This window comes from Strongylocentrotus purpuratus, unplaced genomic scaffold (genome assembly GCF_000002235.5).
Source record: "Strongylocentrotus purpuratus isolate Spur 01 unplaced genomic scaffold, Spur_5.0 spur5_scaffold_21, whole genome shotgun sequence".
Classification (NCBI taxonomy): Eukaryota; Metazoa; Echinodermata; class Echinoidea; order Camarodonta; family Strongylocentrotidae; genus Strongylocentrotus; species Strongylocentrotus purpuratus.
The window spans coordinates 5,615,623-5,740,197 of record NW_022145607.1 but is presented as its reverse complement, the minus strand read 5'-3'; the positions used below and the strand labels follow the sequence as shown (position 1 = coordinate 5,740,197).

The 124,575-nt window shown below is 37.4% G+C and overlaps 5 protein-coding genes across 5 annotated transcripts; 2 read left to right on the top strand and 3 right to left on the bottom strand.

Annotated features, from left to right (window-relative positions):
* Positions 1 to 37,098: 37,098 nt before the first annotated feature.
* On the bottom strand, positions 37,099 to 41,065 carry LOC105445262. The gene has a single exon (XM_011680581.2). It carries the CDS (start codon positions 40,780 to 40,782, stop codon positions 38,593 to 38,595), a length of 2,190 nt encoding a protein of 729 aa, XP_011678883.1. The 5' UTR covers positions 40,783 to 41,065; the 3' UTR covers positions 37,099 to 38,592.
* Positions 41,066 to 48,469: 7,404 nt separating this feature from the next.
* LOC574615 (metabotropic glutamate receptor 2-like) lies at positions 48,470 to 72,466 on the top strand. Its single transcript, XM_774965.3, has 3 exons — positions 48,470 to 48,821; positions 68,672 to 71,080; positions 71,487 to 72,466. Exons 2-3 carry the CDS (start codon positions 69,014 to 69,016, stop codon positions 72,162 to 72,164), a joined length of 2,745 nt encoding a protein of 914 aa, XP_780058.3. The 5' UTR covers positions 48,470 to 48,821; positions 68,672 to 69,013; the 3' UTR covers positions 72,165 to 72,466.
* Positions 72,467 to 76,788: 4,322 nt separating this feature from the next.
* LOC105443824 (recQ-mediated genome instability protein 1-like) lies at positions 76,789 to 97,060 on the bottom strand. The gene is made up of 14 exons (XM_030995106.1): positions 96,989 to 97,060; positions 93,563 to 93,685; positions 92,280 to 92,426; positions 89,911 to 90,021; positions 88,394 to 88,513; positions 87,684 to 87,817; positions 87,165 to 87,350; positions 86,259 to 86,586; positions 85,097 to 85,805; positions 84,064 to 84,149; positions 83,218 to 83,325; positions 80,631 to 80,672; positions 80,120 to 80,188; positions 76,789 to 79,391 (listed from the first exon to the last, which is right to left on the bottom strand). The coding sequence occupies exons 2-14, from the start codon at positions 93,674 to 93,676 to the stop codon at positions 79,215 to 79,217; spliced, it is 2,331 nt and encodes a 776-aa protein (XP_030850966.1). The 5' UTR covers positions 93,677 to 93,685; positions 96,989 to 97,060; the 3' UTR covers positions 76,789 to 79,214.
* An 8,387-nt stretch (positions 97,061 to 105,447) lies between these two features.
* LOC115928189 lies at positions 105,448 to 105,762 on the bottom strand. The gene has a single exon (XM_030995105.1). The coding sequence runs from the start codon at positions 105,760 to 105,762 to the stop codon at positions 105,448 to 105,450; it is 315 nt and encodes a 104-aa protein (XP_030850965.1).
* A 2,539-nt stretch (positions 105,763 to 108,301) lies between these two features.
* Positions 108,302 to 113,863, top strand: LOC756902 (charged multivesicular body protein 1b-1-like). Its single transcript, XM_030995006.1, has 5 exons — positions 108,302 to 108,473; positions 109,559 to 109,656; positions 111,192 to 111,407; positions 112,264 to 112,415; positions 113,187 to 113,863. Exons 1-5 carry the CDS (start codon positions 108,455 to 108,457, stop codon positions 113,299 to 113,301), a joined length of 600 nt encoding a protein of 199 aa, XP_030850866.1. The 5' UTR covers positions 108,302 to 108,454; the 3' UTR covers positions 113,302 to 113,863.
* The last annotated feature ends 10,712 nt before the right edge of the window (positions 113,864 to 124,575 follow it).

The following is a 124,575-nucleotide window of genomic DNA, read 5'->3' as shown; positions in this document are numbered from 1 at the left end:
TTTGTCAGCCCATCATTAACATCGATGAATGACGAAACATGACGTCATCGCCTAACCGAGTTCTTAATAATAAGGGACCGCTTAATTGCACACGACTTGGGGCCTTCTTCGCAGAAAAGTTGCAATCAAATGCAACACGAAAATCAAATTCAGTCATGAACTTGATAAATGCGTGATTTTCATAGGATAAGAGTCAAGTTGCATTCGATTTTTTTTTTTTTTTTTTTTTTTTTGCGTCTAATCCAAAGGTTTTTTTCTTGTAAGATGTATCTGATTCCCTTTTCAGAAGAGTAAATAAAATTGAAACATGAATTTTGTTGCGGTTCTGCTGCGGATGTCGGTATTTGGTCATTCATTTGAGACTAGATAATATATCAGCTGGTCCAACTCTGAATCCTAGTAGTGACATAAAAATCTTTTGAATGTTGGTTAATCTGCATTTGTTATTTCTTAAGGTAACTAATGATACTATTATTACGAATTATATATAATTTGAGTGCTTCATCATCATGATCCCAGCAGCTCGGTTTCAAGTATTAATACGCTTGAAAAATGAGGCCGATTGAGGTGCAAATATAGTCCCAAATATCATCCATTATGATAACAGAAATTCAATGATAAGATGAACTTATGGCTTTGCTTTAAAGATCCAATGACTTGTAAGTTTGAAAGTTGAAGACATTGATGAACTCCCCAATCGATCCACGCTCTGTCACGAACATAAAATTCGTTTCTGTCAGGCGCCGAAGATCAAATTGTTTTACTTCTTCAAGTTTGGTACTTTGTCATATCCGTTGATTCTAAGGCTGTCTACTTCTGTTCATCCACCCAAGGTTATCCAGGGGTATGTGACCACGTGACCAAACATTCTTTGCAATGACAATCACATATTATCTGTCCAAAGTCAAGTATCCAGAAGAAAAACAACACGTGACTGGGTCACATGGATTGACGTCATAAGGCTACACTAGGTCGATTAAATCTTACGAGAGTTATGCGCATACTCCAAATAGATATCAGCTGTTTATTCTATAACCATCTGATAGATAACGACATAATATCACTATCAACTGAGCAGGCTATAACATCTTATACTGAAAAATTCTTTGATATTATTGTAGATTTACTTTTTCTTGTTATATATTTCAATTCAATTCAAAATGGTTTATTAAAATACTTTCATTGCAGCAAAGCCGAATTGCGAAAATGTACAATAACCCAGTGACAATCGATAAAATGCATAATGTAGAACATAAAGTGATTATGTCGGTCACATTCCGGATGGTGTGGTATTGGGTTTAATATATAATGAACGTTCATGTAAACATACAGATGATGTTTGTTTATTCACATATTTATTCATTTATTCATTCATTTATTCATTCATCGATTCATTTATTTATTCATCTATTTATTCATTCATTTATTCATGTATTTATTCATTCATTTATTCATTCATCGATTCATTCATTTATTCATCTATTTATTCATTCATTTATTCATGTATTTATTTATTCATTTATTTATTCATCGATTAATTCATTTATTCATCTATTTATTCATTTATTTTTTCATGTAGTTATGGTTTACCACTTGCGGGTTGGAAAACCCTAATCACAGGGCTCCACTGACGTTAACCTGGTGGTTCAACAATGCTCTATCATATATTAAACTTCGTTTCGCTTCAAATAGTAAGACTTGAGAATGCTCACATCAGATATCAGTTGGCGCCAGATATTCTCGAAGGTGTCGTGGTCGAGTGGATACGTCGCCGGACTGTCGCAAGGTCCGCGGTTCGAGTCCCGCCGCGGCACTAATGTCCTTTGGCAAGACATTGATCTACATTTGCCACACTCAATCCAGGTGATGTAAATGGGTACCTGGCAGGAATTAATTCCTTGAAATGCTGGAGCGCTGTATAAACGGCTGCTAGGCTAAAGCCGGGGTAATAATAAATGCGCCTCGGAATAGCATTATCTAGATAGACGGCGCTATAGAAATGCCTATTATTATTATTATTTTAAAGAAAATATCCGTATTTAGCAAGTTTTGAAATGGGCTAGGTCCATTGTTTGAAATTGATTCTTTCAAGCAACACTTTCCTTGCTTTAATATATTAATAGAGCATAAAATCAAAGCATCTTATCGATTGAATTTAACACCGTCCTGCATGAGATATGATCGGTTGAACCTTTGAAAGGACGCTGGTAGTAATCAAACCTTATCCTGTCTATTCCCATCTTGAAGATGACCTTTAGAGAGGTTTCCTTGCAAAACGGGGCAGGAACGACGAAAACCCCTCCCATCCTATCGCTTCATCCTCTCTGTCTTCATCGTCATCATCATCGTATGCTTCTTCTTCTTCTTCTTCTTCTTCTTCTTCTTCTTCTTCTTCTTCTTCTTCTTCTTCTTCGTTTTCTTCTTCTTCTTCTTCTTCTTCTTCTTCTTCTTCTTCTTCTTCTTCATCTACTTCTTCTTCTTCTTTTTTCTTCTTCTTCTTATGATTATGATTATTATTGACCTCTCTCTCTCTCCCTCTCTCTCTATCTCTATCTCTCTCTATCTCTACCCCTCTCTCTTTCTTGACTAACATCCCTATATCTTTATTATTTGAGCTAAGATTTATGTTAAGCCTTACAGTATGTCTCAACTGAGCTGATGTTCACTGTATGATGTGTCGGGGAGAGATGGGGAAGGGAGACATACCGACAGGAGAAAGAGAGGGAGAGAGAGAGAGTGAGATAGAGAGAGGGAGAGAAAAGAAGGGGAAAAAGCGGAGCAAACAAAACAAGAAAGGAGGACAGAGAGATAAAGAATGAAGAAGAAGGAGATGAGAGGAAGAGAAATGAGAGGCAGGTGATCATTAACGATAAAGAGGTAAATAAATGATACAGAAAACTAAGTGACTGATAGATAACAATAATCGAGAGATAAACAGGTATGGGGAGGGGGTATCATATATCAGTCCGCTAAATTTATGAGGAACATCCCTATATAAATTAAAAGAGGAAACAGCGCATTTCCTATTCCTTCATTTTGATTTATGACGTATCCCGGTCAAGACCAATGCCATCATATTAATATCCCAGGCTAAAACATAAATTTAATGACTTTTACTGTGATCTAGTTCTGCTGTGCACACGGTGAAAGGATGGTTGGCTTATAAATATCGCGTTGTTTCAATAGGGTTCAAGATAACTTTCCACATTACATTATATTCATTATGATTAAACAAATAAGAAAAGTCGATGGGAAAAAGATGATCTCTGACACCCCTTCACAACCAAAATAAAGTAAGTGCAGTGAAGAGGACATATCAAATAGTCGGCTTACACTTAATAAAAACGACAAACTGTGTCACAATCGGAGGAGACGGAGATAGGTAACTGTTGTATATAGTTTGTACATCTCCAATCATAACAATTTTATTACTTGCCATTAGGTTTTTTTTTAATACGAGAATAGAGAGTAGTAAGGATACAGAACCCATAAAGGATTGTTTCTGGTTAAGCCAATTAACAAAACGAATTATTTACATGATATCAAATTTCAAACAACTTCGGGGGTTTCCCGCGTTTGTCTTTTTGGCTTCCTCTTTCTATCATCTGAATCAAAGTTTCAGAAAACATTCGTTATTGTGATGAACACGATTCTATTAGGTTTCTTTTTTCAATTGCTGATTGTGTATTTGATTTTTATTTGTTTTTATGTTTCATTTTATTTTCTGTTATGTAGTTAAATCCGCATGGTCCCATGATGTAGCCGCAGGTGAAACCTCGCGGTGAAATGTCGCGAATGACGAGATCCGGAGACACGGTGCGAATGAAGCAATTATGAAAGCGGAAATCTCGTCCAAATCTGTTCCCCGTCACGACATGGAGAGATGGGCTTTACTGCTCATTAAAACGGCAACAGTCTGGTGGAAACCATTCATTATCACCGGTAGCATCGAGTGATGAGAGCTCGGACTCGATCATAGGAGAGACAATCATTATCATTGATGGTACGAGGGTAATAAGGAAATGTGCTACTTTTCACTTTCAGCTGTGGTTTTTATCATGCTCAGATGAAATTGACTTAGTTGAAGTCCAAAATCTTGGTGGTCAGAAGGGATGCTTATATCACGTGTATGGACACTTGTATTGGTAGAAGAGATCTTGCAATGCTCACTAAAAAGAAAAAAAGTGATATTGAAAATTGATCGATCAGTTTAATCAGGAACCAAACAAGTCGCATTATATGAATACTGCCCTCAATATCTAGAGTTAATTGATTTCGCAATGATCAAGGCGTGTCAAATTACTTGTTTCATAATGTAATTGAAGTTAAGCTGGATTTAATTACGGATTTAATCACAGATTTAATCACGGAAATAGATTATAGATAACCACCAGGAGTTCAAGGTTACTAGATTCCGGTAGCTTGATAACAGTCTGACTATAGACGCAATTCATTCAATACAATATTGTATAATCATGTAGTATTCAGTGATTTAAAATGATGAGGAAAGTTAAAGCCCCTCTAAAATTTCGGGAGCCTCATATTCGCCAAAAAATTGACGGCAAAATTTCTCTTAAATTGTATCATAATGTGAAATAAGATGTTAATTAAAAGACGCACTTCTAATGACTTCCCCCAAAAAAATGTATTCGAAGACAAATATTGATAAAAGAATACATAATTTTGTATTCGGTCATCAATATTCAACTTCAAACACATTTGTTCTGAAAATCCTCGCAGAAATGTGTCTATGACATCCTCTTTCACATTATGATACAATTCAAGTGAAAGTTTTCCATCAAATCTTTGGGGCTTCTAACCCTTTAGAGGGGCTTTAACATATCCAGAGAAATATCGCAAAATCATGTTTTCACATGCAGACAGGGGAAGAAGCAAACAACATAAGGAGGTGATGATCGTTGAATTAAGCCCCTCCCCTTCAAACGATCATAATGCTTATGCAGGTACGAAAATATATGTCAGTGATGACTATCGGTAATTCTGAATACTTTTGACAAAAAGACCAGACAAATCTCACAATTCCTGCTCTGCTTTAAATGAACGAAAATACAAATAAGATGGACAGAATTTCATATAATGACGAAATGCAGAAAATAAAAACAAATACTTTAAAGAATTTGTTTAAAAGATAAAGGAAGTTGGCGAAAATTTTCGGCAAATAATTACTATAAAATATTCGTACACGTATTACACAATGGCAATCATTTAAATTGTCTTCATTCAGTTATTGTCTTACAACTGAAATAAAAGGCGCATTTAACTTTAGGCATGAACTGAAGTTAGAGAAACTTCAAACATTGCACTATTATGTTATGTTTTAATATCTTGTTTCCATTCATACAATTCTTTTGTTTTTTATGTTGATGTTGACAATAATTATGCATAAACATGATAAATGACGTTTAACAGATACAAATATAAATGAACTAATTCATACCATACATGTTATTCTATAAATCATACACGTGATGTACAGTGCATGAAAGCCAATTGATTTTCCGAGAGAGACAAACAAACGTTGGAGTGCGGAAACAACACGTCACAGAACGGGAAATCAAATTATATCTCCACATTATACCGTTACGTGATTCTATTATCCCGATTGTACGGTGTATTGCCATTTGGTCTAATACCAGTTCGTCTACTCTCCAACTCCATACTTTTAGTTCCACTTTGACGGCTTGCTAGTTCGTCCAATATCTCCATTTTGCCCGGCTATTGTTCAGCTAGTCAACTTTCCAGTCGGTGCACTTTCGTGCGTTAGGAAATCGTCGGTAATATGTCAGAATTAAGATTTTTTTTTTTAAACAGAATTGATGATTAATTTTGTTGGCATATATCGGCCTTTAGACTGTACTTTGATAAAGAATGCATATTAGACCAACTGATAGTTATACCGCATAGACAGTGACGTAGCAACCAGTTGTACAGGGACAAGTGTCCCTAAGACTGAACAAAAGAGAAAGATAGGAAAAGGGAGAAATGAGTGAGACAATAAGATGATAGGGTTAACCCCTTAAACACCCTCCCCATATATCGGTGCTCTTTCGCGTTACATAACCCCCCCCCCCCCCTCACCCCTGACCAATGCTACACCTCTGGAACTGGTTGGATACAAACTGGAAATAAACAAGAAGGGCGTAAGACGAAATGGCTGTGACCCAAATGGCAATAAGAAATGATCGTTGTTTTTCATCCCTTCATCATGTTCCAGATGTCTTCGATATTCAACCACGGTATCCTTTTACGTCATTGTGGGATACTGGTGAGGTCACGTGTTTTTCAAACTAAATATTTCTGTCTTATTTTGATTTAGGTTTTAATTGTACAGGAAGAACAAATAATTGAAGGTTTCCTATTTTACAAACAAGTATCATCTGACATTGGTGATGTCATATAGTCCATGAATGTTACATTACAATTAAACGACTTAAAGGTAATACAAAGTTTTGGGAAATTTTGAAAATTTGGTGGATAGTGAATCTTTACAATTTTGATATATTTGGATGCCCCTGTGGGTATTTTATAAGCACTAAAAAAATTAGCCCCTAAAGCACTTCTGTTTTTGAGAAAAATGGAATATAAAAATTTACCGGTGCTCCCGGTAAATTTTGATGAATTTCAAATAGCGTCTATGGCCGTACAATGGTAGCTGCGACCATGCAAATCTCAGAATATGTAGTTGTGATATATAATTTCCAAACGGGAATAGCTAATCGGTCGATTTTAGTCGAGAAACATTGTTTCATAGCTAAATTAATATCTTGACCTTGAGAGGGAGCTATACAACATAAAGAGTTTATTATTTATAATTTAATAACTTTAGACTCGATTTCAACCGCGACAACGATCAATGAATATTGTAGGAATGCATATGCTTCCAATATGTTAATTTGAACCAAATTCATGACCCTATACCAAAAACTTTGTAATACCTTTAAGGCCGGTCCGAAATGTCATTGGCAGCATGCAAACAAATATTTTGCTTTATAAATAACCATTATGGCATAGCCAACACCAACTTTGGTAATCAGAGCAAAAGACAGCATCAAGAGATCGTGTGTGAAATATAAATAATTAAAAGACATTAACTCAATCCAAATCTTAAGATATGAATGTGTTAGCTAGGAAAATAATACTAAACTGGAAGAATTGTTGAATATACTTTAATTTTTAGCCTATGTTATATTTCACTAAATCATCGAGTTATTAATGTAAACATGTAAACATGCTCAAATATTGGATACGAATACGGAGTTTGGATGAAAATGGCCTTGTCTATAAATCTTTTGAAGAAAACAAAAAATTAGTAAATAACGAACAAAGCTGTTGGTTAATGTCAATTCGGGATATCTTTAGTTCACTAAATATTTGTAATAATGGAAATGAGACCGTATTGGACCCTGAAAATATACAAATTTCTCATAAAGATTTTGTCGAGTTATGTAAACTTTGTTTGGAAAGGAGATTTGATGAACAATTAAAACTAGACTTATTTGATGATAGGGATACCCGTAAAGGAAATAAACTCAGAACCCTCAGACAATTTAAAAACTCAATCAAGCAAGAAAAGTATTTATCTCATATACCAAATATAAATTTAAGAAAAAATATCACCAAACTACGTCTAAGCGCGCACAACTTACCCATAGAAACAGGAAGGTATAAAAGACCGGAAAAAACTCCCCCGAATCTACGATTCTGTGAAGACTGTAATATGAATCTTGTAGGAGATGAATTCCATATAATTATGAAATGTGACAAGTATAAAGATTTACGAGTAGATTTTATAGAAACAATTAGTAATCTGGAAGAAAATGTTTGTAATTTGGATAGTCAAGAAAAATTCATATTTATAATGAGATTAGATAATGAAGTTGTAATAGATAGTTTTTCTTTGTTCATCAAAAACATAATTGCAATGAGGGGTAATTTTTAGATACTATATGTTATAACAAAGTAGTCGTGTACAATATTATGCTTTTGTTTTAGTTCTCATTTACATATTTCGTATTGCATGACTTATTGTTTATTTAGAAAGGTGTTGTAAATGTTTTATATTATGTTTTATATATCGATTGTTGCATTACATTGTAAAGTGATTATAACTATGTCTATAAACAGAATATTGATGTACATCAATGATGTTTAATAAATACAATACAATACAATACATGTAAATTATGGAAATAAAAACCTCGCTTTAGGATAAGAGGGAAAAAAACTGAATCCAAATCTCTCTCTATCAAAGTTTTATTTCGAGTAGGGTGACCAAAGATTAAGTTACATGTCTTGTAATCATGAATCTTTGTCGTCACACTTTAATGTTCGAATTAGAAGAACCCTTTTACAAGTTTATCCGTTTATAGAAATCTTATTTTCCCCGTCTGCTGTATATTGATGGCAGATTTGATCCGAGGACCCCATCCATATCCCCAGTCAAATCTAATGACGAAGTCTTTAATTCTGAAAATGAACAGTTAATATTGTGGTACTACTCAGCTTGACAGGATGCACTAGTCATCACACAGTTCTGGTATTCATTGATAACTGAGAGATAACATTTATCACACAGCGTAGGGGTGGTCAGGAATGTTAAACGCCCCCATCGGTAATGAACACAAATAGACTAGATAACTCATCTGGCATTGGATGTGTATGTTTATGTACAATGAACAAGGACAATGTGCTGTATCTATATGTATGGTTTCTTCAAGGAGGCAGTGTGGCCTTCCTTCTGGACAAACTTTAGACGCTTTTCTGTTTTTAAATTGTTATTTTCCCATTATGTCTATGTTCCGACATCGCTATGTTATGTATATACCTGATACATTCCTTGTACATGTATTGTGTTGATGCTCCTACAATCAGCTAGCTTATTTGCCAATACCCTATGGTCCCATACCCCATTTTTCGACACCACTATTGTATACATCTCTATAGTCCAATACCCCTTCTCCGATTCGTATGTTCGACCATGGACCATGTTAGGTCCATGGTTCGATACCCTTGTGGTCAGACCAACAGTATCCTTAGTCCGACAGATCCTCTGGTCGACACTCCTTTGGGCACCGTATATGGTACATTTTATGTTGCAACAAATGGGTGTGTCGAAAGCTATTTCAGCGTTAGATCATGTACAAAACATATTACTCAGCCGCCAAATCACTGTAACAAAATAGGTAGTGATTACATAATGTTTTACTCAGCGTTTTGGCTTAGAGCTTTTCACTTCAAATTCGCTGCTCCTGTATGAGATGATGATTAATTTGCTTTAAATTATAAGTTCGAAAGCGTTTGAACTATCAGAAAACCTTTCATAGCTATACTAATTATGAACAACCTTCAGTCACAGTGCCTTTGTGGGGGACGCCCAATGACATTAATGGATCGGTAGATGCTTATCTTCTAAACCAGACAAATACTAAAATGTCTGACATTTGTATGACTCTGTTCTTTCCCTAGAGTAGTTCCTAAAGCGCAGTATTAATATAGGACATCCTACAGACTCACAGACGTAAATACGTTGAGAATCTAGATTTAGACCATTCAACTGAATAGGGAATGTTCGGCACGAGTCGAAATAACCCTCTCTAATCTCATCTACTAACACCGGTTTAAAAGAAGACAAGTTTTTTAATATACTTTAAATAGAATGGAGACAAAAAATCAGATGGATTTGAACACCGTCACAGGATCTCACACAGTTAACATTTTAAAGCAATATTACATCAGAATAATTTACTGCATTCAATAGATCTTCCCTTATCAGTTCAAGCCACGGTTTCTCCAAATGATAATAGTTTTAATTTTTAAAACTAAACATTTGCAATTTCCAACCTGTGACTTTAAAGTCCAAAGCAGAAAATAAATAACATAATAGTCTTCATGTTCTCCCCTGATAGGCCATATCATCTAAATATAACGAACAAAATTAAATACTTTGATATTCACATTAATCAGGTGCAAACTTTACGGATTTGAATGTTCTCATCTGCTATCATAACACAAACAGTAGGAAAGCATTAATCTCATAATCGATGGTATCAAATTCCTCGGCTTATGATCAAATGTCATGTGATGACAGACTACTTTAAGCAACTTTCCCTAAATCTTGTTCTAAATTAGAAGGGTGATTAATTAAGCCATGTTTGTTACATCATGAGACAGCTGTTGAAAACTCTCTAATCAAATGATTCCAGACAAAATCTTGGTTTGTCAGGCATGTTGTCTAGTCTTTAAACTGAGAAAAATTTGATCCATTTTCACCATAAAAGGAATCATAGTATATAATGTAAATGGAGTGAATCTAAAACAGCAGCGTCTTAATATCAAGGAAAATATAAATTAATTACAAACTGATTGTGTTGGAGACATATGAGCTCACGAATTAATGATGGATGTTAAAAATGTCGTTGGTCAGGTGCTAAGGTCAAAACTGTTTTTCGTTTAACTCTTCAAATCTGTTGCCTATTTAATTTCTAATAGGTTTCTTTCGATTTTTGTTTTATCTTTTCGGAAAGTTTCGACCATGGGCTCGATATCTGCAAATCAAAATGATATTCTAGACGGACAAATATAATTTAAAGCAAGGGACACACTCATGATGGTTATTATTACAACTTTTAAATCTAGTCCAGAAAACGATAGTACATGTAAGTTAGTAACGTTTTGAAGTAGCGGCGAACCAGCAGTTCCTTGTCAGTCCAACCAAGGAGGATATAACGGTTATGAGCACCTAGGCATATCGCTATTGAAGTTTGAGAGTCAGACTAAGATTACTCAATAGTCATTCGGAAATAGTGTGAGAGAGAGAGAGAGAGAGAGAGAGAGAGAGAGAGAGAGAGGGAGAGAGAGAGAGAGAGAGAGAGAGAAAGAAAGGGAATAACATGGAATGAACATGAATGATTAGATATAATTAGCAGAGATTAGACCTCGTGCTAACAATCCATGACAGCTACATGTATAAGGGGTACAAAATTGTCGACTCATGGCTGCAATTGCGTAGCCACAGGGGAGCATGTGGGACGTGCCCCCTCTCCATTGAATAGCGAAAAATGGAAGGAACAGGAATAATAAGAGAAAGAAATAATATAAAAACAAGAAAGAGGGTAGAACAGACAGGGAGAGGGGAAAATAATGCAGCCTGAAATAGAGTTGTTCATCTGGAATTTCATTGACATACAAACCTTTGCCACCCCTCCCCCTCCCTCCCTCCTCCCTCCACGACGACTGAAATGCCCACACAATGGCTGACTCAAGTGTTAAAGACTGTTCGTGCCAATTATTGTTCTACCTCGTCAAATGATATGTAAACACATCAGTAGAAATTACAAGGTTTTCTTCTTCTTCTTCTGGAAACCAAAAGCTAGTAATAAGACCTTCTTTCGGTTAATAATAATTAAGATTATTATTATAGGCATTTCTATAGCGCCGTCTATCTAGAAATTCTATTCCGAGGCGCATTAATTATTATATACCCCGGCTTTAGCCTAGCTGCCATTACAGCGCTCCAGCATTTCAAGGAATTAATTCCTGCCGTTGATGATCCTCTGATGTGATCACCCGAAAATAAATTTTGAATGTATTCCTAAAAGCTCAATTTTTTGTCCATCATTATCTTTGTCTCAGCTCCATAGACAAATAACTGTGACGGCAAGTTAGCCTGCGGAAAGGGGAAATCAGCCAAACAGAAAAAAACAAACGATATGTAGTTTAACAAACACACACGCACAAACAGATAGGTAGTGACGTTCTGTTGTTTTGTTGACACTAGTCATGATAGTTGATAGGGGGTCATATATCACATTGATTTGTCGACAACATTCACAAAAGTACTGGATTTGCCTGGACAAAATATCGGCAAGGGTGCCGCCCCCCCCCCCCCTAAGCGACACCCTATTCGTCCCCATTACGGAGTTCATGTCCTCTTCTCATCATTATGATGGTCAATTAAAGATAAAGTTGAGTTCTGGTCATGCGATTGCATTGTGAAACAAACGGTGTGGAATCGATCAGAAAAGGTTGATCATCTGGCATATAAGTATTGGTGTGTGCTGCAAGGTTCTGGAATCGTAAGAAATGCGGCCCAGTCTTGGTAAAGTTACAAGCACTGTACACAGAAAGATTTATATGGGGCTACACGAACATAATTATGGAATACAAATCTGTCCCGATTTTTATGTTGTTACATGCCATATTTAGAATATGAAAGCATTTGAAGAGCTATGCTTTTCAGGGAGCATTTTTTATCTGATGTTCTTCCACACTTGCATAATAAAAATGATAACGCTCACAAATTATTGTTCACCTCTTCCCAGAACTTAGCCTTCTCTTTAAAGCCTCATGCCGATTGTAGCATCGAGCATCAGAGTTTGATGTTAACAAGCCGGGGATACAACTCCGATAAGAGCCCGGTAGTCATCAAGATTCCAGGCGATCCTAAGCTTCCGGGGCAAGGTTTTAGCCATCCATTATCATCAACAGGAATTATTGACTCTCGAGTTTGCAAACTGGGATAGCAGTCCAATAGAGGACAGACTGGATCACGTTTATCGAATTATAATTAGCAAAAGAAATACAAAAGTTATGAAATGAAATAATCCCATTTTATCTATACTGTTCATGCTATTCATTTATCAACAGGAATTAATCTCAAGGTTGAAAACAGTGAGAGTAGCCAAACAGACGGACGGACTAGATCACGTTTTTTAACTGCGGAAAGCCAGAGAAACACAGACATTTTGAAATAACCCCAAAAGACTCCTAGCCTGTTTATACCTTCCTTGTATAATAACACCATTATTCTGAGTCACACTTAGTTGACTCTCTTCAAATCAATTCTTTGTAAACGTGAAAAGTGATAATGGTGACTTTCATTAGCTTGCTTTTCTCATGGCAACGCGTTTATACCTATGAGATCTTGATAGACCTCTGTACTAATGTATTTCAAATTGTTTTATGTTTCTTCCCTAATTCACCTGCTAAATGCAATATGGTATCTCTATACCGGTATAGAAGGAATTGCATACATAAGTTGTTGCTATGTTTGAAAAGCCTCTGGCAAGTTTTTGGGTTGCCGAGAACTCCTGTTCAAGAAGCATGCATACGAATAGTAAAAAGACCTATCGGGCTATGACAACGGTCTCGTAGTATCTTCACAGCCTTCTATTCACATTGAACTGTCGATGAGTGTTCATATTATCATGTATATATTGGCGAGAATATCCCTTGCAGTCGATCTGGTCAACAACAAAAAACAACAACAAATATACAGACAGCAATGATTCAACTGTTTAAAATAACATAGGTTAGTGTGTCAGGGTCACTATACATAATAAACATTAAACAATTTGTAATTGGTAACTATGCCAAGGAGATATGAAACAATTAACAGTTAACAAAAAATATTGAACAAAAACAAGGATAAGGTATTTAAACGGACAAAATATCTGCTGCAAAACAACTGAGACTCTTGCAAGGCTGTCTATTATGTTCGCACTATCTGATAAATGTATGGTGTATCATTTATTGCGATGGAGAAAGGAAAACAACAATAGTGAGACGGAAATCAACACTCTGGTTTTCAGGAAATGGTTGGCTGATTCGCCATCTTAGTTTGGTTTGGAATCCAGGATAGGCAACCAGGAAAACTCATCTAAAGTTGTGTAATTGCTTGTTATTAATTCACTGGCCCAGTAATTCTCTCATTGTAAATAGTACAGAGTTATGATAAGTTCCTTAAAGATAAACTTGAGTTCTGGTAAAAAAAAAAAGAAAATGAATTCTCTCAGAATCTAACGAAACTTACACTGAATGTTCAAGATTATAAATAAATGTCATGTGCCAAACAATTTTGGAAGAAAATGTATACTGGCTGAGTAATGAGCATAGAAAGATAAGGAAATGAGGGTAGTACTAGCCCCGACACCATGTGTGTTGTCCCATATACATCTTTCTGTGTAAGTGATTGTTACTTTACCAAGACTCTGCCAAATTTATGATGATTTTGATGACTCCAGAACCTTGCATTACACACCATTACTTACATGCTATATGATCTCTTCTGATCCATTCCACACCTTTTCTTTCACAATGCAATCGCATTACCAGAACTCAAGCTTATCTTTAATCTTCGTAATCTTCATTTCTTATACTGGTCTCCCGTTTTTTGAAGAACTTCATTACTTTGTCTTAGTTGATGTGTATCTTGTTTTATTAATATATCCATATGAGATTTTGTCCCGTCCGTCTACGTACCACTTATCGTTCTTTTCCTGCTTAAAGATACTATGTCCCTTTTGCAGCCAACATCAAATTATGTAGAACTTTGCAGGAATTATGGATATGTCATGTTTGTCCTATCTGTGAAATTTAAACGTTAGCAGTGTCCTAATATTCTAATTATGCAAGGAAACCCGTTTACTTCCTAGACCTCACTGTCAGACACTATTGAGCAACTGACTGGCTTTTTCTTCTTTGGTAATAACGTACATAAGATGAGCTGTAAAGGGTACATGAGCATTTGTCTACATCAATCACCCACTTCTTGTAATGGCCAAAATTAAACTGATTGAATCTTTGCGCAGCATAAAATGTACGACCATTTGAGACAATGGTCTGAAAAATCAGACTATTACTTACTGGATCTATAGCTCTTAAGTCGATTCGACAACCAATAGTCGTTATTTCCCTCTTAAAGACAATTTCAAGCCCCCTTTTTTAAGGGAAGTTCTTAATTAGTATTATCTTTCAAATGCCGTTGGAATTTAAAATTTTCAATTTTTTGGCCTGCAAATGGGACGTAGTAAACTCAATGTCCTTATTTTTTTCTTCAATTGAATAAAATTGCGTACTGTCATAAGGAATTTAAATCTGTATGTCAAATACTATCTTCCTCTTTGGTACATTTTGTAACGGGACAACAGATATATTCTAATATTAACAAACCGCGCGGGAGGCATTTATCATGTTGTAAGTTCGTGTCATACTAACCTTTGACCCTTGACCTATACTTGACATGTACATAGAGTCCAGAAGCACATGATTTTTATTAATTGTAATCTAAATTATGATGTCGGAATTTTTGCCTTTAAAAGCATAAATGTAATTGGATATATGTTTTCAATGAGACAATTGATTAAAATGAAACTGAGAGTAAGGGGCATATGTAAGACAACACCCAGTTTCTCTTCGTCTCTTTCATCTGCATCAACACGGATATATAATCGAAATTCGGTTAGATAGTGGTATTGGTTTTTATGGTCAAATATTTATTAAAAAAAAGAGGCCTATATCAGTTAATTGTATTACGCCCATTGTAACTTATGTTCATTTTGTGTAATATGATAATGTGTAGGTTTCATTTCTCGTTATGAGTATAGTCAAGTCAGTGAAGTGCGTAAGTACAATATGGATGTTAACTTAAGAGACGAAAAGAAGGAGTTATGCCGTATTGAGTCTAAGCCCAATGAAAACCCCCCCCCCCCCCCCCCCCCCTCTTGGACAATTCCTATCTATCATGTCAAGTATGAATACGAACCCCGCGGAAAACTGCTTTTGAATATTTACAGACATTCGACAATCAGCTTCTTCTTTTATAATAAATTATCAGGAAAATCTGTGGTTGTATGGTAACATTGATGGAGGACCCCTATGAAAAACAGCACTTGTTATATCTGATAAGGGTTTTCTATCCGACAAGGGGTAAATAAATAAACAAACAAATAAATAGATGATTTGTAAGATTTTCTAAATTTTCACTCATTGTTAAGTTCACACCACATGCTGACATGCAAGCATCGTACGTTTAGTTATATCACCATTGATTGATGTAGCCTAATTCAGGAAATCGTTGGTATGTCACCACCAGATAAACTGGTAATTACAATTTGCTGTTGAACCCTATACACCTGTACGGTATTCGGAAGGGTTGTTCACATATATACTTGAGTGAGACAAACCATGCATGTAAAACAATCAAAGAAACGTAGCTGTCATACCGAAATGTTTGAGTAAAACCGGGCTTAGCATATCTAAAAGATTCTGAAATTATCATACAAGATATTAAATAACACATAAATAAATGAAAGCGTCGCTATAGACATTTTAAAAAAAAGCTTATTAAAAAATGTCAAAGTTCTGTAAAGTATATAGAGTCAATATAATGGCAATTTTTTGGGGGTAGCGGTTGTAGAATATTTTTTGGGGGGTAGGGATTGCTTACATCCATCCTCTACATATGCATATACTATATATATATATATATATATTAATATCGATATTTTTGTGTGATGGGCTTGAGAGCCCCCCCCCCCCCCCTTCACAAAAAAAAAAATTCTAGAACCGCTAACAAATAAGTTGCCATAACAATTATTGTTGTCATGGGTGTTGTCACTGCAAATATTAACCGTTTCATAGGCAAGTGATAGATTTGATAGATTTGCGAGGGGTGTTTGGCTTATATGTGAACTCCCCATACTAAAGGTTTGTCAACGATGCATGGATAGAATGAAATGACTCTACACTATTTATAATAAGAAATACCATTGTGAGTTCATAAAATACTCGACGGATATCCTACACCTCTGTTCCGATGCATGGTGATTAAGATTAGTTTGGATAAGTTTGATGAGTAAAATCGGAAGGAGAAACAAAAAATGTTATGCAATTAACCAAGGCTTCGTAGCAGGTCCATGAATTAACACACACTCATGTAGGCGTGATACTACTTTGTATCCCTTATACATCCCACTATTTTGTTCGATTACAAAGTTGAAATTTATTTTAACAAAAACATTACAGGCACTCAAAATGATCGTGTGGAATGCGGGTTACTGAGTTGGGGCTAATATATCATTTTATATCCCTTTCAATCATTGTATAAAACTTGCAATTACATGTATTGTGGTTTGTTTATATCAATATTAAAGTACAAAATTGTCTTTTTGACTTATCAAAGTGGCTGTTTTTCTTAATCTGGATTAAATCCTGTAGGGAGGTCTTTGCCTCTTGATCAAGATGAGTCATGTTAAATCTGAAAGAAAAATGATGACAGCCTCAAATCCAAGGCTAAAAGGCGGTTATAATCTCCATATACCACAACAAGAACAATACTTATCTCACATTCACTCCTATGGTTTCATGACTCAGCCTTATTCTACCACAATTCTTTTTGAATGGCTCGAAGTGGAACGTTCCGATCTATTAAGCGCTTGGAGTGATGACCGCCCCGGGTAATTACGGAACGCCCCTCATCCATGATAACCCGCCGTGCGTGATATATAAACAAACAGGGTAGAGACGATTAATGTGTAGATAATATAAGATCTGGGTATAAATGGAGAGGAAAGATTGAAGGAAAAGATGTGACAATATAATGTTTCAACAACAAAAAAATGAGACAGAGAGATACAGAGACAGAGACAGAGACAGAGACAGAGACAGAGACAGAGACAGAGAGAGCAAAGGAGTAATAAATGGGAGCTTTGATCGAGGGGGAGGAGGGATTTTCATTTGTCTATCCTATGCTCAATATACCCCCACCCCGCTATTGGACACAAAATATAGGTTGCCAAAGGTGATCACATAATAAGAGGGTGAAGATAAGTGACAATGGGAAGGTAAATCGACGAAAAAGACAGAAGAGAAAGGGAACCTCAGCTCTCCTTTCTTCAGACTCAGAGCTCCTCAGCAGGGCTTCTTATTATTTCAGTTTGTGTCAAGTAAAGAGACCAAATTACGTTAGTCAGAGTAGTCTTGAATAATTAGCTCTTAATATATGCGTTATGAGTATTCAGGTTCATTTCTTTTCAATGCAGTATGTTATCAGCGGTTTCTCGTGTTACAGTCTAAAATTACCGAACCACAGACGAGCGATGACAACCTCGGTTTGGCATGCCCAGACAATTTTCAGAATTAATACTCAACGGTTTCTCCTAAATATTCCTGATGAAATGGTGGCCATAGAGGCATGGTTTATACAAAGCCTTACTAAGTCTATGGTGTATAGTAGAAAATGCTGTGATTTGTTTATTTGTTTGTTGTTGTTGGTGGTGGTGTTTTGGGGGTACCTTTTTTCGGGGGGGGGCGGTGCTTTGGACGCTGGTGTATCCAGTGCATTTCTTTCATGGTGTCTTTTTCTGGTTCGCAGGTCGATCATAAAACTTCACCTTTTTCTTTACCATTCTTTCGACCCTCTTATCTCTTGTATCGGTTCATTCAGAATCCTTATCTATTTGCTTCATAGTAGGTTCTTATATGTCTTTTTGCGAAGGCCATATTTTTCTGGATTATAATGATTCAAAATCCAAAATAATTATTTGGGTTTAACATTTGTCAAATAATATATATATTCGAAAAGAAATTGCCTCAAAGTCAAATGCTATAATCCTTTAAATTAAGATCTGCACTGGAGTTTTTAACCGTCAATTTTGTACCTTCCCCTTTTATGGCAATATAAAGAACCACAAATATAGGACTGATGAATGTTTGAGCATGCATATCAATCAAGTCGTATGTGTCCACGGACTGCGGCTTCGTAATTTCAAAAGTTATTTCGCGCAGTGATAACACTTCAATTATTTAGATGGGCCGAGTTCGATAGCACGAATTGAAAGTTGAAGGTTGGGTGAGATGTCTAGCAATGAATGAAAATCCATCGATCAACCAGTCAATGGCTCGTCATATCATCAGAAATAAGAGTTAAACTGTATATGTATTACTTCACCATCGGTTTCTGTGCGATCTATAGAGTATAGGAGAATATCTGATGAACCATAATGCCCAATACATTCTGTTGAGTCTTGATGAAGGTTCTAACTTCAGTCAAACCACATGAACCATTCTGAAATGAAAACCATTCCATCATTCTCGGACACGTTTAACAATGGCGTATCCAGTAGGGGGTGAATCTAGCGCCCCCGGGGGGGGGGGCTTGAAAGCCGTAAGGGAAAAGCAACTTCTTTTGGAATGTCCAGACACTCCCCCCCCCCCGTGAATATATAAATTATACATATCAATATCTTGATTTATTAATAAAAAGGGGGGGAACTAGCAGTACCAAATAAATCAGGTTACATGTATCAGATCACGATGGAAATTTATGAAGCATAAATCATAATGACCAGACGATTTCCTTATATTTTCAGTGTACGTGAGCAAGTTTGTTAAGTCTGACTGAGCTTGATATAATTCAAAGCAACGTATAGAGAACATGCTAGCTTTAAAACTGAATCTAAATGTATCATCTCCCCATCCCAATTTTCTCAGTTTACAGATCAACTTATAACAAAGCCAAGAATAAAATCAGTCAAAGTAAATTGTACTTTCCACACAATTACTCACTCTAAATAAACAACTAGTCAGCGGGTTGAGCACAATATAAACGTGTGATATTCATTGTATTTTGTCTGTCTGATGATGTCATCTTGTGGGGAATGAGAGCGATTTTGGTCGAACCTCGGTTCGAATTTGGCTTTGTGGCAAGCAATGTGCGGTATTTTCAGAAAAGTGCGTTTGTTCTTTGTGGTCCACTTCCATAATTTTATTCTGAAATGTTTGGAGCATGACTAAATAATATAATGTAGTTATTCATTCCTCAGGGGTTTCTCTGATCCAGTTACAAAGGATAGGTTATACGGACATTGAATGATTGAATGAAGTTTGATTCATGGTGACTGGAGTATTATGTTTCGTCTCCCCATCCTTGATCCCCTCCCCTACCCCTTCCCATTAACATCGTAAAGCCTTTTAGTGATAGCATACATGACAATGTGGGAGGGGGGCATGTCATTGTTATCATTAGAGAAGATAAAGTAATATATAGTATTTATGATATGCATTTTTCGTAATTTATAATTTAGTGCCAAAATGCAAACCCTTTCATTGTATAATTCTTCTGATGGGTTTTGAATAATCGGTTGAATATATCTTAAAATCATAAAGACAAAAACAATATTTTTTGATCTCTCTTGATAAAGGGTCACTTAAGTTTCTTCACGTACTGTCTTTAGAAATTTTCAAGATACTCCGCGTTAGCTTTGTTTTAGGAACTTGATGTAAATGTATCGGCTGTTGTTATTCGAGCTTTAGTTACTAAACGGCAGAAATTTGAAAGGTTACAGGTCTAGATCATGTGGGTTATTCCTAGACAATGTTTTCTCGTTTCCAATAGTACAAACAGTGACTAAAAGCATGGTTTCCAATTGAACTTACATGTAAACAATACCCATCCTACAAAATTCAGTGCAGTGTTTTTGAAAGCATATTCCTCCATATAGCACCCACGGTCATGACTGTATGCATGCACGGAGGGTAATTACCCGATCCTACTTATAGGAGCTAATATCGTCATATCAATTGATTTAGCAGACCCCTTTCACCCATACTGGTGTATGGTATAACGGTTGAGCTCTGACTGGGGTCATGATATAACGCCAACGTCAAGTACTACCTGATGACTTTATCACAGAGTTTAAAGAGAAGGTTGAGTTCTGGGGAGAGGTAAAAAAATAATTTGTGAGCGTTATCATTGTTATTATGCCAGTGTGGAAGAACATCAGAGAGAAAATGTTCCCTGAAAAGCATTGCTCTTCAAATACCTTCATATTTTAAATATGACAAGTAACAGTTTAAAAATCGAGACGGATATTTATGCCACATGTTTGTGTAGTCCCATATAGGCCTACATCTTTCTGTGTACAGTGCTTGTTACTTTACAAAGACTGGCCCAAATTGCTTATCATTTTGATGATTCCAGAACATTGTAGTGCACACTAATACTTAATTGCTGCGTGATGAACTTGTTCTGAACGATTCCACACCGTTCGTTAATCGCATGCCCAGAACTCGATTTTATCTTTAAGCTGCATCGCTCACACAAAAATATATTTATTCCGTGATTCACCTGGAATTTTATTCAAAGTAAGGTATTTTCAAGGCTACTACATGGTGTTACCGAAAGCATATAGTAATGAATACTCACTCACTCATTATGTAAATACAAAGAGAACATCTATTCTAAGCTCGTTATAAATAAAAACATTGCATTCTAAAGTTAGGCCTATTCAATTTTCCAGCTATACCAATGAGTTTGAAAGAAATGATTACGATCGATATTTGGAATATGTTAATTCCATTCATGACAGTATGACAGCATTTATGACTAACCCGGAAAAAGGGGTTGCAGTAGGTGTTTATAAAGCATATATTTCTAAAATGCTTCTGGCTATCAAAGATTGCAGATCAGTTACAAATATGTCTTGATTTTGTTCAATGTATGGATTATCACTATGTATATAAGATTTCAAGAACAGAAAAGTTCAGACACACGATGATAACACTGATGCATCTCTTTTTAATAGCTTCAAAATATTTCAAAATAAACTCAGCGGTAGACTTTGCTAAAACAAGCGTAATCTACTTTAAAATAAGCCACACCCACACAATCAAACCCCTGAACTCCAGGGAAAACAAGCCGAATGCAATACTTTTCACATGCCTAAATTGAAACCCGCAGACTATGCAATGCATGATGGGAAGGCAGCGTTAGGTTAGTCGGAAATGTAGGAAACGAGGGGGTGAGACGGGTGAGTTGAGGTGTGATTCCCCCTCCCCTTGTAGCCCCCTTCACCTCGTCGCCCCCTCCCTCAGGGGAAGGGGGTTGAAAATAGCCAACCAGTAACTATGTCATCCTGTTTTGATGACATTCGAGTTTTCGTGAATGACGTACATGGTCTGGAAGGGTTAACGATTAAACATCGGGTAAAAATGGTGCTAAGGACATAAACGATTTCTCTTGGTGCTATAAAGATTTCATATTTGGCCTTTTAACCTCAATCAATCGTTGCTTTACTTTTAAGCAACTTGAATTTCTTCTCCTTCTTCTTATATGTACTTTTTTATTTTTTTTATTTTATAGATTACCATCCTCCAACGATCTTCTGCTTGTTTCAGTTAGGCTTGATGTGTCTTCCCCATGGGTATGATAGTGATGTGATATAAACAGCTTACAAAATAGGGATATGATTTTAGATAATTCCGTCAAACCGTATCATTAATATTATCATGCTCGAGACTTCATAAATTATAATTATGAGAAAACTTGAAAGCAAGTCTAAATACATGTAAAGAAAATGTAAATTTGATATCAAATTAAATTGACCCATAAAAATATACAATGATGTTAAAGTTCGTCATTATATCTAAATGTATTCTAAACGGCCTTGTGAAAGGATATGTTTACTCGGGTGAGGAAATGTGACATAATCGCACTTTTCAGGAAACTCGTGAATCAGACTGATTTCACAGAAATTGAACATCCCATGATTTTGCATTCATTCCATAAATAATCTTGATCATGCGACATGATGTTCAATCATAGAGGTTCATCAAAACCATAGATGTTCATCAAAATGTTTATACGTCATGATTATGTCCAACAATTGCTACCTCTTGCATGAATCTTTCTTTGCTTTATGTGTACCTACGTCAATATTACAATATCAAGATATTTTCGGTCATTTTGTTTTTAAAGTTTGTTTTTGTGTGGGGAGGGGCTGTATGTTAGTTTGTATGCTTGTTGTTGAATTTTTTGGCTAAAATATAGTATTAGTGTATCATGATAATGGTGTTTGATGATAAAACTTGTTTTTCTAATATGGGGAACGTTATACATAAGCGACCAACAAAAGAAAATGTTCACCTTTTGGTTGAAACACAGATCTTGGATGTCACAAATCATGAATTATTGTAAATTGTTCAAACGATTGTGCAATTACAGTTCTTTCAAGAGGGGGATACAATCATGTAATTTGTTGAAACCATCTTTGAAAGTCTCCTCGGCTCTCATATTTAGATGACATCGTCGATTAAATCAGAGATGGAATTTTGAAGGTTTTGATGGCCTACATCGTAGGCGTCGTTCTGGAAGAACAGGATGTTAAGTAGAGTATAAAAATAAACCACACTGGCCCCTGTCCAGGATACGATACATGGGGGGGGGGGGGGGGGAGAAGACAACAAAAATTAGAAGCAAACAAAAAAAGAAGAAGATGAAGTAGAAGAAGAAACAAAAGATGGATACAAAGAAAAAGGGGGCAGAGACAGACACAGCCAGAGAGAGAAAGGGGGAGGGAAGAAGAAGGAGAGAGAGAGAGAGAGAGAGAGAGAGAGGGGGAGAGAGAGGGAGAGAGAGAGAGAGAGAGAGAGAGAGAGAGAGAGAGAGACACGGAGAGAGACATATACACAGACATAGAAAGAGAGACAGAGAGAGGGAGAGAGAGAGGAAGAGACAGGGACAGACAAACAAACGGACATAGGCAGACAGAAAGAGAGAGAGAGACGGAGAGATGGAGAGAGAAACAGAGAGAGAGAGACAGAGACAGACAGGCATAAATAGAGAGACAGACAGAAAGAGAGAGACATACAGACAGAGAGAGAGAGAGAGAGAAAAGAGAGAGAGAGAGAGAGAGAGAGAGAGAGAGAGAGAGAGAGAGAGAAATAGACAGCATGTGCCATCAGTGATTACAATGCATGGTAGGTAGATAGCAATCAAGACAGAGTAATAATAGGGCTAGCATAGTAGCCCCGAGGCTTCGGTATTAAATATAGAAATATGGAAGTATTACCGGATGGATGAGGGTCGATAGTGCAGCAATGGTTATACATTATGATGTACCAAAAATATACCTGTTATAAATCTTGCATGCCTTGTAAGTAAACTAATGTGTTTAGTGAGGAATGGTAAAATCAATTCAATTCAATTAAAATCACACCTCATTTTAATCTCTTTCTCTGTTCTCATGTATTCGTTTTCCCAATATGTAAGTTTTCCTCCTAAATCTCGTTTTTTAATACTCTTAATTATTGATTTCATTGTCTATTTTCAACATGCTTCCACCTTTATGTTTTTGTTGTTAATTGCCGTTACTGCTTTCTCTTGTATACTTTGCTTTGTTTTTCTATTTTACCCTCCATATTTTTCTTCTGGTTCAACATTATTTTGTCAATTAAATTTAAACAAATCAGGACAAATTTGTAATTGCAGAAGAATGATGCGATTACAATCAAAGGGTTAGTTGTCAAACTTTAATGATATCATCAATCAAGAATAGATTAGAAGATGAAAATGATACCATCTTCTTTCAAGAATCAAATATCACACTCCGTTGGATGCATAACGTTTGTAATAATGCGGAACAAAACTTCCGAAGACACTTTATGTTAGTCTGCAACACCAGTCTCCATTTGGATGATGAGCATAGTAACGGATTCGACAACATAAAATATAGCTTGAAACAGGGCGTGAAATATAACTTGGTTGTGATAGCCCTGATAGTGATAATGACGCATCAAATTCTCTAAATATTATTTGTAAGTTATAGGCCGCTATTTTTTTTTTTTTTTTTTTTGCATGATGATTAGGCCATGTAGAGGTCTCTCGGCCCATGGTCAATCTGTCTCGACTAGGAAATAAAGCAACATTGTGTATCAGTGCTATACGAAACTGAAGCTTGGAGATGATTGTGAGGAATCTAAGGACCCCCCCCCCCTAAAAAAATTCACTGAAAAAGGGGCACCTTATAAATATGACTTAATTTTGTCTATTTGGCAAGACACTGGTCTAATATTTGCCACTCTGTACCCATTTGTAGTAATAATTGGGTACCCTGTGTGAGAAAACAAAAAAGAAGATGAGAAAAAGAAAAGAAACAACACATACACGAGTGAATATGTCGTGGATGCTGGAGCGCTTTTCTCATGTCATATCTAATAAAGTACAGGACAATGAACACCCGCGTTAATCTTAGCGCATATGATTAATCCAATTTATTATCAATATTCGTTTTTCTCTGTTCCATTTCCCCCATTTTCTTCTCATCTCCTATAAACTTCAAACTACAAACAGCTCTTCATCTCTAGACTAAACTCGTCCAGTCGTCTGCACTGAAGCTTTGTTCCATCCATGGTACAGCCCACCTCTCATCACGTAAAGCCGTCTTTAGCTCTCGAGTAGAAAGGCTGGATTGTGTGATATAAATACGATACATCCAATGATAGATTGTATATACAACACTGATTCCTTCTTAACATTTAAAGGGTAGATTCAACCAATCGACAAAACATTGTTTGAAGAACTACGGTACAGCTTTACAACAACAAAAACAATAAACAAAAACAATCAAATAAAGAAAAGAAATGCCTCAAAAATATGCCGTATTGTGAGATTTCAGAAGCATGACGCTGATAAAAATGATGATCAGTATTGGTCATTCTCTCTTAGAAGTTTACAATAGACTGACAATTGTTTATATCTCTTTCTTCGGAATTTACACGAAAAAGATTCTAAAAGTTGAAAGGTCCGGAAGCTTTGCATCCTGAGCCTGCTAATATTTTACACATTTTATCCTCAACACTTTCCTTGCCCTAACCTTGCCTTAACCCCCCCCCCCCCTCCCCCCACCCTATCTTACAACCACGGTACCGGCGGTCGGTATGTGCATCGCTGAATGGAGCAAAGAGGATTTAGAATGCTTTGATGGTATTGGTAGATGCAGTCGACGTTCCATAAGAGATCATTAACCATACACATGGACAATCCAAATAAACAATTACTTTCAGAACTGACAGTTTAACAAAATAACATGGTACATTGAATAGTTCTTTTACTTGTCATGGCTCGATTTATCTGTTTATATAATGGAATACTAGATGCATAGATGCTGTGTGTAGAAAGGTTATGGAAATATACTCTGAATGAATGCTGGTATGCGTTACCATCAATTTATGACATAAAAATGGGACGATTACAACTTTTGAAGAGATGATGATTCTCCTCCCACATGAGCAAGGGGATTAAAAAGGAGGATAGAGAGAGAGAGGTAGAGGGAGGGAGAGAGGGAGAGGGAGGGGAGGGGCTTGAGTGAGACGACAAAGACAGAGAGAAATGCAAAGACAAACAAGCAAACAGACAGACAGATGGATGGAAACTAAAATAAAGTGGAAATTCCAGATATTTGTCATGAATGGCGACATTAATTCTGCCAATGTAGTCTTCTTTCTCACACTCTATTGATTAACTTCTCAGAACGAAAAACTCATGAACATAAAATATACTCTGCGAATCGGTACCAAGACAACGAATAAGGGTTTATTCCTGATACTAGACTAGGTTTAGGTCTGGACTACTTTACCAGACGGATCTCTGTTGTTTCCTTCTCTTCGTAAGCTTGACATGTTGGAGACATTTGCAATGTCATTACTCTCCTCGGGTAAGTTTAGAGTCTTGGGTAGTTATTGATATTACCCTAGATTCTTCAATACATCATCTTTCATCCATAACCCTTACATGGATTTGGGTGAGTGGGGACAGTGGAAATTATGCGACAAAGTATTGCCGTGATCATTCATTATTACAAGCTTTGTTGCCCACCCCTCCCCCAATAATCTTGGATTACCCATATTTTGGAAGCGAGTTGGTTACTTATAATTTCTATATCTCATCTATTAATATTTTGTGACAAAATTGCACTTTTACTTTGATAACATTTCCATTTTGGGACCCTCCTCCTCAGACCTTTCTAAATATTTTTAAAAGAAGAAATGTTATTCTTGCAAGACATCACCCCCTGGCCCTGTCTGGTAATTATGTATTTTTAATTGTTTGTATAACGTGAAGTCTTAGTGTATGATAATAAGGTAAAATTAATTATTCATAGAAATTAACCGATTATCATGATTATGCAATGGCTATTTAAGACTATTATTAATTCATACTCTGTTGAACGAATTCAAATACAGTGCATATGATACATTAGCTGATATCTCAATTAACCAGAAGTGAGTAAAGAAAAGAAATAAAGGAAAATAATCAGTGTACTATTCCATGTCTCTTAATTTATTATGTTAATTTTGTTTAGTTTGGTAAGAATTCGTTTTTGTTGTTACCGTAAATAAGTCTACCCCTAATCAAAGTCCATACGAATACCTTAAGTTCATATAACAGTAATTAGCACGGTACCATGATGTGATCACAACACATTACATTATCATTACAACCACGTTAGAATAATCTCGTATTACCATCAGAAAGGAAATGGTCTGGTCTGTGATTTCCTTCCAGAACGATCATTGCTTTTCCTACTAATCAAAGTGACATCACTAGATGAAGTTTCACATGTAATGAGAACTGATTACAACCGCACACATACATGACATAATCATACAGGCTTGCAGAACGTCGTTCAAGATAGATATACTGGAGGACTCAACACGGTTTACACCAAGTATCTGATTCGTATGAAAAGGGGAGTTTTTAAGGTTTTTACCAATTTTCAAGATAAGATCGTCGACCCTTACATGTAGTTCTTCCGTTAACGTATACATGTACTGTATATTATCGGTCGCATTTTAGGGAGTTCATATTATTTCGAATTGATTAAATATTGTTTTGTGTCATATTTTCTAATGGAAAGCTGCTCAGTTCAAAAGCTGGCATGAATACCGATAATTTGATTTAAGCATGAATGGCCTACGATAAGAGACAATGTAATGTTATCCTTTATTTACGTCTTTTAACAGCTTCTCTGTTCATAAATAGAGTTTGTAATAATTGATATTCTCAATGACTATAGCTTCTTTCATAATCATTTGTAATTGGTTCACGCCACTGTGGAACAATTATCAAGCAAGTTGCCTTTAAGCAGGGGTTATAGGCACGAACATAGAATCGATTGTAAATGGTTTAGTTCACCTCATAATATTAACAAAGGGATTTCTTCATTTTTATAAATAGAAGAAGAAAAAAGATACAGGAAACCGTTCAGTCTACATGAGGGATTAATGTCTCGGTTATTACATAAAACCGTCTGATCACGTTCTAAATTTGTGAACGATGTAAGGTTTATGACCCCTTGTCTCATAGTTTTTAACGGTAACCTGGACATCATGATTCACCTAACTAGACAATCAGGACTAAAACTCTAAGGTATTAAAACCAATCAATAAAACCATTTGTTGTAATATCCGTACAGGCTCCAACCTCAATCATCACATGATCTAGATTATAATAACCTCAATGGAAAGCTGTCCACTTTTGTGCCAAAATGGGGAAGCACCTGAAATGGTAAAAGCATCGGCTATGTCTGGTTGTTGTTGTGTTGTTGATGATGTTGTTGTTGTTGTTGTTGTTAATTTCGTACATGACTCTCGATAAAATTTGATTTTTGTTTTCTTCTTTTTTTTCTTCATACGAAAACTCCCCCCCCCCCCCTCTTTTAAAATCCCCTTTATCAACAACAAAGCCTTCAACTGCCAAAAGTATAGGGTATATTCATATCTATAAATATGAATCGTTTTTCCTAATTTGAGCCTTAAAAGGTAAGATGTAGGATACAACGGTGACTATTCGTGTATATATGATTTGAATACACAACTTCCAGCAAACAGCTGGATGAATCATTGAATGTGGTGTTTGTTGTCACGTGATACCCGATCGTCCAATCAGCTGGATGAATCAATGGCTGTCATGCTTGATGTCACGTGATGAGTGAGGATGTTGGATGATTCAGGGAGCGAGTCTGTCCCCCTTTCATAACCTCAGGAGAAAAGAGCATCCATTATCTCGGGACGAATGAAATATTAGAAATGAAAAGATGGGTAGGATCGAGATACATTCAAACCATTGGACCAAAACTGATAACGAGGGACTCTTTGTCAGGTACGATATTTATGCAGCTTCTACAATTATTGTAAGGGATTATTTAGCCCTAGCAATTTAATAAAATAAAAATATAAAATGCACATCTTTGGAGTTTAATGTTTATTTTAAACACAGACAGCACATTTACTTAAAATAATACTGAATAAACAGGAACTGGGAAAATGAAGAGGAATACAAAAAAAACGGGTAAAATGTTTGTAGCCTACACAATCATGATAATTATCCAACTATAAAGGTATGTTTTAAACCAATTCTTACCCTGCGATTATGATCTAGATGGCTACCCATTGTTTTATTTATTTAACTATTTGTAGTTATCAACAAAACATCGTTATTTTTTTCATAGAGAAAGAAATGTTTAATCTTTGTAGTTATCTCATTTTAATATTACATGTACTGAGTGTTATATTTGTTACATCTAGAACCTCCCCCTCCCCTTCCCTTTCCCCTTGCCTGTCAAAGCGTCAGGATAAAGGGGATGTTATGTCCTGATTAACTTGATAGACCTGAAACTAAAGAGAGTCCCAAAGCGTCTGACCTTAGAGTTTGATGAATCACCAGACTAGCAGTCTACCGCTTTAAACAAATTCATTTTATAAACAAAAAATAACTCTCAAAACTACCCTTTTTTGTCTTCGGTCGACGCCTGAAACTAAAAGGTTATAAAGTGCACAGACATGAACGAAATAAAGACACAAACTTCATTGTTTTAAACTTCATTTGTGGATGAAGCCTCGAGGGATAAACAATAATTCCCGTCAAGTTGAAAGGAAGTTTTTGTCTCGAGTTCTGGCCAAGGAATTTCTGAGTGATGGAATTTTCTCAAAATATAGACACGTTCCGTCTTCTTAATATCTCCCCATCCATGATCATACGGTATGCTATGATTCAGCGATATCATATACCAATGTCATGCTCACCTAACATTTTGTTCTATGCAGTTCCTTAATTCTGTATCATTGTCCTTATCTGCTTGTGTTTTTATATTTTTATATTCAAATTATTGATGTTTTAGTGTGCCAGTGGGTGAGGGGTTTCCCTGGTGGACAATGGTGATGTTTCCCCCAATATTTGTTATAAGGTGATCCATTAAACACCTGGGGGTGTTTCACAAAGATCCTACGTTGAACGTATCTCTAAGTTAGACTTGAAAATTATGGAAAGCCGTTTGCATCTATGAAACAAATTTGTTAAAGTTATTTTAAAAGGCATACAAATGTTGATTCAGATCATTCATATTTTCTATTATCAAGGATATTTCATGGAATTTATAAAGTATCAAATACTTGAATTTTATATTTTATTTTAAGGCTACAAATGGTTCTTCATAATTTGTAAGTCCAATTTAGAATTTAGCTCGACTTAGGATCTATGTGAAACCCCCCAGCCAGGCAACACTTTCAAGAAGTTCATCTAGTTCAGCTAGTTCATTGGAAAGTAAATAGAATGGTCACCGTCTCATACAAACATCGGAGCAGGAAGACACCGTCAGACACCTCCAGACAATGTATAATATCACATATGAAGGACATTGTAACAAGTTTTGGGTGCTTGTTATTAAAATGCCTCAGTGAATTTCAAAAACTTGAACTTTTCATCTAGAATATTGTCATTGCATTCTACTTTTAGATTTGTTGTCCATCAATGGTATGTGTATATTTCCACCCGCCCATTTTTTCTCACGATCCACGTTTTGATTTGATGAAATGCAGATAACTGTAACAATTAAAAATGACATGTGGGTGCAAAATTATACAAAATCAATTGTCAACATTGTTTCTATTATTTCTATCGCATATAAAAGCCTGTGTAAGTGTGTATGTAATCAAGACATCATGTTTGCATGCAGACTACAATTTTCAAACTTTTATAAACTTGAAGTATCTCGTTGGAAACACAATCGGTACTTGCTCATTTCTTGGTATCAATTTTAAAAACATATGTTGCAGGACTGGGCAAGCTTGTGTAAAGTAAAGATATAAGTTTGTAAGTTTAGACGTGGCCATTCTTAAAAGCATTGACTGTGAAGGCTACCTATCACACTTGAAATCAAATTTTAATGAAGAATAATATTTTTTTGTTTAAATAATTCCCCGGCACTTCAATAGAAACTATTATGATTCACGTGGGACTTGAACGAAGGCCACCGAAGATGAGCACCATTCGTCATTGCTACATGTATACGATTATGTATAGCTATCTAGTATACTCTTTTGTCTTGCATGTATTGTATCATTATACAAAATTAATGTTTGTCTCACTAAGCAGGTTTTCTAATATCACTCCTTTCAATATTTTTCCTTGACATTTTAGCTAATTTAACCGCAAACTTGTACTCTTTCCTGTCGTGTGTTTTTGTTTAGTATAACCAGGAAGCTTCCTGGTATATTAACCAACTTGTAGTCGGTTGTATTTGGGACCTCCAAGAACAAGCAAATAGTTATCCCCAGGTACTCTTGTGTAAACGTAAATATAACAGGGAAGGTGTTTACGAAAACATGTTACAACCTTGAAAAAGCACTTCCACAAGGCATAGCTTGACACCAGCATCTTGTTTGTTATTGTCGTTATCATACTGTATAGGGCACATTGTTTTGAAAATTGATAGTTACAATTAATTCATTGACTACATTGAGCCAAGTTACACTACCTTGCCATCTAATGTTTACAGAAACCGTATATAGCTTAATACAGATACCTAGTGGAAGCAAAAGTTATTCCCTTTTCCAAAGCGTCGGCAATGAAAACTGAATATTGAAAATCAGAAAGAGAGAGAGAGAGAGAAAAATTTCTGTCGAAAATAATATCGCATCCCCGAATTCACATCCATGTGTTTTCTGTTTTAGTTTTCCCCCTTCATTCCTTTATTTCCTTGTTTAATATGTCTCTTGTCTTTACTGTTCATGTGTTTCGATCTACAGGCTTTTATCAGAGCCAAATATTTGTAATATTGGTATCATCTTTGTTCTATGGTCCGTGGCGTACAGGATGAGAATATACATAATGTATAATCCATCTCTCTACTCGGTCAGGAGATCATTCATGTAATGGAAAGAACAGATGGTGGAGGGAGATCGACGGATACGGTGGATGGATGCAGAGGAAATCAATGGAGAGAGAGAGAGGGAGAGAGAGTGTGTGATAGAGAGAGAGAGAGAGTGAGAGAGAGAGAGAGAGAGAGTGTGTGTGTGTGTGTGTGTGTGTGTGTGTGCGTGCGTGTGTGTGAGAGGGAGAGAGAGAGAGAGAGAGAGGTGGTGAGAGAGACCTCAAAAGTTATGAAAATATGAATAAAAGATTTACGAAAGTATGACTTATAAAAAGGAATGCAGGTAACAGCGGGGATACATGCACGACCGAATGGGACATTCAAATGAGAGAAAATTACGAAGAAGATGGGGGAGAGATCGAAAAAAATTAAATATATAGATGATAATATATTATTAAAGGAAACTGACATTTTAATAAAAAAAAGAAATAGGAGAAATAGAGTGGATAAGCGACAAAAGGAGAGACATAGGGAAAGAGAAAGAGAGAGAGAGAGAGAGAGGGGGGATAGGCGAGTCCCTTGTTCTGATACAGATTTTTTAAAATAAGAATAGGGAGTATGCTTATTTTAATACAACTAATTTCCATAAATTCAGGGTTATTATGCGCCTGTGCATAATAATGCGCCCATTATATATATATATCAATCTTGGCCGTTTAAATATAGTTATATATGAAAGCAGACAGGTGTACCATTCTAAGCCATAGTAATAACAGTAATACAAGTACTATCCACCTAAGATTTAGCATGAAATTCAAGATTTTCTTGAAACTGAAAGTAAATTATTCTTATTTCCAATAATTACCATGGCTTCAAACAATGAGATGATGATATACAAGAGAAGAGGTGACTACTCCCTAAGGACTGGTAGCCAGACTAGACCAGACAAAGATTATGTCCTATTGAAGTTTCCGTTTTGAAAATGAAACACTTCCGAAAGGAGCAGAATGGTTAGCTGCTGGTGGCTATCGAGTATAATGTACATTAAACTATTTACGAACCACTGTACGAGTATATAATTTAAGGTATTACATTGGCTGCAGCAAGTGACCAACGAACAGTATATATATTGTATTCATATACAAGTTAGAAAACAAGAGTTGCTGGAACAGCGACAACCAGATATATAACCTTTCATATAACATGAATGATAAATCCACTATTTTTATTCATGTGCAAAATATATTCAGGAAGAGATTTGGAAGCAATTTGGAAAGGTTGATTGTTTAGTATGCATATATATATTAGATTTGATGTATACTGTGAAGTCTGTCATCTATTTCTAGTCGTATATCGAATATGATGGCATTTAGACCGTTCTATAATGTGAAGATCTTCCAAAATGTTATACAAAGTGTGAGAAAGCTCACCAATCTATTTCATATGTACACAAACTTAATCTCCTTTTTAACGATAATGCAAATAACAAACTAACACCAACACCAATAAGTTCCACTGTCAACATACAGGAAATGTTTTTTTTTCTTTCAAAATGTAGCTCATCTAATCCCAGAACATTGTGCAGTAAGGAAGAATGCAGAATAACCATATTTCAAATGACGAATCATCCTGCCACCATCCTGACACTATCATTAATAGATTGGCATCTATTAATGTTAAGATGTCTAGTAATTGTTATCGTGGTTTTTGCAATAACACTTATCATAGTTTTGATTGTGCATTTGTATAATTATGTTCTCTGCATGTCAAGGGCGTCTCTACAAATGTTCAGGCAATAACATGTTTTCCGCTTCCTTTTTGGCACGGTATAGAAATCTTTCAGGAAATTGTACTCATTGTTTGTGAATTCATTTTGTTATTGTATACGAATCTTTGAATATTGTGCGGAAAACAGGGACGAAAGGAAAAGGAAATCATTGCGGAGTTGAGAAAGTCATAAAACTGATAAAAATGAATTGTACGTTATGTCACGGAAGTGATTGAGACCATGGACTGCGCTGGTAGTTCCATGATTGAGATGGCATAACGACGCCCTTTCCACATGTACACATGATTCCCCATTACACAAACAGTCATCGGGATACTTATCATGATGATTCGAAAGGATAGAGTGACATGGCGTGAGATGATAACTAAACACATCATGATATAAATCCATGGATAAATCATTCAATCCATCATTCAAAATCGAATAAATAATATTACATACATTCAACTGATCAAACTTTGACTCAATCAATTAATCAACCAATCAAATCAGTGGACAGACAAGCAATACATCAAACAACTGATCAGTCTTTTAATCAACCAATATTAATCAATCTATCAACCAACCAACGAATTAATCAATCAATTTACCAATCAATCAATCACGTTGTGATTATAAATGATTTGAAAATGAAGTGTTAATCCGTTGTACCAGACAGACACATGGTTCTGTACACGTGATATATCGCCTGGATCATACCATTACTCTAAAGGTCAAGGTCATTTGGATAAAGAGGGCAAGAAAACAGATTAGCATCTCAAACGTATTAATATTGAATAAATACCCTTTTACCCTTTCATATACAATTAAAATATTTGATATTGAGTTATTTCAAGCAACTCGTGTAATGTTTTACAGTTAGCAATTGCGAATTTTTATGAGCTTAATTTCATATTATATTGTGTCCTTAGAAATGTTAAGACGTGCAGCAGATTTAGGAAATTAATGTAAAAGCTTCCTGTTTGTTAGTACTTGCATTAGCCAAAAATTACAACTTTCGATTGTTGTTATTTTATAAATCAAAGGATACAGGGCTTTATTATCCTCTAAGCGAAATGAGATTAATTGTAACCATGGTGAACCCGGAAGGACGGCCGATCATACAGAGTTTACTCACCCTTCCTCGCTGTCACGTGGTACATGCATGGTGCTGGGTAAATTAGCAAGGACTATTTGGCTACAAGCCATCCAAACCCTTTGGACAAATACTAAAAAGCTTGGTTGATAGATCTTGCATGGTGCAGAGTAGAAAAAGGGTAATTTTTAAAAGCATCCCATCAAAGCTACAATACACTTTGGACCAAGGTGAAATATTGTAAGCAGTTAACACATGGGCCACCAATTTAGATGAAGAAAATAACACGCGATGAAATAGTTACGTTTAGAAATAAAAGCGACATGATTTTTCAATTTTCAACTAAGTGCCTTTATGAAATGCAGTAAGAAAACAGGAAACTAGAAGAGAAGCCGATTCTTATTTGATTCTTGTGACTGAAACTTTCTAACATGGCTTGTTAACATGTTAAAGATAGATTAAACAACTTAACCGGTTACACTTTTGCTCCAGCATACTTTTGTGTTCTATAGAGATCATCCTCAATCATTCTCAACATCATATAGGCTATAGCTTACATCAACAAAAACATGGACCATCTTTTATTGCTACAATTTTATACATTATTTTTATTCAAACAATTCAGATAAAATTAAAGCATAGCCATTATGGCATTATGAAACATGTTATAAACTCAACCAGATTACATCATATTGCGAGCGGTAGACTATGGAAGCCTCAAATGAATATGTACAAGCTTTTTCAACTCAACTGGCAAGTTCTACATTATTGCATAATACGACTTTGTGTAATCCTCGCCCCATTTCATACATCTATACATACACGAAAGACAAAGTTACTGACCCATTATAGCTTTTAGAGGTTTTGATTTTTTTAATCAGTTTTTTTTTTCTTCAGTCAAGTAAGTTTAATAACAATCATACACAGGGGCTTGTCGATTTGTTGTACGGTAACCCGACTTAACTGAAAGCTTTTTAAAACCAAAATATCATAATTATTATTATGAAAAGTGCATACTATTGTAGGTATACTTTATCCAAATACATTTTGTAAAACACAACAGGGGGGAAAAGGGGTTTCCAAATCCTCAAATTGGTATTTTTATCATTATACAGTTTACAAAGTTTGAGCATCCTCATGTACTAATCCATACTTTGTTAAAAGGAAGGAAATACACGTCTAGAAAGGATAAAAACCATAAAATATCATTAAAATACACAATTAATCGCCTTTGAACGGGGGATGGAAGCCGGGGTTAAGGAAAAATGAATTAATGTAAAAATGGGTTCTCATACGTTAAAGGAAACCGAACCCCAAGTAATAACTTTACTTATTATGAGAGATTTATTATGTTATTACCCATACATCTACAAGATTCCCCACCAAAGTGTATGAGAGAGGTATAAAGCAAAAATAAAGTACAGTTTCTCAGCACGACATGGGCATCGCCATTTTCTTGATAATGTGACGTACTATGCGAAGTCGTTTATCAAGTAAATGTATTCAAATTTATGGATGCTTCTTTCCCAGACGTGTGGTGATGAAGCATTTCATTCACCTGCTATTTTCCTTTGTACTATAATTGCCAGAACGCAAATTGCATAAATTAGTTAGTGCTCTTCTGGGTTGAAGGTTTCTCATAAATGAAATATATTTGTCAACTGCTATAGTGTAGAATTTATAAATGAATTTGTTACAATTGGGCCCCTGTTATTTATTTTTCACCTAATATAATTTCTATCATCTCAGTTGTTATTTTTTTTCATTGAAAAGTAAAGGTTTCGTTATTGATTTAAAAATTCTTTCCAACTAAAGCTTGGTGCATGATACATGTACAACTTCAACAGATACGTCACATGTTTAAGAAAATGGCTGCGCCCATGTCATGCTGACAGGCATCACATCATGCCAGGAATATCTTCATTTATATATATCTTGTACATTTTCGTAAGGAATATTGTACATCAAAGGGCAGGAATACATCTCATTTTTCAGAATACCTACACTTATTCTTTGGGTTTAGGTTTCCTTTAAGAAATTCGGGCGTAGGTATGCCAGATTTGGTTTCGCCAGGGGAAGGATCACCCCTGCCCTCATAACTACGCCCCTCTTCCAATTTCTCCGACACTAAGACACCTCAACTCCCTGCAAATCCTGGATAACTATACCATAGTTATGCATTCATCATTACACGGTAAGATTACTTATACCGTATACTGAGTTTGAGGTCTTTAGGAATGTGGCATTGAAAAAATTACAGAAAATGACAAATCATATTTTGCATAGGTTTGACAACATCCGAGAAGGAAAAATATGTCATTTTGCGGAGGATATCTTTGCAGATGGCTTTGAAATTCCTTAAATTATCTGGATAGCTACTTTAGAAAATGATTTAATACGATGGACAATACACAAGATATTAGGTCAGCCAGAAATACTCGTTATGGGTAGGTCAATGAACTTTGACAAGCAACAGTTTGATTAAAATGAGTGCATACATTTTTTTTAAAGTAGTAGTTGCTGGATATCAATTATTTGAACTTATGGTCAATGAGGAAGTTGCATTTTAAACATATTTTGGAAGTCGTCTTTTGGGCATAGATCTCGGGTCAACGTAATTTAACATTTAGCTATAATCCAGATGATTATGAAATATATTTCGACCAGCTGACCCTTTGTACAAACTTCTGATTGGTTTGAGGCCAGTATATGGAAAGGACATTAACATTTTAACGATATTAATTTATAATGAAGTTTAAATTACATGACATTAAACCGTTCAAACACGGTAAAGAGAGTTTCAGATAGACAGTAAGATAGACACGACTAATACTCTCTTTTAAGTCTCATCTGTATCAACAGCTTTCCAGTATTTTGTAATGTTCATGAAGATTTAGTGGGTTTTTAAAAGTTAATTGTTAGTTCAAAATCTATTTGTATATTATTATCTATTTCCTACATTATCAGCATTTTGCAATATATTCTAGGAATTTAATATTCGATTGGTTTCTTTCCAATATGCAATATCTACCAACAATAAACAATATTGTACTCAATATAACTTAAATGGTCTAGAATAACTTTGGATGATTAAAGTATCCATAACGTTTCTCCCATATATGTTACACACGATATAATCACATGACAGGTTTTTTGAAGATGTTGAATAGCACCGTCAACTGTATCAAATAATGAATAATAATTCGTATTGCTACATCTCATACAGACAATGTCTGTTATTGCATGTTATTAGTTATCGGAAATACCACTGGGAGTGTTATTATTTTCTCGGATTCCTTACAAACAGACGCACATATTTCTACAAGATCGTTGGTAAACTTGGTTCCCCATTTTGTTACGTTATCCTAATTGGCAGACATATTAATCGCAGTCACGATGACATTACCCTTCCTCGTTATGAATGTATTATTTAAATCATATTCACTAAAATAAGTGTGCGTCACTTTATGTAACAAGTTTAAAACGAATATATAATCGTAGTACAAAGTAGAAAATATACTCATGAATGTAACAAGTTTTGGTAACAAGTTGTAGCAGAAAGTGACCTTATTCATTAAATATGAAACCTCTAAAGAAATTTAATCAGAATATCACAAATATCTCCTCAATACTAATCGCTAAATGTCCATTGTTATATATAAAGTAGCATCCAGTAATGCCTGTTTGGCTGATACGGAGTGTCATATTTTCGTCCGAATGGGATAAATTCATAATATTATCATGTTTACAAAGTCACGTGCTCTTGTAGTAAATAACAATCACACATTCTTTATCCATATGTATATTGTGCAAAAGTACATCACCAGCAATCGCCTTCATATATCTTTGTTTTCTAGAAAAGGTGAAGGCGAAAAATGTTTCAAGTATTTTGGTCGCTCGCCGCTGGAGTTTTAGGGTCCGCAGGTAAACACATTAGTTCACCTTTATCCACATTTATTGCATGATGAAGAAAAAAAAGTTTCACGTGCATTGTTTGTGAACTATTTTGCTTTTGCAGAATTTCCAACTTTTATATGAGCATATTGAGTCTTTTCTCCTTCGATAAACACTGTCGATCTCTTTATGGCGTTTGGTCCCATGTCTAACTGAGCATAGACCAGTCCTTCCACATTCTTACTCTTTCTCTCTTCAATAAATTCATCAGTGTTTCCTTCAGATTCACATGACCTCGCAACAAGTTCTGCTGCGATCTCGCCTTCGAGGTCTAAATCATCGTCAAAGTCAGATGAAAATACCGAGTCGTCGTCGAGGTCGTCGTCGTCAAGGTCGTGCTCGTCTTGACCAGGTGGTGCTTTAGAGAGATCTGGAGTGATATTGGCGTATACTGGTCCGTCCATCATGTGAGACTGGCGAGGAGTAAGAGCATAACCTCCAACCTGACCACCACTGTTACTTTCAACATCCTTCAGACGAAACTGCCATTCTGGAGGAGGCGGGTTCACAACGACTTCAATTTCTTTCATGCGCATTTGTGCATTCCTCTTGGATGATTTTACAGAGCTTCCGCTTTGACCACCTGCCGAGCCGGACTTCTTAACCATGTCTATCGGTCTCTTTAGAGCAGCTACTACATGAGGAGGGATCCAGGTTGGGACACTCTTCGGATACCGCTTGGTTTTTATCAAGAATATAATGAGGACTATTAGCGCGATGATGAGCAGTGAGCCAATGATAGCTCCAGCGATCCCTGAACCGTTACTTTCTTGGTCAGGTAAATCTTTGTTGGATACCTGATGCGTGTTACCCCCTCCTTGTCTGTATCCTCCACCCGTCTGGATCTTAGGTGCTCCTGCATGATTCAGATTAACATTTGCTTCCGTGGCTATCACACCCGAATCAATGTCAGTATTCGCTCCGATCTGAACAACATCTCGTCTCGTCGATGTCTCTGCGGCCTTTGTCGTTGTCTTCGACGTCGCCGTTGGCATTTTGGTAGTAGTTTGCCCATTGACGATTGTTTTTCCGCCGGATAAGTTCGGGTGCGAATCTGTTTCAGTATTAGCTGCATTGCTCGCACCATGGCTCGTTCCGTCTGTACTAGGTTCCTGATCTGTAGAAGGCTTTCTGGTAGGGATAATGGGAGGTTGTTCGGTACGAAACGTTTGGCGGGTTGATACAGGGGGTGGTGGAGGGGGTTTCCTTGGATTAACAGCCGCAGGTTGAGTATCAGCTGGTAGCACCTTCAATGTGGATTCTCCTATCAGTTTAACCCCAGATGGCAGAATCACAATACATCTCACTGCTGTACCGTTATCGTTTAGAGCCGTCCGAATGACTGTGAATTCGGACCGATCAGCAGAGACGAGAAACCTACCCCTTGTTTGGCGTATTTTCGACGCCCGGCTCCCGTAGCCGAACACCCATCGCGCCACTGGTCCCGCTCTGGACTGGCAACCAAACATTGCGCTGCTGCCTTCTGTAACATATTTTACTGTAGGGTTCATGACGATAGTCTCAAGGGGATTCGCTATTGTCGAAACCTCAATTGCTGGAAGGGGAACAACCGTACAGTTCCTCTCGCCTTCGACAAAGACGGAGGATTGGCTGCAGACGAATTGCTGACCTTGGTCAGTATCAGAGAGTAACCTGGTGAAGAAGATGGATCCATCAGAATATCGTCCCTGTGTTCGGATCTTACTTCGCGATGTCTCGTTCCACCAATTCAGCGCTTCATAGTTCACACTGGGATGCATCTGCTGTGAGCAAATAACGGTCACCCGCTGACCGACACTTGGTTGAGGCGGGGTCATCGAGCATGTAGGAATCGGGATAGGGACTCGAACCGTCAACCTTCCCGCAACGGACTCTATGACTCCCCCTGCCCCGGAGGCTTGGCACCAGTACATGCCCGCATCCTCATAGTCCACATTGCGAATCATCAGGTCATGTTCACCAAGGTTCGAGTCCCCTGCGATGCTGAACCGCGTGTAGGTGTGTACAACGTGTCCTCGAATGCTGATGTACTGGGTCTGAGGGTTCGTATTATCAGATTTAATCCAAGTCACAGACACACTCGATCCAGCAACCCCGTCCAAATTCAAATCACATCGCATGTATATTGTATCTCCTGCATATACTGTCACTGTATCGGGTTGGTTCCTGAAAGATAAGCCAAGAGCTCCAGAAAACATCAAAGTAACCAGTAAAATAGTTACTGATAACCACGCCATTTTTGAAGAATAAATCCAATAGATCCGCTAGATCCGGTAAATCCAAATAAAGGGTTGTTTAGGTCAGGTGTATATCATTCAATCACCTTGTTCGATTAAAATGTTGAGTACCATGAAACACAAGACAGCTGTATGTTGATCCCGATGTTGATGCAATTGTATCATATCACTAATCCTCAAACAATCAGTTATCGAGTAATAAGAGTCTCTGGGCTCTACCCATGTTAAACTTGTTCCTTTCCTTCTCTGGGCTGAGAGCTACAATGACGAGATTCACTCAAAAGAAGACTGCTGTCATATATGAGCACGGCGCGCGGCGCTCAGTGAGCTCTGAACGTGAGAGAGCAGTTTGACAGTAATATCAAATCGAAACAGGGCCCTCTCTTGACGATATGCTATATATTTTCGCATTTGGTTCAGCGGAATTCTCTCTCTCTCTCTCTCTCTCTCTCCTTCCCTCTCTCCTCCGAATGGTGATATTATTTTGAACTTAACTGTTCATTGACCTTAATAAGACCTATTTTAGGAGGCTCATTAAAGTTGAAAAATTTAATGGAAAGTTGCTCTATTCAGTTTTTTTTCTTCTTCACTTTCTTTTATTTTCCTCACTTTTTGTTCTCATTAATTGATTTAGTGGAGGATGTGGTGCAGTGGTTCTTTCACTTGAATCACAGTTTAAGGGTTAAGGGTTCGAATATCAGCCCGGCACAAACGTCATATGGCAAGACATTAATCCACATCATCTTCACCCAGATATATATGGGTACTTGGCAATCGTTTGGGAAACAATATTAATTGCAGGACCCTCAGGAAGAGCAGAAATGAGGCAAATGCGGCTGCCATTTATAAACAAAAATACTTTTGTTATCATTATTATTATTATTATTATTAGTAGTAGTAGTAGTAGTAGTAGTAGTAGTAGTAGTAGTAGTAGTAGTAGTAGTAATAGTAGTAGTACTAGTAGTAATAGTAGTAGTAGTAATAGTAGTAGTAGTAGTAGTAGTAGTACTAGTAGTAATAGTAGTAGTAATAGTAGTAGCAGTAGTAGTAGTAGTAGTAGTAGTAGTAGTAGTAGTAGTAGTAGTAGTAGTAATAGTAGTAGTAGTAGTAGTAGTAGTAGTAGTAGTAGTAGTAGTTGTTGTAGTAATAGTAGTAGTAGTAGTAGTACTAGTAGTAATAGTAGTAGTAATAGTAGTAGCAGTAGTAGTAGTAGTAGTAGTAATAGTAGTAGTAGTAGTAGTAGTAGTAGTAGTACCCAATAAACAAAATCACGTGAAAATCACGTCAATATCAAGGTATCGACTTGAGGAGAGTTACGTTCTTCAAACACCTGACATTTACGTAAATGTGTTAATACGTTTATTGCACTAGGTAACTTAAAACACACGTACACCAAATCACGCAATTGTCACTGCAATATCACCATTATAATAACGTGATTATCCCTACCTTGGAGACCATGGTTTTTAAACCTAATACTCCCGTGTTTGTTTGGTTATGAAATTACATCTTCATAAACGAAATTATCGCGTCACAGAAACACGTGAAGCGTTAGTGATAGTTTTGGTCAAAATATCTGCGTGAAATTCACGTGAATATTACGAGGCTGACTTGAGATGAATCATGTTCTTCATTCACGTGAAATTTACGTCGAAGAGGAAGTATGTTACTGTAACCCGCGTTCAACCCAATAATTACGCAAATGTTACACAATAAATGAACCAAAATAATAATAATCATCTCGTTTCTGAACATCGTGTCTTGGATCTTCCATAATTACGTCCAGGCGCGCTGGTAGCAGTTTGGGGTTAGAGGGGGTTGGGGAGGGGTGGGTGCAAACATCCCAGAAGAGAAAGCTAGTTGCAGCAACTGGTCCAGTTGATGAACCATTTAATGCCAACTGGTAATCCTGGAAATTAAAATGGGCTAAATGATCCAGTTGATCCAGGCCAGTTATACTTAAACTGGTCTAGCTGAGCCATTAGAACCATTTGGTTAACTTCCAACCAGTTGAACAGCAACAATACTTCAATACTGGTACGTCTGTATTTCCAATGTAAAGGCATTGGTAATAAGTAGACTTACGTAATTTAATTAATCTAAAACATTTCGTATACTTGTACTTTATTGAAATTATTTTAGTTCATAGTTAATGTTTCCCTTATTCATGTTTAACTAAATGTAATTTATACGAAGTAGCGAAATGTCCTAATAACTGGTAATTTATATTTGTAGTATTTTCGAAATGAATTGCATATAACTAAATCATCAGTAATTAAGAAATATGCTGTAAATTCAGATAAATTGTTTAAAAAACATAGATCTGCACGCACCCCATTTTCAATATGCAAATTAACTGGTGTCAGCTGGTTCAACTCGAAATATGCCAACACTCAGTCATCAACCGGTGCAACTGGAAATATGCACACTCCAGTTATCAACTGGTGCAATGAAAATATGCCAACAGTCAGTTATCAACTCGTGAACATAGAAATATGCCAACAGTCACGGTATTATCACCACGGAACTTCAATGGTAACTGTGAAACCATCAAGACACCCAAGAATAACTCATTTACACACCTGGAATACATGGAATACCCAGCTTATATCAATAATCCGATTGAGTCACGAGATCATCACCACGGAACTGCTGGCAACGTTGACTACCATTTAAATAGGTGTTTTAAGACACCTAATCATGACTAATTATTCACACCTAAAAGTCACGTATGCCCAGCTTAGATTAATAATCCGTTTGAGTCACGAGATCATCACCACGGAACTGCTGGCAACGTTGACTACCATTTAAATAGGTGTTTTAAGACACCTAATCATGACTAATTATTCACACCTAAAAGTCACGTATGCCCAGCTTAGATTAATATTCCGTTTAAGTCACGAGATCATCACCGCGGAACTGCTGGCAACTCTGATTACCATTTAAATAGGTGTTTTAAGACACCTAATAATTAATAATTTTTCACACCTAAAAGTCACGTATGCCCAGCTTAGATTAATAATCCGTTTGACTCACGGGATTATCACCGCGGAACTTATGGCAACTTTGACTACCATTTAAATAGGTGCTTTAAGACACATAATCATTACTAATTTTTCACACCTAAAAGTCACGTATGCCCAGCTTAGATTAGTATTCCATTTGAGTCACGAGACTATCACCGCGGAACTGCTGGCAACTTTGACTACCATTTAAATATGTGTTTTAAGACACCTAATATTTACTAATTTTGCACACCTACATATCACGGATTCACAGCTCAGATTAGTAATCAGCTTGAGCCACGTGATCATAACCAAGAAATTTATGGTAACTTTGAAACCATTTAAAGAGGTGTGTAAGACACCTCCAAATTACTAATTTAATATAACCAGAGATTCACGGACAGAACAATAAGACGATTAGCCGGTGTAAGTAACGTGATTATTACCATCAAACTTGGATAACATGTGAAACCAATCGATAAAGGTGCTTACAAGACCAAATAATTACGTATTTATCGCCACCATCGGTTAACGGACAAAAAACTCGTTGCTTGGTCAAGTGGTTATTTGGTCATAAACACTTTATTTACAGAGGTAAGTGGAATCACGTTACTCCAGTCGCGTGATAAACTGGTGGTTTTTAGGTTAGATGAAAACGTGAACAGGAATACCTTTTTTGTTTAAATGAAAGCACGTGTCGATAACGTTTAAATCTAGTTCAAAAGGCACTATACTTTAAAATCACTTAAAATACACTCCCAAAAGAGGTTACTTTTTAGTGTTCTGTTTATTGGGTAGTAGTAGTAATAGTAGTAGTAGTATTAGTATTAGTATTAGTAGTAGTAGTAGTAGTAGTAGTAGTACTAGTAGTACTAGTAGTAATAGTAGTAGTAGTAGTAGTAGTAGTAGTAGTAGTAGTAGTAGTAGTAATAGTAGTAGTAATAGTAGTAGTACTAGTAGTAATAGTAGTAGTAATAGTAGTAGTAGTAGTATTAGTAGTAGTAGTAGTAGTAGTAGTAGTAGTAGTAGTAGTAGTAGTACTAGTAGTAATAGTAGTAGTAGTAGTAGTAGTAGTAGTAGTAGTAGTAGTAGTAGTACTAGTAGTAATAGTAGTAGTAATAGTAGTAGTAGTAGTAGTAGTAGTAGAGGAAGAAGTAGTATTATTGTTGTCATTATCATTATCGTTTTATTATTATTATCAACATTTTTACTTTTGTTACTGTTATTATCATTATTGTTGTTGTTGTTGTTGTTGTTAATTCTATTATTTGGTATTATTATTACTAGTCTGAAGGTTCGTCTGCTTCAAGCAACTTCTTTCTCTATTGCGACTTATGGAAGTGAGACCTGGGCCATGACAAAGAATGACAGAAAGAGAGTTGATGCCTTTGAAATGTGGTGCTACAGGAGGCTGTTGCAGGTGTCATGGAAAGATAAAAAGACAAATGTGTGGGTCCTGGAAAAGATTGGAACAGACTTGACCATCAGAAGGGGAATCATGGAAAGAAAACTAAACTATTTTGGGCACATTGTTAGGAGATCTGAAGGTGTTGAGAAGCAAATACTGCAAGAAGCAGTCGAAGGAAAACGGGGTAGAGGTCGTCCACCAATATCTTGGACTGATGATATCAAAAAAGTGTCTGGACAAGGAATGAAAGGTGCAACACAAATGGCAGGTGAAAGAGTTGCATGGCGTGCTCTCGCGAAGACCACAGCATCGCTTTACAGCGCCACCTGAAGTTGATGATGATGATGATTAATAGTATCATTATATTGATCAGCAGTAGTGAAGATCCAGTAATATAGAGAGCGGGGTGGTGGAGGTTAGGGCAGTGGACATACTAAATACGCGAAATGGGAGGATGTGAATAAATTACATGACTGTGAAGGAATAATGTGCAGAAATTCGAAAGGAGGAAAGAGAAAGGTTTTTACCGATGATGGCGCTGTAACATTACCAGAGCACATCTATACCCAAAGTTTGGCCAACTTTGTTTCAGTTGGTGAACATGGCGTATATCCTTTCGTTTTGTGCTTGCCAAACAATGCAGTATTCGCCATATTGCGCCCATTTCGAACCGGGTGACCAAATTCTCTTTATGTATGGAACTGATCATAGCCATCGCCTCTTTACCTGGTAACATTTCGATAACAGATAACAACGAGCATATTCATCGATGAGACCCACACCAACCGAACAATGAATTATGTTACCTTGGATACCACCAACAAAATCCGCACACTAAAATTAAATGAATAAAATATATTTTTCGGAAGGGAGTCGGTTTTGAGTTGGTTATGGCGATGTGACTGACGTATTACTAAACATCACATTGACATTTTTCCACTCGCCCAGTTCACAGCCATTATGATCGGTTTGGGTGATGCATATCAGCTATGCTATTATCAAATGCTCGACGATGGCGTAGTGTGGATCCAGGTAATGAGGGGGCACGGAGGGGGAGGAATATCGGTTGTACACTAGCTGGATGAAATAATAAGGCAAAGGCCGTTGACTAGGGAGGTCGGAAGTAGTTCCTTTCATCTTCCTGTTGCGTTCATTCTTTTCCTATTTCCATATATCGGGGCGGGTCTATATTACTGTGGGGCACGTCTCCTCCCCCCCCCCCTGTAGCTAAGCTCCTGATATTTATAGGTGATGTGTTTACAATGAGGTCGTAGGGAACAAGCTGGATCAGCAGCCAAATGGGCGGGCTTTTCACACGGCTAGTGAACTAATTAGTCTGGTTTATGCCCTTGCAATCGAAATAAAACGAAGTCTCCTTTATTTATTTTGGTTCAACACATCTGAGCACAAAGTCTGCTCACTGTTCATGATATCGCATCACGTAATGTGTATCTTTATCAACAAACAATAGCGGATTGGGTTTAGAGCACGAATCACATTTCTAATCAAGGTTATTTCATCTGGAAGTTTCCTATAGTGTATTTGTAACATCATGATGAATGGATTTACAAAAGAAACCAAAATAATGTCCCCTTGCTTTCAAACTGAAGCAAATCAAATAAGATTTCGATCCACCCATCCTATTCAACTAAGAAGAAAGGAGCCAAATTTAGTCCAGTGTTATTATATAATGTCCCCCAAAGTGTTTGAAGCATTGGAGCAACTATCAAAATCTAGGTGACACAAGTATCGATGAAGGAAAATCTGTATGCAATACTGGCAGCTTTTCCAGTTTATGGAAAACAGAAGCAAGAGAGGTAAACATACATCTCAACTATTAATGCATAAAATGTGTAAACGTGCATATTCCAGCAACTTTTATTAGAATATACCGGATTTTCATTTTAGAACATTCCTCCACCCACCTGTCAACAAATGGCTATTTATCAATATACTTGCAGGAAGCTCAGAAATTAGTTTCAATATCAGAACAAGAAAAATTGGTAACAATGTATTTTAGAAATAATAAGCTGAAGCGAATGAAGCGAATCCATAACTAGAATCTTGTATGCTAATTTAAAAAAAAATATGGAACTAAGTATAGCTGTAAGTTTTCGAGCGATAATTCGGCATAATTACATAAAATCTGATAGGCATATTGTGAGAAATTCTGAAACGATATTTATAAATATAATGACCATAATCAGCACTTTATTCTCTTGGTATGATAAATTGTGCAAACACCGGAGGTAGTCGGCTACTACAACCACTTAGTCATGACTGTTGGCTTTCTTAACAATGACACACAAAGCGAGGTCCTCAATTTGGTTGCCTAGCAACGGAAGGCATCATTCATAGATGATTACGAGCAGGTCATGCTGAGATCTTTAAAAGTTCCCCAAGAGGAATTGCTTTGTGTACTGGAACGGAAAGACATGACAAAAGGAACACATAATAGTTAATTCAATCGAAAGGGCACGAAGAGAAAAAAGAAGTCAAAGACGCGGAAAATGAAGAAGAAGAAAAATAAGAAGAAGAAGAAGAAGAAGAAGAAGAAGAAGAAGAAGAAGAAGAAGAAGAAGAAGATGAAGAAGAAGAAGAAGAAGAAGAAGAAGAAGAAGAAGAAGAAGAAGAAGAAGAAGAAGAAGAAGCAGATGAAGAAGAACAAGAACAAGAACAAGAAGAAGAAGATGAAGAAGAAGAACAAGAAGAAGAACAAGAAGAACCAGAACAAGAACAAGAACAAGAACAAGAACAAGAACAAGAAGAAGAAGTAGACATCTACATGTAGTTATACTCTTGGGGCACTTATTGTGTCGCATATTCGCTTGAATGGGCTCTGGTCTTCCTTTCCTCTCTTCACTAAAAGCGACACCTATAATGATTTTTTCCAATACGTCAATTTCGTTAAGATGACAAGTAACCTCTGAGAATTCTAGGTCTATAAGTACATCTGCCCCTTCAGTTTTAAACCCTCCCCCTCCCCGCCCTGTCAGCTTCAGTATACAAAATACTTTGCTCACGCGTGTATAGTGAACTTGACAGGAATTGAAAAATTTAAATGGTAAGAAACACAAAAAGTCCTGAATTAAATGAGCAAACAAATAAAGTAACCGTGGAGGGGGGGGGGGCGGGCGGAGGTGAGAGGGCTGTAATGTTTATAAAATGCGTGATACGAAACGCATGCGCATTACTCTAAACTTAAGTTAATTTTAGAACGGTTCATGAAGTTGGAATTTAATGTACAGTGTTGTATTTGGAAACTAAACTTCAAGTTTCCTAGCTCTATAATAAGTATCGGCCAAGGATTGTGTAATACGAAACGCATGCGCAGTGACCAAAACTAATGCAAAGTATAAATGTTTAATTAACGGCAGCTCAGGCGGACTTGGAGTGGTTTTATTACAACGATAACACAAACCAGTGTAGAGTCGTTGCATAGATGCGTCGTTCGCGGTATAGATGTCGGAGCTCGCTTCTCCCCGTCGCCTGTGACTCGCGCTGAGAGCTGAAGACCGGTATAATCAGTATAAGAGCTGGAAGCCTGTGAGTGATGATACAAACTGATGCTTTCAAAGAGTTATAGCAAGGATGCAACTTTTAATCGGCTAACTTCAGTTGTATAGGTGAGAAACTATATTTTCTTTCATTCATCGCCGTTATATGGATTTAATTTTTGGTGTTGAACGAAATATATAAGATGTGTGAATGCTTAACCTTATAAACAGTTAGTATGGTACCAGCATAATATTAATGGAAATGTTTGATAGTAAACTATTTTGTTACAATTCTTTTGTGCGTAGCAATTTACATCAGTCACGTTCAAGTAGGCAGCAATTTAGGCATATAGCTACTATTTAAACGAAATATCTCAATAATTGACAGGGAACAAGTTAAGAGGCATTTTCAGGAGAATGTCATCTCAGTGACAGGATTAAGGAAGTAAATTGTTACACCATCTAAATGTGTATAGTTTGTGAGCTTGTTGAGAATCCGATGTAGATGTACAACAATCAATATTGACTTGGGCCTTCTTACGACCTCGTGAAATGACGTCATAAAATACACGTTTTTAGAACCTTTGCTAATTAACATTACAATCTTACCAAGTAGATTATTAGAAAATGACAACAGCGAAAGAAATACAGAAAAAGAGGTTGGTGCAAAGCTGAACAAAATAGACACATAAAAGCGAAAGGCCTAAATGTATGTATTTCTTGAACACTGCTAGAAAGTAATTTATTTAAATCGTTTATCAATACGCTATCTGGACCAACTGAATGTAAACACAATTATGAAAAGTGCTGTATATCTCATTCATAGAAGAAAAAGCACATTTCAAATTTTTAAATGACAGGTAAAGATCGATCTATCGTAGCTCATATTACTCCTCTATAATACAGTTTCTACCAAAATCGTTTAATAGATATTATATTTGCAGTCTTGACCTTTTAAGGTAAAATTATCTATGATTATGTAAGAATAAAAAAGTCTCATTATTAGAATTAAGGCTATACTTTTAAGCGGACGTAAAGGATCGAAAATAGTTGAATGATACTAATGAAGGTTAATTTATATTCTAAGTTTGATAATGACTACTACATCTCCCCGATATCATTTTTTTAAAGGACCATAATATACAAATTATAAGTTGTTCAGATATGGCGGTCCTACACGTGTTCACTGAGCGCTAAGTTATGAGATACTGAAATACGACGCATAAAGTATTTTACAAAACTGCCGCGGTTTACTGCGTCAAATCTGAACGAGGTTTTTAATGCTTAATTATATCACTAGCGTTGACAGTGAACGAATCAAATATCAGTTCACTAATGAGAATATTTCGGCTTTGACAGAAAGTCAATAACAGTGGACTGCAATGAATACATCCAAAGCTCTATTTCGCTAAAGCAAAAAACCATTCCACTCCGAAGAGCTTAATTCAGACTACTATCTCTTAATATTTGATAATTGCTTCAAACTAATTCGCCAATGCCACGTAAAGATGAAACATAAATGAAGTTGGATGCCTTTTTGAACTTTTGGTATTTACATAGAAAAATTGTTGCTGTGTTAAACATATATACAAATACTCTAGTTATCAAGGATGTCAATCCCTATATGACAGCGAAGGTGACAATTAAGTCAAACTCTTCATTCTATATAGAATTTATTTGTATATTTTGCATTTTTATTCAAGGTTGTCTGTTCAGTATATTAGAACAAAACTAGTCCACCACAGAGCCCTGATAATAATAATTGTACAATTGATTTCGATTTATTCTCACATTATTGAAGCGTGGCTGCCTCCGACCCCCCCCCCCCCCCCAATTGCTTTAAATGGGTACCTTTGTTTCAATCATTTCCTCCCGTTGACCATGTGCCTTTGACGTTTATATAAACATGTCTACCTCAATGCACAGTTGATGTGTTCTTCAACCAGAGAAGTGGTGCGTGGCAAATTGCTTTAGTGATAGACCCCAACGTGAAAGTACAGGAGAGAGAGAGAGACAGAGGGGGGAGTGAGAGAGAGAGAGAGAGAGAGAGAGAGAGAGGGAGAGAGAGAGAGAGAGAGAGAGAGAGGTGAAGAATAGAAGAGCGACAGAGATAGGAAGAATAGAAGAGAGATAAAAATAACGAGAGACTTAGAAAGAGAGAGAGAGAGGGGTGGAGGGAAGAAAAGAAAGAAGAGATAAAAGGAAAAGTCACAGAGGGAAAGAGAGAGGGTGGAGGGAAAAGAAGAAAGAGAGAGATAAAAGGAAGAAGAAAAGAAAGAGAGAGAGGGAGAGACTGATCTGAAGAGACAATGAAATGGGGAAGAGAGATACATTCTCAGTTCCCAAACAATCACAAAAATGTATTCCATGGACGGACAAGTACCCTTTTTGCCAATATTATCATCCTTTTTCAATACTATATTCAATCGGTAAAATTGTTCAGATGAGAGAAAATGGTGGTAAGGTATTGACTTCAATGCTAGATATACAATTAAAGATAATCTGAAAGTTGAGTCAAACTAAACAGACCATTATTAATGATAACAATTGGGAAAAACTGATCTGATCGATTCCTTAATTCTCCTAACTATATCATTACAATTTAATTACATTTTAGGTGAATGTAAAGCGTCACAAAGCAATGAATTGGCTCTACATACAGTACCGTTTCAGACATTCAAGTGTTCAAAGATTTCTAAAATCCCGTTTTATGTTTTCTTTTCATGGAAAAACGGTTGGGAAAATTCAAAAATGGTTGGGAGAATTTACTGTAAATTACTGTTAGAGGGTGCCTCACATCGACGCCTTCAAAGAAAATCATAGATATCTTTGTGGTTTGAGAATTTGTTCAGGATTTTTTGCATGTGAGAGGGTTAGTACAGTAGAATGAATAAAATAAGTAATATTTCATACAAAAATAAGGCAATTTTTTCGTCAACCTTCAACAATGTTACCGAGTCACTTTAAGTAAATGACCTATCATCTATCAAAGTTGAAGTGTCCTTGTAGTATCAAAATTTATAAATATTGAATGTTTAAAAAAGGAAATTATAAATTCTTATGTATATATCATATTATTATTATTATTATTATGATAATAACTGAATATCCATGCATAATGCTGTCAACGGTTTCGAATTTATATAACCGCTTTTAAATGGTGATCATTGAAGCTTCATTCTTTTTGAAATGCTACAATCCATGTTCACTTTAAGGAGTTTGAATAATCAGATATTGATTCTGAAAGCGGGCGGATTTAATATATTAAACAATTCTCACAAGGTGAGTCTTTGTTTGTATCATACAAAGCAAAGCATTTTGTATTACAATAGTTAGATTGAATAGATTGCATCATCGTACCAGGCCCGCAAAACCAACGCGTTATGGAGGTTTGATCCCCAACCCCCCCCCCCCCCCCCAAACAAAAAAGAAGAGATAGTGAATACAATAATTGTTACCCTCTTTTCTTTTTTCTTTTCTTTTTTGTTCTTGCTTGTCGGATACATTTCTAAAAAAATTCAACCCCAACATCCCGAATCCCAAGTTGAAAAAAAGTGCCAGTCAACCCCTCCCGCCCCAGCACCCCACCCCCTTTACAGGCCTGCAACCGCACACTGAAGGCTCAGTCACGCGTGTATCCCTACTGATCGAACTATTAATTTTTCTCTTTTCTTCCGCGCCAGAAGCTTATCAAATCAAGAAATTGATCATTCTAATCTCTTAATTAAAGTGAGTTTCATAATTTATGACAGTCAAGGAGGAACATAATGTTCAGTCGCATACAATGAGCCAACGTCCATGCAGACCAATTATATGTTTTCAATATATTCCTTTCCAGTCGTGTAGTTTCATGGGAAGGGACTTTCAATTATGGTGTTTTAAAGGGGAAAGTGTCGTAAAATTGTCCCCAACAAGGAGGAGAAGGAGAGAACAGGTTGAGAGAGAACGATTATGGAGGGAATGGAAATGGGATGGAGAGAGAAGAGAAAGAGGGGTAAGGGGGGAGTGATAAATATTTTTTGTGTTTGTTTGATCATTTTCATATTATGTGTTTGTATATTAGGGAAGAAGACCTTAGTGTTTGATTCAAGTAATTCCTCTTTTCCTCTTTTCAAATTTTGTGATAGGTTTATCTGTATTTATAAACCTATATCTATCTATATCTGTATTTTTATCGAGAATGAAAAAAAATGAAATGAACTGAATTGAATTGAAAGTAGAATGAGAGGAGCGAAATAATAGGGAGAAGTATACATGTTCAACAAGTTTGTTCGTTTCTTTTTTTTCTCTCGTGGTTTAATGTTTAATATTAATGCTTAATATTAATGTCCTGTGAAATTTATTACAATGGTTTAAGTAATAACAATAAATATATTAACAAACAAATTTGGCAATTTAAATACTCAGTTTTGCCATATTTTGCCCTAAACAAGGGTTTTTTAAAGCAATGCAACCATATCAATATACTACTCGAAGTGAAGAGCTTGTTGAGCTTTTTTGATTGATACCAAATATTTGCCACGGTAGCTTTTCTGGAGTTATTGTACAATTTATGATTTTGGGCTAGTAAATATATTCCGTAGAATTGCCCAAATGCAACCTTTATCTTAAAGAATAAAATATTAGCAATGTGATAGACTTGTTAAGTTAATGGTGTTTCACAAAAGCTTGAGTGATCGGTGTTTGAAGTAAGTCCTCATTTTCAGCCCAAGCTTCTTTTCGTATTATTTTATCAAGTTGTAAGTAACTCATTTTTAATTTGTTGCCAGGGCTTAAACCTGGAACACCTTGACGTCATAATAGATTACAGTTTATGATATAACATTACTGGGTTATAAAGCTCACCTGCTCCGTGCATGCTATACGCCACTCAAAAGGAGAATGATGAAGTATCGGGATTTCGGACAAGATTATGTTACCATGGAAATGCTTTGTGAGCTGGTGTTTTGAACTGATTCTTAATGCAATGTTCTCTTTCTGCCCATGAATAAAATGAACATAAACTAGCTGATTTGAAGAGGGAAACACCATCAACTCGGGATTTCATCTATAAAGCGTGAAATAATGGATTTTTTACCGTTTTAGACAGTGTTTGCTGGTGAATTAAGCTTCTATTATGACGTAGTGAATGGGGGTCGGTTCGGTGTGACGTAATCAGGACTATGAAATATTGCACGCAATTGAAAGTAATCCTTTCAAAAAATTATATTTAAACATGACCCAGTAAATAGTGGCAAACTCCCTCATCGAGTAATGCATTGACATATTATACGAATATTTTGTTTCTTTCAGTCAAAACGGTCGGTCCGTATTTTACAAATTAACTTAACTCACCACTTGGCCTTATACAATAGCGTACACAGATTATTTGAATGTCTGAACAATTGCTAAAAACATTTGTTACAGAACAGTGGCAGCTTGTACAACGTGTTTTGATCAGTTAACTAGTGTAAATCATGTCAGTTTTGTACTCCAAGGCCCTCATTGCCTGAAAACAAGAAGCCTTTTACATATTAAAGTTTCTCTTGATTAATTTCCCAAAACAGAATAAAATACAATATAGAAGGTCATGGTGTTATGCAGGCTAATTTTCCAAACTGGATTACTTCAATTTGTGTAGATTCATTTCATTAGTTTATATGGTCATTTAATTATTTTGGTCATCCAAGACTCAGGCCATTGGTGTGTGTCGGGTTATTTGTGTATATCTTATTTTCTTATGTGCATTTCTCTTCGATTTTCTGATTTATATTTTAAAATCATATTCATCGTTGTTTTTTGTTTGTTGTATTTTTGTTACTTATCTGTGATTGTATTGTTTCATTTTTGTTTAAATGTGAGTGGACCCCTATGAAAAACAGAATTCGTGCTGAACAGGATGTACCATTCCACAAATGGTAGATAAATAAATAAAATAATAAGAAAATTAATAAATTAGTCACAAAATATGACATGTGATTTGACCATAGACGCTCGCAGGCAACTCGGTTCGCATACCAAATGTTGATTTTAACTAAAATGCAAACAAACCTTCAGAACCGTCTTAAACTAATTAGAAACCGATGATAAATAATAATTGATAATAAATGGGCTGGGTACATATTAACCCTTCTAGAATTTTTGTTTTTAATCGATAGTCATGTTATTTTCATATAAGGGGAGTGAGGCAAATGATTAAAGAGGCACCCAATGATCTATATCCGAAAATATTAAGATATTCACAATTATTGTAAGCTGTTGCAACCAAGGTAAATGTTTCCCTTTCCGTTCCACTCATATTAAATAATTCAAGGTAAAGGGGCGGTGTTTGAGGTTTTCATCCCATTCATTATTTGTTGTCGGAAAATGCCAAATCGTTGAAGGGAATTTTAAAAGCTTTTCACCTTTGTAGGTTTATACAAAAAATAGTGTGTGTGCTTTATAGGCTTTATGGAGAACAAGGAGCAAATTATCGGCAACTGTGAGTCCGACCTATCCCCTGTGTTCGTAACCATCAAGCAAAGCCCCTTGATTGCCGTGGTTTCAAGTAACTTGCTTTATGGGGGTTGTCATTTCATATATAGATGAAAAAGGATCGCATTGCATGTAGGTATGCCATGATGATGATGATAATGATATTTCTTGTTTATCCAGAGTATTAATATTGTTCTACCTGAGAGCCTACAATCATATTATTACCCCGGCTTTCAATCGATACACATGGTTGTTAGAACTCCACAACAAAATATTCCTTTACCTGTTCTTGCTCTACATATCTGCATGAGAACTGGCAATAGCAAATTGTGTTTCTATCAAACATAATAGAGATATGTTGCGCTGTATTGAACTTAGAACTTTGTTTTCAATTAACTAGGGCACATCCATGATTATCACGCAACCCTGTTACCCTTATATATAAACAGCTCTGACTTTCGCTGATGATACCGAAGGTTAATCCAACGGCTTCATACAACATTAAGTGGAGGCGTTCACACAGGCACATTATAACATCCCGCGCAAGATAGTCTGCAGTACAGCAATAATCGGGTGAATAGCGTAAAAGCTATGAGATGTTTTGAATGTTATGGTGGACTTGAATGTGAACGGGGCCTGGCATTTTGTTCGTGCTCACAAACTGTATATTAGATTGCTGCACGATCTCAATGTCAGTGGAACTCTGAATAGAAGGCAGAAACAGATCGTGATCTTCCGTGGTTTTCTGGAGTCATTTTTTTTTTTTTTTTACCAACGCCGACGAGTATATTGATGAATAAAATATACATTGAAGCAAAGGCTCATTAGTGCTAATATAGGATTTCTCGGTCACTTTCGTAAGCTTTTCATTCGTTTTGATACAAAGTTCATTCAAATTCGCGACATAAAGCTGCCGGCGTGTAAATTTGATTCAAAATAACACTTTTTTCATTTGATTTACCTATTCGGTCACTTGTTTCATTCAATTTAACAACCGCTTACAAATGCGCAGTTTGCATTCATTTTCGTCAACAATGGCAAATCGGACGTCCGTACCATTCAATTTCACTTTGGGTCATTCTAAATAACAAAGTTTTCATTCATATTCGCCTATCTTTACAAACCTATGGTATACATGGTATATGCACATGTTTCTCATCTAAATTAAACAAATGAATTATAATATAACATGCCTAGATGTCTTGCCCGTCAACAGGGGCGTAGACAACGGGGGGATGAGGGGGATGCATCCCCCCCCCCCCACCTCACAAGGTGGGGGGATGGCATGTACAATCATCCCCCCAGGTTTTCGGGAATGATATTTGCTTACTTAATAAGTCATAATGATGATAATAATAGTAATAATGATAACAATTATAATATTAATAATAATAATAATTATGATGATGATGATAATAATAATCCTCATCATTATTGTAATTGTGTTTATTGTTATTAGCCGCATTCACACGGTGAAAGCCAATTCAGACGGTAAAAAAAAGAAAATCTTACAAGTATTTTGTGGTTATCTTGTGGTTTGGAAACCACAAGATAACCACAAGATTAAACAGGCGCGGATCTACGGGGGGGGGGGGTTTAGGGGGTTTAACCCCCCCCCCCCTGGGCGGCCCAAAAAACAAACAAAAAAAAGGGGGGGAAAGAAGAAAAAAAAGAAAAAAAGAAAGAAAAAAGAACGCACGCTGGAGAGAAACCCTTTCAAGTGCAAATATTGTGAGAAGATATTCATCTCATCTGGTAACTTAACCAAACACATGATAACTCTGGATATAACTGTGTATTTAACTGTTACTTGATTTAAAAAGACGTTATCATGCACTGCTTTTTATGGTCTCCATTGTGTTAATAGATGCCAGGAAAACATCACTTACAGGGTTCAAATAAACACCCCCCAAAAAAATCGGCTCGCCGCTTTGCGGCTCGTGGACGATGCTCTGCATCGTCATTATTTTGGTCACCCCCCCCTTAGCAAAAAGCTAGATCCGCCCCTGAGTCATCCCCCCAGGTGTACGAACCTGTCTACGCCACTGCCCGTCAACATGTAGAGGATTCAACAACTGTAGATTTAAGATTGAACATCTTCTTACTGATGTTCTCATCACTGACTTTATCGTACTCGGTCGTGTTTTGGAATTGATATTACGTAGACGGACATGATAATGTCATGCATGATTTAATTATTATCATTAAAATATATATATAACCAAAACAAGATATCAGATTGTATACGTGTATTCACTGGCGTACTGGTGGGGGGGGGGGGCTTGGGGGCGCCAGCCCCCCCCCCAAATAAAATTGAACCATGACTTATTTTCAATTCCGTGATGTATAAATGTTCGTGATATCACATTATTTTCAAAAATATTCTGTTGCAAACTGACACAGATCCAGGAAATTGAATTCAGACAAGATTAAGAGTAGAGAACAGTAGAACGAATCGTCTTCTTTCTCTTATAATTTAATGAAACGGCAAAGCTAATGACTATAAAAACATTGCTCTTCCTGGCTATTTGCGAATGTGTCAGTTTGCAACAGAAATGGAAAAACGCACATTTTGTTGAAAATCAGGTTATTATCACGAACATTTATAAATCACTTGTATGGAATTGAAAATAACTCATGGTTTAATTTTATTTAGGGGGGCTGGCGCCCCCCCCCCCCCCCACCAGTACGCCAGTGTACATATACATGTACACCCATAGTGAGGACAAATAACATGTTTGTTGCTTACCAAATCATACAATTTGAGATAGATTTAGCATGGAACTAAGCTTGCGGGGTTCTATATAATCATACTGGGTAAGATTTACATGTTTAATTTGTCTGCAAAACATGTGAAACTGTATGCAAAGAAACGAACTTGAATTCACGGAAGACGCTATTACGTAATCGCGAATCGTCTCGCTTTAAATTGAATGAAAATTTTACAAAAAAGAAACACGTTTTAATTCGAATGAAAATGAAATGTTTTTGAATGATCGTTTTAGGAAATTAAATGCTAAAAAACGAATTTGAACGAAAAATAACAGCTGCGGTGACAGAATCGGCGAAATTGAATGAACATAAAATGAATTTGTGTGGCCAACTTACGAAAGTGAACGAGAAATCCTATAATAAACGCTAAGCGGATGTTACTATGGTGACAAAATTAATGTCTGATTCTGAATGTTTGCTGAAACCTATAGACAGTACCGATTGATCGTCGTATTTTATCTCATTCAATTATTTTTATGCCTATTTTTTTATCATTCTATGCGGGTTTTTTCTATTTATATGATACTCTAATAATGCTTTTAAATGTACATCTTATACTGACATTGCAATTCGGCCTAGCTACCGCGAGGAAAGTATTTGAATAAAACATTTTGAATGAATAAATGAACAAGCTTAATGGAGTTGTTTTACCCTGATGCACTTTATGAATTGATCATTTATCAGGAAGGATTACCGTACGGTGTATACACCTCTTTTTGTCTTATTCTAGCTTTGGGGAATTTGAGGCGGAATAAAAATATAAACAGTATTTTCCTCAATGATGCAGAAAACATGTCGCATCTTTCTAAAAAAGGAAAGGAGGGAGCAAAGAGAATGAAAAGGATCTTGGCTACCCCGAACAATTCTGACAGTTAACTGCATGATAATCCTTAACATTTTAATGCTATGAGATAACAGATTATTATTTTTCGAAGGGGGGGGGGGGTGGCCTTGTTACACCATCCATGCATTCTACGATTCTAATAGATGAAAAATTGTCACTCTCTCCCCCGACAAAAAAGTGAGATAAATTAATAATCTTATCAACAAAGTCTTTTACTAATCATGAGACGAGTAAAATTACAAATCTGATGCATTGTAAGCTTTTCAGCTTTATGGAGGTTAGTCATCTTAAACACGTGGCTTTGAATGTTTTGAAACATAATATGGCGCCTTATATATTACGTTGTGCATCATCACCATATTTAATGGAAACCCAAGCCCGTAGCAGAATCTATGTTTTCTGAAAACGTGCTCTAACCACTGTTTAGTGTAAGCATGAACAAGTCTTGACATCCTCTCCCGTGCATGATGGCAAAGGTCCGAGTCGGAAATTCTAATATTACTGGCGTTCTTAGCCGCGTCTTTCTCTCTCTCTCTCTCTCTCTCTCTCTCTCTCTCTCTTTCTCTCTTTCTTTCTTTCTCTATCTCTCTTTCTCTCCCTCTCCCTCCCCCTCTCTCTCTCTCTGCCTGATATCCATCTTACTGTCTCTCAACCGAAGATGAACACACAATAGGCTTTTAGATGGCGTGAGATTAGCATTTTTGCGGTAATAGAGTGTCAATACAAATCTTGATTAGATATGAAATTCGCGCCTCCAAAATTCGGTACTTGAAGTTTGACTCCTCTCTCTCTCTCTCTCTCTCCCTCCCCCTCTCTCTCTCTCTCTCTCTCTCTCTCTCTCTCTCTCTCTCTCTCTCTCTTTGCTTAATATCCATTTTACTGTCTCTCAACCGAAGATGAACACGCTTGTAGATGGCGTGAGATTAGCATTTTTGCGGTAGTGTCAATACATTGATTAGATATGAAATTCGCGACTATTAAGTTGTCTCTTCGCGCCTTCAAAAATTCGGTACTTGAAGTTTGACTCCTCTCTCTCTTTCTCTTTCTCTCTCTCTCTCTCTCTCTCTCTCTCTCTCTCTCTCTCTTTCCATACTTGTTAAGACAGTTTCGTGTGTCCTTTCTCTTTCACCTTCATATCTCTAACCTAATATCAATATCGGTGTGTTTATTTCGTATGCATTGGGCACACATCTATTCATTTCCTTACTATCATGACTCTAAATGGGTACAGTTTTTTTGTTTTCGTATACGCCATTTGTTAGGATCACTATTATAATTTATGATTCAATTTAGCTCTTTGATGGACCATGACACACTCTATTCCCTCACATCAATCATTATTGAATTCCCACTCATTGGCATTCATCTTAAAAGCAATCTTACACCCTCGTTTCACGACTCCATTCTTTGCGAATCCTGCGGAGGTTACCTTCATAACCAATAATCTATAATTGCATCGTGTATATCATGAGCGTCATTCAAGAGGATCCTTGGCCTAATATCGTATGTTAAGTGCCACAAGGATATTAGCTCTGCGATAAAAGGTATATCATGTCATTTACAACAAATAATTAATAGTAAACGGTATTTTCTAAAGCGCCCTGCCCATTTTGCAGAATGTTCCAGGCGCTGAGAATGTACACTGCAAATTCGTTGTGTAACGACTTTACACAACAGTAAGGGTGGTTCACTGCTTGACAGACTCCTTGACTCCTTGACAGAAGGGTGTTTTTTACACAACTTAACACAACCCCTGTCTAAGGAGTGAACCAGCCAACTGTTCTGAAAAGTCGTCACACAATAATATTCCGATTTTATATAGCGCTTAATACATCTACGATGTGAAAATGGAAAGCATAAACTATAATTAAATGTAAATTGCAATATAGAGTACATGAACAATTATGATTGCGAGTAAAACAGAGTATATCGAGAAAAAATAAGTTGACATGACAATGAGGAAATATATATGAATAATGATAATAATAATAGTTCGTTTTTATATAGCGCTTTTCAGGACCGCAGGCCCTCACAAAGCGCATACAGATGTTATTACCCCGGTCATCGGATTCAGGCTTACCCGCACACAATGTATGCACATTCTCCACTCCCTGGGGAGCATTCCTGCCAGGCGTAATTTTTACAAGTGCACACTTACTTATCTAACCACATTAACGTTCGCATCGTACCGGGTACCCATTTAATACCTGGGTGGAGAGTGTCAAATGTAGATTAGTGTATTGCCAAAGGACATTAGTGCCGCGGCGGGACTTGAACCACTCGATCACGACACCTCTACCTCTATGAATGACATAGATGAAATGTTGAAATATTGAATTAATCGATTGAATTATGAACTTCAGCAAGTGATGACTCGTGTGATGTATTTGACACAATGACAAAAGTCAATCGCGTGTCAGGTCCAACGAATTAAGCTTTGGGGATTAAAATTAGTTCTCAAGATTGACCGGGGTCGAAGTAAATTGGTAAACGGATAATCTACAAGTGAAATGATTAATGAAATAATGTGATTATGTTCAATAAAAACATCTACTCCACCTGCGTCATGACAGAGTTACTTGACACTTCCATGGTAATTTATTATTTGCACTTAATTAATATCTTATCGACTAGCTCAATTACAGAATCGACCTTTTGTTAACTATCACAGCTCATTCATTATCTTGTAAATTTTTCACAGTACCCTCATCCATCTCATCTCTCCCTCTCTTTGTCTTTCTATCATCACCTCTCCTCTACTTGCAATTTTCCTGGACCAATTTTCTATTCACCTATTGAAAATATTTTATTCTCCTCCTGAACAATCCTTTTACAATGTTTGTGTCAACGCACTTTGAAACGACGCTTTCTCCAAAGTTTTGTAATAACCTTTTTCTTTTATTTTTGATGAAACAAAATATTCATGTATCATGTGATATAAGTTTACCTAATAACAATATGAGACACAATATGAAATACAAACTTTGGAATGAAACGACAGGAATTTATCAACTATGTACATTTATTAATTCATCTATTCATTCATTCATTCGTTCATTTATACATATTGTATACTGTTTAATAGTTTCTTTTCGATTATATTCTAATGAAATGTTATCCATGACAAGAAAATGATATCCAAGTTCATAATCGGTTTTCGATATTGATTTCACCTTAATTTGATGGACATAACAACCTGGATGATAATCTTGCTGCAGTGGCATTACAAAAAGATGCCTCTCAAACAATGTAAGACATGTTGATTCTTTAGGACTATAGAAGGCCTCTCAAAACTTGTATATTTATTCAGGTTTTTAATATTTACTTTTAGTGTGCTGTCAAAAACGCCGCATTGAAACGTTTTCAAATGGAAGACATTATTTAATCAGCTGTAGATGCGTGTTCTGGAAATAGCCACAAAGTACTGTAGCTAATGTACTTTATTCTGTATTAATTTGCATACAGTGTCATGTGCATCAATCTATTTACATACAGTGCCGTGTGCAACAGGTAGGGTTAAGGTTATGGTTGTGGTTATATCTGAAACATGCCTCTCTACGACTGATTAATTAATGCCTACTTTTTAGAGTGCACTCCATTAAAACGATTCGTTCATTCATTATTCAATCGGAGTTCATTAATTAGATACACTAATCATATTGGCAATGTCAAGGATAGACCATGTATAATGGAACGATACACGGATATGAATTAAAGTATCCAACCACATGCAGGATTATGTGGCAGTCTCGTCTCTGCATATACATGTACAGCATACACATTCTGAGATTCAGTTTTTTTATTTTGATTTGATTTGATTTATTTATTCTCCGAATTCATAATAAGAACATGTCATATATACAAAATATTTACAACATAATATAAACAGACATTTAAAACTAACATAATATACGATGTAAAAGAGAAAAGAAGAAGACAATAATGAAGTCGATCGGAAGGACACCCAGTTCAGTCAAGCCATAGAGACAAGACTGTTCTTCCATTGGGTCCAAGATGATTGAGTTAAGAGGCACACTATATGATTCTTGTTCTACTATCACTGTTCTAGGGCTTCCCTGTTTACAAGAGTTTGAACAGCAGTAAATAAGTAATAGCAATGCTATTGATGGAATTATCTAGCAATTTATTGTAAGTTGTATAATAATTATATGCTATCTTAGTCGAGAGGTTAAGCACTTGACTTGAAATGCAAAGGTCGTGGGTTCGATCCTCGACATGGCACTAATGTATTTTGGCAAGGCTTTAATCTACATTTGCCACTTCATACCCTGGATAGAAATATGAACTTGGAGGAAGGACAATACAAAGGCCTTTGTGATAGTAACTGTAATATGCCCTCATGGTTATGGTAGGAATTCTCCCCAGGGAGTGGAGACGGTGCACACTGTGTGCATAGATGAATCCGATGACAGGGATCTGTAAAGAATTTAGGGAGGGTATTCCGTATTAACCGCTAAACAAATCGGAGTTATTATAATTTGTAAATCCATATTTATTAGTATTGTTGTACATTAAAAACGAATAAATATCAATCGAATCATTGAACTAGGTGCAATTCCAGACTTATGGCAGGTCATTCCATTAATTTGTACAGCATAATACAATATAAAAAGATGCAACCTTATGGTAATATCCTTCAAAATTGTATTACAGTATGGACTACATATTACTCATACAATTAATTGAGTTTATATTTAATCAGTGATAACTTAATTAGAGAAATATGATAAGAAAGGAATATTCCAGTTTAGAAACTTTCGGAAGAATTAAATTTACATTAAGAATATAATCATGATAAATAATGATATTGTTGCTGAGAGGAAATGGGTACTTTCACGGAGGAAAAATACTTTTGTATAACCTGAGTACGTAACATGAATGGCGAGGATTAAAATGCAAAGGGTTAGGAATTGTAATGCAGTAATACTTATTTCAAATTTTACTACGCGACGTCATTTGAAGTCGAGGTGTTTCACCTCATCCCGCGACTATTTTTGTCTTGAGTAAAATATTACAAAATATGAGACAAGAGCGCTTTTGGCACTTTCCTGGTAGAACGTGCGGGAAGCAACGTTAGATTCATTGAGGGAGCAATAAAGGCCCGGTCACACAGCCTTTCGCGTCTGTATCGCGGGTAAAATTTCGCGATTTTTTTTTGCCCGCGGTTGCCCGTGGTGGAAAATGTGCAAAATTGGCTTACCCGCGGTTTACCCGTGGTATGCCCGCGGAACAGACGCCGGCGATTGTTCCGCGTCCTTATCGCGGGTGAAGCGCGGCGGTACCGCGGCCTACCACGGGTATAATAAAGCAGCCGAACCGGGCTGTAGAAATCATAACCGCTCAAGACACAGTCCCGTGAAGATCAAGCTATGGCACCGAAGAAGAAGCCCATGTTCACCCCTTGACGTCTGGAGCACAACTGACGAATGCTCGGCAAATCGCGCTTTTTATATACCTAAAATCAGACGTTGTACGGACGCGGTTAGGCCGTGGACAATCGTATTTGGGACGTGTACAAGACGCAATCGAACGTGATTAGGCCGGTATTGGGGCGCGCTGTTTACGCGGTACACACGCTAATGCACGTGATAACAACGCGGTACAGACGCGGAACAAACGTGCTATGACCGTGCTCCACCCGCGATTACCCGCTAAAATTTCGCGTCCTACCGCGTGTAACCACGTCTTAACCGCGGCCGTAGCACGTCCTAGCACGTTCGTTCCGCGTCTGTACCGCGTCTTTACCGCGTGTGTACCACGTGTACCGCCCGCGATTACCCGCGGTCTAAATTTTTGGGCAGCCCAAAACTTTTTCGCGCGGCCAACCGCGTGTGAATTTCTTACCGCGTGTAACGACGGGTAAAGTACGGCTGTATCGCGTCTTTATCGCGACCTCAAAGCGTCCAACAGCGTCTGCTTCACGGGCCGCGATACGCCCGTGGAGGGCTGTGTGACCGGGCCTTTAGGTGAACTTTGTTGTCTCGTGTGATTTGACCGCGTATACGACTGCAAGATAATTAGCCCTCATACTCATAGACAGTCTCCCGAATCATGGATTAAAAATATTTTTAGCGGTCTAATTTCCTCCCGCGTGCATCATCAACCTGTGTCTCAAAGAGGATTATTAGCTCTATGACCGAGGTCTTCATCTTCATGATCACGGTTTCCTTGATTACTACTGTAGGTCGAGGCGTTGACATTATTAAAATGTGAGGGGCGGGGGGGGGCACCTGCAATAGTACAGCCGTCAAGGTCAACATATAATTTGACACGATTGAGGGGGTGGGTGATTCCTTCAATACAAAATAACATAGAATGTTATCATGACGCCATTTGTATCTTTCCAGAAACACATTACAGTTTTCAAAAATGTGGTGGAGGGTGCCGGTCGTTTGAGCGCAAAATTGACATTTATTTTATTTGATAATATCTCACCCCATCTGCATAGATTAGTGTAGGATGGTAGGGAATCTATAATATATGCACTTGCCACGAAATTCGGCTCTCTCTCTCTCTCTTAGGTAAGTTGTAAATACAGACTTCCATGAAGGATTCTCGTCAGCAGGAACTTCACAAATTGCCCTTGCACGAGGAGCGGTTAAATCTACTTTTTGAAGGTATTCTGTTGAATTTTCTTTCGATGTCTCCGTGATAGCTCTTTTCACTACGTCTTATGATCTATTGTGAACGAAAACTGTTTGTTGTTGTTATTTACTCTATTAACATTTTGTTGGCACGCTCCAATAGACGACTGCTTTTTGCCCATTGTGACTCTCCATTAATAATGCAACCACGGTCCATGGTTTACTTGGGGGTCCCCGTTTGGTGTAAGGCACTTATCTTGCATTGCACGGTGCATAAGTTAATGTTTCATGAACTGGCACGTTTCACGTACTATCAGTCTTTGGTCAGAAACCATGGGTTCTCGTGCAGAAGTCCACTAAGAGCCCAACATGTTTTGCCGAATATAAACTGTCTATTTATAGAAAGAAAATTAATGGTTGTGATTAATGTGGAAGGGGGCAAATCAAACGAGAAAAGGTACATGACTTTTTCATAATGGCAACCAAAATGTGGTACATTGTGAACCCATGTTCTCATCATTTTTAATATAAGGGGAGAGGAAAGATCACAACGTTTATTTCTACAATAATATTGTCACTCCCCAAAAGTCCCCATCCAGGTGTGGTAAATGGGTAAATGGGCCCGTTGTATAAAACTTACCACTGATCGTAACTTCAATGGAAACCTTGATTTAATTGCCTAGTTAATTGGTAGGTAATACTGATGGCAAAGATATGCCACCGGGGTCCTGGTTAGTTATTCATTGAATGCTTTTATCGCCTCTGACATGTCCGAGTAGCCGGGCTGCAGCCAGGGTAATCCCCTTGTCGAAATGAGTGTTTTTGCCATATCATCATTCTGATACCACTTCGCTGCTGATTTGGAGGCTTTCCCGTTACTGTGTCATTGGATGTTTGAAATCGACAGGGGTGGGGAGGGGTGCAGCCCCTATCCCTACACTAAAGCATATGCAGCCGTGTTTGTTTATGCAGTAGAGAGTTACTAAAACGAATGTATGGGTGAGATGGCAACATCATTTATCCAAACATTCATCTATATGCTTGATCGAAGAATAATGCGATTTCCATGTGGTGAAAACTGGACAGCGTTTCATGAAACCGTCATAAGTACAAGTTTACCGACATCCCATCGAAATACGTGTATTAAGTTTAACACGCGTTTCAATGGGGTGTCGGTGAACTTGTATTTGTGACAGTTTTATGAAACGATGCCATGACGCCTGTCTTCTCCTGAATGATCTGAAATCAGTAAGCGAAAAAGAAACAAATGAAGAGTCACTTGGTTTGTGAAAGGTTCTCTCGAGTAGAAGAAAGCTCGCCTGACGAATTATAAGGTCATTGCAAACGGAATTATTTATGACTTTTTAAGTCTGTCTTTCTTATTCAATTTACAGGCTTTCAACTGGCTTCTCCCTGATTATGTTTTTTTAATATGTCCTATTGAATTTAATGTTATATAAAAACGATGACTTATCTCTAGGAAAACAACATGTGGTGTCAGATGACAAAATATAATAGATTACGTCCTCAATTACCCTTTGAGCTAACGTTTACGACCATTACCATGGCAACACGGTTATTAATCTTCTAAAGTGATCGGTTATGATTATTTCCACTCTGCTCTGTAGTGTTAAGTCCTCAAAACGAAAGGATATTCATCAAATATTTTTGCCAAAGGGTAGTTACATTTTTTAACCATGGACGTCAAATGCCTACCAATAATGCTTACTTAACAGTAATATTAATTATGGCCGTAAAAATAGCCGCCTCTTTGATGTGAGTTTACGATATAGGATCATTTGCTTTGAATGAGGAAGGCTTTCCTCATCCTGTGATTAATGGGTTCAGGGGGGAGTTAAGTGGCTTGTTTTCTCATCTTTGCGAGATTCGATATTGCTCTTCCTTAGCGATATAAAGGGTGACCGATATTTTATCCCAATATGCAGGCTGATCGCGATGGCATTTAATCATACTGTTAATTCTCAGTTATTGTTGTCATTAAAGGTACTTTGTCCCATTTGCAGGCCAAACAAATGAAAAGATTAAATTCCAGCGGCATTTGAAAAATAATACTAATTTAGAACTCCTCTCAAAAGAAAAGGGCTTGGCAGTGTTTATTTGTTAGAAAATGATGATGGTTTAATAGTTGTCGAATCGAATTTAGAGATCGCGGTTGTTTTATTAAATAGTCTGATTTTCAGACCGTTGTACCGAATAGTCGTTCGTTTTGTGCTGCGCAAGTATGCAATCAGTTCCATTTTGGCCATTACAAGAAGTGGGTTATTGATGTAGACAAATGCTCATGTATCCTTTACAACTCGTTTTATGTTTGTCTTTAACAAATAAAATAGAAGTCAGTCAGTCACCCAATAGTGTCTGACAGTGAAGTATAGAAAGTAAACGGATTTCCTTGCGTAATTTGAATACTATAGGACACTGCTAACGTTTGAAATTCACAAATAGCACATACGTGATATATTCATAATTCCTACAAAGTTCTACAGAATTTGATGTTGGTTGCAAAAGGGATACGGGGATATTCCCAATCTAATTATGGTCCCTGAATGGCGAAAAAATTTGAAATTTGGTAAAAAGATGAAGCAAATTTGAAAGAATAATGGCAATGAAGTATAGGGAGATCAAGGAAGGGGAGTTATTGGCTGTGCCTTGCCATGCTGCCCCGGCCTCCCCCTTATTCCTTGAGAAAATGGATAGTTATGTAACACCTATTTTCCCCCCTCTCTCTCCTCCAATTTCTCACTTTCATGAACATTATGTTATATCTCTCTCTCTCTCTCTCTGTATATACATATGTTCTGATGGAATTTATACTGTCTTAAACATAAAAATGCGTACAGCAGATATTTCAAAACTACCATATAGGAGGTGAAAACCCGAAAAGTAAAGATCGTGCTCGGGAACGTCAAGAACAAATGAAAAGACAAAGTGATTTAAGAACATAATGAAGTAAATACACCTATTTGTACTTTTAGCGGTAACTTTTCGTATTTTCACTTTCTGTATTCGTATCAAAAGTCAATTCAAGTGGCAAATTATTTCTAATCATCTACAATTTAGCTTTCTTTCATTTCCCTTCATCCAAAATTCCTTCACATTGTACTCATATTTCAAAGTAATTTATAAACGCCGTGTGCAAAAGAACTATTTAAATACGGGAAGGCAATTTTCCTCGATAACGACTACATTAGCATTGATCGCAGTATCATCACGAGTCATCACTTTCAGTCTACAATTATTATATACATCTTACTGGAATATTATTGTTCCTTTTTTTTTCATTACAGAAATTGAAACATCGGCGATCCTGAAAGTACAATCAGCAAACTTCATGTGAAGGGAAGCACGGAGTAATTTTACATAATAAACACATTGGCAAAGTACTTCTATCGTTATAGCTAATTAAACAGTTGAATGACTGATTCATCAAATGGACGTTAATTTTGGTGACTGAGCACAGTGGTGAAGTGTACAAGAACTGTAGTGCATGAAAGCAACATTCCCCTATAATCATTGATTAGGCTGAACAACTATTTTTAAAGCACTGATTAAAATATGGTGAAGATATTTTTAAAGTACAAACTGAAGAATGACTTTCAAACAAGCGTTTACTGGGAGTTGTGAGCAGCATGGATCTACGATCAGTGGTCTGTGCCTTGATGATGTGGACATTCTTAAATGTATCAGGTGACCATGTCGAGTACAGTGACATCACTTACAGGAAAGATGGTGATCTGATCCTTGGCGGGTTATTCCCTATCCACGAAACGGGTCCTTCTGGGTTGAGGTGTAGTAAGCTCCGGGAGACAGAGACCTTGCATCGCTTAGAAGCCATGGCGTTCGCTATCGAAGAGATCAACAACCTCACAGACATTCTGCCAGGTGTGACACTAGGATTCGAGATCAGAGACACGTGTTCCGATGTTTCCATGACGCAGATAGGAGCTTTGAAGTTCCTTCCGTCGGACTTCACCCGCGGGGCTACCTGTCCGATGTCGACCAACGCGAGCACGTTATTGGAAGCCAGTCCGATCATAGGGGTGGTGGGTACAGAGATGAGCAAGACGACAATGTCTGCAGCCCAACTTCTTGGTTTGAACCATGTACCTGTCGTGAGCTATTATGCAACAAGTGATGACCTGTCTGATACGATCCAGTATCCATATTTCTTGAGGGTAGTTCCACCTGACAGACTCCAGGTACAGGCGATGCTGGAGCTTATCCGGACTTATGAATGGTCCTACATCTATCTCCTGCACTCGGACGACAGCTATGGGACAAACGCGTTCCAAGAAATTGTTCGCGTTGCGGATGAGATTGGCGTTTGTCTTGCGGAAACTTGGGAGATTGGATCTCAATTAACAGAAGAAGACTTTGATAATATTATTATGAACATGCAGATGAGGTCTCAGGCAAAGGTCGTGATCCTCTTCATAAATGTAGTAGAAGCCAACAGCTTTTTTGCTGCATTAAGGAGAAGTGGGGCAGTCGGGGATTATCAGATTTTGGGCAGCGATGGATGGGGAATGAGTATTGGGGAAATTGAGACTTTAAACAGGCCGGCTGCTCTTGGGTCACTCAAGACTCATCTCTTCTCGGCTCATGTGCAGAATTTTGAAGACCACTTCCTGGGACTGACACCCACAAAATCCCATGACAATCCGTGGTTTCAAGAGTACTGGAACTCCAGTAGGAACTGTTCGTTCATCAAGCACGGCGCATCCTGTCTCTCAAGTACAGGCTTCAGTGCTGGAAGTGCTGTATCCTTGGTTTTAGATGCAGTCTCTACTTTGGCTCTAGGCCTTTCTGAAATGCACAAGGACCTATGTCATGGTCAGTCTGGGATCTGCCCAGCCATGACGCCGTTTGATAGTGCACTTCTCTTTGACTACATGACTAACCTATCCTTTGAGGGTCAGTCAGGATTTGTGACCTTTGACAGTGGAGGGGATGCGATCGGTCGCTATGTCATTGACAACATCCAAGTTGAAAATATCAACTATGAGTTGGTGAAGGTCGGTCTCTGGAGTGCCATCCAGGAAAACCTCTTGGTAATGAACAACTCAAACGTGGTCTGGGGACCTGAAGAATCCCGTCTAGTCGGAACTGCTCCTCTGTCGTACTGCAGTGATCCCTGTGGGAATGGTCAAATTTATATCCCTCGAGAAAACGTCTGCTGCTGGTCATGCTTGAACTGTTCTGATGATGAAATCACGATGATGAATCAGACAGCTTGTTTGAAATGTAACCAACGAGCTGCTCCCGATGACGACCAACTCAACTGCATCCTTGTAGAAGCTAAATACATCCTGTGGAACGATCCTTTGGCGATTATGTTGACAGTTTTAGCGATTGGTGGACTTGTCCTGGTTTCAATGGTGCTCTTCTTTTACATTAGCAATCGGAACAACTTGTTGATCAAAGCCTCCAGCCGTGAACTGTGTAGTATCATTCTAGTTGGTATTTATCTCTCATACATTCTTGTCTTTTTCCTCGTTGCCAAACCGACTTTCGGCACCTGTCTCATCTGTCGCATGATGCTTATGCTCTCCTTCACCATCATCTACGCTCCAATATTGACGAGAGTCAACAGGATATACCGCATCTTTGATCGCGCACAAAGGTCTGTCCGGAGACCTGGATGTATCAGCCCGACGTCACAAGCAATAATCGCTGTCATTCTCATCGGTGTTCAGGTTAGTTATCACTGAAATGGAAAATAAAAGCAAAAACAACATTTAATAATTATACAAGGATACTACGTCTTTATGGAACTAATCAACACATTTTGCAACTTACCTTCTGCATAGAACGATAAATGCCATTCTCTTGAAATGATGTTCAAATAAGGTCTTGATGAAACGTTGTAGGCTTGTTTGTAATTTACTTATATCTTATCGAACATCGATGTACTAGCCCACGAGACCGCCTATGAGAATCGTATTGCTCTCAAGGGTTTTGGGTCTAGCATGATGTCTCCGTATTAAGCATCGATCTACATCATGCGTACATGCAGCCTCAACTTTGTAAAATGATTTAATAATTCAATTAATCAATTAAACATAATTCATAGTTCATGTAACCATCTTTTTCACTTTTCAGGTTCTGGTAAACACTGTGTGGATGATCCTCGTGCCTCCTGCAGCGGAGGAGGAGTTGGTTGCCCCACAACGAGTCGAGCTAGTGTGCAACTTTTCAAGCGAAGAAATCATCACCTCGCTCAGCTACAACGTTATCTTGCTCACCCTGTGCAGCAGCTTCGCCTTCATGACGCGTAAGGTTCCAAACAACTACAACGAATCTCGCTTCATCGCCCTCTGCGTCTACACCGTCCTCGTCATCTGGATCGGGTTCATCTCTAGTTACTTCGCCATCAACGACGCCAAACTCAAGGTCGTCGTCCTCTCCCTCGCCATGATCTGCAACGGCACCATCACTCTCTGTTTCATGTTCCTTTCGAAGCTCTACGCCATCTATTTCGAGAAGGAGGTCATCATCAACCCTACAACCTACAACGGATCAGGCAGAGGGACTACGACCGGGGAAACCAGTGAAGGCAATCAGGATATCGACGTTCGCGTTGAGGAAGGCGGCGGTGGTGAGAAAAAAAGCACTTCGAAGTTTCGGAAAGCTACAGTTCGGCCATCGGGAGAGGACTTCCAAGCTAAGCAATCGTACGGTGTGGCAGCCACCGAGAAAAATACCCTAAAGGGACGTCAGTATCCACCTCGAGAGAAAAAGTGTTCAACTATATCAGGATCGGAGAGCAGTTGTAGCTGACTATAGTAGGATCTTCGCGGTGTAAATGTTCATTCATTGGACACTTGCTTGAGAGGCCGAGGGTTCGAATCCTTACACATGGATGGGATGCCATTGGAGCAAATTATCCGCAGTTGTCTCCCTCGCCACATGTGCAGTGAAGGATTGTCTGGTTGGATTATTCCATAAAATGCACTATAGAATGTCAGACTTAAAAAGTATTCAAGTTCAGAATGCAGCAGAAAAGAGACAATGCTGCTCCTGTGAGACGCTGTACAAAAGAATGGAATATTATTATCATGATTATTCTAGTTATTGTTATTATAGTAATAAAGATAACAGTGATGACGATGATGATGTGATGATGATGATGATGATGGTGATGACGATTATTGTTATAATTATGTTCATTATTATTAGTATATTATCATTATATCGTTATCAATTTCACTACCATCATCATTAATTACTATTTTATTTGTGTACCCGTTTGTTGACTTTACAGAGCAAATAAAAGATTACACCACGGCAAGAATAAGTATCTCGAAGGATCATCCCTTATATTCGGTGGTATGACCAAAACAATATATAGAAGACATTTTACATTTAAAAAGCACATCATCGCATTATCATCCAAACAATGATCATGTTTGGGTGTCCATGTCTGTATTTTAATTAGGCCTACAATCTGTATGGCAGGAGCAGGGCAACAACACTCTAAATTGTGTTTGGGATTATTGCTAGTGCCTCTATTTTGCCAAGACGGTCTTGTATATTATCTATTTTTATACACCTGTATATTTTATATTGTATATATGCACTAATGTTATTTATATTACAAACAGAATATGAGGTATTGCATTTCAAGATACGAATCTGATCGTATAATATATACGATGATAAAAGGTAACATACACAGCAAATATACATGCAAGGAGTTGATAGACTGGAGGAGAGGGATGGTGGTAATATGACCTTAAAATGTATGTATCTTTTACAATTTTGTCGGCAAGTTTCACTTTCTTTCGTTCTTCCTAATGCTAAATTTAAAATTCAAGTTAGTGGTCGCATTTATTGCTCGATCCAGTGAAAGGTCATAGCCTGCTGATGACACGTGTGTTTCAGTAAATAGGCATGTCCAACCTAGGTATATGGCCACTAATTTGTGTCACATATTAAAGTATCATGATGCGATAAACACAGAAACTATCATTTTCTTTGAAAGTTGGTTTTATCCTATAGCTAAGGCTATCAATTAACTGCTATTATTACCATAGATGATGATTAAAGAGAATAGGAAGTTCATACCAAGATTTTATGTTGAATATCAGTATGGATCCGTCTGTAAATAATATATATTTCATGTTATCTTTTACCCATTTCATTTTTAAATCTTTGTACATTGTTGTTTATTTCTATACGATTGTGTCTACTTTGCACACGATCCGTCACACGATCCGTCACACTATTTTTTTTATGGGGGGGGGGTAGTACGGCAAGTCTATGAAAATGTCCCACATATCACAAATCAAAGGTCATAGTTACATGCAGTCTCTCGCACAAAGATGTACGTTTACACGCAAACCCAAGAATGAAACGCGACTCCACTAGCTAACATCCAATCCGGATAGCTAATTTTGTAGGAACTGCGTTTTGTTGGACAAATTGTAAAATGGGAGAGGCTCTTCGGGTATGAAGCTTATTACATTACACAAGGGAATACATATGTACATACCAATACTATCGATGTCTTATTTTGTCATACATTAGGCCGGGATATATTTCATCTTGGAATTACTAAAGATGATGGACTAGATGTCAGCATTAATATGCTCGCATCACAACTTAATCCCTTCTTAACAGAGACCCCCATGATATATCAATGCATATGCGACTTTTAAAGAAGACATCAAAATGCGATCACAATCCTTACAAAAATTCAACTAAATGCGATTAAAGTAGTCTTGTACGCCACCATTGGAAGTTTGCGAACGTTAGAATTACAAAATCCAAACATCATTTCTATTCATTGCAAAAGGGTATTAAAAATGATTTCTTTAAAATCATGATTGTATTGAAACTTATAATTGCTTATAAAACTTCATACCAATGTCGAGACTGTTTTCTTTGAAGAAAAAGGATATCTGTAGCTTCCCACAAACTGTGTGGTAGGGCTGTTGATGTGATGTAACGTAATTTCATTCAAAAAGCGCAACACTGATCTATTCGACTGTTATAATTCTTCAGGTTAGGAACTGAACTGGTGGGATTATAAGCAAACTACGATGATAGCACGTACACATACAATTGCACTTCGCATGGTGTAATAAGTGAACATTTTTGTATGGCATGAAGGTACCGTTAGAGTCCAATTAATGCCTGTGGTAGCTTGTAAATCAAATAAGAAAACCGACCACTGCTGCAGTATTGTGATGCATCATGCATCTCGTAAGATAGACTGTGCTATGTTTAAGGATCAGCAGCTTTTCATGATTAAAATTACAAATGGTTTGATTAATTAATGATATTGTGGCAAGATCTACCCTCATGTCAGAAACCGCGATGGTATTGAAATTAATAAAGTACGTTGACAGGCACACAAAACTCTTCTTTAAATTACATTACATGCTGTAACAAGATTTAAAAACCTCAACATATTTCATCTAATAAATATTGTATGATAACCCCAAAACAGAGTCGACATGTTGTATTGTATTAACATTTTAAACGACGTTCTACTCAATTTTTTTGTCTCGTTTTCCAAATGTTTCGAATCGATGACATCCTAAAAAAAGTACATCATAATTACTTCAGACAGATGTAATTAAGTGAAAGTATCGCACATCTAGATGATTATATGGGAAGAGATATAGAAAGAGAGGAAGAGAGAGACAAAAAAAAAAGAGAAAGAAAGAAGAGAGAGGGATGGAGGGAGAGAAATGGAGAGGAAGAGAGAGAAATATGTTGGAGTTGATGAGATAAGTGCAAAGGTTGAAGAGGTTTACACCAAATAAAACAAGGTGTAGCACACCCCCCAAAAAGAGACAATAAGATTCCAGTGTACCCGTGCCCCACCTCTCTCTCTCTATCTCTCTCTCTCTCTCTCTCTCTCTCTCTCTTCCCCTATCCTTTTTCATCGTTTTCCTTCCCCCACTCTCCCCCTTTTCGCTCATTTCTCCTCTTTCTTTTACTTTCCTCCTTTTCCCTCATCCTTTTTCACTCTTGTCCTACACCCACTCCTCCACCCCTTGCTTTTACTTTCCTCCTTTTCCCTCATCCTTTTTCACTCTTGTCCTACACCCACTCCTCCACCCCTTGCTTTTACTTTCCTCCTTTTCCCTCATCCTTTCTCACTCTTGTCCTACACCCACTCCTCCTCCCCTTGCTTTTACTTTCCTCCTTTTCCCTCATCCTTTTTCACTCTTGTCCTACACCCACTCCTCCACCCCTTGCATTTTCTTACCCCCTTGCTTTTACTTTCCTCCTTTTCCCTCATCCTTTCTCACTCTTGTCCTACACCCACTCCTCCTCCCCTTGCATTTTCTTACCCCCTTGCTTTTTCTTTCCTCCTTTTCTCCCTAATGCGCATGCACACCCACACACACAGGCACACCCACACATCCCCACTTTTCCATGAACCTTGGCCTTCATTATCGATATTACAAATCAACATCAATCCTCTTAGAAATTAACAAGGTTCCACTAGCAGTAGCTAACAAAGCAATTATTTTTCTAATGCTTGCACGAGGATCCTTGGATGTATCATTAGCCCATTTTCATGAACCTATCAAAACATTAAAAATGTTAGACAAGACGTTAAATCGTATTACCTCTTATTACTAACTTACACGATGTTTCTTTTCAAGGCATGAAAAATGTAATTTAATTATAGAATGCTACATAAGTCTAACTTTGACTTTAAAAAAATAAGACTTCCCGTCTCCCTCTTGGGAATAGAACATGCTATCAAAACGATCTTTCAAATTACAAATCATTTTGCAAGCAGATAGCAGCCTGTATGGAAGTCATGGTCACCAAAACAAATAAGATGATTTCTTGGAAAAAATAATACAGAAGAGGAAATGCATGCATCTACATTTCCAAATACATAATATTTAAGGTGATACGATTTTTACTTGGCGGTTTCACGGGTGTAGCTTAAGAACACTCACAAAAGAGCTGCTTATATAGACAAATATTTAAAACATATATATTCTTTATTAAGAAAAATTTGAATTGTAATTTATATATCTGTAAACATTTGCACACAACTATATAAAAATGTTTAGGTATATTTATAAGTGAATATTACAGTAATTTCTTCTATTTGCAGTGTCATTAATCACTATCATTCTATTTATCTCAACAGTAATAATAATAATAATAGCTTGTTCTTATATAGCGCTTTTCAGGACCGGAGGCCCTCACAAAGCGCTTTACAGATAAGTATATTATTACCCCGGTCATTGGATTCAGGCTTACCCGCACACAATGTATGCACATTCTCCACTCCCTGGGGAGCATTCCAGCCAGGCGTCATTTTTACATGCGCACACTTGCTAATCTATCCACATTAGCTTTCGCATCCTACCGGGTACCCATTTAACACCTGGGTGGAGAGTGGCAAATGTAGATCAATGTACACAATAATCTCACATTAGAAAAAACATACATCAGATAAGCAACATTTCTTCCACACCTCTGAATAGTAGGGGCATGGCTAGAGGGATTTGTCAACCCCCCCCCCCCCCCCCCCCATTTACAAGAAGAAGAAAAAAAATACATGTGAAAGGTTGTGGGTGAATTCTAAGGTATATTCTGATGACTGGTGACATTCTTTTGTTACAATCCTTAAGCTACTTGTTGGCAAATTTGGTCTATCAGTCACCCTCCATTAAAAATGGTATAGTGACGCCCTAGCTGAATAGTCATATGTCTATACATCAATCACACTGACCAGACTGACAAAAGACCAAACAAAAAATGACATTATCCAGAATGTCCAAGAATCGGTCGGTTTGGAATCAGAGTGGAGTCTGTTTGGCGAAGTGACTATTAAAAGTGGAGTCGGAAATTGAAAAGTTTGCAGCATTGCAAGCCTTGCATAAAAATAACAATACCCAATCGGTTATAAAAATCAGGCAGCTGTTTGATTGGTCTGTCACAGCGTCATCAAATAGATGAGGTGATTAAGCCTCCATTATCCTACTGAAAGCTTAGAACACAATCACATCCACTCCCTACCTCCAATTGATGAAAACAGCTTCACAGCAAGTGACAGTGATGCTGATAGTGTATGATGGGGAGGTAGGAGAGATAGAAGAAAGAGGAAGACTACGACAAGAAGAAGATGGCGTTGATAGTGCAGCTAAGGGGCAAGTCATAGCATATCTGCATGAACCTGAGCCCTGGGCATGGTTGGGAGAAGGGCTCGGTTTGCCTTTTAATGACAGAGATGCGGTTTGAGGGTTGCAGACAACTTGGATTTTTGGGAAAGTTTAATTAAGATCATTCTTCGCAAATTTCTATTTTCAAGCAGATTAAATCATAGATGAATCAATGCAGGATTCAAACCTCCAAATATCAATTACAATTAGATCTATGTCGGAAATGGAACTGCACGTCATTATACTGATTTTCAGTCTCAGGATTGATAACAGAAGTGATTGAACTGCATAGAAAATCATCATCATAATCCCCATTCATAAGTTGACATCTTAACAAACAACAAAAAATAACAAGATATTTGGAATAATCTAAATGCATAAGTCATTCTTACTTTATATAAATGGCAAAATAGGCAATTTTAAAGTTTCATTACCTAAATTTGTGTATGCGTATGTTTTTGTGTGCTTCTCAGTAGCGCCCCGAGCTAGCGCTCCGGCTCCCCGTCCCAAGTGGGACGTCATGATTCAGAACTTGTATATTTCGCTTTCAAGCCAGGATTTGAAGTTCTAAGAAGGGTCTTGGAAAATGTTTATTGAAGAGTTTAATTGATATTTACACAACTTTAAAGCAAATGATTTGTGTTCTCATTGATATAAGCTTTTTGCACAGCTACGTTAAGGCACTGATGAAGAGTGTTGTAGTGGTCCATAAAATGTTGCCTCACAGCCATCATAGGCATAGGCATAAATAGTCAGTTTTTAATGAATTGCCTTAAAAAATAATCTAACAACAACAACAACATTAAGGATTTAGGGTACGCTATTCATCCATAATTTATTGATTTATTTTAATTATTTATACATCTTTATTCAGGGTAAACATGATCAGCAAAGCTGTTATTCATCATGGCCCTGGTTGAAATAATCATGGCCCTGGTTGAAATACAATCTTAAAAAACACCTCAATGAGTGTATGCAAACATTAAAATACATTTAAATGTTTAAAAGCAAAAGTTTATGATGCACATGTATAATGTCACGATGCGGGAGAGACATAGTCATAGCTTGACAAAGAAGCCACTGCCAGAAGGTTTTACAATCATCCATGGTGAGTTGCTTTACAGCGATGACTTTCGTCAAGGCACCGATGAAGAGTCCGATAGACAATCGTCCATGGTAGGTTGTCTTACAGCAATCACCAAGAGTCTAGGGTATTCTGGCTTTACCTCAAATGTCATGATGCAAGAAAGATCTATCACTGCTTCCTACAAGCAAACCACTGACTTTCCTCAAGGCACTGACGAAGAGCATTACAATCATCCATGGTAGGTTGCCTTACAGCGATCACTAAGGGTCTAGGGTACTCTGGCTTCACCTCAATCGTCATAATGCAGGAAAGATCTATCAAGGCTTCCTACAAGCAAACCACTGACAGAGAGCATTACAATCGTCCATGGTAGGTTGCCTTACAGCGATCACCAAGGGTCTAGGGTACTCTGGCTGCACCTCAATTGTCATGATGCAGGAAAGATCTATCACTGCTTCATACAAGCAAACCAAGGACTTTTCTCAAGGCACTGACGGAGAGCATTACAATCGTCCATGGTAGGTTGCCTTACAGCGATCACCAAGGGTCTAGGGTACCCTGGCTTCACCTCAATTGTCATGATGCAAGAAAGATCTATCACCGCTTCATACAAGCGAACCACTGACTTTCCTCAAGGCACCGACGAAGAGCATTACAATCATCCATGGTAGGTTGCCTTACAGCGATCACCAAGGGTCTAGGGTACTCTGGATTCACCTCAATCGTCATGATGCAGGAAAGATCTATCAAGGCTTGCTGGCAACGACCAATACCCTGAAAGAAATGGTACAATAAAAACATTTTAATCATCAGACAAACAATCTTGCCAGTGTACATGAATATAACTGGTGTTCTTTTTTAAATTTTTATATAAGAGTCACTTTTGTCATCCTCTAGCTTCCAAAAGTAAATGGTGCAATATTGATGTTGATGTAAAATAACATTACACTACGACTTGTCAGAATACATTTGTAAAACAGAAATGTAAAAGAAACACAAGTAACATAGATTCAACAGATAAGATAAAAATGTGTAAGAAAAGGAAGTAATGAATACAGATGATTGAGACGGATGAGAATGTTGGCGATTAGCATAGAACCAGTGGATATTTAAAAACAAATCATTCTTGCGTTTGAGTTTATTGATTTCACATTTCACATGCAGATACAATACAGATAACAAAATATATATAAAATACATTGTTTCATAATTTTTGTTTAAATTATTATAGTAATTGATAAATTAATCATACTACAAAGTTACATATCATCAACTTTGCTTGATAACTATTATCATTTAAAGGAAACCAAGACAAGAAAAGCACATAACTGTGAAATGTGCAGGAACCTATAGAAAAGCATAACTTGTAAAGAACTTGTTCAATCTTGTTCACATCATGATATTGCAAAGACATATACTACACTGCATGAATATTACCTCTTGGCGAGTATAAAGAAGGAGAATGGGACAAGAATAGTTAATGATAAAGCAGGGTAACAAACCTGTTTAATGGACTCTTTAATTTCATTTGCTTTCTCCTTTTCACTCTTTTTCATACTGGCCTTCATCTCCTGTAAAACAAAGACATTAATTAGAGAAACTTGTTACAATTAATATTGATTTAACCAAATGTGTGAAAATAATTGTGGTGATTTTTTAAAATAAAGATATGACCAAAAATTAAAAGTCATTAACCCAGAGTAATGTCATACATCAGATAGTAAATAAATTGTGGACATGATTACTGTTGAATGTCAAATCTGATGCCCCCTGATATTTCTTAAAAGGGATAACTTTTTTCAGATATACTTACAGTGTATATTAAAGCAAGTATGAATATTTTCTTTACATCTATATCAATTTTCTTATGTAAAGCGCATAGAGAATTAAATTTAAATTATTATTATCTATGCAAATGAAATCTCATCATTATTATATAGGGTCTACAAGGATAATTTCCTTTCATTGTCCTCATTGCGAGTGCTGCTATATCCTGATTGAAGTACCACTCACCATCATTTCAGCCACAGTGAAACCAATCATCTTAGACAAAACCTGGAAGAGGGAGGCGGAGGAAAGTAGAAAAAAGGCTTGAAAGAAGATGACTTCTAATTACAGTCGAACCCGCTTTAGTGACCACCTGTCTACAAGGACCACATTTGTTGTTTTCCTATGAAAATGGTTTCTTGATGAAACATGTACTATAGGAACCTGTACATAAAGACCACCTGTCTATGTATAAAGACCACTTTCCTTGTCTCCCTTGGGTGGTCTATATAGACAGGTTTCATTGTAATATCATCTACAAGAGATTTCTGAGCTATTTCTTTAGAGTGCATTCACATTTCAAACAATAAATGTAATAAAGCTACAGCAGTTACCTATGAGCTTAGGCATCTATATTTCTTGTTAAAGGTACTATGTCCCATTTACAGGCCAAAACAAAGAAAAGATTAAATTCTAACGGCATTTGAAAGATAATACTAATTTAGAATTTCCCTACAAAAAGGGGGCTTGAAAATATCTTTGAGTGGGAAAATAGCGACTATTAGTTGTTGAATAGACTTAAGAGCTATAGAGCCAGTAAGTAATAGTCTGATTTTAGACCATTGAACCAAATGGTCGTACGTTTTATGCTGCGCAAAGATTCAATCAGTTTAATTTTGGCCATTGCAAGAAGTGGGTTATTGATATAGACAAATGCTCATGTACCCTTTACAGCTCATTTATGTATGTTATTACCAAAGAACAAAAAAAGCCAGTCGGTCACTCAATAGTGTCTGACAGTGAAGTATAGCAAGTAAACGGGTTTCCTTGCATAATTTGAATATTAGACACTGTTAACATTTAAATTTGACAGATAGGACATACATGACATATTCAAGATTCCTGCAAAGTTCTACAGAATTTGATGTTGGCTGCAAAAGGGACATAGTATCTTTAAGATATGATGCAGTTAGCAATGGCTTTTTTTCCTTCTTATCATGTGAGCATAATTATGCTTCATATTTGTATATCTTATAACACAGAGCTCGGTGAAAACTTGCAGGACCTCTTTTGCACGTTGTAAAAAATGAAATGCAGACATTTACCAATTTATATGTGAACGGAGCAAAAATTTTCCTTTCTAATATGACAGTAATAAACAATTTGCTTGCCTCCAATGTCAGCTCAAGTTTGCTAAAGGCCCCAGCTGAGAAGTACAAGGAGGTCATATAATGAATTCTTCTAAACTAACAGTAATCACTCTTTCAAGTAACTGAATGGAAATTGGAATTAATCTACAGAGAATAACAAGTATTTTATATTTGGTTGTGAGATTGGTGATTCAACAATGCACACTCCATTCATGATTGCTCTACAGTAATTTTCTAACACTAACCATATTTCTAACTGATGCAAAAGAGTACTGCAAGTGACCCTGATTGCTAACTACCTTAAACCTTATCTAAAACACAATAATAATAATAATAATAATGAACATTTGTATAGCGCCTTTTCTACAAGTAGATACAAAGCGCTTAATTAACATATACAATGAACAATTAACAAAATAGAAAGATGCTTAACAACAGACATGTATGTAACAATATAGGAATGAACAAAATAAAGGGTAAGACAGGTAATAGAAGAGCAAGAACAAGTGCTGGTAAGCGGGCATTAGTTAAACAAGTGTGTTTTGAGGTGTTTTTTGAAAGTCATTAGAGAATCAGCAGTTTGTACAAAATTGGGGAGATTGTTCCATGATTTTGGAGCAGTGACTATGAATGCCCGCTTACCAGCATTGGTTCGACACCTTGGGGTATCTAAAACTGTACGAGTGTTGGATCTTAGGTTGTAACTGGAGTGCCTAACATGAACGAGATCAGTAAGATATGAGGGAGAGAGATTGTGTAACGACTTAAAGACAAGGGTGGAGGTCTTGAAGAGCACTCGCTGTTGAATAGGAAGCCAATGCAGAGAGTTCAACAAGGGCGTGGTGTGTGTGCTCTTTGGTTGTTTGAAGATGAGGCGTGCAGACTGGTTCTGGAGAAGCTGAAGACGGTGAATGTTCTTTGCTGTTGTGCCACTCAACAAACTGTTACAATAATCAAGACGAGATAAAACTAAGGCACGGACTGCAGCATGAGTGGTACTTTCGTCAAGATATTTTCTAATCCTGCATAAGTTCCGGATATGATATTTGACAGTCCTGACTACATTTGAGACGTGAACATCTGGCAGCATGAGGTTGTCAAAGACGACGCCAAGAATACGCAGCTTCTTTGACGGTTTAATCACAGTCCCATCATGAAGAGTTAGAGTGAACACCAAATCAATATTTTTGATTAAGTACAGCCCAAAGGAGAGCATTTGTCGGATCACCAGAATTTGTATGATCTGCAACACTTATCTCGGCTTGAAAAGTACCATTCGTTGTAGAATATTTACATTTATATGCCACAAAAATAGTCACCCTTGAGCAGAGCATATGTCTGGTCACCAAGATTTGTGCAGATCAGCATTTATCACTACATTAGTGGAAAGCTATCACCCGCTGTAGAATATTAAGTCTCGGTAATTCTTATGAGTACCAGATGATTGCAGTGGTTATGTGTACCTTGTCTGAGATATCTACATCGAGAGACATGGTGCCATCGTTGATCTTAGCAGCTAGACTCCAGGATGGGTTATGAGACAGACTGGACACAAGAGTCATGATAAAGCCCTGAAAACAACACATATTTACATTAAATAATACCATTAGAAGTGCATGCAAAATATATAAGTGGTTCACTTTAAATCTATCTTCCTCAATACATGAATGATTAAAAATACAAAAGATTACAAAAAGAAGACATACCGGTAGTGACATCAACCTAGGTCTACATGTAACCCAGTGGTCATGGTAAAGCATGTCAGCATTCAGTTAATGTATTGTTTCTGATTTTGTTATGCATGTAAACCATTCCTATCAACATCCTTTGAGCTGTGCTGAGAATTGTTAATGAGATCAATGGTGTAACTACTACAAACATTGTGTTTACTGTTTAGTATTATTATGATTACCAGTTACCACATCACTTGGGTGAAGAGTGGCAAAGTAGACTGATGCCTTATCCAACACGTCTATAAATTCCACATCATGTTACAATAATATGAATATACATACACAGATTTTGAACGAAAATCATATCGAGTAGACGCCTTCCCCACCAGAACCTACGTAGATGTAAATGATGATGATGCTGATGCTGATACTTATGATGATGACGGTAATGGTGATGATGATGGTGATGATGATGATGATTATGATGCTGATAATGAAGATGATGATGATGATGATGATGATGACGATGATGATGATGATGATGACGATAATGATAATGGTGATAATGATGATGGAAGTGGTGGGGATGATGACAATAATGATGGTAATAACAGTTGATTCTAAATGATCACATACCTTGATATCAAAACGACATGCTTCCTTCCTCTTCAGCTGGTCAGCCATCTTGGTGAGATAGATAAAAGGACGGGTACACTTGGGTCCTGAATGGAGACAGAAAGATCTTGACAAGCTCAAAAATATGAACTCTACTTTATATATCTCTACGGTTCTAGGAAACCTACCCCCCATATAACCACCCTCTAGGACAACTACCCCTTGACAACTACCCCCGGATAGTTGTCAGGGCTACTAGAGAATGGTAGTCTGGGGGTAGTTGTCCGGGGTAGTTGTCCTAGAGGGTGGTTATCCTAGGGGTGGTTATCCGGGGGTGGTTTTCCAGGGGGTAGGTGTCAGGATACGATCTCTACATGTAGATTCTATACTTCTTTGATAATAGACCAGTTCAGAGATAGCCCACACAACTGACCCCCAACTATCCACATATCTTTAAAACATGTAGAAGTATCACTTTGTGCATTTTAGAATAATCACTTGCCAGAGTGATGGAGGAGCTTCATGAATAGATTATTCCCCCTGTGTATTATAGAATGTATTTTCGGTGCATAAATGAATAGTGATTGCATTGCTTTTATGATTACGTATCAACCATTTTTCTTGAAGAGTTTAAAGTTATGTAGAAAGGACCTTGACCTGCCCATGCGCAGATAATATTTCCAAAATGGCTAATTGTCTGTTTATGCAGATTAGTTGATTTTGTACCAGTGTTAGTTTTGCTCCATTTTGTACATTTGTACATGTAGTATATTGATGTCTTAATGTACACGCTGGTCATAGAGTTCATGTAGTGATGGCACTTGCCTAAAAAACACTGCCGGTATACATTGTATGCCTATTGATTAATGATAGGTCTCCTATTATTCTTTTAATTCATCTCCCCCAAAACAGTGCTATATTAAATACGTAGGAATTTAGTAAATTGTCTGTTTGGAGCCAGAAGGGCATTGACTCATATACATTAATCAGAGTTAATGCCCCTCTGGCTCCACACCGATGAACTGTAGCTATCATAATTTTGGTAGTAACTCACCAGAGTGTATTCTCATTCTCTTAGGAGCATTCTCGCCCTCTTCAGACTTCACAAGACTTTGCGCTGAAACAAAATCTCTCCTCTCCGAGCCTTCCGATATCGAACCCACGTCTGTCTTGCCTACGGCTCCCTGGACCACATCCCCATGGCCTTGCTGAGAAACGGATTCTGCTTTCATGATCCGTGTAGCGACTGCTATCTTTGTGTTCACAGGCAGCTGTACACCTCTATCAGCTCTACCAAAGCTATGCTGATCACCGTGCTTCACGTGCTGTGTTCTTGTTGAGTTAATTGGCTGGACTACACAGAGTTCTGTCCTCTGAGGACCTTGAGATATCCTTGAAGCACTTGGTGGTTTCATCTCACGCTTGAACAGGGGTACAACATTGGAAGCGAATGTAGGAGATGTGTTTGAAGCTTTTGGCAGCTGGGTCTTGACTGGGGGTATCTTTGTTCTTTCGCTGCCAGGTAAACTGTGACTAACACTTGAGAAGGGTTTGATGGAGCTTCCTCCTCTATTTTCTTGAAGATTGCTACTTGATCTGACAGCAGTAGAGTGTCTCTGATATGGTTGTTCTCTAGGGTTGTTCTGTCTTTGTCCATTCTGCATCTGTTTATTGCTGCTCTCCCACTCCATGGCTAAGAGATCCTCTTCATCGATGTCTTCCACATCCCAATCTTGATGAGACAGCTCTGGCTCAGGCTTTACCTAAAAAGACAAGTTTAGATAGCCTGTCTCTGATTCTACTTCTACCCCATACAAAAGTGAAACTGCTTACAATTTGTATATCCAGATTCTCTTGCCATGAATTTACAAAAAACTTCTTCTTCAAACATCGAATATGTTGTACTCACCATCATACTAGGATCATCAAAATAATTTAAATAACAAATTCAATCCTTGCACATAATTTTTTTTAGTACATCACATGCTCTGGTCAATTCCTAAAACCTAAAACAAATTAAAATCTGGACTTTAACCTGGACAAACACTATATCTAACCCTGAAACTTATGTTAAACCTAGCACAAACTCAACTTCAACCAATCCCTTCACTCTACATCTGTGACAAAATAAAGCAAAGCCTGGAATATTAAGTCAGATCTTCATGCAATTTTCATGCTTCCTCAAAAGGGTATATTCTTATCTTACGTCAACATACCTTCTGTGCTTCTTGCTTCTCTAGATTCTCCAGCTCCTCCAGCATGAGTTCATCCAAGCCATCATCATCATCAACGAGAAAAGGGTCTTGGAACCCTTGATGACCAACTGGTTTGGTGTCTTGTACTGACCGTGAGGGACCTTGATTCCATCCATGATGACCAGTGGGCTTGGTGTCTTGGTTTGACCTTGAATGACCTTGGTTAAATCCATGATGAACACCTTGCTTTGTATCTGAGATTTGCCTTATGTGACCTTGATTCCATCTTTGTTCAGTGGGTGTATTGACTCGTGGCTCCTGCTTTACAGGAGCCTTGTGAGAGGTGTCCCTGAAAGAAGCATATATTATAGCAATAAGTATTTCAATTTGTTGTTTACTTGTTGGGATTAGTAATGAGATTGTTATTGTCCTCTATTGGCCTGTCTTAGAGGAGGAGAGGAGAGTAATTTTCTACGTCTTCTTGAAATAATTCTGTCACCACTCTGCTGCTAGCTATTTATACCTTCTTCTACACGTTATAATACAAAGGAACTATTGAACATTTTCTAGGTACAAGCTCACAGTGATCGCATATATCTACCTTAAAAGTGCTTGAACAAGCACATTCGTGAAAAGACTTTATCATCCCATGTGTGAAAACATGACATTTGGCTCTTCCACATTCCAAAATCCAGAGGACGTTTTATAAACACCAGTAGCAAGCACGCTTACAAAACGTAAAGTATCTGAAAATGTCCTATCATGAGAACTGGTGCCTTGGTCCCACAGATATTGTGGTCATAAATAGTGCTCTCTATTGAACTTCAAAGGCTTTATTTTCAAAATTTCATTAAGGTTATCGATTAACCTTCCCCTTCTGACATTGCTGTTTTGTTTTAATGAAACAAATTTACTGAGAAATCTCACCTTGGTAGTGTCTTGTGTTGATTTGACTGCTGCCTTTGAATGGTGGTGACAGGTTGATTCTGTACGGGAGCAGTGGTGGTGTTGTTGGTGGTGGTGGTGGTTTGTCCTGTAGTAGTTGTGACAGTGGCAGTTGTACCCTGACCCCGATTGTTGCTACCAACTGGTCTATCAGGCGGAGTCACTCCACTGTATATACAAAAAAGTACTTAAAGTTACAGTGAAGCTTGTATCCTAGTAAGGTATAATTTCAATGACATGCATTCTCTCATATTCTGGTTCTATATTGAAAGAACTTCCAACTTCACGTGTAGTGTCAAGTTTGATAGCCTAGTATAATCCTGATTTTTAATTTAAAACGGTTTTGCTTGAAAATATTACTGTAATTTTTGACAAATTGTCAATAGAAATTGTTATTAGTTTTTTTAAAAGGAACACATAAGTAAATCAAATGAAAATGAAATAAAAATGAAGTCCGGAACAAAAGTTGCAGGAGTCAATTTTCGACTAGTGGCTACTTACATTGCTCTAGCCAGCATCTTCTCTTGGCTGTTAGCCTCCTTCAAGGCTTCTACTTCACCACCGAGAACCTTGACATGAGCAGGGGTCAGCAGAATCACACCAAGTCTGCACTGCATATCACCTGACAACATGATCTAAAGTAGGAAGAAAGAGAGAAAAAGAGGAGAGGGAGAGAAACAGAGACAGAGAGAGAGAGGGAGAGGGAGAGAAAGAGAGAGAGAGAGAGAGAGAGAGAGCAATGTTATCAAAATATTTGAATGCAAGTTTAATCCATATCATATCAGAATCACTGTATAATCAAATCAAATGAAATGACATGGCTGTGCAATCAAGTCAAATCAACTAAAATCAAATGTCAATCTGATAGAATTCTACTAGAATCAAATCAAATGACTGTGTAATAAATTAAAAAAGTAAAGGAAAGGGAGAACAGAGTAATAAATCTTGTCAATCTTGTTATACGAAACACTCCTGTAGGAGTAATATTTAGGTGTTAACGTCATCCGTGTAATATATGTCTTTTATCCCAAACTGTAAAAAATCTGTTGATGTATCCGTTTGAAAATGGTAGTGATACCGGACAAAACAATGGTCAATAGTCATATGAAGAGATTTTCCATTTTTGAATTGATAAAGGAAATGGATAAAGGTCATATGTAATACGAAACACGATGCAGAGAATGGCCGTGCATGAACTTTGACCTGCTGACCTTTGCTCCTGGGTTGAGGTTAGCTGTAAAGCCAGGCACAGGCCTGTATTCCATGGCCTGGATAGTCTCTTGACCATCGGTCAGTGACAGCATCAGCATTCGGCTGGAAGGTGGCTCAAACTGAAAAATAACATGAGAGATGGATATATTTTTTATTGATTTGAAACTTCCAATGATAACTATCAACACAAAATATACAAGAAAGTAAACAGCAAAAACGATTTCATAGAAATTATACAGGAAAATAAAAGTTTATATACTTGCATTTAATGACAAAAAAAGAAAAAAGTAATATGCTATGCTAAAGTTGGAGCACGTTAACACAATTTTTATTGTAAAAATATTAGATCTAATGAAATGCAATTACCGTGGCAGCATTTTTTCAAGATGCATGAATATGCTTTCAGAATACACCTATTTGGGGTTTACTGCAAATCAATTATTGGATTATTGGGGTATCAATTGAAAAGAAGAGCTGAGAACACACGTGATGAAAGGGCTGTCTCGGTGGCACCATTTCTGTGCAACAAGCTACCATTGGAGTGGAGAATAGCAAGTTTCAAATCCAATTGAGAAAAAATCTTTCTTAGCAATGCTTAACATGAGAATATGGCACTCATAACGTGATTGTGGTGTAGAATTGTATCTAATGAAGTTTTAAGACAATGTGGATCACCTTTTTCGGAAGAGGTTGATCAGTTTAGAAAATAGATTGCCCAATGATGTTTCTAGGGCTTTTTAGATGGGAGTGAGGGGAAGGGGTCTAAGGAAAAAAAGGACTTTTTTAGACCCTTTTTTCACCTTTTATTTTCCTTGTGATAGAAGTTGTAGATAGACAGCACCACACAAATGCCTGTTATTATTAGGCCTAAAAAAAAAATTGATGACTTGGCGTAACGGGTCACTGAAAATTAGGGTAGGTAGGGCGATTTTTTTGTTTTTTTTTTGTTTGTTTTTTTTGTTGTTGCTTATATTTGCATACATGAAACTAGCCATTCATACACATACATACATACAGTGGCGTAGATAGGTCCTCAGACCTTGGGGATGATCTGATGAGAGGGGTAGACCACAATATGTTCAAATAACTCCACGCACACACACACACATATATGGACACACACACTGTGCTGAATAAAACGTGAGCACCAAATTTACCCGTGAACTGAACGCCATAGGACGCCATGTTGGGGATACAATCGCCTAGCGGTACTATGGCGTACCTGCCCGCTGCACTCGGCGCGAGCTGGCCCAAACACGGCGCGGCAAAGCCCAGAACGAAAGCAACAAACATCCGGGTTTTCCCCACTGCGATATCGATATTTACGCAATCGCAATCGGATAAAAAAAAATAAAAAAGCGTAGGGTCGGCAATAAAAATAGGGTCGGGCGGGTTACGCCAAGTCATCAATTTTTTTTTTTAGGCCTTATTGTTAAGCAAACTTTCTGAATATCTGCAAGGTGTATCTATTTCATCCTCTTCATCCCTTCATCTTCACAATCATATCTAAACATACCTTTCCTTGTGTAGCAGGTACTGCTGTTACTGAATCATTCTCATTCTCCCTGCCTTGGAGCTTGGTGAGTTGGGCATACGCTGGACTTGATATGTCTTGAATACAGTTAACCTGTAGGGTAATATAAGAATACAAATGTAATGTTTATCTGTTGATACTTGCATTCTCTCACTGCCCTCTAGAGGCTTCGTTCGTTCGTTCGTTCGTGCAAAGAATATCAGGGAGTACATCATCTAGATAGGAAGATCCTTATTGAGCCAACAGATCGTCTCATCATCGAGCTCACGAAGTCCGGAAGCGCCGTGGGGGGATTTGTAGATCGGACAATCATCAATGACATGATCCATAGTTTGGATCTCTCCACAGGCGCAGTTTGGTGATGATTCAGCTCCAATTTTATGTAGGAAATATTGTGTGCGGCCAACTCCAGTTCTGACACGGTTTAGGTTGACCCAGGCTTTTCTTGGGAGGTCGCTGCCACTTGGTTTTGCACAGGGCTTTGGGATGAACTCCTTCAGGTTGGTAGTGGACGAATTCCACTGGTCTGACCAGCGTTTTGTTATCCAAGTGGCTAAGGTGGAGGGGGGGTTCTCGGGCCGCAGCTCAGCAGCCTGTGTTGCAAAGTGTCTTCTAGGGAGACGCTGTCCTTCAAAGGCAGAGGGGGCAGGAACAAGGCATTTATCTCTGTCATGCTTTTGGGCAAGCTTAGCATACTGCGCATCTCGTCTGAGCTGAGCTGGTGGTATGCCAGATAATATTGGCAGGTTGCTGACTGGTGTTGCAGTGAGTGTTCCGCTGATTAGTCTCATAGCGTCATTGAGGACAACATCAACCTTGTGTACATGGGTGCTGTGGCTCCATGCAGGTGCAGCATACTCGGCAGTGGAGAAGGCAAGAGCTAGAGTGGAGGTGCGAAGGGTGGTGAAATTAGCTCCCCATCCGGTCCCTGCAAGCTTCTTTAGGAGAGACACTCTGGCTTGGGTCTTTTGGGCTGTGGCTTTGGCATGCTCGTGGAAGGTGAGGCTTCGGTCAAGAGTGACACCTAGGTACTTTGGTGTTGAGACGAAGTTCAGCCTAGACCCATCTAGTGAGATATTCAGCTCTCGGTTGGCGCATCGGTTAGCCAGGTGGAAGACGGAGGATACAGTCTTTGTTATGCTTATCTTGAGATGCCATCTGTTGAAGAACTCGGCTAGCATTTTCAGGTCCTTCTCCAGTGATGTTTCGGCTTAATACCTGTAGATAAACATCGGTTTTGAGTTTTGGGAAATGAAAGAATGCAATATGTCCATCATAATCCAAATAAGATTTTTTTTTTGTAATTTAAAAAAAACAAGATATCTGCTGCTATAAACTAACTTGAATGAAATGGGATGATCTGCCTTTTGAGAACCAGGGATTTTCTTAATAAAGTTCAAAGTGCTTGTTCCCATAATTGTTTTTCGTTCAGAGCAAATTTTCAGTACTACGTCCTTTCTAGAACCAAAATTTCTTTTAGGCAGCTAAACAGTTTTATTACAAAATTATTACCCAAACTCCAAATTATCTTCACCAGTGGTGTAAACCCGTGTGTGAAGAGATGATAGAGGTACTACCAGTACAAACCATCTCCAGTTACACACTGTTCATTAGGGACTTTTAGATTTGCACATCAACGTGCAAATCTAAAAGTCCCTATTGTCTAAACAAGGACTTCCATCCAGACAAGATCAATGAAAAGTGTTAATGCACAGGTTATTCTTCAGTTGATAAACCCTTGAAACTCAAAAGGGTAACATTTTCAGATGAGCTCAATACTTTTCATATTTAACATAATAAGTCTATCGATGACTGTCCTAAAACTGGTTCCTTCTGGCATCATCTTTAGCAGAGATACATTACATGGGTTTATCAGAACAACAAAGTGGTCATCAGCTATGAAATTAGGTTAAAGGTATAAACCAGTTTTGGAAACGCCCCCCTCTCAAAAAATGATATGGAAGCTCTTATTACCAATCATGAGAAAGAATATGTTTTGACTAATACGTGATGATACAAATTTTGCCGGGGAAACCGCCTACTAATTGATATATTTGGTTAATTATTATATTTATCCGGACGGGATAGATATCGTGTAGTCCCATATACATCTTTCTGTGTACAGTGCTTGTAAATTTACCAAGACTGGGCCAAATTTCTTATCATTTTGATGATTCTAGAACCTTGCAGTACACACCAATACTAATATGCTAGATGATCAACCTTTTCTGATCGATTCCACAACGTTTCTTTCACAATGTAATCGCATGACCAGAACTGGTCTATACCTTTAATCAAGGTTAGGATTTTTTACAGCAAATTTATGTATACCGTTAGTTATAGCCACATACCTGGAGAGCATAGTTGCCTTTGAGTTGTGTCTTCTTGGCCTGTTTTATACCTGCTGGAAGGCATGGGGTAGCAATCTCAGTCAGCTCTGAATCTAACCACTGCTCATACACCATCTTACATAGCTGGCTGCCAGACAACACTGTACCCTGTATAAAAAAGAATTTAAAATTGAAATATACTCCTTGCTCTTCTAACACTATTTACATTAATTATTTTACTTGAGAATAGTCCATGTTTTGTTTTTTTATGTGATTTATTCAACAATGAAACTTTCATTACCACTTACTCTGCATAACTAAGTAGAATTATACCCTTTTCACATCTACCAAATATTGCTTAACCCCGGGAAATAGGTGGGGCTAAGGGGGCTCTTAGCCCCACCAATTCCTTCCTTAGCCCCACCAATTACCCGGGGTAATTTTAGCCGGCTTTCTGTTCACATTACGTTTTGCCAAAGTGGGCTAACCCCACAAATAGTACGGGACTATCTGGCCCTGCAAAATAGCAGGGTTAGCCGGGCAATTGCGGGGTTAGCCGGGCAATTGTGGTGCTAAGCTGCGTAGTGTGAATCCGAACCGGGCTAAGGAGAAGCGGGGCTAAGCAACAGCCAATCACAGACAGCGTGGTCGTGTGGTCGTGAATTTGCATTTATCGCGCGCTATGCATGCAGTTCACGTTACGCATGCGCGGTAGCAAAAGCATTAATATTCATGAGCTATCGAATAGTCCGGGGCTAAGGCGAACGTAGTGTGAATCGCGTGAAATTTCTTAACCCCGGCTAAGCACATAGTCCGGGGTTAAGAAAATAGATGTGAACAGCAAAAAAAATAGTATGGGGTTAAGGATAGTATGGGGTTAAGGATAGTCCGGGGTTAAGAAAAATAGATGTGAAAAGGGTATTAGAAGTGTAATGGACATGGAGTTAACATTTTGGTTGCTTTCCTTCAGATCCTTCATCTCTCTTCTATTATACAGAAAATAGGTATCAAATGACGGAAGGATTGATTTACGCAACATAAATAATGTCTCTGCAAAATTACCCATTTTGGGTCTTGTTCAGCTCCATGATAATGCTTTTAACAACGGTGGTATAGCATACAGTGTAGATCAATCTTGCATTGGAAAAAATTAATAATCTTAAAGCCAGATAGTTTAAGGCTTTAGTCTGAACTATTATCTATCCCATGCATGATAAATAAAAGTTTTAAGTTTGTACAGGGACATTAATATTGGTGTGGCAATTATATTGTAACAGATTGATAGGGATGGTTTGTAAGCTCACCTGGTGTTCTTCTTGAATCCATTCCATGCATGCTTCTACCCATTCTCCTAGCACAGATATATGACGAGATCTCAACCAAGCCTTCACGCCATCAGACTTAACACCCATCTTCATTCAATCATCCTACAAAGAAAACAAAAAAGTCAAGTGTCTACATGTAATCATGATTTCATACACTTCATAATTACTAACCATGGTTAACCTCCCATATGATGAGATCAGAATAATCAGCAAAATGAAAAAAATGGCAGATTAAATAGGCCTAAGATTAAAAAAAGGTTGCTATTCAAATGTTGGATGATCAAATATATAATTCATGTTTTTGAGTGCCATTATTAATGTACACTGCATCAGTGAATAATCAGATAAGGAGCTAACTCCAGGGAGCTCCAATGCCTTCCGGGAAACTATTCAAACAGCGGTTTTGGTCCTATTTTTTGGAAATCTAAAAAAGTAGTATAAAACTTTAGACTTTCCGGGACAATGTTATTCGACTTATCTGGGCCTCCGGTCAACAACTTGAAATTATAATTTGAAGATGTCTTTGATGGAAAAAAGGATGATTTCTTGTCCTACACCTAGATCTATAAGTGACCTATTCATCCATGATCCATTGATATCGTTGATTCAACATAGCGAAGAGAAAGTACGCATGCGCTGAAGTAGACCAAATTTTCCGTCTCTTTCGTTCGTTAGCCTCTTATTGGGGTAGGGTCGGCTCTCTCTTTAGAGTCGGAAGCCGACTATACGCATTCCCTTGCTAACACCATGGCCATTTATGGCCATATTTTTTATGCCCCGAAAATCCCCCAAATGTCATTTTACCTTGTGCATGTTATATTGTAAATTAGGCCTAGGCTATAATAAATCGGTTCCACTTACCAACTTGACTGAAATAATCAGTTTAATGGTAGGGAGGCCAATGCCCAAATCTAACTTTTTAATTACTAATTTGTTTATAATAAAACAAAGATTAAAAGAAAGTATTTTCTTTCACTAAGAAAATTCACCTATCTGCCGACTCCAGAAGTTCCATCAAATAGGAGATATCCAGCTCTTTTTATCCAGCTTCCTTCTACGCCTATCCGTACGTAAGAGCCTTGAAACAATTATATTTCATGTCGCAAAATTACGTTCATGATTAGACAGGCCCGAGGGGATTGGGCGTGTCATTGCCCGGACAACAAGTTTAAAACTTCGCGCGAAATTCCATTCATCATCAGCGGCTAGCCTTGAATCGGTCGTCGCACACACCGACACAGCAAGCCGCAGTCCTGAAATCGAGCCATGGAGGGACAAAACATGAACTGACAGAAAAAATAATTTTAGATAAGAATTAAAAGTAATAAGTAGGCCTACCTTAAAGGGGAAGTCCACCCTGAAATTAAGTTAGTTTTAATAGGAGTAGAAAAATGAGAGAAACAAGTCAGTGAAAGTTTGAGCAAATTCCGATTAAAAATAAGGAAGTTAGGATTTTTGAAGTTGTGATCAATCATCATCGTCATCAATAACGAAGAAAACATGATTTTATGGAATATTATGCACAAAGCAAATGAAGGAGAGCTCGTATAATAAGTCACAGAGTTGCCAATTTGTATTTGATTGATCACAACTTCAATAATTCATAACTTTCTTATTTTCATTCAGAATTTGCTCAAACTTTCACTCACCTGATTTTCTTATTATTCTGCCTCTATCGAAACAAACTTATTTTGGTGGTGGACTTTCCCTTTAAGGTGATATTCCAAATCCAATAGTATTTCCTCATGAGTAAAGATCAATCTGACACTGCATTATCAACGATCGAGAAGTTACAAGGTCCAATTAACATCCATCTTGCAGCGAACACAATACGGAGTACAATAGGACAGCAGCATGCATAGCGCATATCCATGCAACGTACGTGTACTAATATTTCTCTCACTCTCTCTCTCTCTCTCCCTTTCGCTATACGTAACATACACACTCACTAACCATGTAGCATACAACACACACCTTCAAATAATGGCTATCATTTCATTTCTCAATTAGAGTATAGACTGCTCACGTAGACTTTTTTTTTTACTGAAATATCTTTTTTAACACTTCTCATACATTACTGCACGACACTCGTATCTAGTGCTGTGAGAATAAGGTACTAGGGTCTATAAATAAGACTACGCTTTGCGCACGATCTGCCCGGAGCTCAGACATATGTCGCAATACCCTTTATTTTTGGCGCAAACAATGACGTCACTGTTCACAATTTTCCTTCTCATTTTGAGATGGATGTAGCTATAGGGCTCAATCCAACTCAAGATTGACAGAAACATCGTATTCTATCTACTTTCGAATGTTCAGTTTGTAAAAATCTGTATTTAAAAAAATATAATCTTTTTTAAAAAATATTTTCTAGTTGTTAGAAGTGGCAATTGTGAACATCTGAAATGTTGATCTCTATCAAAAGTTCTTTACTCAAAACGGATCCCATATTTTTAGGGTCTACCTTCTGCCAATGAGAAGGTTTTTAGTGAGCAAACCTCTACGCCCTCTAGGATTTTCTTAGTCGGTTGTGCGCGCCCGTCAATGTCTTCTGCTACAACAATTATTGGATTAAAATACGTCAAAATCTGCAAGATCGTCAACAAATGGTGAAAGACTGTTACAGATCCGAGATTATAGGTATGTTGTGAAATGTATAATTGTATTTTCTTTTCTTATTTTCATCAATTTTTATTTTTACATAATTTTTTTCCCTCTGCTAATTTTTTGAAGTGGGCGACGAGCGCACAAATCGTAGGTGTAGAAGCCTTACACCCGGGCATTGGCCTCCCTATTAATGGTCCCTTTTTAGGAAATTATCGGTAAAAATCGAAATCCATGTTAAAAATCGTGCCAGACATATTTTAACATGGATTTCGATGTACTTTCTCTTCGCTATGTTGAATCAACGATATATAGTTCTAGATCTTGACCTAGGTCTACATTACTACAGTCTACATCATACATGAATGAATCGGTTTAGGACAAGCCACAACACAAGGAATTACCATTTTTCGGTTTTTCCAATCGAAGACATCTTCAAATTATATTTTCAAATGGTTGAACGGATGCCCAGAGAAGTAACAAAAAACATTGTACGTCTAAATTTAATAACTACTTTTTAGATTTCATAAAAAAGGACCAAACCCGCGGTTTGAATTCATGTTTCCCAGGTTTAGACTCTGGAGCTCCGCGGCTCCAACGCAACGCCTAGGCGGCAGGCGGCAGGCGGCGAAGCTCCCTGAACAGGCTGGAGTTTAGGCCTAGATCTAGTAATAATAAGTCTTGTTGAGTTCATTTTCTTGCTCATTGCGACTTAAGAAAGTGCAGTACATATCTCTGATGCCCGATGTTAACTTTAAAATATTTGTTGGTAGATTTCTATATAAATTAGATTATACTTACCAGAAACAACAATTTCGCCACCCGTTTTTCTATCTTGCACTCACTGATTGAATTTCGCGCTACATATATTGTGTCGTCAAAACGTCTAAATCAAAAGGAAAAACGTTCTTTGTTTTTTTTATTTTAGGGGGGGGGGTAGCCCCCCCCCCTCCCCCGTTTGAGGCGTGGGAGGGGGAAGGAGCCCCTCCTCCAGTAATCCAGTGGCCATATCCCTATCAACTAGCCATTCCAAAATATAATGTAGTCAAGTTGAAAGTAATTGATTTTTTGATATTTTCGAAATTTAGGTGGTTTCTTGATTTAATTTTTCAGTGTCTGTAAAATAAATGCACATGCCCTCTTCTTTCGACTGACTAAAAGTGTAACTTAATACTTATCATTTGATTATGTCGTGACAGACCCACGCAGGCGCGTACGCAGGGGGGGGGAGGGGGTTTGGGGGGTTAAACCCCCCCCCCTTAGGTAATTTTTTTGTGTGTAAACCCCCCCCCCCCCCAAAACCCCCCCCTTTTGGATTTTTTTTTTTTTTTTTTTTTTTTTAATTATTTATTTAAAAAAAAAAAAAAAAAAAATTATTCCCATGGCCAACCTAAAAAAGGTGACCTTACCCCCCCCCCCAACGGGTCAAAATGTCAAATTTCCAAATTTCGAGACCAAAAAAAAAAAAAAAAGTGTCCTCTTACCCCCCCCCCCCCCCCCCCCCCCCCCCCCCCCCCCCCCCCCCCCGTAGTTATTGAGGCGGTCTATATTATTAAGTTATGGTTTCTATGCCGTTTCCATAGTATTTTTCCGTAACTTTGTCAGGACAGTGCTCTTAAATTCTAAATTGGGTTATTTTGATTGTCCATTATGCACTCTCTAAATTGTTTATTTTGGTCATGTTGCAGGCCGTATATATTGGTTCTTAAAAAATATACAAATATGAAACAAAGGTAGCATCTATGTGTTGTTCCCTTTTCAACGTCACCTGAAGGTAGTTCGAGTAGGTAAGATAAAACACATTTTTGTTACAGTGTTTCAGTATAAATCTAAAATAAGGCTAAAATCTAGCTCCTGACGATCAAAATTGATCTGAAAGTGCGGACTAAGCTTGCTCACTATTTTTTAAATACAAAACAAAGTTAAGTATTTATTATGACAAGGATGTTTTTCTGTTAGTTACTGTTTTTGTCTTTATTGTCTGCTGTTTTTTATTCTTCTTTTTCCTCCTTTTTTGTAAATGCGATGATGAAGCTTAAGAATATATTATATTATTGGAGCTAGGTTATAATATTTCGCTAATACATGTACATGTAAGTACAAATAGGGCGATAAATGGTCACCGGCCTCGTCCTATGGTAAATCTCTTTTGTAACACAAGAATAATTTCAGTGACGAACCAAAGTGGAAGAAACCAAGGACATTTAAATAAAATCTTATGAGATACACTATGAATCGAAAGCTTTTTCAAAATCATTCATGAACAAAATGTCTGATATAATCATGATGTTTGGTGTATTATATAGTATCCAGGGGCGTCGCTAGAGGGGGTGTGGGGATGCGACACCCCTCCACCTGTCGGGATATTGTCGGTAAAATTGCGCTGCCGTCGGTAAAAATGAGAAAAGGAGGAGGGAAAAAATGAAAGGGAAGAAAAGAAAGAAGAAAAAAGGGGAAAGAAAGGAAAGAGAAGGGAAGAAAGAAAGAGAAAAAAGAAAAGAAAAGAAAAGAAAAGAAAAGAAAAGAAAGAAAAGAAAAGAAAAGAAAGAAAAGAAAAGAAAAGAAAAGAAAAGAGAGAAAGGAAAAGAAAGGAAAGGAAAGGAAAGGAAAGGAAAAGAAAGAAAGGACAAAAAAGGAGAAAGGAAAACAAAACAAAAGAGAATATGAAACAAAAGGAGCGGGGGGGGGGGGTGAAAGACAGGGAGAGAGAGAGAGAGAGAGAGAGAGGGGGGGGGGGGTTGTTTGGTGGTGTCGTCTCGTCGATGGAGCAAGAAAGATACGCATATAGGCGGTGTGTCGGGTCAGCGGTGTCGGTATTCTTGCTCGATCCTCCCTCGTGTACTATATCAATGCTGAAGTCGGTGAGATGTATATTGTCGGTCGGCCGACATATTTTTTTTTCCTACGAACTGTGACTTTTTATCCGCTGTGACGACTTCGAGAGTCCCTACAACTACAATACTTTTATTTTAACAATTTCGGGGAAACTAAATTCAAACAAGGTTTAAGAGTCAACAACGGTACGACGAATCGTCTTCCTTTTTCTATATTGTGATGAAACCAGGGACGTAAATCCGTACCGAGGGAGTGGGGGGGGGGGGGGGGATGATCGGTGAAAGCCATCACATATACTAGCACGAGCACACGCCCACACTAATTTACGCACACAAACGCACACATACACGCACACACACAAACGAATAAACAACAAACAAGTCAGAGAAAGAAGACGATTCGTTGTACCGTTCTCGAAAATAATCCTCGTCTGAATTCAGTCCCCCCCCCCCCCCTCCCGCGCGGAGCGCGGAAGCTTTTACGTTTCATGAAATCATTAGAGAAAGAAGACGATTCGTTGTACCGTTCTCGACTCTTAATCCTCGTCTGAATTCAGTCCCCCCTCCCTCCCGCGCGGAGCGCGGAAGCTTTTACGTTCCATTAAATCATTAGAGAAAGAAGAAGATTCGTTGTACCGTTCTCGACTTTTAATCCTCATTTGAATTCAGTTTTTTCCCTCCCCCTTCCCTCCGCGCGAAGCGCGGAAGCTTTTACGTTTCATGAAATCATTAGAGAAAGAAGACGATTCGTTGTTCCGTTCTCGACTCTTAATCCTCATTTGAATTCAGTTTTTTTCCCTCCCCTTCCCTCCGCGCGAAGCGCGGAAGCTTTTACGTTTTATTTAAATCATTAGAGAAAGAAGACGATTCGTTGTTCCGTTCTCGACTCTTAATCCTCATCTGAATTCAGTTCCCCCTCCCCTCCCGCGTGAAGCGCGGAAGCTTTTACGTTCCATTAATCATTAGAGAAAGAAGACGAATTGTTGTACCGTTCTCGACTTTTAATCCTCATTTGAATTCAGTTTTTTCCCTCCCCCTTCCCTCCGCGCGAAGCGCGGAAGCTTTTACGTTTTATTTAAATCATTAGAGAAAGAAGACGATTCGTTGTACCGTTCTCGAAAATAATCCTCGTCTGAATTCAGTTCCCCCCCTCCCCCCTCCCGCGCGGAGCGCGGAAGCTTTTACGTTTCATGAAATCATTAGAGAAAGAAGACGATTCGTTGTGCCGTTCTCGACTTTTAATTCTCATCTGAATTCAGTTTTTCCCTCCCCCCTTCCCTCCCGCGCGAAGCGCGGAAGCTTTTACGTTTCATGAAATCATTAGAGAAAGAAGACGATTCGTTGTACCGTTCTCGACTTTTAATCCTCATCTGAATTCAGTTTTTTTCCTTCCCCCCCCCCCCCTTCCTCCCGCGCGAAGCGCGGAAGCTATTACGTTTCATTAAATCATTAGAGAAAGAAGACGATTCGTTGTACCATTCTCGACTCTTAATTTCTTTAAAAAGGGGGTTGGGTTTTTTTCTCTCTCTCTTTGGACTCCTGAGAAATGTAAAAAGGAGGTAATAAAATATCTTGAATATCATAGAAAAATTAATAAAATCCCGGGATCAAATTCCTGAAATTCCTGCTAGCTTTGAAAGCTCATTCAGGATTATTTCATTATGAAAAGTAAAAGCATTGGCCCCCAGTCCCCTTGATCGACTAGAGCTCACCTGAAATTGGGGGGGGGGGGGGGGGGTGGTACATTTAGCAGTGTTCTGGATTTTTTTTTTTTTTTTTTTTTTTTTTGGGGGGGGGGGGGGGTCTCCAAGGTAGGAAAAGCCAGCGAAAAGCCGGCAAAAGTGGGATTCAGAAATGTTGGCAGTCCTGAGATAGGGTGGGGGGATGCTTCCAAAGGTAGGAAACGAGCATACGCGTACCCTAAATAACACTAAGTGGGGGAGCCGGGCATCTACTGTACATGAAGGCACTTTTTAAGCGCTGGCGCGCTTTACGTCTGGGCTATAATAATACCTTGCAAATTATTCTGAGGTTTATGAAGTGCTTGTTCGCGCACGTCGCGCAACTACTCTTAATGATCGTGACATACTGTATACGTGTAGACTTTACAGTTTTACATACATACAAAAATAACACATTTCTCATGCATTATGCTGAAGTTGAAACAATCACATTTTTTTCTTCTTCTTCTTCTTCCTTTTTTTTCTCTTTTTTTTGTTGTAATTTCAGGGGGGGGGGATGATTGTACAGGCCACCCCCCCTACTTCAAGCCAGGGGGGATGCAGCCCCCCAATCCCCCCGGGATTTACGCCCCTGGATGAAACGCCATAAAATCAGCGCTTCGCGCGGAAGGGGAAAACTTAATTTAGACGAGTCGAGAACGGTACAACGTATCGTCTTCTTTCTCTAATAATTTAAGGAAACGTCAAAGCTTCCGCGCTTCGCGCTAAAGAGAGAAACTGAATTCAGACAAATAGGGTTTAATAAGAGTCGAAAACGGTACGACGAATCGTCTTCCTTTCTCTATATTGTGATGAAACGCCAAAAATTCCGCACTTCGCTCGGAAGGGGAAAAAATCATTTAACCGAGTCGAGAACGGTGCAACGAATCATCTGATTTTTCTCATAATTTAATGAAACGTCAAAGGGGGAGAAACTGAATTCAGACAAGGATTAACAGTCGAGAATGGTACAGCAAATAGTCTTCTTTAATGAAACGTCAAAGCTTACGCGCTTCTCGCGGGAGGGGGGGGGGGGGGGAGCCTCATTCAGACAAGGATTAAAAGTCGAGCACGGTACAGCAAATCGTTTTCTTTTTATAATAATTTAATGAAACGTCTAAGCTTTCGCGCTTGGCGCGGGAGGGGGGGGGGTCTATCACTCACACCCCCACACCCCCCTAATGAGCGCGCTTGGCGCGCTCTTTAAGTTAGTCCGGCAGCCATCTCGATATACCTTGTTTTAGGGTCTATAGTTGTTGTTTTTTTGGATTATAGTTCCTTAGACCATCAATTTGAAGAATCCGATTGCTGACACTCTGTCAGCCTTGAGCAATTTGAGATATGTGACGTCACACAAAATGGCCGCCAAAATACCCTTTTTTACCAAAATTAATGATAACAAAATTGTTTACAGTATTTTTCTACATTAAATGTCAGTCAAATATCTTAATTTTTTCTAGGATCATCACTAAGTAAAAATTGACGATGTTGTATGATAACAAATGGCATGTAAATTTGCATAATTCAGATTGGCGCCCTCTATAGACACGTTAACTTGCAAATTTTAAATGATGACCAAATGCCAATTTCTAACATGAAATTAACATTTTTTATAAGTCAGACGCACTGAATACAATTAGAAAAAATTGTGCACCACATTTTGGTGTGATTTTTTTTGTTATTTTGTACTTTAAAGGTAAAGATCAGTTTTGGAAACGCCCCCCCTCTCAAAAAATGAAATGGAAGCTCTTATCACCAATCATGTGAAAGAATATGTTTTGACTAATACGTGATAATACACATTTTGCCGAGAAACCGCCTACTAATTGATATATTTGGTAAATTATTATATCTATTTAGACCTGGTAGATATCGCGCACGTGTCGCGTAGTCCCATATACATCCTTCTGTGTACATTGCTTGTAACTTTACAAAGACTGGGCCAAATTTCTAATCGTTTTGATGATTCCAGAACCTTGCAGTACACACCAATACTTATAAGCTAGATGATCAACCTTTTTCTGATCGATTCCACAACGTTTCTTTCACAATGCAATCGCATGACCATTACTGGTCTTTATCTTTAATACTTGAAGAAAACAAGCTAGAATTTCATGCTCTCTGTCCCATAGATACGAGGTGCCATATGGTTATAAATGCCCGTTTTCAGTGACAGCATTCCGAAATTTTATTTGTATTTTGAGGTAATACATTCTTTTATATGAACCTATCATAAAAAGGTTCCTCTCTTACAACGGAATTTATATCCACCCAAAATGACCAAACATGGTTACCTTCCAATGGCTATCATTTGCTGCTTTAGTTTGATCGTTATAACACTCGACAGGGGCGCGAAAACCACAGAAAATTGTGCATGCTAGTTTTGCTTTGTTGCATTGGCACCGTGATGATTTACATAGGCTTCCACTCGCACAAGTGCACCGTATTAACCTTAATATGTTGTCAGGTGCGAGTTGTACATTTGTAAGTACGTGACAGGGATCAGGGATTTGGTTTCCTCTTCTTTTGCATAGCCATTCTTTGTAGGATCCAATGATGTGGGTGGTGACTGCAATTAAGGCGTGCTTCCACACACATGTTTGCAGATGAGCTCTCTTGCCAACTGAGTCCAAAGGGAGTCAAATCTTCTGCTTCATCACTTTCAGCAATGCATGTACCCTTTTCAATCCCAAAGTATGCCCCAATAGTGTCGCATCCCCTCAACGCATGTCCTGCCAACATCGATGGAATGATATCTCCTAACTTGTGTACAGTGGCAGGAATGTCAATAACAATTCGCTCTTTGATGAATCCATGATCATTTGCGTTCTAAGTTATTCATGTAGATAATGATGGACCCTAACCCTAACAGCCAGGACCCTAACATACCTTTTTTCATTAGCAGCAATTTGAATCGCTTGCTGTACTATGATGTTGTCTGCTTCTTCATGTGTTATGGAAAGATCTTCCCTTGGCATGACATCGCTGCCTGGTATAACTTCAACAGATACATCATCTTGACCGGTAATGACCAGCTTGTGCTCTTGCCTATTTCTGAACACCTCATCATTCTGCAGAATCACGCATACCGGTATATGATGTCGATCAACTGAAGTTTATTGTCAGTAGTTTCTGGGAGGGAAGCAGTGAGGTGGGAAAAAGCGCCGTTTGAATGTTTTCCATTTCCGCTACTTGAGGCGAATCCTAGGCATCAAATGGCAGGACCACATTCCAAACAAGGATGTCCTCAAAAAGGAGGGATGATGACCATCTACGCTCTTCTATCACAACGACGGCTGAGATGGCTCGGTCATGTCAGTCGAATGGAAGAAGGCCGCATTTCAAAAGACATCTTGTACGGAAAGTTAGCGACCAGAACCAGGACTGTTAGAAGACCTGGCCTTCGCTTCATGGATGTGTGCAAGAGGGATATGGAGGCCAGTGAAATCAACCCTACAAAATGGGAAGCCTATGCTTCAGACTGCCCCAAATGGAGATGCGCTGTGAAGACATGGTATACAGAGGAGTGATCAGAAGAGAGTAGAACAGTGGGAGGAGAAAATACAACAAAGACGGCAGCTAGCCACGGCTTCAACAGCACAGCCACACATGAAATTTGTCTGCAGCAACTGCAACAGGACCTGCCACTCTAGGATTTGACTGTTTAGTCATAGCAGGAGCTGCACAGCAAGAAACTCTTGCTTGAAGCTGTTAAACAGATGTACAATTGACGGTGTTCAAAGGGAGGGAGTTCCAGAGTCTTATTGTTTCCGGGAAGAAGCTCCTCTTTTAGACAAGCATTCAGGCAAAATGAACAATTATCTTCTTGGAATGCCCTCTGTGCACGGATGTTGATGGAGTGAGGAAAGTATGTGGAAAGTCTTTCAGCGGGTTGTTGATACGAAAGAACATCACCATCTGAGCCTGTACCCTGCGTTCTTGTAATGTTGGCCACTTGAGCTGGTTCAGGATGGCTTCTACTTTGCTTGTCCTGCAGTGGTCATTGCAGTAGGAGCGGACATAACGCCGTTGACCCATTTCAAGCTTCTTGATGATTGCTAATTGTTTGAGTGTTAGGGTCCCATATAATTATGATGATGGCATACTCCATGATTGGTTGAAGGCGAGTATCGTAGCACAATTATTTAACTTTTCTAGGACATGGTTGGATATTTCTTTGAAGGAAGGCACGGGTGGAGTTGGAGTATTTGCTGATAATGTTGATATGTGGGTTCCAGCTGAGGTTTTTCTGCGACTCAACACCTCGATACTTTGCTATATTTTTGTCATCTAGGGTCTGTCCGTGAATTTGATGATGGATTTGCGTTTATTGATGACATGTAGAACCTGACATTTATGTGGGATGAATTCCATCAGCCAATCACGCTCCCAGCGTTGCAGTGAGTCAAGATCCTCTTGGAAACGTTAGGTGTCTTCCTATGTCTTGGTGTTGCTGTATAGCATGCCGTCGTCAGCAAAGAGCCTGACTGTTGGTTTTGGGGAGAGGTACGGTGGCAGATCATTGAGGAAGAGTAGAAACAGCATCTGGCCGATAACGCTGCCTTGCGGGATGCCAGATGTTACTTGGCTGGTGTTGGAGATGGGTCCTTCCAGTAACACCTGCTGGGTCCTGTAACTCAGGAAGCCAAAAAAACCAAGCATGTGTGGGTTCCCGGATTCCATAGTATTGGGGCTTGTGTAACAGCTATAGCCTTCCATGGGGAACCTTGTCAAATGCTTTGGAGAAACCAAGGAGTGTCATGTCCAATTGGTCTCTGGCATCGATGCCTTTGGCAAGGTCCAGGACAGCCAGGACAAGCTGTGAGACGCAGGATCGCTTCTTTCGAAAGCCATGTTGTGCATCAGACAAGATCTTGTGGCTTTCAAGGTGGTTCTTGTTGCCGCTAAGAACGATGTGATCCAGTACTTCCCAGGTTACTGACGTCCGAGAGAGAGCTTTGTAGTTCTCTGGCTTGCTACGGTCAGCTTTCTTGAAGATGGGATCAATATATATAGCCATCTTCCATTTATCAGGTATGCACGCTCTGGTTAAGGGAGGCTTGGAAGAATAGAGGGAACACAGGTGTCAGTTTGGTGGTCAGAAGTCTGGCTGGGATTTGGTCAGGACCAGTGGCTTTATGAACATCAAGCTCAGACAGGATCTTCAGAACCCCTGGTGGCGAGATATTAATTTGATCCATGGTTGGGTAGGGGCTTCGTCCTTTGTCTCTCAGACTAGTCATATCTTCATTGCAGTTGAAGATGGGTGAAAACTGATTACTTAGAATGTTCGCCTTTGAGAGGCTATCTGAGTAAGTCATTCCATTAGATTATTCCAATGGAGCCAACCCTGAAGCATCGCATCGCTTGCCGTTTATGAAACTCCACAAACACTTTGGTTTACAGTTGGTGTCTGGGCTGACAATTTTTGTCAGGTACCCGTTGTAGACTTTCTTGGAAATTGTGTCATAGAATCCACCAGGTAACTTCTGTTAAAACTCATGCATCTGTCTGGTACCGATGCCAAATGCTTTATCATCATTCACTAACGCTGGATCAATGCTGATCTAAATAAAGCCTATGAATGGAACAATAATGTACCGTAAAATCACTTCTCACTGATTCTCTTGTAGATCTTGGTTTCTTTACATGTATCTTAATTTAGACCAAAAAATATGTAAGGTTAAAGCTGCACAATCGTAATTATTTCATGCATACGAAGCATATAATATGTGTTTAACGTGACGTAGATCTAAGACATTGAGGGCGCTATTTCAAAATATGCAAATTAGCTTGTCATCTATGGCCGTGCATCATCACGAAACAATTTTTAGTGATGGTCCTAAAGAGATACAGACATTTGGCAGCCCAAAATTGTAGAAAAATCCTTGTTTTATATTTATTAAACATTTTTAGAGAAAAATCATGTACTTTGGCGGCCATTTTGTATGACGTCACATATCTTAAATTGCTCAAGGCTGACTGAGTGTCAGCAATCGGATTCTTCAAATAGAAGGTTTAGGCAATCATAATCCATTGAGAAAAAAGAAATTGGCACACCTATTTTTTATGCAAAATTAATATATTTATAGAGGGCGCTATTTCAAAATATGCAAATTAGCTTGTCATCTATGGCCGTGCAACATCACGAAACAATTTTTAGTGATGGTCGTAGAGAGATACAGACATTTGGCTGCCCAAAATTGTAGAAAAGGCCCTATTATATATTTATTATACATTTTTAGTGAAAAATCATGTACTTTGGCGGCCATTTTGTATGACGTCACATATCTTAAATTGCTCAAGGCTGACAGAGTGTCAGCAATCGGATTCTTCAAACAGAAGGTTTAGGCAATCATAATCCATTGAAAAAAAAACTATAGACCCTAAAACAAGGTTAGGCCAATAGTCTGGATTTGGCTGCCGGACTAAGTGATTTGCTTGCTCACTAGCTCACTACCGCCCCTCCCTAAAATAAAATCCTAGCTCAGCGCCTGCATTAAAATATATAGCTATGATGCTGACTAAGTTGACGAAATAATTCGTATATTTATGTCGTCGATCGAGGAAAATGACCATTTGCGCATAGCAAGTACTATGGATAGTCGATAGGAAAAACAATTTAGCCTTCGGCCCCAGGTTTAAAGGGCTAAATTTGTAGATATTGGACGTTTCATTTTGTCGGTAATTGGTGGCTAGTTTTGTCGGTAATCGTTGGCCTCTACACCCCCCCCCCCCCCCACTGGAAAAGGTCTAGCGACGCCCCTGATAGTATCCTACTACTAACATGACAACTTCTAGCACAGTCGTTCACTTAAACTCCCAAAATAAAATTCACTGAAGGAGTTGCTAGAATGTGAGGTTTTTATGCTATGTGGGAAAGTGCGTATTAAAAATAAAAAAAATATTTATATATTATTATTATTATTATTATTATTATTATTATTATTATTATTATTATTATTATTATTATTATTATTGTTATTATTATTATTATTATTATTTTATTTATTTATTTATTTTTGGCGGGGGGGGGGGGGAGGGGGCAGCTTTAGCTATCCGCCCCCCCTCCCCCCCCCCCCATCCGCGGCGCCTCCTTTTCTACGGATGTACTGTGTTCAGTACCCTAAAAAAAAAAAATCATTTTTTTAGACGCCTCTGTCTAGGCCTATTAGAATCATATTGGTGCATGATGTCATTACCTTTTCTGGGTATTTTGGTCATGAACGCGATAAAAACAAATTGACGGGGTTAGCTCTTTCCAAGTTTTTTATATTATTTTTAAGTGATTGAGCTATGCAATAAATGAATATATTTTGTCATTTAAAATAAATTGTTAAGTATAGAGTACAGTTATTATGGATTATCTAATTTGTTTTTAGAGTCTGTTTGTGAACTAAGTTGTAACTGGTTCACTTTTGTCGAAAATAGCAGGACATGGGCAACTGCTTCTATTGGCCGTTGTGCGTGAACGGCTGAAATAAGCCTAATATAGGAAGTAAATGAAAAGACTAGATGTGAGTAACACAAACACATACCATACAGTCATTTTCAGGTGATCTCGCGATCTCGTACTACTCCGTGCTCGGCTGATATATTGCATATTAGAACTCTAAATAAGGCTACATTTATACGTTTCTTTATCACTTCAAGCAGATTAGAGGTTTGCTGTATTCTTTACTTTGATCAGATTGCAGAGAATCTTTAGAAAGATGTCGAGCAGTTTAGAAAGTATCCTTTTTTATTTGTTTACTGTCTGTAACTTGTAAAGTAACTTGTAATGAAATTGGTGGGGAATTGATGTGTCGTCTACACACATACAGTACATGATGTAGCTGCATTACTAATCCTGGCTGTGTATTAAAAGCTGTTATTGATTCTCAACATTTCAAACACCACTGTACAAAACTCAACTGAGCTGATTTCACTCAAAATCGGTACTTGAGTGACAATTGATCATTGATAACACCTAGATCTAGACTAGACCCTAGATCTAGTAAATAGCAGTAAAATACAATTTGTTCAACTCACCGATGTTAGAAAGAATAATTCAAAAATTAAAATCGTGAGTCTACTGTCAAACTTGCTTACAGCCACATCGGCATCATTGTGTGCATTTGTGTGTTATTTGTGTTTTGACCAGGTGGACCACTACACTGGGGTTTCCCCCTACTCTTAATCTTAAACGAATAGTGCAGTGGGTTCTTAACGTGCAAAGGTAGTGACTCTTTCTCTCCACAGGGCCTCCGTTTAACGTCCTATCCGAGGGATGGAGTATTTTCCACTTAACATAGCCTGCGTCTATGAGCTATGTGTTAACACACAACGCAGGCTTCAGTCATCTGCCTGAGTAGGATTCGAACCCGGCATCTTTGGTTCGACAGGCAGACGCTTTACCGACTGAGCCAACTCGCCTTCATGTGTGCAAATGCTGCCTATTAGCACGTAGTGCAGCGCTAGAGGACAATACGCATTAGCATTGACCCTATATAATTATTAATATCTTATTGCTGTATAGTGTGTACTCACCTTTTGCAGGTCCTAAATTACCTGCGAGTGCCAGGGTCTAATGACTGGTGTACTCATCTATCTATAAAGCACTTAAAGACGCTGTAGATACTTTAGAAGCTACTAACATGTAGTACATAAATTCAAAATACCGGTATCTATTTGTGCACATGTACCATGGTATTGGAATGATGTGCACATCTTATTGTGGGAAAGCAGTTCTTTACTGTTGTAGGGTTCACGTAAAGGGATTAGTAGTGCAATAATGGAAAAACAAATAATTTTTCTTAACCAGAATTTATTTTCAGAACACCTTTTCAATCTGAAGTTTGCTGCCAAGCAGATGAACAGAGAATCTAAGAAATGTGAGAAAGAAGAAAAAGCAGAGAAGACCAAATTAAAAAAGGTAAATGTCAATATTCACGTAATCTCTCTGACCTACATGTACATGTACCTGTACATTTCTCCTCCTCAGGCATACAGATTAAGATACCGATAGTAGTAATGTTGTTTTTTTTTAAATATTTTTTGTGTGCAAATTGCAGAATTCTGTACATAGTAAAAAGAATTATATAGTAAATTATAATGTTTACATATACAAACTGAACAGTAATGACAGTACATCAAGTCAGAGGCATAATAATAATAACATTGACAACATTGATGTGTAGGTTCAGATAAACTAGAGTGAATTGCACAATCTATGGAAAATATAAGTAATGAAATAAACCATGATAGAGGATTGAGATTGTACATGTAAAAAAATCATTTGTACTAGATAATCAAAATATGCAGGCGTGTAGCATAAAACATATGAACTGAGTTCACTTTAGTATGTTTATTTTATCACTGGACTTCTAAATTTAATTGCTACTGTTAAACAGCATTTACATGTATGTTTGAAGGAGAACAGAAAGTGTAAAGTGTATTGATGGACCTGTGATGAATTGAAAGAATGAAAATAAAACTCAGTTAAGTGTTAGCCGTCACAGTGGTGACTTACCGGTTTGTCAGAATTTATTTTGAAACCCAAGTTGCAAAATACTTTGACAAGATTAATTCAAGATGCTATGCTGAAAGAGCCTTCCAAGAATAATTTCAATTGATGTCTCATGTCTGTAGGCCAAGATCCACTGCATACAAAGAACTTGGTCAGGAATATGATCAAATTATCCAGTCAACATTTAAATCTTTTAGGCCAGACAGTGAGGCAAATACTATTGAGAAATGGCCCGGTGCTATCGGTTTTTACTTTATTACCAGTATAGGCCATTCAGGTAATATTCAATTCCATGTAAAAAGCTGGTGAATAAGATTAGTGCTGTAGTCAAACGTTTCACCGTCCGTTATCCGACCGTCCATGGCGGATTCCGTTTTCAATTGGACGGTTTCGTTTTCCATTTTTTTAAAGTTTTTTTTTTCTGTTTTTTTTTTAAATTTTTTTTTTTTTTAAATAATTTGTTTAAAGTTTGATTTATGCCCCTCCACCTGGCACTATGCCTGGCAATGTCTCCCAGCTCAGTAATCGTTGTGATGACTCACCACTCGAAAACTAGAACAACACTCCAATTTGTCTGTCATCTTGGTTTGAAAGTAATCTTTGTAATAGATCTCAATAGGTAGTTTATAATAATAATTCATCCAATTTTTACACATGGCGTACCACAGGGTCCTATCCTAGGTCCTCTACTGTTTTTAGTTTACATTAATGATCTTACACATTCTTCTAAACACGACATTGTTACTATTATTTGTGACTAGTTCACAAGCACAAATCGGCGCCTTCAACTGCACCTCGCAGGCTCGCAGTTAAATGAAAGTCCTTCCCGCTTTTTCACACAGACCTGGCTTGCTGCCGACAGAGTCGGCCCCCCCCAAAAAGAAGATTTTTTATTTTTTACATTTTTTTTAATTGTGCAATTGATGTTCAATCTTTTATAGGCTATACAGAAGGGAAATGTTGAAGGGGCCAGGATCCACGCTGAGAACGCAATTAGGAACAAGAGCCAGGCCTTAAATTTCCTACGAATGAGTGCCAGAGTGGACGGAGTGGCTTCAAGAGTTCAGTCAGCCGTGGCCATGAAGAAGGTTACTTCATCAATGTCTGGGGTAGTCAAAGCTATGGACTCTGCAATGAAATCAATGAACCTAGAAAAGGTAACAACAACAACAATCTTCTAAACCTTTCAGTGAAATAAGTAAACCTTTCTTGATTGGAAGTGCTAATGCTTAATAATATTTTTTTTTTAGCACTTTCTACTATACATGTGAATAAGACGTGTGTAGAATTAGGAAAAATGATTATGCAGTTTCTTAGTAGTTGCATTTCTGTGAGTTTGAAACTCAAGATAGACATTCTATGTTACAATTTTGATGAGATTAAAGGGGGTTCATAAAGTAAATGAGGCCTTGAGGTTTTTCATGAAAGAAACTAAAATACTGAAGTACTGTTGATGAAGGAGAAATTCACGTTGGGCCATAAATACATGTAATATTACATTTCTTTTTCTTTTTTGTTTGTGGGGGGGGGGGGGTGAATTTGTAACCCCCATATTGTAGGAATCTCTGTTATCTGCCACTCTAGTGCACTCTTGCAGTGTAATTCCACTCCATATCTGTTTGATTCGGCCTATAATATTGTTTCTTTTTCATTTGTGTATGTTTTTGTTGTTGTTCTGTTGTGTAGATGTTTTAATGTGATTCCATCTTTTGCACTAGTACACCTTCAGAATTTGATGTCAAGAGTATTTGGCACCTTACAGATCTTATGTATTATTAGTAGTAGAAGTAGTAAACCAATCTTCTCTCCCACCTTGGTTAACTGTTGTTCAGATACGTCACACTGCAATTGTAAATCCCATGATATCACCAACAACTTTTCGCACCACTTCATTTTGCTTAGCTACACCACCACCACCATAATCACCACCACTACCACCACCACCATCATCACCAAGAGCATCATCTGTATCTTCCTGCTCTTTAAATTATTTGTTGTTTGTCTTCTTCTTAGATAAGTGCACTGATGGAGAAGTTTGAGAAGCAGTTTGAAGACATGGATGTCCAGACACAGTGCATGGAAGACACCATGTCTGCTTCGACCACTCTCACCACACCTCAATCTCAAGTAGATAGCCTTATGTCACAGGTGGCAGACGAAGCAGGGTAAGTAGAGTATCGTATGACCTATCCGAGATCTAACGGAGGCTTTTTTTTTTTGGAAGAGCCCCTGTAGAAAAAAAAAAAAAATTGAGGCTTAACTGTAACCCTGATTACCTAATCTAGAATGAAACAAATGACAGGAAGGAAGATATAATACTACCTATTAAATGTTTGAAAGATTATAGACCAACCGCTGTTCATATTTATACAAACAAGCAATTTTCAAGTTAAGAACTTCCACAAATTGTTGATAGTAAGTGTTGGGTCTGTGGTGATTCAAAAATTAAATTATATCGCAGCATGAAATTTGTGCATATTTTATCTGAATAATTTGTTAATATTTCATGCACGTGAAAGTTAATGTTTTTTACATTACTGAGTGAGAAATAAAGCTGTAATTAATAAACTTATTAGCACATTATTAGAAATTGAGCAATAACTAATATTTCTATGTAATCTTTGTTTGTTTGCCGAATTGATCATGACTCCTAACAATCTTTATCTCTCTCTTTCTTGATTCTCTCTCTTTCTCTCCTCTCATACTCTTTCTCTCCTCTTATCCTCTCTCTCTCTCTCTTTTTCTCTTTCCCTCTTTCTCTCTCTTTCTCTCCTCTCATCCTCTTTCTCTCCTCTCATCTTTCTTTTTTCTGTTTCTCTGTCTGTCTCTGTCTGACTGTCTGTCTGTCTGTCTCTCTCTCTCTCTCTCTGTCTCCCTCCCTCCCTCCATCCCTCCCCCTCTCTCCCTCTCCTTATGTCTTTCCTTGTATGTTTCAGATTGGAGTTGAATATGGAGCTACCTTCGAGTCAGACAGGCAGCCTTGGTCAGTCCACAGCATCAGCTGAGCAGGATGAGTTATCAGCAAGGTTAGCGGAGCTCAGGAAAATGTGATGAATCGTCAGCTCACAGAGTACAGGAATTTGTATTCCTTTTATATGAACATGTCATGATGAATTGAGAATTTTTGTTTCACCACTCTAATAAAGAGAGAAGTATTGTGATTTGTTTTAGCCAGAGTAAGTTAGGATTATATTACCGGAGCAGGGCACCATTGCATAAAACCTACTATTGATGGTAACTTTGCCATTAATGGTAACTTCCATGGAAACCTTGATTTGATAGGCTGTTGAATGATGTTGTCATGGTAGTTACTATTGATTGCAAATTTAATATCAGTGGTATTAGTTTGATGCAACGGGCCCAGCCTTTGATGATCTTCTCCAGAGCTTCTTTGAAAGTTTGTCTCTTTCATTGAAAATTAAATATTGTATCCCCAAGAAAAATTATTGTCTCTAAAGTCTAAAGTGTACTTGAGCCCACTGCACACTATGATCTGACTGTGATCCAATTTGAGAAGGATCTATATAAATAAAATCATTGTGAATGATGCTCTGAATCAACACCAAAAATAAAAATGCTGGTTAAATTCAAACCATCAAACCAACTACTAAGAGTAAAGGCCAAGATCAGCTTCAAGTCATAGACAATCAAATCACTGGTCTGGTGTTACTAAGATTCAGAGCTGATTTGGGATCTCCTCCTAACATCGGGCTCACAAAACCCAGTAATTTCGATTTAATTATCTGTTCCCAGAACTTCAATGACTAAGATTATTTATTGCCTGTATGAAGCCAGAATGTCATTAGGATCATTCACTTTCAATTTACGCAGAGTTAATGCCCTTCGTCTCCAAGCAGGTTAAATGTCAATTGTTTCAGTGAATCTTCCAAAAAGTCAGATGGCAGTCAGATCGTATTGTGTTCAGTGGGCATTACAAACTTGTTCCAGACTATTTTCTTTGATAGTCCATGAGACATGCCATCATTGAAAGGGACATTGTTGTACATTGTATGTATTGTGAGTGTATATATATATAGAAGTGGTATAACTTAAAGGTAATACAAAGCTTTGGTATGGGATCATGAATTTGGTTCAAATGAACATATTGGAGGCATTTGCGATTTTACGATATTCAATGATGGTTGTCGCGGTTGGAATCGAGTCTGAATTGATGAAATTGTCAATATTAAACTCTTTCAGTTGTATAGCTCCCTTTCAACACTGATATTACTTTAGCTTTAAAACAATGTTTTCTGACTATAATCGACCGATTTGCTATTCCCGTTTGGAAATTATGTTTCAGAACTGCATATTCTGAAATATTCATGGTCTCAGCTACCATGGAATTGCCTTAGGCGCTATTTGAAATATTTGAAATTTACCGGGAGCACCGGTAAATGTGTATTATTCAAATTTCTCGAAAGCAGAAGCGTTTTAGGGGCTAAATTTTCTAGTGCTTGTAACACATCGACAGGAGCATCCAAATATATCAACATTTTAAAGAATTACTATCCATTCAATTTCAAAATTTCCCAAAACTTTGCATTACCTTTAAGCCACAGCAGTTCATGTGGCTGGAGCCAGATTACAGATATCACACATTTATTTTTTTCATTTCAAGTTCTTGTATAGAAGTACATATATAAGGTTTATTTAGGATTCTTTTTAACATTTTCATTACAAAACAGCTGTAGTTCACTGATGTAAGATTTGTTTGTAATTTATTTAGCTTTTGTGGAAAACATGTTTCATAAAGTTATTACTATGTGGTTCTCATTAATAGAGACTTATGGGGCGTTGCAAAAAAGTTGCGATTGTTTGCAAGTTTCAAAATTTGCAATCGATTACAACTCAACTTTCTTGCAATGCCCCACTAGTCTCCTTAATTTCCTAGGATTTTGTTCGGATTAAAGTTTTAACAATTAGATTAAGTTAACTAGATCTAGCTTTTATTCTCCCCTTTTCTCTCTCTCTTACTAATGGGGCGTTGAATTAAAGTTGTGTTGCGATCAATCGCGAGACTTACGCTTGATTTGGGGGATTTGCAATTGATTGCAACTTTCTTGCAACGCCCCATAAGAGACTTATGTTGGTGGCTATTTTCCCATCCAAGTCCTTTCCATGAAAATTATTTTTCACAAAGAGGAACAGAGAGGAACAACACGATATGCGGTTTGTTTATTACTAGGGCAGTTCGATTGTTTCTGTTTCTTGTCTGTTCTGATATTTTTCTTCAATTTAAATTTGTATGTAGATTTTCAATAAATAGTTGGTTGTAAATTGTATTTTGGAACGTGAAGGCTGAAAGCTTTTAAATATCCTTTGAAGCTTGCTCTGACACTTGCTCAAATTACAAACGAAATTGATAGTTTAATTTTAAAGTTAAAAATTTAAAAACAGTTACAGTATTTTTAAATATTTTATAAAGTTGTTAAATGTCATCAATCTCCATGGAAGAGCTCACATAATTATAACATATATTATCTAAATAGTTTTCTTCAAAACATTATACATGTAGTAAATATATCATTTTTTTCCTTGGTGATTTAAAAGTGAATTTCATATACATGTGTACTAGGATTTAAAAAAATATATATTCAGTTTAACCATATAGTTTACTGCTTTTATTCAGATTTACGATGCACACGTCAATTTTTTTATTTTTTATTATTTTTATTGTTGTTGCCAGTATTATTTAATTGGGCAGCACAATTTGTGAAGTTAGTTGTGATTATTTTTAGTTGTAAATTATGTGGTACTAATCATATATTACTGATTTATGCTCTAGAATATAACATATGTTTTTAACTTCTGCATAATGTGTTGTAATACCTTATACAGCCTTTTCACACACAAGTAAAATTCTTTAAAGCTGATTAGTTTAAAGCACTTTAAACTAATCAGCTTTACATACGACATCATTCACACACAGTAAACTTGGTGCGATCGTTAATCGTTTCGTGATTAACTACTGCTCTTAAAATGCGCAGTGGTGCCATTGCGCTTTGAAGGTCAGGTCATATCAAACAGAGCGCTCGCTCCATCCAGTTTAAACATGTATGACCGTTCACACACAAAATGTCAAGCTCTCTAGATATGAACTTCGTATCTGCAGCCTGCTTTGAGGGGCGTATGAATCGCGACTTCGTATCTATCCGAACATCGTATAAACGATGTTCACACATGGAAACATTTCTTTAAAGCTGTTTAAAACTGTTGAGTTAAACAGCTTTACACTAATCAGCTCTAGATACGATGAATTTTAGCTGTGTGTGAAAAGGCAGATAGTCGGCCAGGTTTCTAACAGTACATGTACACTTTTGATAGCTGTCGAACAATTTTCTAAATGTATTTGTGTATGTTCAATTTGTTTATGTTTTTAATATAAGATTTATATACGTGTATGAAGTAATTGTTGATTATCTTTGGTTAATTTTTGTAAATAGAATATGAAATAAATATTTACATGTAAAAAAGACCTGGTCAAGGTACTGATGTCGTTTCCTTCTTTATATGGCATACATATTGCTCCGGTTGTCTCATTTTCGCTCGCCGGACGTACATGTATATAGCAGACGACAATCGGCGGATTAAACGACACTTGGTAGTGAATTTGTATGTGAGATGGCTTTGCTAAATATAAAATACAAGAACATTTTCCATATCTTTAAACTATCATTGATATCTGATGATTAAACAGTTATTAAAATAAACCTACCAAACTACATAATACAATGAAATACACCACGTTTGATGTGGTGCACAATTGGGGGGGGGGGGGGAATGAAATTTGATCAGGGAAAGTTGGAGGGAAAGGCATAATGTACAACAAAGAAATAACTTTGGAATGCTGTGATAGATCAATTGGAAATCATCAAGTTGATATTTTGTGTCTAATCAATCACATATTTAAAAATCCTTTATCAGAATTTCCTCTTACTTTCACAGAGCAGTTTCTATAAATGTCTCGTTTAGACTTCCCCTAAAGAGTGCTCTTAGAGGGCAATCCAACCTATGGAAAAAGACCATTTTTATGTAAAAGTAGAAAAATAAGATGAACAATACTGAAAGATTAAAATAAATCACAAAATTATGAAAGTTTGGAACCTAATCATCAGGTTCATCCTCCTCCTCATCCTCATCATATTCATCATTATCCTCCTCATCCTCATTCTCATCCTCCTCCTCATCCTCATCACCATCCTAATCATCAGGTTCATCCTCCTCATCATCCTCATCATATTCATCATTATCCTCCTCATCCTCATTCTCATCATCCTCCTCATCCTCATTATCACCATCCTAATCATCAGGTTCATCCTCCTCTTCATCCTCATCATATTCATCATTATCCTCCTCATCCTCATTATATTCATCATTATCCTCCTCATCCTCATTCTCATCATCCTCCTCATCCTCATTATCACCATCCTAATCATCAGGTTCATCCTCCTCCTCATCCTCATCATATTCATCATGATCCTCCTCATCCTCATTATATTCATCATTATCCTCCTCATCCTCATTCTCATCATCCTCCTCATCCTCATTATCACCATCCTAATCATCAGGTTCATCCTCCTCCTCATCCTCATCATATTCATCATTATCCTCCTCATCCTCATTCTCATCATCCTCCTCATCCTCATTATCACCATCCTAATCATCAGGTTCATCCTCCTCTTCATCCTCATCATATTCATCATTATCCTCCTCATCCTCATTATATTCATCATTATCCTCCTCATCCTCATTCTCATCATCCTCCTCATCCTCATTATCACCATCCTAATCATCAGGTTCATCCTCCTCCTCATCCTCATCATATTCATCATTATCCTCCTCATCCTCATTCTCATCATCCTCCTCATCCTCATTATCACCATCCTAATCATCAGGTTCATCCTCCTCCTCATCCTCATCATATTCATCATTATCCTCCTCATCCTCATTCTCATCATCCTCCTCATCCTCATTATCACCATCCTAATCATCAGGTTCATCCTCCTCCTCATCCTCATCATATTCATCATTATCCTCCTCATCCTCATTCTCATCATCCTCCTCATCCTCATTATCACCATCCTAATCATCAGGTTCATCCTCCTCCTCATCCTCATCATATTCATCATTATCCTCCTCATCCTCATTCTCATCATCCTCCTCATCCTCATTATCACCATCCTAATCATCAGGTTCATCCTCCTCTTCATCCTCATCATATTCATCATTATCCTCCTCATCCTCATTCTCATCATCCTCCTCATCCTCATTATCACCATCCTAATCATCAGGTTCATCCTCCTCTTCATCCTCATCATATTCATCATTATCCTCCTCATCCTCATCATATTCATCATTATCCTCCTCATCCTCATTATATTCATCATTATCCTCCTCATCCTCATCATATTCATCATTATCCTCCTCATCCTCATCATATTCATCATTATCCTCCTCATCCTCATTCTCATCATCCTCCTCATCCTCATTATCACCATCCTAATCATCAGGTTCATCCTCCTCTTCATCCTCATCATATTCATCATTATCCTCCTCATCCTCATTATATTCATCATTATCCTCCTCATCCTCATTCTCATCATCCTCCTCATCCTCATTATCACCATCCTAATCATCAGGTTCATCCTCCTCCTCATCCTCATCATATTCATCATTATCCTCCTCATCCTCATTCTCATCATCCTCCTCATCCTCATTATCACCATCCTAATCATCAGGTTCATCCTCCTCTTCATCCTCATCATATTCATCATTATCCTCCTCATCCTCATTCTCATCATCCTCCTCATCCTCATTATCACCATCCTAATCATCAGGTTCATCCTCCTCCTCATCCTCATCATATTCATCATTATCCTCCTCATCCTCATTATATTCATCATTATCCTCCTCATCCTCATCATATTCATCATTATCCTCCTCATCCTCATCATATTCATCATTATCCTCCTCATCCTCATTCTCATCATCCTCCTCATCCTCATTATCACCATCCTAATCATCATATTCATCATTATCCTCCTCATCCTCATCATATTCATCATTATCCTCCTCATCCTCATCATATTCATCATTATCCTCCTCATCCTCATTCTCATCATCCTCCTCATCCTCATTATCACCATCCTAATCATCAGGTTCATCCTCCTCATCCTCGTCATATTGATCATTATCCTCCTCATCCTCATTATATTCATCATTATCCTCCTCATCCTCATCATATTCATCATTATCCTCCTCATCCTCATCATATTCATCATTATCCTCCTCATCCTCATTCTCATCATCCTCCTCATCCTCATTATCACCATCCTAATCATCATATTCATCATTATCCTCCTCATCCTCATCATATTCATCATTATCCTCCTCATCCTCATCATATTCATCATTATCCTCCTCATCCTCATTCTCATCATCCTCCTCATCCTCATTATCACCATCCTAATCATCAGGTTCATCCTCCTCATCCTCGTCATATTGATCATTATCCTCCTCATCCTCATCCTCCACATCCTTATCATCCTCATCATTATCATCCTCCTCCTCATCCTCATCATATTCATCATTATCCTCCTCATCATCCTTATCATCCTTGACCTTATCCTCATCATCATCATCCTCCTCCTCTCATCATCATCATCAAAATACTTTTGACATTACCATCATTACTGCTTATCCCACTATCAATCACCCTTGCCAACACCACTACAATGTCAGCTACATCATAGCTTGTTTGTCATACTCAATAGATTATGTTCCAAGATTATGGACTATTGAGATTATTATTTTCCCATGGCAATTTGGTAAACTTTTTCACTTGTGTGTATGGAAAAAAAAATCATACTTCAAATAATAATGAAAGACTTGGCTGAAAAGATGACATGTGCTCTAGCTAACATGTACCAAGATTAGAGAGACATCCAAAGCATACAATAAATACAAAGTAACCATGACAACAGAAACTTCATTAGATTAAAACTGTCTGGAAGAGATTTTAATGCACACTATACATATCTAGGAAGAATAAAACTCATAGTTTACCTAAATGATACCAGTCAACTTAATTTATCTTAAACTATAATCAAACAATGTATGGTATTCATCATCCCAACATTGATTTAAGTAAATTACAAGACATCGCAAATAATAATTTAACCAAAGTTCCTATGCATTGAATTTTACTCATCTTACCTCGTAAGATTTATTAAAAAGAAACTTGCTTAATTCATGCAATATTGCCAAATTTACACTATTGATAACATACATGTATATGATTGTCTATCAGAAGTTATAGAACTCTACAATCTATTCATTTTTAAAAAAGTTACTTGAAAGAAAATCAAAATCCATTTTCAAAACCATACATTCGCTGCAACTCAGTGAAAATTGTTCTAATAGATTGCAAAATATATTACAGTTTCTGTTTTGATTTGTTTCATTAGCTAATTTTCTGTTTTTCATCTTAAGTTGGCATACGGTATACCAGGAGAAAATTGTAAAATACAATGTACATTAGTATCATTATTAAAAGAAAACAAAGATACTTTGTTAGTGAGGGAACATTTTACATAAAAAATAGTCATATCTACATAAAGCTAGTGAAAGACTACATAACATCACACTACATAGTTTTGTTGGAAAATTGAAATGAAATGAATCTGAAATAATGATTACTTAATTAGTGATGAACAAAACCAGAAAATCACTGTTTCCCTAAACGTGTCTGATGGCCAAGCCTTGTCTATAGTTCATATTGACTTACTATAGTCACAACTGACCTTTGACACAGCCATAGTGATAGATAGATCTTCAAGTATGTATACTATGAAATACACATATAATATGGATGTTTCTGAAGAGTGTAGAAATTATTATAAATTAGTACTAGCAATGATTTTGCAAAAGTTCATGAAGCCCTAAAGTAGTATCAACACACTCAAAATTTACCTCGGTCTTCGAAATCGAGGCAAACTATTGTAATCCCTCCCAAATCATTACCACTTAAAGAGAAAGTTGAGTTCTGGGAAGAGGTGACAAATAATTTGTGAGCATTATCATTGTTATTATGCAAGGGTGGAAGAACATCAGATAAGACATGTTCCCTGAAAAGCATGGCTCTTCAAATGCCTTCATATTCTAAATATGTCATGTAAATCGTAAAACTTGGGAGGTAGGTTTTTTACGCCACGTGTTCATGTAGTCCCATATACATCTTTCTGTGTACAGTGTTTGTACACAGATGGCCAATTTTTTTTATCATTTTGATGATTCCAGAACCTTGCAATACACACAAATTCTTATATGCTAGATGATCAACCTTTTCTGGTCGATTCCACACCGTTTCTTTCACAATGCAATCGCACGACCAGAACTCAACTTCATCTTTAAAATAAAATATTGCTATGATTTTTTTCCTGATTTCCTTCCACAATGTTAAAATGGAAGAACATGCTTATAAACCCCTCAAAGTTTTGAAAACTCAACTTTTTTTCTAGTTCATAAAGAAGAAGAAGAATGGTAATTCCTTGTGCAATGAACTTTTTCAAGATTTGGGGAAAATGATTCCAGTCATTCTAACCCTGTCGGAGTATGTGAGTAGCCATGATTCGTTGGTAGCTAGGTGGATACTTTCACTCAATAATTAAGGATATATTCATCTGATTCATCATACTTAATTACCGTTTAAATAAAGATCATTTAGCATCTGGTATCTTCTACGGAACTCATGCAAAAAGCTTAAGATTGAATATGGTTTATTCTTCTTTACTGATAACCGTATAGCTGGTAACATAGTGAACATATAAAATCTACAGTCCCATCTATAGGATCTCAAGCAGTATATACTCCTGACAAACATCCTCTTCTTATTACAAGAAATTCCAAATTCTCAAAACAATCATTCATATTTCTCAGATTACCAAAGACATAGTCAAGAATTCATTATTACCAGAAAATATTTTCTCTTTCTCTCATTACTCAAGATATTACAAGCCCAAAGTATGTCGTGATCTCACCCGATAGTTTGGTAAAATTCAATAATTATGCACCTCTGACGAAGTCACCTTTTTCAAAACTTGATTCTAGTTTCTTTCCAATCATCCTCATCTTATTGCTTCATGATACACTATCTTTACCAGGAAGTTCAACAGAGAAGTCACATTGTACAGCTTACTTTCATTCATCGGGTCATTGCGTCCGGTCGGGAGGTCATGTTACATGACCTTTCGTGAAACAAAATCGGAAGATCATGTAAAGAGGATGCGACCTTTGATATGTTTGCTGTTGGGTTTTCACAAATTGTTGGTAAACTGGACCAGACCATTGGTAGATGAGAGGGGTTTATTTCACAAACATTACCCCCAACATTTCATGCATAAAGAAGCATGTTTTCACAAAAGATCTGGGAACGCGACAAACCGGCCCAACACGATGACCCAATGATTTGAAGCGAGCCACAATGTACCGTGATTATTGTTGCATTAATGACTACTATTTTAATGAATTTCTAGCAGCAACATTTTTTTCGTCACAAGGAATCATGTATGTCAATGATGGAAGGCTCTATATGTATGTGTTTATATCAAATCTATATAAAATGAACAAGTACTGTGCAGGGTAAATAAACCCAATAGGCTGAATTTAATGTCAAGCACTGATTCAAAAGACAGTCATCTTCCGAGATCAGATTTGTGAGAACAGATAGCCTTTCCTTATACAAAGGTTTAAGTCATCTTACTTTCTAATAAACCATACAATAAAATGAACTTATTTACAATTGTATTCATGGAAAGAATTCTCTGATTTATATGTAAAAGTGAAATAGACACTTATATAAAACTCTGATTAGATATACCAAAGTCTTGAAGAGTTGAACAAGTCTGTACATATTGAGTTTCACTATAATCATTCAGAATTAGAAGGGAAAAAAAAGGACAAAATATGTTTACTAAAATGCCTGTAATCTGTTACTCAGCATGATAGATTCAGGCAAGAAATTATGAAAGAAACACTTATTATATTCTAATATTTCTTTAAATAATGTGCTATACTTTGCCCTTCAATGCAAGTCATATGTCATCATTCATCTATACATACAAAATAATGCTGCTTTGCAGTGTGTCAATATTTAATATTATTAGTTGACAAAAACAATAAATGAAATATTTTATTATACAAAAGACTAATTATCTACAATAGGATTTTGCACTTCACATTCAAAACAAAAAGAGAATTCATAAAAATTGAAGCATACTATGAACTAAATTGCAACATTTAATAAGCAATAGCCATAAATTAATCCAAATGTACACTTCCTTCATTCAAAAATCACTGCATTTTGTTAGCTATATACTTCAGAATACATGATTTGTTCTCTACTGCATATATCTTTGAAACTGAATAAAAATCCATTTTATCTGTTGAAATTTCAAACGATTTTTCCCTTATCCTTCAATCAAAATACACTTAGGTACTGAATAAAAACTACCTTAGAAGTACCTTTCTTTATCATTATCATGATTTTTATATTTTTTATTAATTTTACTTTTTTTTTTACAAATACAACCCATTACTTAAAAGTACTTGTTTTTTTGACAAAAAGTCTAACAATACAGTACTGTCAAGGCCTTTGTGTACTGGGTTATGTTTCATTTCTCTTATACAAACACAGCCACAGAAGTTGAATTGAATATATAATAAATAAATAAATCTAAAGTTAAATTATTTTCATTTTGTCCAACATATAAGAGACTTCAAACAATAACTACAAGAATATCAAGTTCAGTAGTACTATAGATGGTTTCAATATTTCAATATATATATTTTTTGTTGCGCTAGTTTATCATTCTTACTACAAATCATAATGATGTATTTCATTAATTATAAGCATGCGTACAAGAGCTTGTTTGAAAAGAGATGTCAAATTCAACAATAACGTAAATCACCACCAACCCATCTCTTACTTCACTTTCTACTTCCATCTTATCTCATATTTTTCAAGATGATTTGTTTATATTTTAAATATTTAAATAATGACTGGACTTGAGGTTAAGTATCGTACATACCAAGCTTTAGACAGGGTCAAGATTCTCTATGCCCATTGTAGGTAGAGCCAGCCAATATTGTTTTTTAAAATCATTAACACGCACAAAGGTCTACTGTGTAGGGATTCCTCTGGTGTCTACTGACGCATAAATGTCACATCAGGCTCTCGAGCTGAGCAATGATGTATGTTGCTACAATGCACTTTGATTGTCTAAGCTATTGTCTGTTCAAATGCATTTATTTTGATATTATTCT

Excerpts from the sequence above, each read along its gene's own strand:
- LOC105445262 (XM_011680581.2), bottom strand. The coding sequence starts at position 40,782 with ATGGCGTGGTTATCAGTAACTATTTTACTGGTTACTTTGATGTTTTCT.
- LOC574615 (XM_774965.3), top strand. The coding sequence starts at position 69,014 with ATGGATCTACGATCAGTGGTCTGTGCCTTGATGATGTGGACATTCTTA. Across the intron at positions 71,081-71,486 it reads TCATTCTCATCGGTGTTCAG|GTTCTGGTAAACACTGTGTG; the intron begins GTTAGTTATCAC and ends TTCACTTTTCAG.
- LOC105443824 (XM_030995106.1), bottom strand. The coding sequence starts at position 93,676 with ATGAAGATGGGTGTTAAGTCTGATGGCGTGAAGGCTTGGTTGAGATCT. Across the intron at positions 87,818-88,393 it reads ACCTCAACCCAGGAGCAAAG|ATCATGTTGTCAGGTGATAT; the intron begins GTCAGCAGGTCA and ends TTCCTACTTTAG. Across the intron at positions 86,587-87,164 it reads CAACACAAGACACTACCAAG|GGACACCTCTCACAAGGCTC; the intron begins GTGAGATTTCTC and ends TGCTTCTTTCAG.
- LOC115928189 (XM_030995105.1), bottom strand. The coding sequence starts at position 105,762 with ATGGCTATATATATTGATCCCATCTTCAAGAAAGCTGACCGTAGCAAG.
- LOC756902 (XM_030995006.1), top strand. Across the intron at positions 109,657-111,191 it reads AGAAGACCAAATTAAAAAAG|GCTATACAGAAGGGAAATGT; the intron begins GTAAATGTCAAT and ends AATCTTTTATAG. Across the intron at positions 112,416-113,186 it reads CAGGTGGCAGACGAAGCAGG|ATTGGAGTTGAATATGGAGC; the intron begins GTAAGTAGAGTA and ends TGTATGTTTCAG.